This window comes from Canis lupus, chromosome 24 (genome assembly GCF_011100685.1).
Source record: "Canis lupus familiaris isolate Mischka breed German Shepherd chromosome 24, alternate assembly UU_Cfam_GSD_1.0, whole genome shotgun sequence".
NCBI classification, from domain to species: Eukaryota; Metazoa; Chordata; class Mammalia; order Carnivora; family Canidae; genus Canis; species Canis lupus.
The window spans coordinates 16549944-16694122 of NC_049245.1; the positions used below are offsets into that span (position 1 = coordinate 16549944).

Below are 144179 nucleotides of genomic sequence, written 5' to 3' on the forward strand. Positions count from 1 at the left end.
AGCAGGCTCCATGCAGGAAGCCCAATATGGGATCAATACTAGGACTCCAGGATCACTCCCTGAGCCAAAGGCAGACAGACACTTAACTGCTGAGCCACCCAGGCATCCCTGGATAATATTCTAAAGAAGATGTGAATATTATCCAATATATATATTCCCCACATCTTTTTTACTTACTCATCTATCGATGGACACTTAGACTGCTTCCATAATTTGGCTATTGTAAGTAATGCTGCTATAAACATAGGGGTGCATGTATTCTTTTGAATTAGTTTTTTTGTATTCTTTGGGTAAATACTTGGTAGTGGGACTGCTGGATCATAGGGTAGTTCTATTTTTAGCTTTTTGAGGAACCTCCATAATATTTCCACAGTAGCTGTACCACTTTGCATTTCCACCAACAGTGCACAAGGGTTCCTTTTTCTCCACATCCTTACCAACTCTTGTTGTTTCTTATGTTTTCTATTTTAGCCATTCTGACAGATATGAGGTAATATCTCATTGTAGTGGTTTTGATTTGTATTTCCCCGGTGATGAATGATGTTGAACATCTTTTCATGTGTCTGTTGGCCATGGTAACGTCCTCTTTGGAGAAATGTCTGTTCATAACATCTGTCCATTTTTTAACTGTATTATTTATTTTTTGGGTGTTGAGTTGTATAAGTTCCTTATATATTTTGGATATTAACCCTTTATCAGATCTCATTTGCAAATATCTTCTCCCATTTAGTAGATTATCTTTTAGCTTTGTTGACTATTTCCTTTGCTGTGCATAAGCTTTTTATTTTGATGTAGTCCCAATGGTTTATTTTTGTTTTGTTTCCCCTACCTCAGGAGACATATCTAGAAAAATGTTGCTATAGCCGATATCAGGACAAATTACTGCCTGTGATCTCCTATAGGATTTTTTATGGTTCCAGATCTCACACCAAAGTCTTTAATCCATTTTGAGTTTTCTTTTGTACAGTAAGAAAGTAGTATAGTTTCATTCTTTTGCATATAGCTGTTCATTTTCCCAGCACCATTTGAAGAGGAACTGCCAATTTTACAAGTACATATCCACATATATGCTCTGCCAATTTTACAAGTACTTATCCTCACAGACCCTGGGCACTATTAGCCTTTTACAGTTTTTAAGAGAATTCATACCTTCACAAAGTCTGGATATTACCAATATTAATATTAGTAGTTTCCTAAACTGTTAGGCAATAATAAAATTTCATTAGTGGTCGTAGTTTTTATTTTCTTCATTTTTAGTGACATTAAGATCTTTTTATATGTTTATTGGACATTTTAATTTTGACTTTCTATAAGTTGCTGTTATCTTTTTTTAAAGATGTTTTTATTTATTTTAGAGAGAGAGAGAGCACAGTGGGGAGGGGCAAAGGAAGAGGGAGAGAGAGAATGTTAAGCAGGTTCCACACTCAGCTTAGAGCCTGACGTGGGGCTCAATCTCAAGACCCTGAGATCAGGATCTGTGCCAAAATCAAGAATTGGACACTTAACTGACTGTGCCACCCAGGCGCCCCTGCTGTTATCTTTGTCCACCTTTTTATTAGATTGTTTTCTTTTTCTAATTGATTTGTGTGATATACATAACAATCAAAATTTTCGTCCTGCTATACGTACTGCAATTGTTTTCTCCCAGTCTATCCTTTGCCTTTTACGTTTATTTTTGCTATCTTTTGACTCAAGAAGTATTTCATATTTATAAAGACAAGTTCATCAGTCTTCTTTTAGTTTCTGAGGTCTTCCTCACTCTCGACTTTTAGTATATGTGCTGCCGAAGCGAGCACTACTTTCGACTTTTAGAAAAAAAGAAAGGAAAAAGAAAAAAAAAAGACGTAATATGTGGTTATTGCACTATGGATAAGGCAAAAGTAAAAACAAAAGTTATAATCCTATCCTCCAGATACAAACCAAAAAATGTTAATGTTTTGGGTATTTCCTATTAATATTATAAATTAGGGGTATTTTAATTATACCCCTGGGTGGGTTATAATTATACCACTGGGTGGCTCAGTGGTTGAGACTGTGCCTTTGGCTCAGGCTGTGATCTTGGGGTCCTGGGATTGAGTCTCGCATTAGGCTCCCCTATAGGGAGTCTTAAATAAAATTTTTAAAAATCTTAAAAAAAAATTTAAACATTTAAAACAAAATATTTAATTATTTTTTTAAAAAAGATTTTATTTATTTATTCATGAGAGACACAGAGAGAGAAGCAGAGACATAGGCAGAGGGAGAAGCAGGCTCCATGCAGGAAGCTCAATGTGGGACTGCATCCCAGGACTCCAGGATCACGCCCTGGGCCGAAGGCAGATGCTCAACCACTGAGCCACCCAGGGATCCCAAATGTTTAGATATTTTAAATTAATACCCCATTAACATTATAAATTATTTTTTATAAAGAAAAATGGTTTTTTTTTAATAAAAATGTTCTGGTTTTACTATCTTTTAATGTTTAATGTTTTAAGATACTCAAGACTGTAGGGTAACTAATACATATCAAGGAAAACACTGAGTCCTTGCCAATCTGGGCTGGAGAAATATAAAGGGGACATTTTTAAGCCATTGGTAGAATTTACCTTTTCGATTTCAAGGTGAGAGGAAGAATCCTGAGGAACATAGGCAGCTGCATTTGTTGGAAAGATGCCTTTGCCTCCATTAGGACCCTCTACCCCCAGACATCTCTGTTACCCTTAGTGTTGTAAGTGGGTAACCAAGGCCGCTAGACTCCACCCGCCACCCCTCCATCACAGGCTCCATCTGAGCACTTATGCCTCATATATCATCTGGAACTGTCTGAGCCCCCAATTCTCCTGAGTCTCATTTGCTCTCTTGCTTCAGGCACTAAAGAGGCTGGGCATAGTTTCCATTGTTTTCAGAGGGGACTTGCACTAACTGAGCTCCTGAGGCTGTTAGAAAAATATATGACTTTGTAGCACTAAGAGATGGGGGACATTTTCAGGGGGAAAATGTATTTTAGAAGTATCTTCTCTCTCAAGTCCAATCAGCACACAAACCTCATTACAACAAAGTAAAGAAAACATTCATTGCTCCATTACCACATGTTTTCACATTCTTGATGCCTTCCAACAAAAGCAGTATGTTTAAAAGAACAGCTTAATTTTCTTCTTCTCACCTAAAATCACACAGTACAGGACAACTTCTCTGCTGGTGAATTTCACTGGCGTGTGTTAAGCACTACTATTCCAATACACGTGTTCACTTCTGTCTCTGCATGTGATCTCTCTCTGGCTATTAAGTCAGCCATGCTTTAATTCATGTATGCTGCCAATTCATTGGGAAGTCTAGGTAGAGGGGTACTGAAAATTCTATTTTCAGGGCTCAGTCCTTTGAGTGGCCAACTCTTGATTCTGGCTCAGGTCATGATCTCAGAGTCCTGGAACTGAGCCCCACGTTGGGCTCTGTGCTCAGTACAGAGTCGGCGTGGGTCTCTTGCTTCCTCTCTCTTTGCCCCTCCCCCTCCTGCTTGCATTCTTTCTAAGTAAATTTTTAAAAATTTTTAAAAAGAGAGAGAATTCTATTTTATCCAATCAGATTTTCAACCATGCTTTTTTGAGTGTCCTTCTCCCTTCCTGAATGATACCTACAGCAAAAGCTATTAGTACCTTGATCCTATGGCTCTCACCTTTCACACCAAGTGCTTTTTGATGCAAGCACTTGGAATTTCCACCTGAGCTAACTCCTAGGAGGACAGGGAATTAACATGTCTGAAGGCAGCCCTCAACCAGTGACAGATGGGAATTGGTGGATGAATATCCCAGGGGTCTTCCTCCTCAGTAGGACAACTCTGAGGTATGCTCTTCATGCTCTCCCAGAAGTCCCTGTGGGAATGAGGGCCAGTTTCCCGTTCTTTACTAACATATCCATGGCTTCCCTCCTTTCTCCGTGTTGCTTCCCTACTCCCGTACAGGTGCTTCCTGGGATCCTCTCCCAAATAAATTGTGTGCATGTCCTTGTGTTTTGGTCTGCTTCTATTGGAAGCCTACAGCAATACTTATACAATCCATACTCAGCATTTAACTGTAGCTGGCTGGGTGGGCACCTGACTATGCCAATTGGATTCTCTTTATGGGATTTTCATATTGGAACACAGAGGCTATTGTTTAGTGTTTGTAGGAGGCTGGGGCTCTCACATGTGAATTCAGGAGCTCTGCGGGGTCATTGTGTGCACAAGTGTGCAGACGCAAAGAAAACCAGTCTGGGGAGTGGGAGTGAGGGGGGTGAGAGAGATAAGAGTGGGCAAGAGAATCAGAGAGGAGAGATGGCTTCCTGTTCCGGGCTCCCTCCCTTTCCTGTAGCCCTCCTACATCCACTCCTGGTCTGTGAATTATGTCTATAGAAGTATAAGAAATTCCCCCTCTTCTCTCAAAATAGCTTAAATAACTTGTTACAAACTATCAAACAATGGGTTAACATAGAAGAAGTTCATCACAAAGTTAGACACACCCTCTCACAGAGCTGGAAATCTACACCTAGAACTCTCCCACTCCTCACACCCTCCACCCTTCCCAGCCTCCTTCTCTGCTATTGGGACTTCTGAGGAGTCTCTGACTTTTGACCTCCTCTTGTGTTACTGGCTTCCTGGGAGGGCTCCTTCAGGTAAGGTCTGCCACTGGTGGGCCCCCAGAGTTGGGGGGCTTTGTTGAGAGGGTACATGTGATAATTTTGGAGTGCTGCGTAATTTCATCTGAACACTTTATGCCATGGAAGACTGACTTCAGGCAGGGGCAATCATGTTTCCCTTCAGCCTCCAGGCCTTACGCTCTCTCTGGGTGAAGCATCTCCTTGTTAGACACCTACTTGGGAAGCCCTTGGTATAGACCTCTACCGTATTTTGTGCTCTCTCATAAGAGAGATCCCTTGAGGTTCTCTTTCATGCCCGCAGGCTAAGGGAAATGGGGATAAGTAAAAGTCTTCCCACCCTCTCCTTTTGAGGCATGCTACAGTATGGTCACTGCTTATATAGTATAGTCTGCCTTGTGAAGCCTCCCTGTTTCAGAATTGTCTATTCAAGAAGCACTGATCTCTAAGTTCATGAGAACTCTCAAATTCCAGGGGTCATATGTTAACTCTCCCAAGAGTCATAAACGACCACAACGATTGTCTGATACCCACCCCACCCCACCCCCCACCCAACCTGTTCCTCTTCTCATCTCAGCTAATGGCAATTCCATCATTCCAATCACTTGGACCAAAACCCTCTTGACTCTTCTCTTTTCCCATAACCCATATCCAATATGAGAGCAAATCTTGTCACTCCCACCTTCAAGATATATCCAGAATCCAGCCACTTCTAACTACCATTGCTATTATCATCTCCTGTCTAAATCACTGTAATGTCCTTCTAACACATCTTCCTTACTCCCTGTATCAGTTATCCATTATCATCATGAAGATGCATGAAGAAACAGCCATAAAACCTTAGTGGCATACAACAATGATGCATCTGGGGTTAACTAGGGATCAGCTGGGTGGCTCTTATTCATGCCTGGTGGTTAGCTGGTTGGGTTGACTGCCATTACTTTGGATTCATTCAATCAGCCGAAGCAAGTAATAGGATTAAGCTCAGAGTCAGAGTGCGTGATCTATTCCAAATTACATGGCTGAAATCAAACCAAGTGGCAGGGAAATGCATGCTACCTCTTGCTGGGAGGAGCAGCAATGTGACATGGCAAAGAATGTGGATAAGAGAAGTGAGGAACTGGGACCTCTAATGCAAGCAGCCTCCCACATCTCTGTCTTGTGACTATTCCATTGGCACATCACTTCTCTGCTTAAAACCTTCCCACAGTTATAAAACTCTTGGGAAAAAATCAGAGGAAAAGCTTCAGGCACTGGGTTTGGTAATGATTTCTTAAATATAACACCAAAAGCACAGCCAACAAAAGTAAAAATAGACAAATTGAACTCCATTAAGATTAAAGACTTCTGGGCACGAAAGGATACCATCAACAGAGTGAAAAGGCAACCTATGGAATGAGAGAAAATATTTGCAAATCATATATATCTGGCAAGAGGCTAATATTCCATAATATATAAAGAATCCCTGAAACTCAACAAGAAAACAAACAACCCAACTCAAAAACGGGCAAAGGACTTGAATAAACATTTCTCCAAAGAAAATATACAAATGGCCAACAAGAACATGAAAAAGATGTTCAACATCAGCAATCCCTGGGGAGATGCAAATCAAACCACAGTGAGATACCACCTTATAACCATTAGGATGGCTACAAAACAAAACCAAACCCCAGAAAATAGCAAGTATTGACAAGGATGTAGAGAAACTGGAACACTTATGCATTGTTAGTGGGAATGTAAAATAATGCAGTCACTGTGGAAAACAGTATAGTGATTTCTAAAACAAATTAAATAGAATTACCATGTGATCTAGCAATTCCACTTCTGGATATATAGCCAAAAAATTTTTAAAATAACTGTACATTCATGTTCATAGCAGCACTATTCACAATAGCCAAAAGATGGAAGCAACCTAAATGTCCATCAATGGATGAAGAGATAAACCTTACTGTGGTCTACCCATACAATGGAATGATATTCTGCCTTAAAAAGAAAGGAAATTCAGATACATGCTACAATGTATAAAGATAAGTCTGGAGGATATTATGCTCAGTGAAATAAGCAGTCACAAAAAAAAAAGATAAATACTATCTGATTCCACTTATATGAGGTACCTAGAGTAGCCAAAATTATAAAAACATAAAGTAGAAGGGTGGTTGCCAGGGGCTGGAGGAGCAGGGCCAGTGGGGAATGTAGAGTTTCATTTTTACAACACGAAAGAGTTCTGGGAGTTGGTTACTCAACACTGTGACTGGGCTTCACACTATTGAACGGTACATTTGAAAATGGTTACAAGGTAAATGTTGTGTTATGTATATTTTACCACAATGAAAACCAAACCCTCCTTTGACACCAAGAACCTTTTCCTTATCCTCCCTCTATCACCTGCACCATCTCCTCCAACACTGCTTTCCCACATTACCTCCTCTCGGTTCCTAAGCTGTGCCAGGCAGTCCAGAGGCAAGCATGTGCCTGGAAGGTTCCTGCCTGGAATGCTCTTGCTTAAGAGAGCTGCACGCTCACTCCTTCACCTACTTCAGGGTCTTCTCAAGTGTCACCTTCTCCGTGAGTCTTACCTGCAAATGTTTATCTAAAATGTCAGCCCCTGCCTTTTCCTGCTTTAGTTGTTCCCACCAAGCTTTATCTCCATCTAACATTCCACACATTTTACTTACTGTCTTATCTTATTTTCTGTTTTCCCAGTAGACTTCCAGTTAGGCAAGAGATTCCCAGAGGGCAGGGATTGTCTGCGTTTTGTTTTGTTTTGCTTTGTTTTTCCTGTTGAATTCCAGAGTTTAAAGCATTGTATCATGCACCGGTAGGAACCTGTGTGTGTTCAACGTTCTCCAAAGAAATAGAATATATAAAATCTACATATTTGCAGGGCACCTGGGTAGCTCAGTGGTTGAGCATCTGCCTTTGACTTGGGTACTGACCCTGGGGTCCGGGAATCAAGTCCCGCATCAGGCTCCCCCTATACCTTTATCTGTGTCTATAGCTATCTTAGTCCATTGGGACTGCTGCTATAACAAACTACTTAGACTCAGGGACTTAGAAACAACAGACATTCATTTCTCACACTTCTAGAGGCTGGGAAGTCCAAAATTAAGGTGCTGGCAGATTTGGTGTCTGATGAGAACCCACTTCCTGGTTCATAGGCAGCTGTCTTCTCACTGTGTCCCAACAAGGCACAAGGGGCAAGGGAGCTTCCTAAGCTCTTTTATAAGGACACATGAAGGTTCTACCCTCATGACCTAATCACTTCCCAAAAGCCCCACCTCCTTAAAACCATCATTTTGAGGGCTAGGATTTCAGTGTATGACTTTTGGGGGGGATGCAAAGATTCAGCAAGACAGCCTCACACGTGGTCTTTCATTTGTCCTTTTTTTTTTTTTTTTAAGATTTTATTTATTTATTTATGAGAGACACAGAGAGAGAGAGAGGCAGAGACACAGGCAGAGGGAGAAGCAGGCCCCATGCAGGGAGCCCAACGTGGGACTTGATCCTGGGTCTCCAGGATCATGCCCTGGGCCAAAGGTGGTGCCAAACCACCGAGCCATCTGGGCTGCCCCTCATTTGTCCTTAAATCAAGGAGTGATCTGCCAAAGTCAGGACAACTACTGGACCCAGTGTGGCTCATTCCAGTACAGGACAGTACCCAAACTTATGACACATTGGACTAGGATACTTGGCTCTTCAGCTAGCAGGGCAAATGCAACAGCTCTTGGACAGCAAGGTCCCCAAATATCCCAGATGCAAAGTACTTGGCAACTTCACACAACAGCTGACATCCCAAGTCCAGACCACTTGACACCAATTGATGCCATAGGAGGGAGGGGTGTTTCTCCATTTGATTAGAATCTATGGCATGTCCACAAAAGCTCTGGACCTGGCATACCTTCCTTGAGCTATGAAAGGAAAGGAGGTAGGACTGCCCGCCTTTCTGTTTGCTAGTTTTTCTTTTCCCTAATAAGGCTGATTCCTTAGCCCATTCTTTTTTTTTTTTTTAAATAAATTTTTTATTTATTTATGATAGTCACACACACAGAGAGAGAGAGGCAGAGACACAGGCAGAGGGAGAAGCAGGCTCCATGCACCGGGAGCCCGATGTGGGACTCGATCCTGGGTCTCCAGAATCGCGCCCTGGGCCAAAGGCAGGCGCCAAACTGCTGCGCCACCCAGGGATCCCCTCCTTAGCCCATCTGTATGAGACTGTAGAATTGGTTCCTACCCTTTATATGACAGATGTCAACCCTGCAAGACCCCACCCTGGCAAGGTAGTAGCTTTGTAAACATGTACAGCTGCTTTTATCACTCAAGATCAACTAAATAGGCCCAAACACTAGAATTTTTTACATGCTGTGGACCTCGTTATATTAGGGGAAACCTATGGGCTCCTTCTCAGAATAGCATTTTTATAAGCGTAAAATGAAATGCATACATTTACAAAGGAACTCTCTTATAGTGGAAGAGCGAAATCAAAATATTAAGAAAACAAGTCTGTGATATAATAATGTATTTGCTTCCATGTTAATACATTCAACAACAAGATATGGCAATGGGTCTAATGACCACAGTAATCCAAAATAGTAACAAGAGTAATCTTTTCCTCCAGATTTTGCTCTCTCCCAGTCCTCACCTTTATGATCTCTAAAGATTTTCTCAGAAAAGAATCCCCTTTACCTGGTTTCTCATGTTTGAAAAGAGTCTGTCTTCTCTAGTAACAGCAATAGTTCGTTTTCCCATTACCAGAATGCAAATAGTTTAAAATCCATTGTTAGGGCCACTAGGAAGTCATTGAATTCCAACAGCCCTATACTGGAACGACCATATGAGCAAATGCTAGCTAAGATGTTAGATGGTAGCACCTTAAGTTGTATCCTTCTCAGAGGCATTGACATTGTACTAGAGTTGTTTCTACATGTATTTAGAATGGAGATTTATTTCTAAATTTTATTCCATACATGTTCACTAGAATAGCTAAGATCACAAAGGTTGACAAAACCAATTGTTGACAAGGATGTAAAGCAATTGGAACTCTTGTACATTGCTGGTAGGAATGCAAAATGGAAGAGCTGCTTTAGAAAATAGTGGGGCAGCTTTTCATACGTTGAATGAAAACTTACCATGGTGAAACATACCTATCCTATGATTTATATTACTATTCCTAGATAACAACTCGAAAGGAAGAAAGATGTGTTCACATCAAGACCTATGTGGGAATGCTTCTAGCAGCACAATTTTAAAGAGCTAAAAACTAGAAACAAACCAAATGTCAACTAACTAATAAGTGAATAGTATGGTATATCCTTCTTATGGAGCAACACTCAGCAATAAAAAGGAATGAACTAATAAAACATAAATGAATCTCAAAAGCATTATGCTAAATGAATAAACTAAGACATAAAATAGCATACACAGTATGAATCCACTTATTAGAAATTCTAGAAGAGGCAAAACTGTATAGACAGAAAACTAATCAGTAGTTGATGAAGGGTCAGAATGTTTTGGGGTAGTGGAAATGTTCTACATCTTGATTGTGGTGGCAGTTAAACTCTTTGTCATACAGTTGAGCTACATTGCACAATGATGGGGGGTAGAATCAGAGTGGAGGTGTTAATTCTGAAAATTGATAAGAAGAGTTTATAGATCTGCAGAGATAGGGCCTCTATGTGGGATGGCTACAAGTATGTGATGGGTTTGGGCCCCTAGGTGCTACCCAGGGACCTTGGCAAGGAGCCCCCACCCAAATTAAGGGAGAAAACAATAGAGGAATTAAGTAGAATTTAATTCATTTCTTCCAACAGATCAGATGGCAAGATATCTGTTCTGAGTACACACCTGGGTGTTGTTACTATCCTTAGGGAGCGAGGAGGGAACTGTTCACCAAAAGTCTAGGATTGGACTTCTCCACTCCTGAAGCCAATACAGACTGAATCCAATTTAATTTCATTTAGGAGTGTAAAGGAAGGTGACAGTTCTTGAGTTTGATTCACATGGAACAAATTCATACAGATTTATATATATGAACATAAAATCATATTAATAGAGGGCTATTAGGGAAAATGGGATATCCAAAGAAAAGGACACAACTAAAGGCGGTTTTGACACTGAGGAGGGTGGTGGGAGAATGCCCTGGCAGTAACAGGGCTCCTAGCTCCCCTGGGAGCTTACTAAAGGCTGGTGCTTCTCACCCTGCTTTCTTAAAAAAGACTCATTTCCTTGGGTTTAGAGACTTTTCAGGGAAGCGTACTTTGGTGGTCTGTCGTGTAGGAAATGGAAAGTCAGCTTGAGCATCATGTCCAAATTAGCAAAGACCATCATTTGCCAATGTTTTTGGAAGAGTTGCCTTATCAATGAAAGGAAGCCAGGGGAAGATAACAGTGTATTACATCAATATAAATAAAGGCTCTCCTCTTCTAAATAAATAACCTAAATTCCATATGCAGCTCACCCAATCTTGGGAGTTAGCAGTTGCATGCTAATGTGATGATTGAGAGCATTCAATTAGGAAGGAACCCTACCAACCCAAAAAGAGTCTTTTCAAGGTAAACCAGAGAGATGGACGATTATGTTAACATCAGTTTACTATACATGTTTATGACATCAGTAGAACCATCTCCTTACATAATAGCATGGCTTCATGACAGCTGAGGAAGGCACTTGCATATATAAACATGGAACTGTGAGGATAATAAGAGTATAATGTTGAGGATCTTTAATGATCAATTAAGAATGGATTAAGAGTTTCTGAAGTGTCTAAGGTTTGTTCTAGCCCAGGATAATCTATCCGGATGGAGGGGGACTTAGAAGAATGTCTTAGTCTGCTTGGGCTATCATAACAAAATACCATAGACTGGGTGGCTCAAACAACAGAAATCTGTTTTCTCACAGTTCTTGAGTCTGGAAGTCTGAGATCAGGATCCTAATATGGTCAAGTTCTGGTGATAACTCTCTTCCTGGCTTGCAGATGGCCGCCTTTTCACTGTGTCCTGACAGTGTCTTTCCTCGATGCTTGTGTATGGACAGAAAGGCATCCTTCTTCCTCTTCTTATAATTCTATTAGATCAAGATCAATTCCATGAGATCAGGACTCCACCCTTTTGACCTCACTTAACTTATTTGCCTCCTAAAACCCTACCTCCATGGCTATCTCTACAGTCATATAAGGAGTCAAGACTCCTTTAGGCATTTGTGGGGGAACACAGTTCACTCCTAGCAAAGAACACACAGTCTGTCCCTCCTCTCACCTTGGAACTTTCAGTTTAACCACCATAGAATGTGTTATGCATGAAGCAGTGGCAATTGGTAAGGAGGATGGGATCTATAGCTCAGAAAGAGAAGGGCTAAAGAACTCAACATAAGCTTTCTGGAGTTGGGACTCTCTTGGGACTGTCGAGCCTATCTGCAAATTTTCTAAACCCTGAATCAAATCTGGTACTTTCTTGCTCAATGGCTTCCAATTGCCCTGAAGATGTCCAGAAAGCAGATCCCCAAATCCACTTCCAAGCCTCTTCTCTTGCCACAGTGTGATGGAATCCTACTGAGCTTCTTTCAGAGGATGCTCTTTCATCTCCAACCTATGCCCATGCAGTTCCTTCTACCTGAAAGATTTACCCACCCAATACCTCATTCTCATCCCCTTACCTTCTGCTTATGCCTGTTAGCTCCTCCCATCTTTGAGATCTCAGTTTAGAAGACACTTCCTCCAGAAAACTTCAGACTACCCTCCCCAGGGCTGGTTATGTGGTTTTCATGTTTATTGTACACCATGGTAGAGAAAACAATACCATGAACTCCCTCTCACCCATCATCACTCAACTTCATTGGATGATGGAATATCATCAAATATTCCATCAGGGTTCAAATGCCCTTCATTGTCTCATAAATAATTTAAATAGTTTGTTTGAATCAAGATCCAGAGTTCACACTTGGCAAAATAATACTGAAATTTTGTACCAAATTAAGATACATGATATGCATTGACTGCTCACCCCTTACCACATTGATCAAACCACACAGTATTGTCCATGCTTTCAGACACCCCAGGCCACACACCTGAGATACAAACTCACAGTTCACATTCATATTTGCACAGCTAACCCCAACCACAAACTATTACTTTGTCCCCTCAAAACTAACTCACCCAAAAATATTGACAGCCCAGACGTACCACCAATATGGTCATAATGAGCACAAATTGGCCATATCATAGAACTCTCCAAGAGCAGGAATATAGCGTGCTTTAAAGGAAAAGATTGTGCGATGCTGCAGTTGGCTACTCCGGGCTCATCCAGCAGAGCCTTTAAGTGCATCTCAGGCAGTTTAAAATGAACCAGATGAAATGTGCAAGTGTTCCCTGTGAGACATACCACACCATAGGCTGGATCTAAGTTTAGGTGGATTCCAAGATCTTCCTCCTCTGAAGATCCTCCAAAATTAGCTTCTCTGTTACTTAGGAAATCTGTCTTGCTCCTGAGCACAAATACGCTTTGATATGATTCCAACAGAAAAAGGCATTACTGCCTGAAAGAAAACAAAAACAAAAACAGGGCTCTTGGTGAGGGACATGGGTAATATACTACCTGGAATTACTTTCTTTGCCTTTTAGAATATATGCAATGCTCCACTACCCCATTTCTGTGTTCCTTGCTGAAAACACAGAGGATGGGGGCTTCACCACTGCAAACTGGGCAGTGTTAGGAGGAGGGAGTACAAGCCATGTTCCCTGTGCTGCTTTGTAACACAGAATGTGTCACAGAAAGAAATGCTGGGAAACAGAGAGGAAATAGAGGAGGATTTATATTTCCATGCTGGCAGTTGATCACATTCAGTCTTATTCAGCAAGGCTGCTTCGGTGCCTGTTGCCATGGAAACCAGACATGATTAAGTAGTTTATTGAATGCAGCTTCCATGGACCAACATTCTAAAGCTGGGTCAGGTTTTCATCCTCATGCCAGGTGTTATAAAGCTACCAGGGTGTTTTCTTCTGATAGGTGTGTTTTTAATTTCACTACCCATGAACATCCAAAACATTTGAAATAAAATAGCCAAGTGCACAAATCTAATATTTGCAGCATTTCAATTATTTTGTCGGGAATGACATAACTTGGTACATTGGCCAGCAGACAGCTGGAATTGTAAAATTTTAGATGTGTACATGTTGCATTTTGCATCACAATGTAAAGAACCCTGCAAGATCACCAAAGCTATTCCTGATTCGCCATCTTCTCTTAACCCTAATGGTGCTGGTTCAGAAAAATATTCATTATGATAGTGGTTTCTTTGTAACCTTTCCAAATGCTTCACACTCCTCACTTGTTCAAACTGGATAAGTTCTCTGGTGCAAGTCTGGCCAGACATTTTGTCTCCCTAACCACCCAATGAGGTGTAGCAACACTGGTTTCCTCCTCACATCCTGCCTGCTTAGTTACTCATATGACACACGTGGATGGGAAGCACACAGTTAGATCCTGTGTATCTGGGATTCTTTCCAGAAATACTCAGCAGCAGTCAGTTGTGTAGAAATCAGCACACAGTGAACAACAAGGTAAGAGCTGGGGCAAGGCCATCTCAAAGGCCTGCGTGCAAATCTGGGCTTTGCTTCTAGAAGTTGGGTCACTGGCATCCCTTCCCATAATTGCTTTGTGATTACTGGAATGCACGGCCTAGATTCCTCCTCGGGCTAAAGGACTCTCCCAGCTGCTGGAAGCGTTATCAGCTGACAGCCAAATCTCTCTCCAGGAACTATCTTCTCCTGAAAAGGGCCAGCTCCCACAGAGCCCTGCTTCCTCCCTGGGCATCCCACAAATGATGTCTGCTTTACAGGGGGTAAAGAAGGGGGTGGTATGAAGGCCTGGTCATCTCATTCCCACTCACCTTACTCCAACTCAAGGTACTTCTGAAGAGTCCTCCCAGCAACAGACTCTCCCATAGAGTTGGCCGAAAACTCTTGTTGAAATGTCTTTGTAGTCCAGCTCTTCCCTCTCCTTGACCTTACCTCCTTCCCTTCCCATCCAATGGTGCTGCTCACAAGGATACTCACTCATAAATGGGCATGTGAATGTCTATCTCAGAATCTGCTTCTGAAATAAAAATCTGCAACAAACCCAAATTTCCTTTGAGAAGTTCCTTCTCTTACTTTTTTGGTGCAATTTGGGAGTGATTTATTCCATACTCAACATTGGGCTTAAGGCATTTGGAAAAGCCCATCTGCTCCTCCATTCCCAGGCCACACTGATGTCTGAATTAGGGCAATGAAACCGTGAGAAGAGGTCTGATGAAGACGCCTGAAAATGAAGCTTTCCTAATTTTCTGGAAGGTCTACCAGAAGACATGTAAATGAGGAAGTGCGTGGTCTTTGAGTTGTCGACAGGCATCTAAAGATGAGAGATGCTTGCTGAGATTACAGCCAACATGGGAAAGTGGAGCTGAGAAATAATGACAAGATTTGAACCACTGGCTCAAACCACATCTGTACCAGGTCACATCTAAAGTCAGCCTACCTGTGCATTTCTCAACCTGCAAACCAAAGAATTCACTCTATTGTCTAAGTCAATTTCAAGTTCCCTGACTATAAAATGGCACTGATGACTCTAGAACCTTCCTCAAGTAGTTTTGGAGAATAAATTATCAATGGACCCAGCACATCGGAAGTGTGCCATGGATGTTAGTGATTCATATGGATTTCCAAACCCAGAGCTGATTTACCTGATTGAAGCATGGGTTCCTCAAAGGAACAAAGGTCTTTACTGGACAATGTGTGGGGCTTCCTTTCAACCAGTTCAAAGCTTAATCCAGAGCTAAGATTTTTGACTTTTACATAATGGCATTTTTAAAAACTGAACTCTCATGGGGAAACCATAGATACATACATACACAATAATCCTCAAAATGTACAGGGCACTTGCTGTATGCCAGGTACCATGATCAGCACTTTACTTTTAGGTTATATGTGTACTTGTATTATGTATGAATTCACTGATACCTTCCAACAACCCTATTATTATCACTTGTACAATTCTTCCTGGGAAACCTCTTGAATGAATTCACAATAGCCCAGAGAATAGTGGGATTTGATGCATATCACTATTTACTCTGAATGATGGGCATTGTGAATGCAGTTGAGGGTCACAAGACTTTTTATTTTATTTATTTATTTATTTATTTATTTGTTTGTTTGTTTTATTTATTTATTTATTTATATAGATTTTATTTCTTTTTATTTATTTATTCATGAGAGACACAGAGAGGCAGAGACACAGGCAGAGGAAGAAGCAGGCTCCTTGTGGGGAGCCCAAAGCAGGACTTGATTCCAAGACCCCAGGGGTCATAACCTGAGCTGAAGGCAGACACTGAACCACTGAGCCACTGAGCCCTGCTTTTTTTAAAAAACAGGAAATAGAATATATGTAGCAGAAATAGCCTAAAGTAATAGCTACTCGTGCACATGCACACACACACACACACACACACACACTATTTCAGAGCTTTAGCTGGGTCTCTGTGGGACTGAGAGCAGTTGTTGAGAAATATAGCAGCTCAGTCATAGACCTCTTTCATATTCCAAACAAGCCTGAGAAAACAATTCGAAAGAGGGAAGGGGAAGGGAAGGCAGATTAAGAAAAGGAAAGAAGAAATGTAACCTTATATAGAAATATGAAATTTTATATTCACTGGGGAGAGAGAAATATGCCAATTATAGGGTGTGTAGGAAAATATTTTATTTCCTTCTTTTGGGTTTACACTAAGAATTTACATAGGTCATTGGGAGACTCTGTGTTTGTGTGTGTATGCGCCTTCAGCTCCCTGATGGGCAATTAGGGAATAAAGAGTTTTATCTACAACTACACTGGTAGGGAGATTTGGAGTTCAGCATTAGGACTTAAGGACCCCTGTCCCTGCTGGACTCTTAGAAGGGACTTGGAATACCAATACCTTCAAGAACCATCCTGACCCAGCACCTGGGTGGCTCAGTGGTTAAACAACTGCCTTCAGCTCAGGTTGTGATCCCGGGGTCCTGGGATCAAGTCCTGCATCGGGCTCCCCGCAGGGAACGTACTTCCCCTTCTGTCTGTGTCTCTGCCTCTCTCTCTGTGTCTCTCATGAATGAATAAATAAAATCTTAAAACAAAAAAAAAGAACCATTCTGACAGCCATGCCCCCAAAGTGTTGACCCAGACCCAATAAATCAGTCTCAGAAACATCAACCACTCATGGGGGGACAATGATGAGGACCCAAGACTAAGTCACGTTTGAATGAGCAGAAGAGCTATGCATGACAGTGAAAGAGTCTTTCACAGAGTGGAAGTTGATTTGGTGGGTACAGATTTCCGAACTGGGGTGTGCCAACAAGAAGTCTCAGTGAAGAACTGAACTCTTGCTAAAGTTCTTCCTTGAACAATTCTTGCACAGCTTCATCTGAAATCACATCTTTCCTGTCATCTGGGAATGACAGGAGAGCTTTCCTTTCCTATCACTCAGTTTTCCTCAACATTGTGGTGAGATTTGACATACCGGCATATCTTGTAAACTGCGGCAATCAGGGGACACGGGACCTGGGGAGACCTGTACAAGAGCGTGATAGTCCAAAGCAGAGAACGAAAGGAAGGGCACCTCAAGACTGGGGTGGGGGGTGTCGGTAGGGTCCATGATGGATGTCAGGAAACTTTCATGTGCTCAAAGAACATTCTGGTTGTTACAGGTCCAGAAAACTGACCCTTGAGTTGCAAATGGGGTCAAATAAACTTTTTCCTTAGTAGAGAGTAGTCAAAATCCATTCCAAATATTTCTCTACAGAATTGAAAATATTTGTTCAATATTTCCTGTGGTGCAAATGTGAAATCATGTTAGTGGTTGATCAAAGTTGTCAGAACTATGTATTTCTTAGAGAAATTCAGTAATAATGGACAACTATCTGTGGAGGATTCCTTACGCAAGTACCTAAGGTCCATGAAATACAAGCACATTTTCTGGTGGATGCTGCTGCATGGCAGGACATCTGGGTAGCAAGAAAAGAGAGTGGAGTGGGATGGGAAGCCAAGAGCTTCAACCAGCAGAGTAACCTCTGGCCCATCTCCTTGGCCTTCTTGGAGCCTCAGATCTCTCTTTAAAAGGAGAGGTTTGCAAATTCCACAATTAGAGATCCATTCTTTTGAATTAAAATGTTTCCTCTTACTAAAATACACGTACCCCTAAGAGTGTTGTCAGAAACCAGAATCAGGTATTTAGGCTAACATGAATTTATCCTAGAATAGGCGTCAGTGGATGAGAAGGGAGAATTGGAGGAGGTCACCAAGTTCGAGAAAGACCACCTTAAGGGGAGGGCAGACAGGCCAGCATACGGTTTTGACAAAAGCTAAGAGGAGAAAAATGAAGTTTTGACAGTGTCACTTTGTCAAAGTGAGAGGAAAGTAGAATCTGTACACATGCCACCACATTATGAGTTGAGTTTTACTAAATATTTGTTCCACTGATAAACAGCTGCTAGCTGAGCTGGTTAAAACCCCAGAGTGCCAAATCATCATCCAGGGAGAATTAATTCCTTTCTTTCAGTTTCCCCACTTAAAATGTGTGTCGGTCGATTTTTTTTTTTTTTTAAAGATTTTATTTATTTGACACAGAGAGAGAGAGCACAAGCAGAGGGAGCAGCAAGCAGCAGGTAGAGGGGAAACCAAGCCCCCCACTGAGCAAGAAGATTCCAGGACCCTGAGGGCATGCTGAGCCACCCAGGCACCCTGGTGGTCATTTTCTAATTACATCATTTATTGAGAATGCAAGAAACTTCTACTCTGTTTTATCAACTCCAAAATAAAAGATTAATCAATGATTAAAAAAAGAAAAGGCGACATCAGAGGAGATAAAAAATCCCTTCGGTTCCCTCCAGCTCTGATTTTGGTTGTGTGTCTTGCCTTGCATCCAGAAAGTGGAGGTATTTCAAAGAGGCCCATACCCACAGAAACCAATTAAAGGAGAAGGAATGCACCGTGCTCAGGGCTAACCGATTTGGCTGACTCATTGAGAGCAGAAAATGCACTGTGTCACTATTTGTTGAGCAGTAAAAGGAGAGCTGTAAAATAAATAAATACATAAATAAAAATAAGTTTAAAAAAGAGCTGTGTCTTGTCACTTGAGGAATCACAAAATTTCTCCCAGAAGTTCAGCAAACACTGTTAAATCGAGACGAAACTCTGATTTTCTACATACAAGTTCAGCTGGTCAGTTCAGCGAGGGCTCAGTATAAACAACTCCCTTCAGAAGCAGCCAACAAAATAGTCTTAACAAATATAGCATGCTTGGATAGTTTAGGACAATCCCTTAATCCAATCATCTGATCCTTACAGTTCACAAAACAAAACAAAAATGCTTCTTTTGATATTACTGAAGATTTTTAATTGGGTCTTGGGGCGCCTGGGTGGCTAAGTTGGTTAAGCGGCCAACTGTTGATTTTGGCTCAAGTTGTGATCTTGAGGTCGTGGGCTCGAGCCCTATGTCAGGCTCCATGCTTAGTATACAGTCCGCTTGAGATTCTCTCCCTCTCCCTCTGTCCCTCCTTGTGCTCACGTGAACTCTATCTCTTTCTTTTTCTCTCTCAGATATATGAATAAATCTTTAAAAATCCTTTTTTAAAATTGACTTCTAAAAACATAGGGACTGTAATAAAGTGGCAGGAGAAAATACAAAAGTGGTGTTTTTGTCCTGAAATAAGCTTTCTTCCTCAAAGAAACAAATATAAACAACTGGGCACATTTCCTCCTCAGGGTTTCCTGAAGGACAGATGGACCTAGGACCTTTGACCCTTATGTATCTGGTGACTCACTCTCTATATGTAAAAACTTTTCAGTTGTTGAAAGAAGATTGGCCAATACAGCCCTATTCTCTGCAAAATAGGTTTCTTCCCAGAGAATTTTATCTATCCACTCACTTTTCTATGGTTTATTTTGAAGCACTTGAAACAATTTTTGGCTCCTTGGGGAGATGATCTGAATTCACTTAACAGAGAAGAGGCTACACTTTCCAGATCTGTAACTTGACAAAGGGGATTTATGGCTTTTATGAATGCTGGAAAGTAGGAGCTTCCGTGGGTTAAATTCCACTGATAACTTGCTGGTGATTTGTATCCAACATTTAGTGATTTATTAACAAAACAGAAGAGGAGCTGTTTAAGGTATTAGAACAGAATTCAAATCCTGAGTCAGTCCTAGCAAAGGACAACTCCTGGTTGCGTAATTTTTAGATCTGTTGTCAGCTCAGTGCCTATAACACAGTCTTGCTGTAGACATAAAAGTAAGACAGACACTGTGCTTTAAAAGGTCTATTTCCTTAATGCTAATGTTCTCTATGGATGTAAGAATGTTAAAGTGCCAGAAGCTCATCTGGAGTTTCACTCATGCACTCACCCAGAAGAGGTTAAGCTAAGTTGAAACCTTCTCGTACCCCCATTTCACAAGACTTCGGTCTTAGAGGAGGAAAAAGAGAACAGTAAACTCCAATGAGAAACACAGGAAATGAGACTTGTGAGAAAATTCTCCCAGTCTCTGCATGTTAAGTTGAATGCAGCTGTGTCGTTGAAGGCCAAGACCGCAGCAAAACAGGAACTGCTTAGCTAAACACTTTCCACTGAAGTGGTCTCAAGAATGCCCTTATTTTTGGTTTCAGACACTGATTTACGTTATGAATTTTTAGATATGGATACTGTTGGATGTGATTGGTCACATCCAGCAGGAACCTGGTTAGGATAGAAGTACTTCATTGCTTATGTTGCCTTTGATTTCTTTCAAATCTAAAAAGGTTCCAGGGTGCCTGGGTCGCTCCGTTGGTTAAGCACCTGCCTTCAGCTCAGATCATGATCCCAGGATCCTGGGATCGAGCCTTCCTGCCACCCTGGGTGTTGGGCTCCCTGCTCAGTGGGGAGTCTGCTTCTCCCTCTCTCCCTGCCCTTCCCCCTGCTGGTGCTCTCCCCCTGTCTCTCAATTAAATAAATAAAATCTTTTAAAAAATCTAACAAGATTCCTTAAAAGTTTCTCAATGTCATTATTTGTGGAAAAATTGGCAGTTTAACCATGGGAATAACTGTAATGATGGGGGAGGGGGGAGAGGACAGAGCTAAGAGAGTAAGAGGAACAAAAAGGCTTATTTCGGATAGGATGATTCAGGAGGCTTCTCTGAGTGAACAATAATTTATTTTTTTAAAAGATTTCATTTATTTATTCATGAGAACACACAGAGAGAAGAGAGAGAAGCAGAGACACAGGCAGAGGGAGAAGCAGGCTCCATGCAAGGAGCCTGATGTGGGACTCGATCCGGGGTCCCCAGGATCACACCCTGGGCTGCAGGCGGCACTAAACCACTGAGCCACCAGGGCTGCCCTCTGAGTGAACAATAATTTAGCTAAGATCCAAAGGAAGAAACAAAAGAGCTAGCATAAGAGTATGGGAAGAGCTTTCATGAAGCAGGAGCAGCATGTGCAAAGGCCCTGAGGCTGGACAGGCGGGTGTGGTGAGCTGGAGAGAGTGGTATGAAACAAGCTCAGGGAGGTAGGTGGGTCCTATAGCAGCTTAAAGGACACAACAAGTTTTTATTTAATTCTAAGTGTGGTAGAAATCCATAGAAGGATGTTAAACAGATCTGGTATATAAGATCAACCTATTTTCTGTGTAGAGAATGGGTTTCATAGGACAAGGAGATTGGGTGGTAATGGAAGTGGGCAGGTTTGAAATGGGCTTTAGAGATAAAATCAACAGCCCTTTTGATGAATTGGATACAGAGAGGAAAAGCATGAATCAAGATGTACTAAAGTTTCTCACCAGGAAGACTAAAGGAGTGGTACCATTTACAAAACAGGTAAGGCTTAGGGGTGGGGCAACAGGTTTGGGAAGTGAGGAGCCAAGAGCTGCAGGAGACAACGTGATATCTGTAAGATTCTCTAGTGGGAATTTCAGGGATGCAGTTGATATAGGAGTCTTGAGTTCCAGAAAGAGATCAAGGCTGGAGGTATTAACATGGACATTGTTGGTATCCACATGGTATCAGAGCCATGGGATTGGATAGGGTTATGTGGAAAGACAAGAGAGAAGATTACCAAATGTAGAGGTTGGAGAGTGGAAAAAGAACTTACATAGATGGCAAACAAGGAGAAATCTATCTCCCAGGGACCAGGAGGAGAGTATTTCCGGAAACCGTGGGGTGGTCAACTGGCTCAGTGATGCTTAGAGATCAGTAAATACGAAAACAGAAAAATATCCATCAGATTGGGCAACAAGGAGGTTGTTGTTAACCGTGATGAAAGCAGGTTCGATGAAATGATGGGGGCAAAAGCCAGGCCGGAGGGAATGGGGGAGGGAAAGACATTAAGACCGCATGTGGAGGGCGTTCTTCCAAGAAATTTGGCTCTGATGAAAGTAGTTGAAAAGATCTTTGCTTCCATACATGTTGTGCAAAAACAAAGCTCTAAGATTCTTTTCATATTAGTCTGGTTTTCCCTTCCTGTTTTGATTGCAAAGTCCTCTTTGCTTCAATTTTCAATTAGCACTAACTGGAAAATCACCTCCTTTCATCCCAGCATGAAACCTGGACATTATTGTCCTGTAAAGTAACTACTAATTACATTGGCAAAAGTAAACTTCCTGAAGGACTGTGTCCTTGCTGAATAAAGATATCATTTAGGCAGCCCTGATTTCTTGTTGGAAGCTGAAAATATTTATCTTCATAAAACCAAATAATTATTCAGAAGAAATAGTCCCTTTTATAGTTCAGCCAAGAAATTGAAAATGACCTTTAAGGGCAGAGACAGCTTGTCTCCTATTGTTAGTGCAATAATAACTTTGGAAGAGGAGGAATTGGTCTGTCATGCTCACTTCTGTTTCACCCCTTTACTTCGGCAAGATGTGTCAGGGACTATCAGCCCTCAAATCTCTCTACACCTTTCCCAGCTCCTAGACAGAAATTTTTGTTTGAGTTTTCCTTAAAATGCTCCTGGCTTCAATATTATATACATCCTTTGTGTCTTCTTTTCCTCTCTCAACTACATTTTCCTTAGTTTAACTGAGCTCAATTTCCAAGATGGCTCCCAATGATCCTGCCTCCTAGTACTTATCCCCTCTCTCACTGAAAAGGGCTGATGTCTGTGACCAATAGGATATTACAGAAATGACAGAGGATGCCTTCTGTAGCTAGGTCACAAAAAGCAGTATGGCCTCCACCTGGCTCCTTCTTGGACTGCCTACTCTGGGAAAAGGCAGCCACCGTGTCATAACTATAAAGCAATTCATTGAGAAGTCTTCACGGGAGAGTCTGAAGGTTCCTGTCCACAACCAGGGCTATGTGAGTGTGCCATCTTGGAAATGGATCTTCCAGCCCAATTCAAGCCTTCAGAGGACGAAAGCCCCAGCTATACCCTGCTGTAGCCTTCAGCAAGACCTGAGGCCAGAATTTGGAAGTTATATAGCAATAGGTAACTAGTATATCACTGAGATTGAAATAGGGAACAGCTCCACAACCTTCCAGAAGAATTTACATATATATATATATTTTTTTTTTACAAATAAATATATTTATTTATATATTTTACAAATAAATTTATTTATTTATTTATTTTTTAAGATTTCATTTATTTAACTGACAGAGAGAGAACACAAGTAGGCAGAGTGGTAGGCAGGAGAGGGAGAGGCAGGCTCCTGGCCACACAGGGTTTGATGTGGGGCTCTATCCCAGGACCCTGGGATCATGACCTGAGCTGAGGGCAGATGTTTAACCAACTGAGCCACCCAGGCACCCCGAGTTTCTATATTCTAAAGAAGATTGTTTTAAACTCAAATCTGTAAGTGATAAATTTCTGAAAACAGGAAAAAAGTAGTGAAAGATTCAAGGCAGGAGTAAGGAGATAATTTTTCTGTGCATTTGTGTATTTTGAAAAGTAGGAGAGAGTATAAAATGCTAATATACAGTTAAGTAGGTCCTATATAACCCACCTTCAGATCAAACCTCTCCTAAGTCTGTACTTCTTGTCAGTGTTTATTTAAAAAAATATTCACTGAAGCAGACAATCATATTAGATTAAAAATAGCCACTTCTGGGGAAAGCCAGTTAGGCCATAGACCACCAGGTGGGGAGGAAGCCCAAGCTAGCCATCTGGTAAAGTACTGGAAAAGAGAGAGATGCCTGACGAGCCCCTAGCTGTTCCAGCCAGCTGAGGTGCTGGACATGCAAGTAGGCAAGCCATCTTGGACATCCGGTCCAGTCAATCCTTCAGCCAACTCCAGCCTCAGCTGCCATTTCATTGCAACTATATAAGAAACCTGAGAGGTGCCTGGGTGGCTCAGTGGTTGAGCGTCTCCCTTTGACTCAGGTCATGATCCTGAGGTACTGGGATCGAGACCTGCATCAGGCTACCCGCAGGGAACCTGCTTCTCCCTCTGACTATGTCTCTACTTTTCTCTGTGTCTCTCATGAATAAATTTAAAAATCTTTAAAAAATAAATAAACCTGAGCAAGATCCTTCCCTCTGAGTTTAGCCAGCCAACAGAACTGAGGGAGATAATGAAACAGCTGCTTTAAGTCACTAAGTTGTGGAATGGTTTGTTCTGCAGGAAAAGAATTGGAACAATTAAAGAGGGAATTGAGGGCACCTGTGTGGCTCAGTGGTTGAGCATCTGCCTTAGGCTCAGAGTGATATTGGGGTCCTGGGGTGGAGTCTGGCATCGGGCTCCCTGCAGGGAGCCTGCTTCTCCCTCTGCCTGTGTCTCTCTCTGCCTCTCTTTCTGTGTCTCTCATGAATAAATAAATAAAATCTTAAAAAGAAAAAGAGGGAATTGATCAGGGAACACTAGGTTATATTAATGCAGGTAATCATTAGTTTGTAATGGAGCCACTTCTGGTGGTATGACTTTCTCTAGCTCAGCTTCTCAGGTTCAGGAGTAGGGGAATAAATGGTAGGGCTGGGAAAGATTATTATTTTGCCACAGGGCACGAAGAAACAGCAAACACCCATGGGATGATAAATGGGCATGTAATGTAACTGAGTTTGATTTAAAAAGGAGACAAGGAATCCAGAACATGGAGATGTAGCTCCCGAAGTCTTGTTGTCTAGGGCCAGAGTTGCCCAAAGAATTAAGCTATTAAAAAAAAAAAAAAAACCCAAAGCTAATGATTAACTACTAGCATTTTCTCCTGCTAACTCTTGGCCACCTCATTTCATTCATATGTTTCTGTCTTCCACTGTAATAACTTAGGGACTGAGTTATTCCAATGACGTTTAATAGGGCAATGGCCATCTTGCTCTTTTGAACATCCTGCCTTATGCTTCAAACAGGTCTTCAATAAAAGTTTGTAGTTCTGGGGAACCTGGGTGGCACAGTCAGTCAAGTGTCTGACTCTTGGTTTTGGCTCAAGTCTGACCTCGAGGTGATGAGATGGAGCCCCACATTGGCCTCTGCACTCAGCATGGAGTCAGCTTGAGATTTTCTATGCCTTTCTTTCTCTGGCCCTCTCACCACACCACACCACACCCTGAGCTCGCTCCTTAAAATAAATAAATGAATCTTAATAAATACAGAAAATCTGTAGTGCTGTAAATTTAGTTTTTATTTTTTATTTTTTTAGATTTTATTTATTTATTAATGAGAAACAGAAAGATAGAGAGGCAGAGACACAGACACAGCAGGCTCCATGCAGGAGCCCGACGTGGGACTCGATTCCAGGTCTGCAGGATCACACCCTGGGCTGAAGGCGGCGCTAAACCGCTGAGCCACCCGGTCTGCCCAAACTTCGTTTTTAAAAAGAAACATCAAATCCTCTTATCTTAACATTTTTCTTGATATGAAGCAGAGTGCTGGAAGCATTTAAAACGACTTGAGGAGCACCTAGCTGGCTCAGTCAGTGGAGCCTGTGACTCTTGATCTCAGGGTCGTGAGTTTGAGCCCCACTTTGGGTGTGGTGTCTACTTAAACAAACAAACGAACAAACAAAAAAACACTGGAAATATGCTTCCTATCATTGTCTTTATTCTTTTTGATGATTTCTTTTGGTCAGGTCAATCTCTTCATTCTTGGGGTAGCTCTTGACCTTGGTAAGGCTTCCAATGGCAGGTACTTCAGACTCAGATATTAGGTATTGACCATTTAATAATGAAAATGCTTATTCTTCAGGGATGTAGGGTAAGGCAGGATGGTTTTTTGTTTTGTTTTGTTTTGTTTTTCCAATACAAGCTTTTGGCAGGGCCTGTGGTTGGCAACAAAATGATATTTCAGACATTAGAGAAAGGACTTAGGAACTGAGTGTTCCCTAGGCTTATCAAGTGAATGGTTTCTGCTACACAGTCAAGAAAGGATTTATTTTCAGAAAGCAGGTACATGCTATTAAGAGAGTTAATAGGACAAAAGTTTATTCTCCTGACTTATACCACCTGCTATTTTGAGGCTATTCTACTTGGAGGACAAAATGTGAGACGCATTGTCTGGAGTTTCCATAGAAGCAGTCTCAGTGTTTGCTGATAAGTTATAAATGCTACTACAACCACTCCCAAACCATTAAAACAGGCCTGAACCCATCCTGTCTGGTAAGTAGCTGATATTTCACAAAACAAAAGTGAGAAAAGCAAATGCAGATAGAACCCAAGATTTCAACCCATGACTATATCGACTGGGCATAGAATAGGAAACACCGATGTCTACAAAGTTGGTTTTTAACCTCAATATCTAGAAACTCTCAAAAGATTTTGAGCAGAGACAATCAAGTGTGAATACCCTACTATGTCTACCAAAGCCCAAGAATTTAGGGATAGGAAAACTGGCTTTCATTTCCCTAAAAAGGTAAAAGAAAAGGCTATTTACTACATACCTTGAAAAAATGTTTAGATGACTTAGTATCTTGAAAACTGAAGCAGCTATAATCCTATAATCTCATATAAAATGAATATGTAAGATATTTTATGAATTTATCATTAAACTTAAAAGACTTTTTTTTTAAGATTTTGTTTATTAATTCATGAGAGACACAGAGAGAGGCAGAGACATAGGCACAGAGAGAAGCAAGCTCCCCACAAAGAGCATGATGTGGGACTCTAACCTGGATCCCAGGATCTCCCCAGAGCCAGAGGCAGATACTCAACTGAGTATCCCCGCTGACCCACTCAGGCGGCCTGAAGACATTTTTTTTTTTTTAAGAACACTTCAGGGGTGGTTGGTTTGCTCAGTGGGTAGAGTATGTAATCCTTGGTCACAAGGTTGTGAGTTTAAGCCTCGTGTAGGGCCCTGGAGCAAATTAAAAAAATAAAAATAAAAAAAATAACACCTTAAAGAGGGACCATATATCTTCCACATGTATTTCCTGAATAGCTTTAATCCTTTTGTTATTGAAGAAAGTGGCATTGTGAAGTTAAAATGGGTAGATTTTTATACTAATAAGCATAATATAGATAACTATTTTTGGAAGGTAAAAATCTTTATTAAGTTAAATAAATTTTAAAAGTTATGAACTAGGATGCCTAGGTGGCTCAGCGATCGAGTGCCTGCCTTTGGCTCAGGGCATGATGCCGGGATCCAGGATCCAGTCCCACATTGAGCTCCCTGCTTGGAACCTGCTTCTGTCTCTGCCTAGGTCTCTGCTTCTCTCTGTGTGTGTCTCTCATGAATAAATAAATAAAATCTTTAAAAAAATAAAAATAAATAAAAGTTTTGAACTAAGTGTAGGGATTCCTGAGTAGCTCAGTCGGTTAAGCATTGGACTCTTGGTTTCAGCTTAGGTCTTGATCGCAGGGTCCTGGGATCAAGCCCACTCACCCCCACACTGGGCCTGGGGACAACTTAAAAAAAAAGTTATGGACCAAGTATTCAAATAAACTCTTACCTAATTACCTTTCCATTTATTTGATCAATAGCTTTTTTGAATACATCATGTTGCAATTGTTTAAATTCTAAGCTGTGATTAATATTTAATACAAATAGCTATTCTTTGAGCAACTGAGCCTGGTAATGGGAGGACATTATTCCCAGATAATCAAGTCGTATAGAATCTCTAAGTCCAAAAGAAAGATTTGTGTACAGTGAGAATGGGGAAAATTAACAAGGCAGGAAACAACAAATGTTGGAGAGGATGCGGAGAAAAGGGAACCCTCTTACACTGTTGGTGGGAATGTGAACTGGTGCAGCCACTCTGGAAAACTGTGTGTAGGTTCCTCAAAGAACCTGCCCTACGACCCAGCAATTGCACTGTTGGGGATTTACCCCAAAGATTCAGATGCAATGAAACGCCAGGGACACCTGCACCCCGATGTTTCTAGCAGCAATGTCCACAATAGCCAAACTGTGGAAGGAGCCTCGGTGTCCATCGAAAGATGAATGGATAAAGAAGATGTGGTTTGTGTATACAATGGAATATTACTCAGCCATTAGAAATGACAAATACCCACCATTTGCTTCAACGTGGATGGAACTGGAAGGTATTATGCTGAGTGAAGTCAATCGAAGAAGGACAAACAGTGTATGTTTTCATTCATTTGGGGAATATAAATAATAGTGAAAGGGAATATAAGGGAAGGGAGAAGAAAAGACTCCTAACTCGGGGAAACGTACTAGGGGTGGTGCAAGGGGAGGAGGGCAGGGGGGTGGGGGTGAATGGGTGACGGGCACTGAGGGGGGCACCAATAAAAAAGTTAATTTATTTAAAAAAATAAAAAAAATAAAGATTTGTGTAGGTGAAAATGACATGATATGATAAAATTTAGTTTAACCTAACTTCTCCTTGACTTATGAAATTTGTGGAATTTATCTCTGTATTTGTGATTTCTGCACCCAGCTTTTATTTTCTTTTTTATTTTTAAGATTTTATTTATTTATTCATGAGAGACACAAAGACAGAGAAGCTCCATGCAGGAGCCCCGATGCGGGACTCATCCCAGGACTCCAGGATCACGCCCTGGGCCGAAGGCAGACGCCCAACCGCTGAGCCACCCAGGCGTCCCTATTTCTAATTTTTTTAAAAGATTTTATTTGAGAGACAGTAAGAGAGAGCACAAGCAGGGAGGAGGGGCAGAAGGAAGAAGCAGACCCCGAGGAGTAGGGAGCCCAATGCAGCATTTCATCCCAGGACCCTGAGACCTTACCAGAGCGGAAGGCAGACACTTAACCAACTGAGCTTCCTAGGCTCCCCTGCATTCAGCTTTTACCAATTTTTTAGAGAGATCACCAAACCCACATTTTCACAACATCGCTGGTGGGTTGTAAATATTACTGTCACTGCTTGCTAGCTGTGGAAATTGTGTAAGAAATTCTCAGGGATTTATCAAAGTTCTTTGCAAATGTGGTGCGAGAAAAAGTAAATGAAATTGGAACCAAAGATGTTGAATATAGTGTTGGTGTTTGTTATTTACCTTCTATGCAAATAGTTTCCCGCTTTTGGTTTGCTTTCCTGAGTCATTATGAAAAGCAACCACACACGGGTAGGGGGTGGATTATCAGCTGGCCTCTGCCGGTGGGGGGGGGGGGTGGAGGCCGGCGGTGCGGCAATGAAAGAATTCACCCAAAACAGAGCAAAGGAGATAAGATAGAGGTTTACTGAATACACTGCAAGAGGCTTGGGGGGGGGGGGGGGGGGCGTGGGGGAGTGTGTGTGGGGTGTCTGGACAGCAAAGGAGAGATCTGCTAGGAGACAGTGGTGAGGATGTTTTGAGGTGGGTCGCCTTATGGGCCTGTTACATTCAGTCCGTGGGTCACTGTGGGCCCTTCTATCTCACCTAGGTCTCCGTTGCTCAGGCTTGTTGCCTAAAATTGCCCCTCTATAGGGGAAGCAATTTATTTAAGAGACAACCCTATGATTTTAGGTGTCCATGTCATTTTTTGATGACTCCTATTGGCACCACCTCGAAGTCTAGTTGGTGTTTCACCATCTAGAGCTCCTGAAAATACATGATCTAATCCAAGAACAAGAGATGAATCACAGACACTGAAAGCCTACAAAATGACATATTCCTTGGGTTTTAGTCCACCCTGGCTAGACTGCGGTGAGCCTTGCTATTCAAAGCCTTACAACTCAAAGAGCACTTGCTTACTCAAAAAGATTGGTAGCATTAGCATCCACCTTCCCCCTTAGTTTGTTCGAAATTCAGAATTTCAGGCCCCAGAGCTACTGTATCAGAATCTGCACTTTATCAAGATCCTTGGCGATTCAATTCGCATTTGAGAGTCCCTGATCTAGGTTCTAGATTCTAGGGTACCCCATTATTGTATTTAATTTCCACGAATTATCCAAAAGACCCAGGACACCTCTCTCCCTCTTCCTTCTACCCATTTCTCTTCTGTTCTCTTTCTCTTCCTTCTGGTTCTTAGTCTCTCTCTCTCTCTCTCTCTCTCTTTCCTCCCAGTTTTCTTCCTCTACTTTTTCTCCTCTCTCTCATCTATAGAACATATGCAAGGAAAACAGAGACTTCCAACTCATACATTTTTATGTATATTTGCAAAGCCAAATGACTCCGCCCACACAGAGCATAAATCTGTAAAGTAGCTGAAAGTGGGGCACAGAAAGTTGGTGGTGATCCTTTTCTCTGCTGAGTTGGAGCAGAGCCAGGAGGGGAGATACAGGTGGATGTGGGAAGGTGTGGATGGCCTCCCTCCTCTGCTAGCCTGAGGTCAGTCACTGAGTTCTCATAACTTGCTACATTTACTGAACAGGAGGCAAAGCATCAGGACTCTGCCCTTACTTTCTTTCGTTACTATTTTATTTTGAAATAATTTCAAACTTAAAGAAAATTGCAAAAATAATGCAATGAACTTTTATATATCCTTTATCCAGATTCCCTTTTTTTTTAAAGGTAAGCTCTACACCCCCTCCTGAACATGGGGCTTGAATTTACAATCCCAAGATTAAGAGTCATATACTCTACCAACTGAGCCAGCCAGGTGCCCCCAGATTCACCCTTTTTACCATTTTACAACATTTGCTATGCTTTCTCTCTTTCTCTTTGTACATGCATACACAACACACATGAATTATTACCTCAGTAGGCTGTATCTATTCTCCCTTACGCCCACCTCCCCCCTCCTCTTCTTTTTACTGTTGGGTTGGTGAGGATCATATCATATTTTCTCAAACTTGTGATTTGAGTTTTATAATTTTTTTGGAGATTATTCATATTGATTGCCTAACAAGATGAAAGAAATTCAAAGTTTGTGATATTAAAAAGCTTGCCGGGGATCCCTGGGTGGCACAGCGGTTTGGCGCCTGCCTTTGGCTCAGGGCGCAATCCTGGAGACCCGGGATTGAATCCCACATCGGGCTCCCGGTGCATGGAGCCTGCTTCTCCCTCTGCCTGTGTCTCTGCCTCTCTTTCTCTCTCTGTGCCTATCATAAATAAATAAAAATTTTAAAAAATTAAAAAAAATAAAAAGCTTGCCTTATTCATGAATTCCACTCTTAAGAGTTCATTAGGGTTTTTCTTCTATCCCTGCTTAAAAACTCCATCATCCTTGAGAACATATAGCCACATTTAAGCTATCTTTCCAATCATTTTTTATATGTAATTTTGTTTTACATGTCTGTGGGGAGAACTGACATGGGCAACCACCTTTTGGGTTTAAGTACATGTGGGGTTTTTCTTCCAGCTGTATCGAGATAACTGACATATAACCTTTTGTATATGTAAGGTGTACAACTTGTTGATTTGATACACATCTATATTGCAAAATGATTGTCACCAGTCACCATGGCATTAGCTATAACACCACCATCCCATCACATAATTACCATTTCTTTTTTTTTTAAGATTTATTTATTTATTCATGAGAGATACAGAAGCAGAGACATAGGCAGAAGGAGAAGCAGGCTGCCTGTGGGGAGCCTGATTCAGTACTTGATCCCAGGACCCCAGGATCAAGACCTGAGCTGAAGGCAGATGCTCCATTACTGAGTCACCCAGGTGTCCCAACATAATTGTCATTTCTATGGTAGGATCTACTCTCTTAGCCACTTTCAAATACACAATACAGTACTGTTAGTTTGATTCACCCTGCTGCACATTAGGTCCCCATGTACATTCGATCTTATAACTGGAAGTTTATTCCCTTTGACTAATACCTCCCCATTTCCCACATCCCCTAGCCCCTGGTAACCACCATTCTATTCTGTTTCTCTACTCCTAATACTTTAGCATACATTTCCTAAAAACAAGAATATTATCTTATGAAATCACAGAAATTTAACATTGGTAGAATACTATTACCTAATCTACAGTCCATATTCCAGTTTTATTAATTGTCCCCAACCCCAAATGTCCTGTATAGGAATTTTTTTCTGGAGCAGGATCCAGCCCAGGAGCACATGTTACATTTGATAGTTGTATCTCTACAATTTCCTTTAGTTTGGAACATTTCCTCAGCTTTTCTTGGTCTGCCAAAGACAAAGAAAGATGAAATGACATTCTGGAACAGTATAAACCAATAATGACTTTTTCATCATAAGATTCAGATTACACATTTTAGGCTTGAATACTCCACAGGTTATTATGCTTTTCTGTCTGTGGTTTTTTTTTTTTTTTTCTAAACTACAATTAGTGAATTTTAGCAAGCTCATACAAGAAATGTTTTAACAGGATGGAGACCAAGGACTTGGTATAAAAATTTAAGATTCTCCATCCCAATACTCCTTCCCCTGTAGGCTAAAATATTTTCCATACCTTGGGTGGAAAAGCTAAAATGTTCTATGCAGTAGTGGAAATAGTCTGCCTGTTAGGTATCATCATGGACTTGGGAAATGCAAAAAATGCATGGGACCAAACTCTCAACAGACATGATTCAGCAGGGCCATGGCCCAGCACTGGCCTCTTAGGAGGTGTCTTGGGGAAGGGAATGTGAAGATTGATCAGAAACAGTAGGTATTAATTAATATTCTTTGGGCTGCTAATAACAGAAAACGGATTCTCCTTACCTTGTAAGAAAGGGAATATATAGAAATATACTAATTGGAATATACTAGAGCCTCCCTTCTCAGAAGTGTGATCCCTTGACCAATCGCATGAGCATCACCTGGCAGCTTGTCAGAACTGTGGAATCTCGGGGCACCTGGCTGGCTCAATCAGTGAAGCATGCAACTCTTAATCTCAGTGTTGTGAGCTCAAGCCCCACATTGAGTGTGGAGCCTACTTTTAAAAACATTTTTAAAAAAAGAACTACAGGGACGCCTGGGTGGCTCAGTGGTTGAGCGTCTGCCTTTGGCTCAGGGCGTGATCATGGAGTTCAGGGATCGAGTCCCACATCGGGCTTCCTGCATGGAGCCTGCTTCTCCCCCCTCTGCCTGTGTCTCTGCCTCTCTCTCTCTGTCTCTCATGAATAAATAAATAAAATCTTTAAAAAAAAAATAAAGAAAGAAAGAACTACAGATTCTCAAGCCCTACCTTGGGACCATAAAACGGTAGTCTGCAATTTAACAAGATATCCAGGTGATTTACCTGCGTGTTAAAGTGAGAGGCACTGCCATGGGGTAGGGCTAGAGACTCAAGGAGCTGGCAATAGCTGCAAACAAAGCCTCAAGATGCAAGAACCAGGGCAACTCTGGAGCTGTAGGAGCACATGACTCTTCCTGTTAGAGTTAAGAAGACATAGCACAAAGTCACAGAGATGAAAAGTACAGCATAGTCAATAATACTGTAATAATGTTGTACAGTGACAGTGACTACACTTATGGTGAGCAGTAACATATAGAACTGTCAGATCAATATATTGTACACCTGTAACTAATATAATGCTGTATGTCAACTATACTTCAATAATTTTTTTTAATTAAAAAAAAAAAAAAAGATGCAGCACAAGTGCTCCCCCACTCTGGTCTCTGAGTTCAAAATTCCCAGTTCCCAGTGAAGTAGTTTCTGTTGGTGCCCCAACCATGGCCTCTGCCTGCCTCAATGATCACCTGTGCACCATTCCCCTATATAATTACACCCTTCCATACCTTCTCTTTGTCCAGAGTTGTTCTCTGACCACTGTCTCAAGCAAGGTAAGCCAGCAGATATACAAAGTTCATGCCCCCAGAAGTAGTCCTTGTAAAATAAGAGATGAACTTGGTGGGTACATGCCTCAGCCTCCTCACACCTCAGCAGGACAGTGTGGGGTTCTACATGGCCTCTTGCGCATCTCAGGAGGATTGAGCTCCAGCTGCACACAGTGGTCACTCCTTATGTAACATGCTGGAGTCATGTACTGGCTCACAAGAGCCAATTGTTAAATTTTCAGAAATTGTGCTAGGTCACAGTCATTATTAAAATAAATTATATTGGGACGCCTGGGTAGCTCAGCAGTTGATCATCTGCCTTTGGCTCAGGTTGTGATCCCACAGTACCAGGATTGAATCCCACATCGGGCTCCCTGCATGGAGCCTGCTTCTCTCTCTGCCTCTGTCTCTGCCTCTCTCATGAGTAAATAAATAAAATCTTTAAAAAAATAAAAATAAAATAAATTATATTAGACACAAAGGTAAGGGACTCCTGGGTACCTCAGTTGGTTAAGCCTTTGGTTCAGGTCATGATCTCAGGGTCCTGGGATGGAGCCCTGCCTTGGCTCCTGGCTCAGCAAGGAGTCTGCTTTTCCCTCTCCCTCTGCCCCTCCCCTCATTTGTGTTCTCTGTCTCTCTCTCAAGTGAATAAATAAAATCTTAAAAATAAAAATAATTTTAAAAAAATTTTTAAGTAGTACTATTCAAACTCACTTCCTAATTGCTCTTGAGGCTAGTTACACTTGTTGTATTTGTATGGTGGAAAGGCTGTATAATGGTGTGCAATTGTGCATTTCATCCCAGTTCAGCATTCAGTGATATATGTTAGTAGTTGAAAAATGGCCATGGTGGGAATATTGATTCCACGGAAATTGGCAAATGCTGCAAATTAGATTTTTTTTTCCTGGAGAGCCAGTTATTAAACATTTACCATCATACCATGGATTCAACACATTCTTTATTGGCTCTTTTCTGTTCCTTGTCTCCTTCCTCACTCCTTCCTAATACTTTCTGAAGTCACCAGGCAAATAAATTACTTGCATACATATCTTAGTCTTAGATATTAGAGTTTCCTTTTGGAGAAATGCAAACTAAAACGACAGGAGAGAAAAATCTGATTTTTCCAAGCTGATACTGCTGCTCACTTCTAGACCCATTAGCTACAGTGAGGGAGTTTGAGCCTCTTAGCGTAAAGCTGCTGCCAAGTATCTACCCTTATAGACTGCAGTTTCCAAGCAATGAAGAATTTTCTTTTTTTTTTTTTTATTTATGATAGTCACAGAGAGAGAGAGAGAGAGGCAGAGACATAGGCAGAGGGAGAAGCAGGCTCCATGCACCGGGAGCCCGACGTGGGATTCGATCCCGGGTCTCCAGGATCGCGCCCTCGGCCAAAGGCAGGTGCCAAACCGCTGCGCCACCCAGGGATCCCCAAGCAACGAAGAATTGCTGTGAGCCCTGTAGTTGCTGCAAGGGAGGCCTGATGGAACTCTCAGCCTGGTGAGAATTTATTTCTAAGGAGATATTTGGGGGAAAAGAAACAGATGTGGAATTCATTAAAGAAAGGAATTGAATCTCTTACTCAGAAGGGTTCGTAAGTGTCATGCATGTGAAATTTGTGAGTTTTGGCATAGGTCAGTAGTTAGCAGACTTTTAGAAATTTTAATCCAAAAACTCGATTTTTTAAAAATTCTGGATCTAGACATAGGATTGCCAACTTTTAAGATTGCCAAATAGAACAGATAAAACATACAAAATATATATAAAAACATATAAAATATATATAAACATGTTTTAAAAGTGCCGTTTACTAGTCTTGTGTACTTGATCTCTCTATGCCTTAGTTTCCACAGTACTAAATGGTAGTTACAATCTACCATTGGTATAAGACAGAAAAAAAAATTCTAAAACAAAACAGACTACTGTCATTTCAATTTTCATGGTTATTTTAATCTTTAAAAAGTAGAAAAAATAGTATTTATTACGGGGTATCTTTTATGTGATAAATTTGGCTTCATGGAGAATTTATGACATTTCATTGTATTTCTCATTTCTCTTCTGGCTTGTGAACATATCTCTAAGGAATCATTACTCGTCCACGTTGACTTTGGGGAAATCACTCTTCTGGGCAGAGTTCTAATGTTTCATAGTATACAAAGAGGCAGTCTCTGAGGTAAGCAAAAATAAAGAAGAAAATGAATGTTTTCATGGCAGGGATGCAATGGAGATCACACTGTCCATCTTTCAGAGACTGTTCTTTCTGCTTCCCTCTGTACATCTCTTCTGCTTGTTTCTTCCTCTTCCTACTGCCTTCCCCTGTTGACTCATCTTAGACTTGCCCTGATTATTTACAACCTCCTGGCCTAAATATATAGCACTCCCCAAGGACTTCCTTCTCAGTGGCTGTTATGGGATGAACTGTGTCCCAAAAAAGATAGTTCGAGTCCAACTCCCATATCCGTGAATGTGACCTTACTTGGAAATAAGGGTCTTTGCAGATATAATCAAGTTAGAATGAGATCATGAAGTTGGCATGAATCCAATATGACCGGAATCCTCAGAAAAAAGGGAAAAAGGAACACCGAAACAGACACACCCAGAGGGAGAATGCTATGTGAGGATGGAGGCAGAGACTGGAGTGATCCATCTACAAGTCAAGGAATGTTGAGGATTGCTGGCAACACCAGAAGCGAAGAGAAAATCATGGGACAGATTCTCCCAGTGTCTTCAGAGACAGTATGATTCTGCTGGCACCTTGATTTTGCTCTTCCAGCTTTTAGAACTGTAACAGAATAAATTTCTGACTTTGTAGTGCTTTGTTACAGGAGTCCAAGGAAACGATTACAATATCCCAGCTAAAGTTGCTGAGAGAAGCTGCTGGGGTGTCTAACCCTGGTCCAGCTTTGTTTGCTTCCCAGCCTGAGGATCTATGAGTTACGTCTAATAGAGGGAAGCTGGCAGTTTAGGACCTACTGCAGAAAAGCCAGTGATTTGAAGACACAGACAGGTAAGCAGGACTCTTACCTTGAATCTTTATTGGCTTGCAACTTGGCTTTCAAAAGGGGGACAATGAACCTCAAGTTTCCCATTTCTGCAGCCATAATGAGAAGCTCTCAATATTTTATCATGGAAGAAAGGAAAGCTTTCCAGGGTTGGATGTCAATCACTAAAATAGTATTGACAAATACTGTCTTATTTTGATAAAATATCTTAATTTCTCCATGCCAGGCATTCTTGCAAGATATGGTTCCATGAGAGAAGAAACATGGTCTGATTAATGAACTTGCTATTTATTCCAAGGCACAAGGATGCCAAACAAAATGGGCTATTCATAAAATATATTAATCTGGGCCCTTTATGGCAGCAACAAGCAGGATAGAGATTCAAAAAGGAAAAAAAAAAAAAGCCCACATCAACACCCAAAGATATTGTATGCGGTGTATTGTTTCTCTAATCAGATTGAAATAGCTGAAATAGGAAAAATCTTTTTCTGGGGCTTTTTTCCCATTCTTGAGATTCCTTCACATTACACTGGGAAAATAGACCTCATGACATGCAGAGCCAAGTGATGAATCATTCCCTCCAAATAAATAAATAAAACCCGAATTTGAGCCAAACCAGTAAATCCATTATCTTTCAATCTAGGAGTGTGGTGTGCTGGTAAATATCCAACAACCAACTCTCCAGTGGGAAAGGCTCTGATTTGCAGTGCTTGCTGGTTTCTGACTCCCACCATGGCTTATATCAAGTCACCAACCTAAAGACAATGAACTTGAAGTTGGGAAGAGGTGTGCACAACCCACTCACGAGCTAGCTACTGACCACTAATATCTAGGAGTTTATTTATTTATTTATTTATTTTATTATTTTTATTATTTTATTATTATTTTATTTTATTATTTATTTTATATTATTTTTTAATAGTTATACTTGACATCTGTAGAGAACTTAAAAAAAAGATGTTTTCTTTATACCAGGTGTTTCACATAAGAACATCTTCACAATTGACATTCTGTTTTAATCTTTACACCTGATGAGGTCCATAAAATTGAGAGCCTTAAAGAATAAGGAGTTTGTATAAGGTCAGGTAGTGGAGCTGAACTCAGCAAGTTATTTCAACTCAACGGCCTTTGTTTCCTTTGCTGCAAAGTGGGTTCATAGAGTATCTCAAAGATGGTTGGGAGGACTTGATAAAATAATGCATGTAAAATTCTTAGCACATTGCCTGGTCTGCAGTTCTTCCCTGTTTCGTATGCAATAAATATTCATTGTGGATCTTTCAAAAGTACCAATTGGCAAAAAAGAAGAAAATTTAAAATACTAACCGCTAACAATGTTGGTGCAGAATTCTGGTTCTGGCTTAATTTGACTTAGGAAGGGCAGGCTGAGCATATGAAATGCTTTTTCAGTGATGAAGCACTTGAGCAATTGTTGAGTGCAATTCTGTTTGGATCATGATGGGATGGGAGCTTAGGTTGCATACCGATGTATGCAAATTACTTTTTAAAATAAATTAGAGCAGGAATAATAATGTCATTGTCACTTGAGTGTGCTATCTCTCTGGAGTGGGAATCCTAAGAAAGGAGATGCAGCCAAGTCCCAGGGTCAGGACCCCAGGGGCACACTTGGTGGCTGTAAACTATAAGCCCCTTGAATGTTGCAAGAGAGATGGGGAGAGAACAGAGTCAGACAAATTCATAGTTAGGGAAAGATGATGTGTTTCTTCCAAAGCCCAGTGATTGGTAAGCGTTCCCTACACTGTACGCTATACTGCAAAGGACAGCAGGGCCTCTCCTCTGAGGAGTACAGCAGGGTTGTGTGTGCATCATACTTACCATGAACAGAGGAGGAGGAGCTGTGGTTTGCTTGCCAAGCATATGCTATTTTTGGTAGATGGCATTTCTCCACCTTATTTGAATGAGGATTTTCGGTAGAAACAAGAAGTGATACTTTTGTTTCCCAAATTTTACATTTTCTTGTTTTATTTTTGTTTCCTTTGTTACCATAATTCAGTATTTAGAATTGTAGGGCACCTGGGTGGCTCAGTCGGTTAAACATCCAACTCTTGATTTCCACTCAGGTCATGATCTCAAGAGTCTTGAGATCGAGTCCTGCATTGGGCTCCATGCTCAGTGTGGAGTTTGCTTGGAATTCTCTCTCCTTCTCCCTCTACTCCCTTATCCCTCCCCTCCCCCCACCAGCTGCTCATGTGCTTACTCTTTCTCTCTCTCAAATAAATAAATAAAATCTTAAAAGAAAAAAAAAAAGATGGGCTTGTAATTTATTGTAGTTTAGAGTGCTTGTATATGAGAAATCTTTCCTTTTGTTCTCAGGCACAATAAAAAATTAACACATTCACATCGAATATTTGAAAAACTGAAAAAAATGCAAAAAAGCAACAATATCACATAGCTGCACTACCTTTTTGTGCATTTCTTCAGCCTTTTAAAAAGTATTATAGTTCCCTGTACATCCCATCTCCTTGAGCACTAGGTATATAATCACCAGCTTCACACAGCAAAAGTGCAGCTCTTTCTGCCCATAGGCCCAGTCCTTGTGCTATAATAAAAGCACTTTTTTGCACCAAAAAAAGATATAGCAATATCTATTGCTATAAATATAAGCATATATCAATATACACTTTTTAAAAAATGGGATCATATCATACACTCTACCACTTGCTTTTTTTTTAACTTAAAAATAGACTGAAAATCTTTCCAAATGGGTACATAAGGAGTTATCACATTCATTCCGTGACTGTGTATTTCATGTATAAATAAATGAGAATTACTACTTATCCATTGCCACACTTCCCATTGAGGGGTATTTACATTGCTTTACTTTTTGCTTTTGTTTTTTGTTTCTAGTTTTTTTTTGTGTGTGGGGGTGGGGAGTATTTTAGACAATTTCAACTATGCTACATGAATGTTCTTGGTATATCTTTACGTACCTATATTAGTATTTCTGTAAATATACATTTCTAGAACTACATTTTTTGGGTTTAAAGCTATGCACACTTAAGTTTTTCATAGTTGTGATCCAAACATTCTCAAAAAAAGTGTTATCGATTAATTCAATAAAGACTAATGTGCCAGAGCACCCATTTCCCCCCTTCCTTCCAATAATGGGTGCTACAAACCCTTAACACAGAAACAGATTAAGTTTCTACGATTTCCTTCTAAAAAAGGATTCTTGAAGGGGCACCTGGGTGGCTCAGTGGTTAAGTGTCTGCCTTCAGCTCTGGCATAATCCAAGGGTCCTGGGATTGAGTCCCACATTGGGCTCCCACATGGAGCCTGCTTCTCCCTCTACCTATGTCTCTCTGCTGCTCTCTGTGTCTCACATGAATAAATAAATAAATAAATAAATAAATAAATAAATAAATAAATAAAATCTAAAAAAAAAAAAAAAAGGAGGATTCTAGGAAACTGAGGTGGTTGAAGGCCAGAGAACTAGAGACAGGATGCAACTGATTGCTCCAACGGTTGCTAGGAAAGGTCTTTGGACCACCCTATCCTGGGATCCAGGAGGAAGAGACTCGTGCTTGCCTTCAAACTTCAAAGACCAAAGCACTGCACACAGTGTAAGCCTGTGGTGGCAATAGGGTGGCATAGTAAGGCGGTAGATCCCTTCATTTTGGCTCGAGGCATCTCTTGTACTGGAAACAGGATGGAGAATAGTTTAGCGCTCAACCCTGTGGCAATTTAAATAGTCCAGTGAGATTCAAGATTTGTGATTCTAAAATCCTTTTAAACTCTACTAAAGATTAGATGATCCTTTAAGTGGCTGAGTCTAATTACAAGATAAGGTGGGTTTTATTTATTTATTTATTTTTTAAATATGGATTTTTTTTTTAGTTTTTTATTTATTTATGATAGTCACAGAGAGAGAGAGAGGCAGAGACACCACAGGCAGAGAGAGAAGCAGGCTCCATGCACCAGGAGCCTGATGTGGGATTCGATCCCGGGTCTCCAGGATCGTGCCCTGGGCCAAAGGCAGGCGCCAAACCGCTGCGCCACCCAGGGATCCATAAGGTGGGTTTTAAAAGTCAATCCTTTATTTCCTCAGGCAAAAGAATTCATCAAGGCCATCCATAGGCATTATTTTAGGCACTGAGACTTCAAAATAGAAATAAGATAAGGTTCCTGACTTCAAGGAGTTTACAGTCTTATGCGGAAGGGCAGAGGAAATTGAAAACCAGAAACCAACACCTTCCATAAAGTTCAATCCAGATGTGAGGGACGTTTGCTTATGCAAATTTATCCACATCAATTTTCGTCACACTCACAAAGGAATAACTAAGAAGAAAGGAGGGTGTTTATAAGAAAATGCTTCCAGGATGAGTTGCAGATCACTTGATTGCTCCCTGGAGCTAATTTTACATTGGTTCAAGTGGGTGGGTTGGTGGGTGGCCAGTGAAGAAGGGTCTTCTAAGAGATCTTTTCAAACTTTGTGTTCATATGAATCCCCAGAGTTCCTGTTAAAATGCAGGTTTTGAATCAGCAGGTCTATGGTAAGGCCTGAGATTCAGCATTTCTTAACAAGTGCTCAGGGAAGGTCAGTGCTGCTGGTTCAAGAACCACACCTTGAATGCCAAAGAGATTGAGGAGGCCCCGAATCCTTTAGAATGACTGGGAAGGAAAAGAGGTGGCTTCGGTCAGAAATAAATCTCGAGGTAGGTAGGAGCTAGCTAAAGAATAATTATCTAATGCTAGAGAGCCATCGGGATACTAAAAAGAGGAGGGATAAATTGGGTAAAGTGGTGAAATCTAATTCAGAGAAGCAGGTTATGGAGAGTAAATCTCTTACCTACTCTCTTCTTCTTAGTCATTTTCTTCTAAGAATTCTTCTTCCTCTCCTTGTCCTCTTTCCCCCTTTTTCCTTCCTCCTTCTCCTTACCATCATCATCATCATCATCATCATCATCATCTTGCATTTAGGTCATATAACTGGAGAATTGCTTGAAGCAAGCAAGGGGAAAGACTTCTAAAACCATAGACTCATAATAATAAAATTATTTCACAAACTTGGCCTATAGAACACAGACAACATATGCCAACATTTAAATAGAGGTGAATAGGTAGCCTGGAGGGAATCTTGGTTTGGCTGAGTTTGGCACACAGTGACATCAGTACTATTTTGAGGATAAAAAGAGGTTTTTGATCATTACAGGATTCTTAAGTCTCTGAATATCTTAAAATTTCCCAGATGAGTTTTTATCTACAAAACAACTTTGGGCTGTTTGCCTTACACAGTGGGTGCCTGCTTTGGCCATAATTCTATGATTTGAATCATGAATTGATGAGTTGGCAGTGGCTTCTCTGGACTGTGATCTGATACCTAGGGAAATAACCACTGATTTTAATGATAAGTTTTCTCAGGCTCTGAGGCCATTTTCCTACAGAGCTTTTCTGTAATAAACTCCCTATTTGGAATTTGTCTCCCTAGACTCAGTAAAATAAACATCTCTAAACCAAATAGTTGAATTTGTCAGTGCTCATTTCTGATGTTAGCTGGGCAATAAAATCATATGGGAGACAATTCTCATTTCTGATGGACTTTGGCTGACTATATACACTAGAATTTAGTTTTCTAACCATGAATCATAGATATGATGTCTGTATTAAGTAATGGAAGGCTACTTTTTCAGATTTTTAAAATCCCAGCCTAGTAGTTAGTTATATTTGGGGGGGGGAAAGCCCCAAATTCTAACTGCCATCACTTTCATGGGTCCTTGGTGTTTTCCTCCTTTCCTTTAGGAAAATATTTTGATTATTTTAATTTTTGATGGTTTAGCTTTTTATGTATAGTATTAATTTATTGCATGGTAAGGTGGCTGAATCCCAAGTGGTTTGGATGATTTTCACCCTCTCTCCATGCCCCTTGGGTTGGGAATTACAATTAATTTTTTAGGAGGAATATGCAATAAGGAACATAGCTATAGCATACACTTATTTTCATGAAAAGAAGACAAGGGGGATGCCTGAGTGGCTCAGTGGTTAAGTGTCTACCTTCAGCTCAGCACATGATCCTGGAGTCCCTTGATCGAGTCCCATATCGGGCTCCCTGCATGGAGCCTGCTTCTTCTCCCTCTGCCTATGCCTCTGCTCGCCTCTCTCTCTGTGTCTCTCATGAATAAATAAATAAAATCTAAAAACAAAACAAAACCAAAAAAGAAAGAAAAAAAAAAAAAAGAAGACAAGGTTCTCTTTAGCCTAGCTGGACTAGGATAATTAGTTTGTTCTGTTGCCTTCGAATCCAAACTCAGAGGCCTATCTGGTGCAGAAAGGACATGTGAAATGTATGATTAGGACAATGGATGAGTAACAGGGAGTGGTGGGGTCTGTGTTGGGTTAGGGTGTGCATTCAAAATTAAACTTAAAACAACAACCACACCGTGTGAACCATATGTCCATTGCTCTGGGTCAGAATGTCATCTAACACAATGTCAGTGTTGACAATCAGAGCAGTATTCCTGTAAGACCAAGTGAGATAAGCGCAAGGGGAGGCCATACCATGGAACCCATAGCAGCTGAATCCCTGCTTCTCCAATCGGTATTCACAGCATTGCTTAATATTTAATGTTGACATATAGAAATGACTAACTTACTTAATACTTTCTCCTGAAATTTCCAGTGATTTCTGTTAGCATATTTGTATCTGCTCTGTGCCAAACACTGTGCTGGGATGTGAAGATCAATAAAACATAATCCTTGCCCTTGAGAGCCTGATTATAGGAAGACAAAGTAAGATATAATAGATAAAAGCAAGCATTAGTTCTCTCATTTTCGTTTTATAGGAAAAATAACAATGGTGTGATGTAAACCAGCAAGTCAGGAGTACAGCAAAGAGAAGAATCATTGCTTCTAATCTCCCCCATCTAAATCATTCACCTAATAAATGCACCACTATTGCCAAGAACCTCTGCCTTCCTGACTTCAATCCGAGCTCATTGGCGAGCTGCCAGCCTGGAGTGAGCAGCTGGGATTTTGAGGCTGCTGTGTGGTAGTAGTGCTGTTAGAGTCCTTTTGTTCAAGACTAAGGATATGCCCAGAAAACAACAGCTCATTCTGCAGACAGTCATCAATATTTTTACTAAAATGATAAAATGATAGCCGGTCAACTGTTGAACAATTTGAGCAGTAAAGGGAATTCCCTCGGGGAATCCATTTTAATGCAGAATGCACCAGACTGAGAGGCATCTGGAGAGACAAAAAATGATAAGCAGAAGAGGCTAAAAACAAAATGGCTCAGAACAGCACTTTCTTATATAAATTGCGCTCCTTAGTTTTACAATGTCTTGATTCCTAGAATTCATAAGAGAGATACCTTCCAGAGTTGTAATTATGTTTACTTTATATGTGACAATTTGTCTGTAGAAACTGTTACATGATAATCAGTTTTACCAATGTATCGGTCATTTACAATTGGTATCCTACTACTTTAAATATGAAAATTTGGGATCCCTGGGTGGCGCAGTGGTTTAGTGCCTGCCTTTGGTCCAGGGCGCGATCCTGGAGACCCGGGATCAAATCCCACGTCGGGCTCCCGGAGCATGGAACCTGCTTCTCCCTCTGCCTATGTCTCTGCTTCTCTCTCTCTCTCTATGTGTGACTATCATAAATAAAAATTAAAAAAAAAAAAGAAGAAAATTTGAGCTAACGTCTATAAGGGCCTGGTTAATGGCCCACAATGAAGCCCACAAATGACTAATCTATGGATGAAAAGTTACTTTAGTCAAAATCATATTGACGATGTCCCCAGTTATAAAAAATGGTCATTTATACTCAATGGTTTATACTTAAAATGGTGAGGGGTAGGATTCAAGTCTAGGTTTGGCCCCTAAATCTAGAGCTTTTCCATCAATATCATTACTGTAACCAAGCCAATGTCAATTAGCTCCTTGGTGAGTTGCAGAAACTATACCAAGTGAGTTTTCACACAAAGAAAAAAAACCCTTTATTTGCAGCAAATAAATAGATCACAGAGAATAGCTTCTTTTTTTTTTAAGATTTTATTTATTTATTCACAAGAGACAGAAAGAGAGAGAGAGAGAGAGGCAGAGACACAGGCAGAGGGAGAAGTAGGCTCCATGCAAGGAGACCGATGTGGGACTTGATTCTGGGACTCTCCATCCAGAGACTCTCGATCCAGGGACTGTAAAGATTTTGCCACAGGCTTCATCTACCTCTTTTTTCTTTTTTTTAAAAGATTTTATTTATTTATTCATGAGAGACAGAGAGAGAGGCAGAGACACAGGCAGAGGGAGAAGCAGGCTCCCTGCAGGAGCCTGATGTGGGACTTGATCCAGGGACTCGATCCAGGGACTCCAGGATCAAGCCCTGGGTCCAAAGGCAGGCGCTAAACCGCTGAGCCACCCAGGGATCCCCCAGAGATTAGCTTCTAAAACGATGACTACCTGAGAATGGTTGAATGTGTACCTCTTGTTCAGGGTTAGGATGAATATTTAGATAGGGAAGTCTTGTCAGCTTGTAAGGGCAAACATAAGGTAGGGCATCTGCCTTAAGGAAACATGTTAATATGTTGCATGTTATGTAAATGAGGCTGAGGCTCCTCCTTGGCAGGGATTTTAATATTATAATGGGGTAAAGGCAATGGTAGGTTGTTCCAGAGGTCACTCCATGGTCCCTCTGCAGAAGCTCAAGTTGGGGTTTAGCTCAAAGGGTCTAGGTGGTCTGGGCCAGGGAGGTTTTATTAAAGCAGTTGCTATCACCTGAGGAGTGGTTTTGGGTTTAATTTGCCTGAGTTAAGAGGAAAGCCAGAAAGAAGAGCTTTAGGAAAAATATGCGAGTACAGTTAGTGAGTACAAGCAGGTAGGCAATAAAGGTCAGGTCTTGGGGTCTAACTGGTGACATTACTACCTTAAAAAAAAGTAAGGTGTAAAGTGAGACTGAAGCAAAAGAGCGAGGTTCTTGTCTCATGAAGTTGAGAAATGAATCTTGAAGACAAGGGAGAGGAAAGCAATAGGGTTTTGTCAAGTAAGGATACAGAAAAAGCTCTCAGGAATGAGAGTGGTCCTGATATGGTTGCCACTGAGGGCATTTAGGGTTAGTCTTTTTTTGAAGGCTAACCAGAGAACTTAAATCCCTTTAAACATCTCTATTGATAGCACATTGAGTAAGGATTAGTGATAACATGTTTAGTAGTTTACTTCCTTTTTAGGGTACAGTAATTTTTTGTTGGTAGTAAGTAGCTGTTATAACAAGACCCAACCCCTGACACCTAGGACAGGATGGTCTGGTTTGTTTCTTTATCTCTGGTTTACTTTCACCTCCACATTTTTGGGATTTTTATGAACCTCATCCTGTAGCCCCCTACCTATCTCTTCCTACCTAACCCTGCCTGTCCCTTATTCATGATCATACAGTGTTGATTTTAGACAAATGAGATAACATATTTCATTATGTAATCAAATAAGATGTTAATATTTTGTAAAATTCAATACATATGGAGCCCTTCTGGGAATCATAAGTAAATTAATCTCATTAACCATGTTTTTTGAAAAATTATACCATTCCACAGAAATGGCAGGAGGAAATATTGCCTATATTCTATTTCAATATCCCAATCAGAATGGGGTATATATGCTGTAATCTAAATATGTTGCACTATTAGAGTTTCTAAGCAAGGTTTTGTAAAATGGCATCGCCAGGAGTACCTTCTTCCCCTATGTGGTTCCAAGTTTCTCTGTTCTCCAATCATCTAATGCTACTGGCTTATTTTAGATCTTGAAGTGCCTCAACTTCCAACCTACTGATGGCATCTTTCAAATATGTATAATTCTTCTATAATTTCAATAGGAATTAAGGAGGAACATGGATTGGGTACATCAGCTTGGACCATGAACACCAAATAATAGCTTGACTAAGTGATGATCACAGGAAAATAAAGATCTATTATAAATATTTAAAGGAAGCAAACTCGAAGGGAAAAAATCCATCACTGAAATATGACTAACAACACAGAAACGAAACTCCAAAGCTATTAAGAAATGTACAATTGCAGACTTTTGCAGATAATGGTACATAATTGGAAGGAAATTTTAAATCTTTATGAAATTTGGGATTAAAATAAGTACCATCAAAAAACCATTGCATCCTGTGACTTACACAAAGCATGCACTTAATAATTATTTAGTAACTGAATGGGTGACATTGTTAGAAATGCCCCGGGATCTCATCCAAGCTGAAATATCAAATGTGGCTGTGAGCACTTTAATTTATAAAACTAAAAATTCTTTCTAAGGCTAGAGTTTATCTAATACAAATGCTTTTTTTTTTTAGTAGGTGCATTCCAACCAACTTGCAACTCGGAGCTATGCCTTCCTGCAAGTGTTGTTCAATATCCACACACACACACACAAAGTGGTTCTTTAATTTTCGGTATCTCACTTGATTTAAATGAAATACTGCTAATGTAATTTTATATAAGAGATTAACTAGAGGTTAGCTTTGACGCTGGAAAGGTAACAATTTAAGTTAGGTAAGTGGCAAATGCTGATTAATGTTTCTGGGACTTTCAAAAGAGAGAAAAAAAACTTTGCCTTTTTTTTTTTTTTTTGGTAGGGCTGATTTTTCAAAAAATTGAGAAAGTACATTTGCAGAGAGGGTCTATCTTGCTTTCGGAAAAGTTCCTTTACATTTTAATATGCATACAAATAACCTGGGAATATTGTTAAATGCAGATTAGACTAGGCGGGCCCGAAAAGGCCCCGAGAGCAAGTGTGAGAGCTGCAGGTGATGCTGGCGCCTTCTAAGACTTTATGTAGCTAGGGCACAAACGCTCAAGCATCCCCGGGCGCTCAGCTCTCGTTTTCAACTTTAAGATCTGATCCAAATGCGTTTGCTGTTGGGTAACGAAAGAAAGTTTCCAGAAAGCACTAGGCCTGCTCATTTCCCCGTTTTTAACGGCAAAAACTGCGATTCGGAACTGCAGCTCCGGCCTCCGCGTTTGGTCGTCCGAAGGCGGCCTTGGAGGCCAACGGACGCGGCTGAGAGCTCAGTCCGGGGGTGGGCGCTGCACCCACCCGCGGCCCCGGCTCCGCGGAAGAGCCGCAGCGGGGGGACCCCGGGGATGCCCCGCGGCTGCCCCGCCCCCGCCCCCGGCCCCGGCCGCCGCCACCGACGCGAAGCCCTTTCCAGGAACGCGCGGGCCCGCCCCCCGCGCGCGGCCGCCGATTGGCCAGGACGGCGCCGGCGTGACGTCAGGCCCCGCCCCGCCGCCCTCCGGCCCCGCCCCGCGGGGCGGCCTGGCGGTTTGGTCTGGAGCAGCTGAAACCGGTTTGAGCGGAGCCGCTTCCTGCCGCTCGGCGCCGCCGCGGGCTGCCTGGGGGAGCGCTGGCGAGGCGCGGACGGCGGGTGCCCGGCTCCTCGGCCCGCGGCCCCGGCTCTGCGGCGCGGACGCGCGGCCCCGCGGCCCCGGCAGGTGAGGCGGGCGGCCAGGCCTGGCCCGGAGCTCGCTGCGGGGGCGGCTCACGTGGCGGCGGAGCTGTCAGGGCGGCCGAGCCGGGCCGGGCCGGGCGGGGCGCGGGCGGGGGGCGCGGGCGGGGGGCGCGGGGCGGGCCGGGCGTCCCGGTCCCCCCCCCCCCCCGCCCCGGGGCGGCCGCGGCCTGGAAGTTCGCGGTTCCACTTGCATTGTTTGCTGCCCACGGTTCCGCTGCTGCCGGAGCTTGGTCCCGGGCAGCATCGTGCAGGTGCCGGGATGCGTGGGGCGCGCGGCCCCCCCGGCCCCCCCGGCCCCGCCGCCCGCGCGCGAGTAGCTCGTGGTGTTTGGGAGCCGCTTATTTTCTGGAATCGCCTGAGCGCGTAGTGGAAGGCGTGCCTGTATAACGCGGTTGTCGCCAGACCCGAAGCGCCCAGCCTTCCCGAGGAGAGGTCCCGGCGGCTGACTCCGTCCGAGGCCGGGTTGCGTGCTCGGGCCCGGCGGCTTCTGGGGCGAGCCTCCCCGCGGGGCCTCGCGGCCGCCCTTCCCCTCCCCTGCCTTCCGCCGTGGATCGCAGAGACTGACTTCGTCCCGAGGCAGCTGTGCCGGCCGAAGGCGGTGCCGACGTGGAAGGGGGTTGAACCAAGCAGGATGTTTAGACCCGACGCTGCCTTCTTTAGGCGCCCCGCGCCCGGGAACGGCCCCTTCGTGCCACATCTCTGACGGCTGTGACTTAAGTAAAACTACAAGCTGTCAGTCCTCTCAGCTCCTGGTGGTCTGCATACGAATAATTCAGGATAGGGCAAAACGGCACAGCTGCGCTTGGCCTAGTCCCTTCTGGACTTGAGAACCAATATTCTAGGCGGGATGAAACTTAGGAAAGTTCTGTCCAGAGAAATAAGGACCACGAGAGAACTCTCCCCGTGGCAGAGTTAGTAAAATTTGAGAACTACGAAAAAAGCAGATTAATGAATCAGATCTTTGTATGTAATCCTAGCCAGGGAGGGCATATGAACTGTGCATGAAAGACTCTCGAGACAAAGTGAAATGGGAAATATTTGAAAACTTCTACTGCATTGTTTAGAAAGTTGAACAAGGAATAAACCTGGCTTAGCGAAATCTCCAGAAGCGCTTTCTTTATGAAAATCCATTCGTGTCTGCATACATTTGTTTAAAATGTTGGCTCAAGTACACTGAGGTTGGAATAGTGGAATCATATTCCAACAGGATGAACAGAAGTTAACTCAGGAAAACTTAGGCATTTCATATATTTTTTTTGTAGCCAGTTATGAGGATCAAAGCTGCTGGAACCTAGGAAAGAGTAAGACATGGAAATAGCTTTTTTTTGGGGGGGGGGGGAGACAATGTTTTTAAAGATTTTATTTATTGAGCGAGAGTGCGCGCACACATACACACACACACACAAGCTGGAGGGAGGAGCAGAGGGAGAGGGAGAAGCAGACTCTTTGCTGGGAGGGGAGCCTAATGTGGGGCTCCCATCTCAGAACTCTGGGATCATGACCTGGGCTGAAGGCAGACTCTTAACCCACTGAGTCACCCAGGCATCCCTCTTTGAGAAAATTTGAAGGACAGAGATGGTCTTTTTGGCTAGAAAAACACATTTTAGCTAAAAATATCTGTGATCTCAATTTAAACTAAATGTTCCTGCACCTTGTTTTGCTTAAATATCCCTTTTGTTCCCCTAGCTGGTAAACCAGTAAGGTCATGTGTTGGGATAGTTTCTTTGACCAAAAAAATAGAGTAGGATTTATTTTGGCAGGTAGTGTAAACTCTGAAATACTTCTTGAATGTAAATTACAATGTCATAGCTGTACTAATTGCTTGAGTCTTCAAAAAACTGTTAGATACTACTCAAAATCTCAGATGAGAATACTGCTTGATATTTATCTTCAAAAAGCACAAAATGGAAGTTATATGTAAAACAAATGGAGTTGGTTAAATTACATTTACAGTCAGCTCAAGTATATAAAAATGACTAGATTTTTCTTCTTACTCTTATATATATCTGGAACACATCCCCTGTCCAAGTAGGGATGGCTTTTTTGCTTGTTTGGAAGAAGAGGAAGTATTGGTAGGTGTGTAAATTTTGTGTTCCACAACAGGTCAGTATTTTACTTTGTCACTACTGTTTTGGTGGTAGCTGGGTGCCAAAATTGTGCAGGCCAATCCTGTACCAGAATTTTGGCCTCTGTCCACAATCAAGTAAACTGGTGTAGGAGCAGCTTCCCCGGCTTTATTTTGGTGTGTTATTAAATTGTGGAAGGAGGGAGAGAGGAAATTAAACCAGACTACAGGACTTTTTGGCAATCCAAGTGGAAAATGAGGCTTTGTTGACATCAGGGAGGTTTTTTGGGAGGGTATTTTTGTGCTTATGTATATAGTTTGGTACAGTACATTTACTGCAGCTGTTTATAGCCAAGTTACTACAGACACTTTTATAAGCAACCTTAAGAACGAAAGTCAATTTTAATAATTAGTTGAATTCTCTTTTATTAAGTTGATATATGTAATTTTCCCATTTAATGCAGTAGAAATTTAAAGGTAATTTTGTGCCAGTTGATTTTGATAAATAGGAATAATTATTTTTGATTTCCCTAAAATTAGCTAGAATAGATACTTAAAATTGATCAAAAAATAGTTGAGTAGCAACTGTGTAATTTTGTAGATGAGATTGTGTAGTCCTTTTTTGAAAACTGACAGTAAACACTGGGTGAAAGTAGAAGTTAAAGTTTGAGATTAAGGTTGGTTATTCAGCAGTTTTGGTGGATGATGGGGCTTTCTGCTGTGTCTCAAAATTAATTCAGTTATGTAAAAGCCAAGCTCTTTTGCTTGTCTGAGGTTTCTTTATGACATAAATTAAATGTAAGAGTTTGGTGTTTCAGTGAACTATTTAATTATTAGAAAAGGAAATATTCCAAGAGTTAGTACTCAGATTCGTATCAGATGTCATGTTAAAGGAGAGCTAATAAGATACTTGGATAATGATTGCTTAATGAGGGGATTATCAATCTACAGCTATTTTAAGATTTAGAACATTCTTTAGCAGTGTTAGAACTGGATGTATATGCTTTAAATAGATCATGTTTATTAGACACAGAAATCATTTTGATTAAGGTTTTTTCTCCAGTGCATAACGGATTTTCTAAGTGAAATGGTGGAGTTATCAAATAGAGAATTCTGTATTCAGGTGATATGAAACCACATTGACTGGTGGTCTTTCTCAATATGAATATTCAACATTTACGTTTTATCAGAGATGTAAGTGGGATGGTAGTTTGTAGCTAACTTTGAGTCTGGATTCTTGACCTTCAGAGCAGCCCCCTGTGGGTCAGGTTTCTCAGCCTCAGCCCTATTGATACTTGGAGCTGGACAATTACTTATGGAGAGCTGTTCTGTGCATTACATGGTGTATAGCAGTACTATTGGCCTCTACCCACTAGATGCCAGCAGTATCACTCCCAGTTGCGACAACCAAAAATATGTCCTGACATTGCCAAACATCCCTTGAAGGGCAGAATTGTCCCCCGTGAGAACTGCTGCTTTATATCTGCCTTGACTTGGAAGTGTAGTTACCTGAGCAGCAGTGTCCACTGAATGGGCATTACAGAGTTGGGCATGTGTTCATGGGGAGGGAAAGGGAGCAAAGGGGAAATAGAAGAATGAATAGCTATGAAACTTACTTTATGATTTTTAAAATAATGTATAAGTACAAATAACATTTAAGCTGATAAATTAATGAAATGATGCACAGTAAAGAAATTGGAATTCTTTTAGGAACATTGGTGAATTGGGGTTCAAAATTTAGGGGAGTATTGGAGAAGTTATGTAGACTATGATCTGCCCTTTTGTAGAGTGTGTTCTTTCTATATATGAATTAAATAGCCTTCTTTAGAATTGATACTGTATATATTTTTTAAAAATCTATTTGTTATCTTCCTTTTGTACTTAAATTTTTTTTTTAAGATTTTTTTTTTTAAATTTATTCATGAGAGTCATAGAGAGGTAGAGACAGGGAGAGAGAGAAACAGGCTCGCTGCAGGGAGCTCCATGTGGGACTTGATCCCAAAACTCTGGGATCATGCCCTGAGCTAGAGTCAAGACACTCAACTGTTGAGCCACCCAGGCATTCCCCACCCTTAGGTACTTAAATTAGGGGGTTATAAACAGATTGGTTTGGCTGGGAAAAAACAACCAAGAAATGAAAAATCAGAAAATGTGAATAGGACGTTGAAGGATTAGGGGTTTAGATTTCTGTAAGTAATCGAAGTAATTCTAAGTCAAGGTCATGAGGAAGAATATTCTAACTGGCGTAAAATGTATTATTTTTTGGAAGACATTTAGAAGCCAAAATACGGGTTAGTATACTTAGGATTTTGATTGAAGTTCAGACAGTAGAAAGAACGGCATGTATGTAAGATCAGTTAGAATCAACAGGGTTGGGCCGCCCGGATGGCGCAGCGGTTTAGCGCCGCCTTCAGCCCAGAGCGTGATCCTGGAGACCTGGGATCGAGTCCCGCATTGGGCTCCCTGCATGGAGCCTGCTTCTTCCTCTGCCGGTGTCTCTGCTTCTCTCTCTCTCTCTCTCTCTCTCTCTCATGAATAAATAAAATCTTTAAAAAAAAAAGATTAGGATCAACAGGGTTTGGTAATAGATTGCAGAGTTGAGGCTCTAAATTTGAGTCTACAGAATAAGAGTAATGACAGTCCAGTGGTTAATACAGAGAAAATCTGGAAAGAATGGTTTATAGGGGAGGTTTTTTTTAAGTTATTGGTTACATTACTTAGAAGCAGAATCTGCATCTTGTTGCAGAACATAGTTTTGTTTCAGTGAATGGTACTTCAGTTTCCTTGCTAGTAAAGTTGAAACCTTATTGAAATAGAAATCCTCTTGTGAGCCAACTTTTTTTCTATATGTGGTTGTTTTTTGTTTTTGTTTTGCTTTTTATTCTCCATCATAGCATGAGCCTGGTCAGGAAAGATAGGTTGAGTTCAGAGCAGCTGCTTATCAGAAGAGAAAGTTTGTAACAGGACAATCTTGAATCCTTAAAAAAAAAAAAAAAAAAAAGGACACACTTGTTTTTGTAGTTTTCTGGTCCATACACACAGAATAGGTTTCAACATTAGACACTAAAAATTACTAGGTACTTACTAAAGAATTCAGTCTTTATATATAAGTTTTCTGAAATCTTTTGCTCACAGTTTTGATCTATTTTTGTTTTTTAATTTGTTTCTTGGTGGTGGCTATCTTCAGCTAAGCTTTTTGTATATTTCACATGACATCTTCTCTTTTTCTTCCTAGCTCAACATTCTAAAATAAATCCATCAGAATGACACCTTCTCAGGTTACCTTTGAAATAAGAGGAACTCTTTTACCAGGTATTGTAAAGTTTCACTCTAAAACAAAATTTTAAATTAAATGAGTATTTTTCTTGATTATCTAAATATGGAGTTTGTTGTTATAATGGGCTTAATTTTTAGATGAAACTATCTTTGGGGCTCGCCTGATTTCAGAAATGTGCTTGTAGTGTAGTAAACTTAAGGGAAAAAAAAATACTTCCCCAAATAGTAAATGTCTTAATCTCATATTTTCGAAGAAAGCTGTGAATTTATTTTATTTTGCACAGAACAAGGATAGTTTGACTATGATTTTTAATTACCACAGGAAATGAGGGAAATTTTGCTAGTGTAAGAAGTTAGTGAAGTGTTTGGTTAAGATAACTGTGTTCCGTATTTGTAAATGTTTTTTTTGGCTTACTGTATTTTTTGCTATTAAAGCAGTGTGGAGTAATTTTAGGGTAAATAGCTTATCAAAATAGTATCATACTCGGGGTTCTGTCTCTTTATTTAATATACTCTCACTAAATTGGCAAGTTCCTCAAAGCTGTTACAGTCTTTCCCCCTTTTGGGCCTTTCTCAAATTGTTTCCTCTTTCTCGATCTGTGGCCTCCCTTCTTCTTTAACTCTCCTTACTCTAACCCCACATTTAGCTACCCCTATGAAATTCAAAGTTCTAGGACTTTTTTGTAGTACCTTACAGATTTTATGGAATTATTTGAGTAATTTTATGAATAGATTGTAAGCTCTGTGAAAATGTGACTTTGTCTTGTCATATTAATGCATGTACCTAACAGTGCCTGGCTCAGAGCAGGGGTAAATATGCATTCAAAGAATAAGTAAATGATTCACTCTGTATATCCATCATCTTTGTCTAGTAGCCATCAGAGCAGTTGACAGAGTATATGATTGTCCAAGTTCAGATTCTTAGCCAAGATGATCTGGTAGAGGGACGCCCGGGTGGCTCAGTGGTTGAGTGTCTGTCTTCAGCTCAGGTCGTGATCCTGGGGTCCTGGAATCCAGTCCCACATCAGGCTCCTCACAGGAAGCCTGCTTCTCCCTCTGCCTGTGTCTCTGCCTCTCTGTGTGTCTCTCATGAATAAATAAATGAAGCCTTTAAAAAAAAAAAAAAAGATCTGGTACAGCTCCCATCTCTGGGCAGAACTCTGCAGGTTGAAGATTGCTGGTCAGCTGATAGGGTGGTTTGTTTGGGTCAAGAGCTTGCCTCTAGTCCAGTGTGAGCCTTCTTTGCAGAGGGAAGACAAAACTATATTGTACCCTTTCAGGGAATTGTATGAAGCCAGTTTAAGCTAGAAGGAGCTGGCCATGTCAGGCAAATGGACCGGGCACAGAATTAGCCATAGAAGGGTGAGCTTGATAAGGATCTTATTCTCGAGGACCAGAGGGAAGATGATGATGCATATGAATGTAGATGAATCTGTGGGTGCAAAGGAGAAGACTGTGTGCACAGCAACGTGTATGACTTTGGGAATGAATATTTATATTTAGCAACAGTTTATCTTTCTTTTTAATCAGTGAAGACAGTGATAACCTAAGTTTATTACAAAACAAAATCTGGTTACTCTAAAGGATTGGTGAATATTTTGACAAATCTCTATATGTAACCGCTCTGTTTGACAAACCCCAAAAACTCCTGAATGACTGTCACACTTGAAATATTAGTTAAGTTTTAGATAGTCCAAGCTTACAGAATGCTCATGTAGGTGGCTAAAGCCAACTAGTCTGGCTCTACTAAAATAGTGCCTAAAACCTACTCAGAATGTAGAGGAGTTTGTACTGAACTTTGTTCACTTGGGCTCAGTTCATTATCTTTTTCTTTAGGAATTTTAGTTAGAGTAACTCAGAATGTATTGATATATAAGTCAAAGATTTCTCCATGCTTATATTCAAGAAATTGTTTTGTTTGTTTTAAGGATTTATTCATTTTATTTTATTATTATTAATTTTTTAAGATTTTATTTATTTATTCATGAGCGACAGAGAGAGAGAGGCTGACATAGGCAGAGGGAGAAGTAGGCTCCACACAGGGAGCCCGATGCAGGACTCAATCCCAGGACCCCAGGACCATGCTCTGAGCTGTAGGCAGACACTTAACTGCTGAGCCACCCAGGCATCCCAGATTTATTCATTTTAGAGAGTGCACATGCAAGCTGGGGGTTGAGGGGGTGGTGCACCGAGGGAGAGGGCACAAGAGAATCTCAAGCAGACTCCCTGCTCAGCATGGAGCCCAAGGCAGGGCTTGATCCCACAGTCTAAGATCATGACCCAGGCTGAAACCAAGAGTCAGATGCTCAACTGACTAAGCCACATGGGCACCCTGAAATTGTAGACTTTTGCTGAATATACATAATTTAGTAAATATAGGTGATAGCTATATTGTAGTTTGTTGATGAGGAATGTTCAGGTAAAACAATAGTCATTATTTTAGTAAGGGAAACTAGATTTTTCACTATGTAAGTCTTTGTTTTGAGGATTTTCTTTTTATTGTTAAATTGCTCCTGTCCCATTGATAATTTTCCTAGTCTTTAGCCTATTTATTTATTTATTTATTTTTTTTTTTTTAAATTTTTATTTATTTATGATAGTCACAGAGAGAGAGAGAGAGAGAGGCAGAGACACAGGCAGAGGGAGAAGCAGGCTCCATGCACCGGGAGTCTGATGTGGGACTCGATCCCGGGTCTCCAGGATCGCGCCCTGGGCCAAAGGCAGGCGCCAAACCGCTGCGCCACCCAGGGATCCCCTTTAGCCTATTTAATGCCACTGTTTGAATTCCTAGAAAATATTGGTTATTATTTCTCTAGAATACTTACATGCACTTAGTGTGTGCCTTTTTAAATTGGAAGCTGCCTTGCAGGCAGGAACTGTGCTATGATCACTTTGTTTTCTTGATGCTTGTTATTGGCTCAATTAAGTGGTTGAACAAATGAAGAATAGTTCATTCCTACACATCTCTCCTTTTCTTTCGTTTTAATTCTGTAGAGGTAGGTCAAGTTAATGCAGGTATTAGTATGGTGCCTGAGTCCAATACATGTTTCCAGTGAGGCTTCTTCTCCATCTAATCTAAAGGTAACTGTGCATCCAGGTGAACTGTTGCAACTGACTGCCCTTTCTTGCTTCCTAAAACTAAAATTTGATATTTTCTTACTTAGCCTACTATAACTGGTTGTCCTGTTTCTTTAGGAGAAGTTTTTGCCATATGTGGAAGCTGTGATGCTTTGGGAAACTGGAGTCCTCAGAATGCTGTGGCTCTTCTTCCAGAAAATGAGACAGGTGAAAGGTAAGAAGGGCAATAACAGGATACAGAATAATTGTGACATTCAAATTGGAAACTTGGGTGGTTTCTAAGATAACTTCGTATAGTTTTTGTCTTTTTTTTTTGTAAGATTTTTTTATTTATTCATGAGAGATATGGGGGTGGGGGGCAGGCAGAGAGGCAGAGACACAAGCAGAGGGAAAAGCAGGCTCCATCTATGCAGGGAGCCTGATGTGTGGGACTTGATCCCAGGTCTCCAGGATCAGGCCCTGGGGTGAAGGTGGAGCTAAACTGCTGAGCCACCCGGGCTGCCCTGTTTTTTGTTTGTTTGTTTGTTTGTTTTTTTAATGAGAGTTATTGCATGTACATAAAGAATGAAGTGATTGTACAAGGTTAGTTGTGTAAAAAAAAAAAAAATAAGTTTCTCTGTTTCTAAATTTCCCACCTCAGCCATTTTCAACTTTTGGCTGTTTTTTGTTGTTGTTGTTGTTTGTTTGTTTTTAAGATTTTATTTATTCATGAGAGAGAGAGAGAGAGAGAGGGAGAGGCAGAGACATGGGCAGAGGGAGAAGCAGGCTCCATGCAGGAAGCCAGATGTGGGACTCCGTCCTGGAACCTTGTGATCACGCCCTGAGCCAAAGGCAGATGCTCAACCGCTGAGCCACCCAGGTGTCCCTTTTGGCTCGTTCTTTTGGTAGTTAACCACTATATTTCTAAATAACAGGCTCATATTGCCTTTTTATTAAACTTATTTTTAGGTATTGTCTTTTGGCTCCCAATATGTATTCTTGATAAAAGATTTGGTTTTTGCTTTAGCCTATAAAATAATTTTCTATAGCAGAGAGTGGAACAAATATTTTAGCTAGTGTACTGGAATGAGTTTGCAAATGACATTATGTAGATCTTAGGCAGATCTAATTTCTCTAGTCCTAGATTTTTTCATCTGCATGGTAAAGGGATTAGGATAGAATCACTAAATGTTGACAAAGATGGTACTTCTTCACTTAGGGATATTTGGAAGTGTTATAGGTTATCAAGGTGTATGTGTGGGAGGTAAGGTAAGAGGAGATCTTAAATAGTATTATAAACACATGCAGTGGCCATAGGGAGAAACACCAGATTACGTGATTATTAAGCTCACATTGTTTTCCTGTAGAGCAGTGTTATTGAAAATGTGGTTTGTGGGCCAGTGCTAGAGGAAAAAAACTTTTGAAAAAAAAAAAAAAACCTTATCTAATAATCAGTGCATTATGTGAGAAATACAGATATTAAGAGCAAGCATTTAGAAATGTTTATAACAATTTGACATAGCTGGGACATTCAAGCATGAGTGCATGTGGACTCATCTCTGTTGCACATAGACCAGGAGTTTTAGTTACAGGACAGACAAGCAAACAGAAACTGGTCCTTCATAGTTTGAGGAGCATGGATGGCAAAGCAAAAGAAGATAACAATACAGTACCATGATGCAAGTTAATGAAAAGAAAAACAAATTGTATATAAAACAGCCTTTTCCTACTTGTCATTAGTGTGACATATTTTCTCAGCCAGTTCTCAACTGTTATCATAAATAACATTTTATTGGCAAATAATATTGGGACCACAGAGGAACAAAATGTTTATTCTCATCAAGTGGTCATTTTTTTCCTCCATTTTCAGATCAGCCACTCCTGTCTGAAGTAAAACCTTATGTCTTTCTGAACTTGTTCTTAAAACACACCTTGCTCTTAATACTTGAGCTGCCCTGTCACCTGTCTTAAGTCCATTTCAGCCAACCTGGGCAAAGTTAGATGAACAGATGAGATAACACTTAACGACGTAATTTTAAGGGACCAGCCACTTTTACCTTGCTGATGCACACTGAAATATAATTGATTCACATATGGCAGATAAAGTGTTTCACATGGAGAGAGGAAGTAGATGATACAAGAGGATACAAAAAACATTTGCCTTGGACACCATTCTTGTGTTTTAGAATTGTATTTATTTGGATTTCAGTGTGCTTTGCATCTAAGTCCTTTGTACCTCTTTTTCAGAGTCTCAAGCCTCTCCATACCTACAGGCTTATAATGACAAGACCCCTTTAGGATACTATCAAAATAGTATCATACCCATATGATGTGAAAGTTGTGTTGTATTTGAAAGTTGTATTGTTCCTAATAATGGGGAAAATGTGGGTCACTTGTGGGTATATTTGCTTTTCTTGTAGATTTTATGGTATTTTGGGGGAGGATATGCGGGCAATTCAAAATCGAGCCTCATTGCCCATCTGGCTGATTTTTCTTGAATTTCATCAGATTATGTTTGTTTGTTTGTTTATTTATTTATTTATTTATTTATTTATTTATTTATTTATGATAGTCACAGAGAGAGAGAGAGAGACACACACAGGCAGAGACACAGGCAGAGGGAGAAACAGGCTCCATGCACTGGGAGCCCGATGTGGGATTCAATCCCGGGTCTCCAGGATCGTGCCCTGGGCCAAAGGCAGGCGCCAAACCGCTGTGCCACCCAGGGATCCCAGATTATGTTCATTTTTGATGTCACTGAACAGTTCTGGTTCATTTTTAACTTTGCAGCATTTACTTAGGGAAGTGGAATAAAAAACCCATTGCTTTGCTGTATCTCTTTTTTCTTTTTTTTTTTTTTTTTTTTAATTTTATTTATTCATGAGAGACACAGAGAGAGAGAGAGAGAGAGAGAGGCAGAGACACAGGCAGAAGGAGAAGCAGGCTCTATGCAGGGAGCCTGACGTGGGACTCGATCCCAGGTTTCCAGGATCACATCCTGGGCTGAAGGCGGCGCCAAGCCGCTGAGCCACCCAGGCTGCCCTATCTCTTTTTTCATTTAGTGGTTCTTAACCAGGGGTGCATGTTAGACTTTCTTGTGAGGGCTTTAAAAAATACGCATGTTTAGATTCTACCCCTGGAGAATGAGGAATAGTGCATGGGAGAGGGGCCCCAGCACATTTTTCAGAGTTCTCTGCTAATTCTATTGTACACATCTGGGGCTGGTTTCATATACTCTGTTTTATAAATGAAATAGTACTAGAACATTGCCACTTTTGTAACCGAGATGGAAAATAATTTCACCTCAGAGTTGGTAGAGTGTGTTGAAAAGGATTCTGAGGCTTATCAGGGAAAAGTAGTACGGATACATGTGCCAAGCATTTGCTGTTATTGCTGTACAGCAGTAGTTCTCAACCAACCTTATATATTCAGCTATCCTGTGAAGTTTTATCAAATTCCACATGAACAGGCTCCACCCAGACCTGTGAAATCAGTCTCCCAGAGTGGAGCCAGGGCATATGTATTTTATTACTACCAGATTAATCTAATTGTTGACCATGGGTGACAGGTGGTTATGGATATTTTGTTAGGAACCCAGGATTGAGTCAGAGTAAGGATAATGCCCTAAAGCCTGCCTTGGCAGAGCAAGGTGGGGAGCAGTGCTAGCCATCTGGTATCATGGAAGAACATTTGGAGCTGCTGTTTATTTTCTAAACTATTCATGCTGAATTAATGTTTAGGTAATGGTCTATGATAGTGGCTCTCAAACTTAAGTGTTCATCATCAGAGTCACCTGGAGACTTGTTAAATTACAGATTGCTGGACTCCTCCCCTTTCCAGAGTTTCTAATTCAGTAGGTCTAGGTGTGGCCTGAAAATTTGCATTTCTAACAAGCTCCAAGGTGATTCTGGATCACACTTTGGATACCACTGGTCTATGATTGGAAGGTAAAAAAATCAGTTATAATCATAAATTGTAGTGACTGCTCTTACTGTTGAGTCAAAGCTTTAGAATAGCAGTAGACTGTTAGCATAGTATAGTTCAGAGGAAGACAGTGAGTTGCAACATGTAAGATATAAATCCCAGTTGTTTGGCTAGGGGAATAACCGGAGGCTGGACAGGACAGTCAGGATCAGGGACATTTGGGAACAGGAGTATAACTTACCTGCCTCAGCCCCAAAGCCTCTTAGCAGCCCTGTCATATCTTGAACTAAATGGGAAGTCAGAGAAGATTCGGACTCTCACTTTAATCTTTGTGCTACTTTTTCTGTTTGGAATACTTCTCGACTTTGTATGGCTGGTTCCTTCTCATTATGTAGGACTTCTCTCAGACAGTTCTTCCTCCTTGAGGGAGGAAGTTTCCTGTCATGTCAGCAAGGTTAAGTACTCTTTACACTGTATGTTTGGTTATTTGTCCTCACCAGAAAGCAATCTGCTTGAAGATAGGGCACACTTACTCATCACAGTGTTCCCAGCACCTGGTGTAGTAGGCCTGGAGTATACTTTTGTGTAGGAATAAAGAAATAGTATTGATCACAGACCTTGCTTGAGGGGTTTCATGAATTTTGAAGTCTTTATGCATTTTAGTTTGATATTAATAGTTGCTCTAATTCTTTTTCCTCACAGCATGTTATGGAAAGCAACCATTGTACTCACTAGAGGAGTATCAGTTCAGTATCGCTACTTCAAAGGGTGCTTTTTAGAACCAAAGGTATGTTTTCTTTATCTAGTTTCCAGTGTCTTTAACAGACTTAATCCTTTCAAAAGCAACGAATTTTAAGTTTGGAAACATTTAAAATAATACAAGTTTGTTTTGATCAAATAAGGACAACAGAACTCTAGAGTAATAATATTTTAGTGCTAAAAAGCAAGGATGTAGCCCTTCAGATGCAGACAGTGTCTGCAGTGGAATGTTTAAAAGACTACTAGTAAGTATACTCTGCAGTATTCTTGTTAAGAAATTGGTTTTAAGGATAAACGAGTGTTCGCAGTAGCTGTGCTTTTTCTGTAACTTTTGTAATCCTGCTAGTAACCAGTTAAAAGGGTTTTCTTTTTGTTTCATTTTTTAATCCTTATGTGGTATCAATACATTTGAAGGAGTGTATAGCCAGCTTTAAGTAATTATTTTAAAAAATTATTTCACGACAGCCATCTCTTAGTGGCTGCATTGTTTTAACTCCTTTCAAAACTGAAGTCATTCCTCTTAGATTTTTTTCAACCATGATGTTGATAGATAGGATCTTTTCTGAAGGCCTTTGGAGTATCTGTTTAATCTGCTTGCTCACAATGATTTATTATTTTGGGATTGTTTTCATATTTAGAAAAGGAAAAAAGTTGATTCTTTCCCTCTTATTTTAAAGATGCTTATTTCCTGAAAGGATTCTTTTCCTTCAGATTTTTATCTTTGAGCACACTTGGGCTGCATATGAGCAGGGGTTTAGGCAGGAGTCTAGGAAGCAAAACATGGATTAAACTGTTTTAAAAATTTTATTTCCCTTTGGGATCACTGAATACTTGTTACTTGTGAAAAATGCAAGCAGCCACTGTTCATTCTCTTAGCCACCATTGTAGAAAAGAAAAAACTGACAAAGCCACTTCAGCTGTCTTTTGCACCTATTACGTTTCTTATTCCAAGAATATATTGTAAATACTCAGTAATTAAATTTCATTATGGTTGATCGTTGTGTTGGCTTATCTTGACAATAGTCTCATTTTAATGACTTAAGGAAGATCATTTGTTTGGCATAAGGGTTAATGCATTGTGGCAGGTTTTCAATATAAATTGAACAGTTGTGCAGCAATAAGTAGGTCCTAGCACTCATGACATTGAAAATTTTTTTGAGGATCCTGGTATATGAAATTTGTAATTTGTGAAGTCAACCTAATTTGGGCATTTGGACAAGAAAAATCATGAGTCCTTTGGGCATAATTTTCTAAAGTAAGACTATTGTCAACATAGATCAAATTAAGCCAACCTACAGTATTTTCCCTCCTCATTGAAAATGTAACCAAAAGCAGCAAATCAGTCCAAACTGCCTTTCTGAAAAAAATTGGCGAGAAGTCTGCTTACAGTAAAAAACAAGTTTTTCCCCTTGTAATACTTGCAAAAGTTTACAGTATGTGTTGGTGAGTGTGTTTCTTTAAGTAGGTGCTCTGTATCGTGTACACATGTACCGTGTGATGCAGGGGCTGCCATGGTAAGTATGTTTTTCATGGACTAGAGTAAATAGCTACATAAAATCCCATGCATATAGCTAGAGGGTTTTTTTTTCCACGTGCCAGCTTAAAGTGACACTTCTTTTCTTTTAAAAGTAGGTGGCGCTTTTTAAATGAAACATAATTTTAAATAGAAATAATTATGAAACTTTGTCTCATGTGCATTGTCAAATGATAAAACTAATGTACAAAGAATCTGAAGTTGTAAAGTGTAAAATATTGAAATATATATTTTATGAAAATAAAGAATGCTAGGAAAGCAAAGTAATTTTGAAACATTGAAAAGCTGAAATGAGTAGTAGTTAAGATTAATTTTGCTGGGTCAAAAGTTTTAGAGGAGGTAGTCTACCCAAGCATTTCTAGAGCCTAAGCTAAAAATCTGTGGTCTTGTCACTTGGCCTTCATATTTCAGTTTTCTTATCTATAAAATGAAGGGCTTGGACTATAGATTTCTTAGGTCCCTTTCATTGCTAAAATTTTATTGCAAATAAAATTTTACCATTCATATTTTCTCTTCCATTTTTGCTCTTCCTGGCATATTCTTTGTAGTTTAGAAAAGTCTTGAAGTCCTTTTTCTCTCAACTCTCCATAGCTACCTATTGTCTTTGTAGAATTAGAATGAGGTGTTAATATGTTGAATTTTAAAATAATTTTATAGGTGACAAATCAAAATACTGTCTTGAACATAGCAAACAAAGGTTGTAGATATTCTTGGAATGAAGACACAGGTGTGAGTCTGCAGATGGTCCATTAATTTCACATCTTCCCCGGAGATAATTTTTCAATGAACATTTATGTAAACATTTTTTAAATCTATGCTCATCCTGCCAGTAATTAGTGATATAACCTGATACTGAAATGTTAGCCAATTTTTAATAATGTTGTCTGTGATTTTCCCTTCATTTAAATGGAAATAGCTCTTTATTTTTTGGTAACTTCTCTGTTTCTAATTTTTATAGGTCTTCACATTCACTCATAATTAGATTCATTACAAACCCTTACTTTGTTCTTAATCTCCCTTGATTTTTGTTTAAATCCTTTAGCAAAAGAATCAATCATCTGTGATAGGCACATAGAATAGCCTAGGTTCTTATTTTGTACAGTGGTTTTCTTAATAAAATTCTTCTGGAATTTTAGCTGTTAACTTCAGACTTGAGCCATCTCATAGATGTTTGCCTCGCTTTCTTCCTCTCACGCTTATCCTAAGTGACCATTTTTTTATTGGTCTTATAAAAAATTAGATTTTTAGTAAGTGTCCTCTTGCCATCATAGGTAAAAACTTCTCAGAGCCCCTTTTACATGTACCCTTTTTTCCCCCCTGAAAATATGGAAAGACAACAACAGTCAATAACATTTTAGAAGTTTACAATACATTTTCATGGGGTGATAATTTTGCTACATGGTTTGTTCAGAACAAAACAGACCAAAAACCTCAGTCTATGTGTTTTTTCTCTCAATGCTTAATGCAGCAGAGTGATGTCTGTCACTATTTAAGAAAACAGTCATTATGCTTTTTTTTCTTTGTAGAAATATATTATTTTTATTAATATGCTCATTTGGAAACATTTCAGCAATCATTTGATTTAATATATGCTAAATTATGAAACAACTATCAGTACTATTAATGGAATAATGTCTTGGACTGATAATGTTATTTTTTCTTCAAAGATCAAAGCACTTGACTCCAAAGTACTTAAAATTGTGGCAGCCTTTTATAGAATGGCACTGTTCTTTTTTTCTAAGATCTTGAAGAATGAGTTTATTAATTATATTTAGCATATTAAAAAAGGATTGCATGTTTTGAAGTCATTCCTGAGATTTTAATTTACCAGTGCTCAGGGCTTAAATCGTTTTTAAGAAGTTCAGTAAGCTGAAATTTAAGATCACCTTCTAAAGTTTAATAAAGTTGTCGTAACAATTTTGAAAGTTCACTGCATTTTAAAGCTTGGTGAATTTTTGTTCTATATTGTAACACTTTGTTGTACCAACAAACATGGATTTGTAGTGTGAACTCTTGTTTACACAATTAGAAGTCCTCTGAAATCAGCTCTTTGGACTGCTCCTCAAATGCTCTATTCTGTTCAAGCCTAGGTGGTTTTTTGCAGTGAGTAGTGGATTTGCTACTGAAGCAGATGAGGGTGGAGTTATTAAGATATTACTAAAATATGTTTTCTACCAAATATTTTATCTACAGGGCATACTTACATGATTAAATGTAGATAATGTAGTCAGCACTTTGTAAAATTCCCCTGACACCTGAAGTGATATGAAAACAAAAACCAAACTTTCCTTTCTTCTGTCTACTTCTTATCCCTGCTGATATTTAATAATATGTGCCTGGCACCCTTTGAAATCACTTTTGGTCAGTAACTTAATAAAAATGTAGATCTGTACCATCTTTGTAGCAAAGGGGATTTTTTTGGTGTGCAGGGGACATGAGAGGAACGGGGGAAGGGTATAGGTTAGATCTCTCTGGTTACTGTCTATGGCTAAGAAATGTTCCTTTTTTAATGTATATATTTACATCTTTAGAGGATCAGAAACTTTGATGTTAAAAAAACATTTGAAAGAATGTAACAGGGAAAAGTCATAGTAAAAAACATCTAGCAAAAAAAAAAAAAAACATCTAGCAGATGTGGGATTAAATGTATCTCTCCTTTTTTTTTTTTTTTTTTTTTTTGTGTGTAAAGGAAATTCGCTATATTTAAGATGAGGAATTTCACATTAAAAAAATGTTAGGAACGTCTGCCGAGTCTACCAATTCGTAGTGAATGCTTAAAACAAGGAGGTGTTCAGCTAGAGAAAATGAGGATTTGCTTATATTATCCCAGGGTCAGTGATTTGAATGAATATCTAATGCTCTTTTTAGTTTTCAAAGTTCAAAAATTTGCAAGTTTTAAAAAAGATTTCAACGTCTGGTTATTTTGAAATAACAGAATATCTCTTGCATTTAATTACTTAATGTGCCTAATTGGTCTGGTCTCATACTCATTTGTTACCATTTGGCACATTTATTATTAATCAATATTGAAACCATGTAAAATGATAGAGTACCTAATGCCATCTAAAGGGTACAATATAGAGAGAGAAGTTTATATATTTTGCACTTTTTAAGAGTATATAACATATGCCTAGAAAAGGGCTTGAATATTATATGAAAATATCAGCGATTATCCCTAAGTGATGTGATCATGAATGATTTTTGTTTTCTTTTTGCTTCTTTGTATTTTATTAAATGTCTTCTGAAGATGTGAAGAGAAATGTAAAATACCTTGTAAAGTTATGCTTTGAAATTTTACTTCTAAAATGTGTATTAGGAGTTTTATTTTGGCACATAAATTTAGTCAAGTTTTTTTTTAAAGATTCTATTTATTTATTCATAAGAGACACAGAGGCAGAGACATAGGAAGAGGGAGGAGAAGCAGGCTCCATGCAGAGAGCCTGATGCGGGACTCGATCCTGGGACTCCAGGATCATGCCCTGAGCCAAAGGCTCAATCGCTGAGCCACCCAAGCGTCCCAGTCAATTTTTTTTTTTTTTTTAATAATTAAAGTAAAATTAGGAAGCATTGAGTAAGTACTTTAGTCCTTTAGGTGTATGTAGGAAATCTTTGTTGATAGTTTATTTTTGTTTTTAAATTGCTGTAGACGTTAACACATAAAGTTTTATTTTCCCTTTTAGTAAGAGAATTGATAACAGAAAACAGTATTAGACCTTTTCTCACTGTATGAGTTTTATAAACGGTAAGGTATAAAGAGTAAAACTAGATGTTCCCTTTTTGTCAAACTTATCCTTCAAATTTACTCATGCACATATCCTTTTTTTAAGGGTTTTCCTGTGCTTTTCAGAAACATTGATTACTATGATACAAGAAATATGTTCTTCCTGTTATTAACTATAACAAAGAACTTTGTTATGCTCTCTAGTTCCTTGAGTAACTTAGGATCATTGATCTTGAAGTATTTGTGCCTACTATTCCTACTTCATAGAGTTTAGGCTTTTTCCCCAAACACTTGGAGAATTACTTGAGATACTTTATTCAGTAATACCTCATTGACTGCTGATATAATCAAGCATAAAGTGTATTTGGTGTTAGCTTTAACTTAGGACAGAACATCAGCTAAAGGTTAAAATCTTTTTAGTACTGTAGGCAGATTTAAGGATGGGTTTAAGATGATTTTATGTGCCAATTTCATCTCATTTTTCTCTGTTTACTGCCTCACCATCATTTTCTTCTAGCACTCATCGTGTTTTGTGACCTGGTACATTCCTGATTTTTGGCATATAATATTGATAAATAACAGATGAATCTTTTGGTTTCATATTTAGTATAAGACTTAGGCCACAAACATCTAATGGAGTCATGGGTAGAAAATAAGATATAAGAAATTATTGCAGACGTTTAACTTTTAAATTGCAGACTATCGGTGGTCCATGCCAAGTCATAGTTCACAAGTGGGAGACTCATCTACAACCACGATCAATAACCCCTTTAGGTATGGGCATTAACTGCATCTGTTTGAGGCATATGCATAAAGTTACTAATATGCTGCACAATGGCTTAGTGGGATTTAATAAATTTTTATTCTAAAGTATAAAGTCAATGCATTGTCAGTACTGCAAATTTCACTTAGCATATCATGGATCTTTTGAAACTAAACAGTTCTTAATTGCTTTCTTTATAAACTTTGTTAGAAATGCTTGCCAAGTTTATTTGGGGGGGATTTGATTAATTTATTGTGGAATATTTTCATTTGGAGTAGTTACAAAGTTTGTAAAATAACCTTCTTAACTGAGCATCCATGGCTTTATTTGATTACTTGCTCAGAGAGCTGAGGACATTTGAGGAAAGAATTAATCCAAAACAAAGATTCTTAAAATTTTGACTTTAATAGTAAGAGCAATAGAAAAAGTTATCCTATTCTGTGTTTTTTGTTTTTTTGTTTTTTTAGCTAGTAAATACTTGAATAAACTTGTATGAATGCATTCAAATTTCTTGGTTGTAGCAGACATATTTTTCTCTTGATTTACTTAAATACTTGCTGGCTGTGTTAAGATTGATACTCAATTGCTTTTGTTTTTGTTTTTGTTTTTGTTTTTTTCACTGAAACATCATTCAGTTTTCTTGTGCCTAAAAATGGTATTTCTCTTCATACAAGTATTTTTGAATTTCCTTTTCCATACTGAGATTAAAATTTGAAGTTCATTTCCTATATATAAATTACCCACTTGGATTCATCTGTAAATTGACTCAGTGCTGAGAACTGTATCTTCTAGTTTCTAGAGAAAATTAGAATTTAAAGATTAGAATTTAAATGGCTTGCTAGTAGCTATCTTAGAAAGTAGTGAGAGAACCTGCTTTAACCTGTGGCAAGAACATATCTTTTTTAAACAGATATTTCATTCCATCCTCTTTATTGGATTTTCTTTTTTTATGTTTTAATACATTTCTAATAGTATATTTAGAATTTTCATGATAGTGTACTCTAGAATTATAATAGTCCCATACTGAGGTTGTAAATTATTAGGTATTAAACATTTAAAAAATAATTTGCATTTGGAAGCTCATTACAGTTAAATATATTTTCTTACTGTGAGAAATGGGATGTTTGTTTCTGGTCTTTTAAAAATTAATTTTATACTTTTGGAAAACATAACTTCTAAACTTAAGAGCTGCGTGAAATCTACCAAGAATCTTTACTGGGAATTCTCACAGTTATTTTGACAAATATTTCAGACTTAGGTTTAAAGTTAAACTGGGAAAGGAAGTAGCAGGGAAGATAATTAGTGTTTTACTCAAGAGGGTGGGGCTTATCAGCTTTTCTTACGTAGCTGAACTTCTGTTCGAAGGGATTGTACTAGCATTTACTCTTTTGGTAGTTCCTCACAGCTCTGTACATACAGGTAAGTTTGTGCTGTTTGTAAAGCTTGTAGCTGGCTATAGAGAATAGTTGGGATTCTAGGAGAACGTTTTAAGTTCAGAATATGCACTTCATAAGAATAAGCATTTTAATTGTGCCAAGACCTTTGGTTTAAAAAATCAACCAGAAGATATTGTTGTCCAGCAGCCTGTCTCAGAAACTGGTGGGTGTAGACATTTATTCCAGTGCCTCTAGAGCACCTGAGGATTTTCTCTCCCTTCTTGTAACACTACAAATCATCACCAAGTTTGTAAGAACTTTTACTGTTTGATAACCTGCTCAAAAGGGAATTCTTGATTGAGGGCTACAATAAATATGCTTATTCACTTTGGGCTGCTTTAAAATTTTAGATTTCATATTTAAAAAATCCTTAAGGTGGGTAATTTCTCAGTTCATTCTGTATACATCATGAATTTTAACTAGGTTTTTTTATTTTCCTTCAATTCTAGAAAGTGAAATTATTATTGACGATGGACAATTTGGAATCCACAGTAAGTGAGACTGAGTTTTGACAATCTTTACTGATAGAATTGGGATGTTACCTTACATTTGATTAGAAACAGCACAGGGAAATATGACATAGTGTGATACTGAAAATAGAGACTAGATCCAAGGAACAAGTACATTTCTTTTTAAATAATAGTTTGTAATATAATTCTTAAGCTTTAAAATTGTATCCTTTTGTTTTTTTATTTGATGACTTCAGGTGAATGACTTAATATACTTAAGTATTATACTTAACTGTTAACATATCATTTTTTCACACTTATATTTAGTATTAATGTTTCTAAACATTCTGAACTCTTAAGCTAAGTTTGTGCATTTTGTGCATATATGCATTTACAGTAAAATCTAGGTTAAACAGATGTTCCAGTAATTCTCCTGAGACTTTAACATTAATTTACAGTAGAATAGACAATTCTTCTGAATATGTTGAAAATGTCATGCATTCATTATGTTTTTCTACTTCACTAAATAATTTTTTCTGTGGATTCAAGTTGTCTTCAGTGACTGTAGTTCTCACAGTATAATAGCGTTATCAAGCTAAACTGAATTCTTAGTTTAGATCCTATACTATAGAAATCAAAGATACAAAGAGGGTGAGCAGAATGTGTGCTTACACTGTGAACCGGCAATAAATTGCTGATGGCTAGGTTGCATATGTTTATGTACTTGAAAAATGTACATGCTTTTGCAGTATTTGGATAGAAATTTTAACTTTTCCTTAATTTTATTTGGGGTTATTTATATTACATATAAGGTACTTGCATAGCTTTAGTTTCAGTGTTTTATAGTCTTGTCCTCTTTATCTTTTAAAAAATGATATTTATGCTACCTGTTTGGATGGAGGAGTAGCTTTCTCATGTCCTTAACTGTAAGGCATGACGTGTCCCTCTATTGTAGGTTAATATCTATGTGTAGTTACAACTACAGGCATTTCTTTCCTTTTTTAGTTCTCTTAAACTTGGCTTCAGTTAGCTCTTAGGATAGAAAACCATCTCACCAACTTTGTCCATTTCTGAGAACAGTTTAAAGTTAGGAGAGGATAGTGGTTTCTCTTTATTTTTAAAATTTGGTAGCTACTAAACATTTTAAAGTTATACCTAAGAGAAAAGCTTCTGGGTTTTTTTTTAAGTCCTTTTGATAAAATTGGGTATAAACAGTTGACAGCTTTCTGGTATTTATGATAATTTTATGACATCTGTTAGCAGGAAACTTCAAGTTAAATAATGCTAACACAGTGTTATCACAGTCATGCAATTTATTTATGGCAGAATTTATAAATGCAAGCATACAAAATTGATTCACAGTTTTGTTCTTACCTTCTCATGTCTCAGGCTGCAGCTCTAGTGGTAGAACTAGTTTTAGCTGAATAGCTCATGTAATGCTTTGGAAGTGTGATAGTGATCCCCCATGAAACAGCTGCTATGTTAGAGCCTGTGAGGAATGTATTCTTTCAGGAATAGATTGGTATTACTTCAATAATAGATTCAATAAGAATATTTTAATATACTTAAGTTGTTAAATATGACTAATTGTTAACATTTAACTTTTCCCCCCTACTTCGTATAAAAGTTTTTTTAGTGATAAATTTAAGACTACCTGTGTGTTTGCTTTGTAGAGAAGTTCCAGTGATATATATAAACTGAGTGTATTAAAATGTGAACATGAACTAGAATTGTCATAGGTTTGTTGTACTTAACAAATTGTTTCAAAAAGTATGTATAATAATTACTGTTTGTTGTATTTACTCTGCCAGATGGTGTTGAAACTTTGGATTCTGGATGGTTGACATGTCAGACTGAAATAAGATTGCGTTTGCATTATTCTGAAAAACCTCCTGTCTCAATAACAAAGAAGAAATTAAAAAAATCTAGATTTAGGTATGACCATGTGTGTTTGTCATTTAGGCTGTTTATTTTTACTAATGCTGTAGATTTCTGACCTATTTGGTTTTTAGCCTTTAAGTGTATAAACTAAGAATATAGCACACTTACAGATAATGTTACATTTTCTAATTGAAGGGTCTTGTGGGAATAAACAGCTTCCCTAACGCAGATAGTTATAAACATGCTTCTCATAGTATTAATTGCTAAATTTGAAATCAGAAAATTTTGTTTCTATATAGGTAAGTGATTTTCAAGCATATATATCTTTGCAGTTTCTGCCATTCAAGTTTCTTTTTTTTTTTTTTTATTTTTTTAAGGATTTTATTTATTTATTTGAGAGAGTGAGCCTGCGTGAGCACAGGCACAAGCTAGAGGAGGAGCAGGAGAGGGACAAGCAGACTCTGAGCTGAGCTCACAGCCCGATGACCCTGAGATCATGACCCGAGCAGAAACCAAGAGTTGGACACTTAACCAGCTGAGCCACATACATGCCCCCATTTAAAATTTCTTAGTGTAGGGATCCCTGGGTGGCGCAGCGGTTTGGCACCTGCCTTTGGCCCAGGGCGCGAACCTGGAGACCCGGGATCGAATCCCACATCGGGCTCCCAGTGCATGGAGCCTGCTTCTCCCTCTGCCTGTGTCTCTGCCTCTCTCTCTCTCTCTCTCTCTCTCTGTGACTATCATAAATAAATAAAAATTTAAAAAATAAAAAATAAAATAAAATAAAAAAAAATAAAATTTCTTAGTGTAGCAATAGTTTGTTTTAAAATTGATATTGACAGAAATGAATTTGTGCTAAATGAGGGGATGGTGTAAACAGAAAAATATGATTATTAGAAATATCCTTTAGTGTTCTAAACTCCTTGTGGCTTGAAAATGAAAACTTTTTCATGAAGAAAGGTAGCAGTGATCACAGCAGTTCCAGATTAGTTTCTTCTTACTCCTATATTAAGAATAGATGTCAAGCTACATAGCTGGTATTTATGATAATAGCTACATAGGGAGTAACTTTATTTTTCTGTAATGTCATCATACATACCTTTAAGTGAGCTGGCTTCTCAGTGACCCAGGCAGCGCTATCATTTTGAGTTTTTATATCTTAAGGACTGAGAGTTGTGAGTTCTGGTATATAATGCATCCTTCTCTGAAATAATGTTAGCTGAGTTGCAGCGGCCATTTTCAGCAACTGAAGTAATTAATAATACAATACTGTCTTCATAACAAAACTTACAAGGTACTGAAGTTTATAACCCATAAATGTTTTGTAATAACTTCTTAAATACTGTAGTGTTTACCCCAGTCATAAAAAAGGGAAAGTGTGGGTAGCACTTTACAGTCTTTTGCTTTGGCTATTCTATTCTGAGAGGAAACAAAAGGTTTTGGGTGTACCTTGTCTTTGTACATAGCATTTCTAGGCCTTTCGCATAAGTAACTGAATCTTTTAGACTTTTTTAAAAGCTTATTTTAATTTTTTTTTTTTTTTGAGTGAGAGAGAGAGAGAGGAGCGCCCTTTTCCCCAGCTAGGAGGGAGGGGGGAACAGAGGGGCAGCCTGGGTGACTCAGTCAGCTAAGTGTCCAACTTTAGAGTTTGGCTCATCATGTATTGATCTCAGGGTGATGGATCTGGTCCCGCTCTGGGGGCAGTGCATGCTTACTTAACATAATTGAATCTTGTATTTACATGTGAAAAGAAGCAAATAAATTGTATTACAGCTATAAAGTATCTTTTTAGAATAAGACCCTGAAATAAGGATAACTGTAAAAGATAAACCTGATGGTTGGTTGGGTTTATGAGAATTTTCTTCTTTTCTTGATTTTAGTTAAGAAATTAATAGATAATTAATGGTTGGTGTTCCGCTTACAAATTTCTGAGTGTAAATGCATACTGAGTATCATTCTTGCTTATGTAGAAGTTGTTTTGAGTCTTAGTATATATTATTGTGTTAACCAGGCTTAAATTGGAATAATTTTGTATAACCATACTTTGCTTTGATAGGCTCTACAAATTAAGTAACTGATTCCTACTGAAATAATTGTTTATAGGATGCCTTTCTGGCTCAGTCTGAAGATCACAATTCTTGATCTCAGGATTGTGAGTTTGAGCTCCACTTTGGATGTAGAGATTACTGAAAAAATAATAATAATAAACTTTAGTTAAAAAATTGTATAACTAGAAATTTGTGTTCTGGCCACCTTTTCCTTCCAAATTTGTATTAGTGATAAACATTCATGGGGTAGGAAATAAATTTATCTGCAAGAATATCAGGACTTTAAAAACTTTGCAACAGCTTATATGTTTTATTTTTTATTTTTTAATTTTTTTTTTAAAGATCTATTTATTTATGATAGACCTAGAGAGAGAAGCAGGCTCCATGCCCGGAGCCTGACATGGGACTCAATCCCAGGACTCCAGGATCGCGCCCTGGGCCAAAGGCAGGTGCTAAACCACTGAGCCACCCAGGGATCCCCCAGCTTATGTGTTTTAAATAAAATACTAGACATGCTGTTCTATTCCATTATCAGCAAGTTTTATTTTTAATTTTTTCATTACCACCAGGGTTTAACACAAGTTTTTCTTTCAGTTGACTCTCAGTAAGTGGAAAGCACTGTCTCATTATGATAGATTATAACCTTTATGGAGCTGTTTGAAGAAAACCTTTTTTTTTTCTAAGATTTTGTTTATTTATTCATGAGAGACAGGCACAGGCAGAGGGAGAAGCAGGCTCCATGCAGAGAGCCCCATGTGGGACTTGATCCCGGGCATCCCTAAATGACTAAAACTTTTTCATTGATCTCTTTAAACTTGAATTTTTGTTTGTTTGTTTTGTAAATGCACATTCTGTTAGAATAGTTATTTTTATCTTCGTGCTTTTCTTGTGTCCCAATTGTGGTCTCTTTTCATGTATCCTGGTAGAGAGTGTTCCTTCAGACTCATTAGTAGAATCAGTATTGATCCAGAACTATTCTTTTTTTTTTTATTTTACTTTTTTATTTTTTTTAAGTATTTTATTTATTTGAGAGAGAGATGGGGAAGGGTGAGCACGTATGCGCATGTGAGAGTGGGGTGGTGGGGGAGAGGGAGAGGAAGAAGCAAACTCCTGGCTGAGCAGGGAGCCTGCTTCAGGGCTCCATCCCAGGACCCTGAGATCATGGCCTGAATGAAGGCAGACGCTTAACTGACTGAGGCATGCAGTCATTCCGTTTGTTTCATTTTAAAAATACATACATGTAAAAAGTGTATATGCATATAAATAAATGTTTAATACAATAATTTCTTTAATAATGTACTTTTCAGAGTATCTGGGCTCACTGTGGTAAGGTAGAAGAAAGGGGGAGAAAATTTTTTTTTTAAAGATTTTATCTGAAAAAAAAAAAAAAAAAGATTTTATCTATCTGGAATGCCTGGGTGGCTCAGCGGTTTGGCATCTGCCTTCGGCCCAGGGCGTGATCCTGGAGTGCCGGGATCGAGTCCCACATCAGCCTCCCTGAGGTGAGCCTGCTTCTCCCTCTGTTTATGTCTCTGCCTCTCCCTCTCTCTCTCTCTGTCTCTCATGAATAAATAAATGAATCTTTAAAAAAAAGATTTTATTTATCCATTCATGAGAGACATAGAGAGGTAGAGACATAGGCAGAGGAAGGAGAAGCAGACTTCATGCAGAAGCCTGATGAGGGATTCGATTCCAGAACCCTGAGCCGAAGGCAGACGCTCAACCACTGAGCCACCCAGGCATCCCAAAAAATTTTAATTTATAGCCTCCAACTTTAGTCTTTTAATATATACTAACAATATGGCTCAATTTTGTGCTTGTTTGACACGTATAGTCCTTTGTGAGACTTTTCAAAAGAAGTTGTAAGATAGCCAGTTACAAATGAGATAATAGTAAGTACTTCTATAGATTCATTTTTTAAAAAAGAATTACTGAAAACAACCTTAAGCGTAATGAACATTTATCTTGTTTTACTTCTTTGCAGAAATACGTAGATAAAAACATCAGTATTTTATAAAACATAACTAATGCCTTAGTTGGTATTATGTGTGTAGTCTTATATAATACTGTATTTTTGTTACTTGAAGAATTAGCATATTCAGGAAGCACTTCTAAATTTAGCATTAACGTAACATTTGTATGATTTTTCCTTTTGTTCCATGTTTTTGCATTCATTATTTTTTCCATTTGTGTAGAGTAAAGCTGACACTAGAGGGCTTGGAAGAGGATGACGATGATAGGGTGTCTCCCACCGTTCTTCACAAAATGTCCAACAGCCTAGAGATATCCTTAATAAGCGACAATGAGTTCAAATGCAGGCATTCACAGCCAGAGTGTGGGTATGGCTTACAGCCCGATCGTTGGACAGAGTACAGCATACAGACAATGGAACCAGATAACCTGGAATTAATATTTGATTTTTTTGAGGTGAGTAATTACTGCACAGAAGGAGTTGAGAAAGAGTGCAGGCATGGAAAAAAAATTTTTTTTTAAATGCAGGCATGGGCTTATTTTTATGTTTTGATTTTTGTTTTAGTCTGTGTATAAATCCATGATTCATACATCTTTATAGATGTTTATTCTCCTATACATTTTAGCAGCCTTAGAAAACTTGGGAGTTGATAGACTTAAGTACTATAACAAAAAATTTCAGCTGAGTTGATGTATTACATCAAGATCAGATGTCTTGATGTCTGTACCTGTTCTTTTTTTTTTTACGATTTTTTAAAAAAAATTTTATAACCAGTATGAAGCTTGAACTCACAACCCCAAGATGAAGAGTTTTGTACTCTACCAACTGAGCCAGGAGCCTCCAAGGATAAATAGAGGAAAGATCAGATTGTTTAACTATTGGTGGGCAACCCAGTGTAACTAACATCATTGAGTCCTCCTCATGACTGAAGTTTGTGGTTTATTGAGGCATTTTATTATAAGAAATCCTAACAGCAGACTCATTTTTACAACTTTACTTGATACATATTTGTAGTAAAAAAGGGTTGCTATGGAAACTGTGCTGGGTTATTCAGAATCTGCTGCCAGCTTTCCAGAGCTGGGACTCTTACACTAAACTCTTCTTCACAAGTCATGCTGGGTCCCTGGCTAAGGTCCTTGCTTTATTGTACCCAGCTAGTGGTCATGTGTACTGCTTTCCCTCGACTCTTGCTCTTTGGCACTTCCACTCCCATTTCCATTAGATTAGAGCACCTAGCCACAGTTTTGTGAAAATAGCATCATACAGAATGGATTTAAATCCACAAGTAACATTTGTTAACTTTTTAAAATCATTATAGTATTTGAATTGTTTAATTTGATGAAGCCTTTATGCAATAGCCTTTACAACTGGCTTTTTGGCTACTTTGTAGGAAATTGAAAGTGTTTCCCTCTAAAAAAACTGTAACAAAGGATTTTATTTTTAAAAAACCTGTCATTCAATCTTACCCAAGTAAAGACCTCTGTGGGACTATATTCTAAAAATGTGAGGTTTTGGTTGAATATTTCCTTATATCTTAAGGAACTACCTTTTTTTTTTTTTTTTTTTTTTTTTTAAGATTTTATTCATTCATTGACAGAGGCACAGACATAGATAGAGGGAGAAGCAGGCTCCCTGTGGGGAGCCTGATGTAGGACTGAATCCCACGACCCTAGGATCACGACCTGAACCAAAGGCAGATGCTCAACCACTGAGCTACTCTGGTGCCCCAAGCAACCACCTTTTATTTTTTATTTTTATTTTTTTAAAGATTTTATTTATTTATTCATGAGAGACACAGAGAGAGAGAGAGAGAGAGAGAGAGAGGCAGAGATACAGGCTCCATGCAGGGAGCCCAACACGGGACTCGATCCCAGGTCTCCAGGATCAGGCCCTGGGCTAAAGGTGGCGCTAAACCACTGAGCCACCCGGGCTGCCCCGCAGCTACCTTTTAATACTCTTTCAAATGCCCTAACTTCCTTTTCATTTGCTTAGCAATTTTGAAAGTACTATTTTATTTATAGAACAGGCTAATAAAATATCCAGTGTAATATCCAAGTGAGTATTCAGCTTCCTAGAGAGTTAACTATCCCTTTGTCATCTGTGTGGATGCACTTTTAGAGAATACAGTACACATTTGCAGCTCACTACAGGTGTTTGTTAGCCTTTGAATATAAAAATACTTAGAAAATTTGTCAGTGTTTTAAATTCATCTGATACATGTTAGAGGATCAGTAGTGCCAATCAACAGAATTATGACTAATAAAGTATCCTATAAAATCTTAAAATATATACTAAAAGAAAAGGTATCTTTTTATTTATTTTTTTACAAAGAATCTATCTAAATTACTGGAATATGAATTTGATTCATATTATTGATCTTCCTTAGATTCTGAATTAATTTTAAGGGAGTATTTTTGAGTGGAAAATACTGAAGTATAAGAATTTGGATTATTTTAAACCTCATTTTTCATTTCAGGAAGATCTCAGTGAACATGTAGTTCAGGGTGATGCCCTTCCTGGACATGTAGGGACAGCATGCCTCTTATCATCCACCATTGCTGAGAGTGGGAAGAGCGCTGGAATTCTCACTCTTCCCATCATGAGCAGAAATTCCAGAAAAACAATAGGCAAAGTGAGAGGTAAGCCAGGAGAAGCAGAGTGACCCTTTACAAATGAACAAGGGTTAGGTTCAAATGTTAGTTTCAAATTGAGCTTTTGAGAATGGGGTGTTAATAATTTGTTTTTAGAATGTTTACTATGATAACAATAAGGGACATCTGTGAAATTTTCTGGAAGCTTTACTTTGAATCAGTTTTGACTTGTGATTTATTTTCTGTTTGATAGAGATTGATAAACTTGAGTGGCATTTAAATGTAATACCATTTCATTGTTCACCATGGCCCTTTTAATCAGGTTTATCTTTGTTTCTCCTCTCTTTTTTTCCTTGAAAGTTGACTATATAATTATTAAGCCATTACCAGGATACAATTGTGACATGAAGTCTTCATTTTCCAAGTATTGGAAGCCAAGAACACCATTGGATGTTGGACATCGAGGTGCAGGGAATTCTACAACAACTGCTCAGTGGGTTGAATATTTGAGTGGTATTAGCATTTGGTAGCTCATGCATGTTAAGGTTCCATTGGTTTGGCCCACTAAAGGTCAAAGGATCTTTTATTATTGACTGGGATTTAACGTAGTTCAGTGATTGGGGTTCCCAATTAAAATTAAGTAGAGACTAACTCTTTTGTAAGACTCTGGTCAGTCTCTAATATCTACTGAACTGATGCCAAGAGGGACATTAAAAGAGATAGCCAGGAAGGAAAGCTTGATGCAGGGGAGGCACCCTGAACCTCAGTATATGTGTTATGGTCCCAACTTTTGGCATGCTCCCCTCTCTGGGTCTTGGTTTCCTCACCCATTTTTTATATCGTTTCCATACTGGTGTCCTGCTTGTTGTCATTCAGCCTTTTTTAGTTCCTCTGGTCTGCCATCATCTGAGACACCGTTGCAAGGAGCAAGTCTCTTGTGTCTCTTCTATTTCATGCCATTGCAAAGATTGTTTTCCTTGACTGATCACCTCACTTGGGGGGAGGTATGTGTGGGTGTGGGATTTATTTATATTATGCTTGTAAATACCTATAATCATTAGAACTTGGATTTTATTCCGTAATGCATATACTCACCAAGTGATGGTCAGTCTTAATTTGGGGATGGCAGAAGTAGCTTCAGAATAGGTAATATTGAACTGCTTTCATTGTTATAATTGGCTTTTTAATTTTAAGATTTTATTTATTTATTTGTTTATTTGAGAGAGAGGGAGAGAGTGAGCACGAGTGGGGGAGGGATGGAGAGAGAGGGACAAGTAGACTCCCTGTCAAGCACAGAACTCGACTCAGGGCTCAGTCCCAGGACCCTGAGATCCTGACCTGAGCCGAAGTCAGGATTTTCTTAGTGACTGAGCCACGCAGGTGCCCCAGTTGGCCCCCTCTTTATTACATTTGTTTTCTTTATCTTTTCTATAGTGGATGATAACTATATATATTTCTTCTCTTTCAGGCTTGCTAAAGTTCAAGAAAATACTATTGCTTCTTTAAGAAATGCTGCTAGTCATGTAAGTGATCCTCTTTTTTTAAAGATTTTGGGACTGTTGGTCCAAGGGTGGCAAAGTAGAGAAATGTGGGCCTGGGGAGTCTTTTCCATTAATAGCTTATAAAAGTTAAGTAGGTCAAAATGCATGCTTCTTCTGAATATGATTCTAAGTGACAAGAAAGTATCTCTGAGCATTTGATTTTAGATTCTTGGTGGAGATTGGGATGAAAACTATAGAATCATTAGCATTTTTGTTTGAGATTACACATTTTGAGTGATTGGGGCAAGAAGAACATTCCCAATTAAGCATTGGTTTTCATTAACTGAATATTTTCCTCATTCAGATACTTTGGAAATAATGCTTATGGAAGGATTTGATGGTGGTTTTATGTAACTTAAGTCAGTCTATATCTTGCATACCAACTTGATTATGTTAAATTTCTTAATTCCTTTTATCCATTTATAAAAGGTTAGAGTCCATTTTTTAGTTTTTAGTTTTTTTCAGCAACTTGACATTTTTAATCAAGAATCTGAGATTCCCCTGTCTCCCCCTGCTGCCTTGTACCTGACTGAAAAACCTCATGCTCCATAGTTGTTTTTTTTTTTTTTTTTAATATTTTATTTATTTATTCGGGGGAGGGGAGGGGACAGAGACACAGGCAGAGGGAGAAGCAGGCTCCACGCAGGGAGCCCAACGTGGGACTTGATCCTGGGTCTCCAGGATCACACCCCAGGCTGCAGGCGGCGCTAAACCGCTGCGCCACCAGGGCTGCCCTCATGCTCCATAGTTAAACTAGGGAAAAAATGAAGGAACAGCTCTTTTTTTTTTTTTTTTTTTTTCCTATTTTTTTCTGCAGTGTCCTCCACATGCCTTAAACTTAGTTCAACAAGTAAACTTGATTAGTGTGATGTTTAGCTTTATAATTTATATGAGCAAACATCTAGTCTAAGACATACTTTTTCTGTTATTTCAGCATTGCTAAAATTGGTAAGGATTTTACAGCTTTTTTTTTTTAAGATTTTATTTCATGAGGCACAGAAAGAGAGAGGCAGAGACTTAGGCAGAAGGAGAGGGAAGCTCCATCTAAGGAGCCCGATGTGGGATTCGATCCCGGGACTCTGGGATCACTCCCTGAGCCGAAGACAGATGCTCAACTGCTGAGCCTCCCAGGCATCCTATTTTACAACTTTCTAAGCCTTGCATCATGGTGTCATGGGCAGCATTTTTTCCCCTTTTAGTGGTATATAAAGCATCTTATAACTCATGACATCTTACATTAATTAGTGTTTAAAAATATTAATAGCACATACTTTTGTCTTTGTGTTGGAAGGATAATATTAAATCTATGAGTATATTGGACTCTGGTTCAGTATTTGGAACCAATTTTAGTTCATTGTAGCTAACTATTCTAAACATTGTCTTATTAGGTGTAAACATGAAGATCCTGTTAAGGAACTTTCAGTGTCTCCATGCCTTTTTTTTTTTTTTTTTTTTTTTTTTAAGAGTGGGACAGAGGGAGAGGGAGAGAGAGAATCTTAGGTAGGATCCACACCCAACGCAGAGCCTAATATGGGGTTTGATCTCACAACCTGAGCTGAACACAAAAGTCGGTTGCTAAACTGAGCCACCTAGGTGCCACTCTGCTTTTTGAGAGAGCATTTCATTAAGCTTTTGTTCTTCCGTGTTCTGTTGAGATCCTTAAAACTCATGGATCACATTTTAGAATACTATATGCTAGTTTTTAATGGCTTGTTTGTTTTAATGTTAAAACCTGTCCTTGAAAGAGGTTCTGGTATGTTACTGGCTTCTTTTTTTTTTTAAGGTTGTTTTTTTTTTTTTAATATTTTATTTTTTTATTTATTCATGAAAGACAGGGAGGCAGAGAGAGACAGGCAGAGGGAGAAGCAGGCTCCATGCAGGGATCCCAATGCGGGACTCAGTCCCGGGTCTCCAGGATCACACCCTGGGCTGAAGGCGGTGCTAAACAGCTGAGCCACCCGGGCTGCCCTACTGGCTTATTTCTTAAAGCTCACACTTGGATTTTGGAATTAAGTTTTATCTCTCGGTAAAATTATCTTCCTAAACGGTGGTGATCATGTAAAGTTCAACGTTTAAACTAAGCTATAATTTGTTTAATTATTATTGCTATTTAAGGATGTTAGGGTTTGTTCTTAGTAGAAATGCTTTGTGTTATTTGTCCTGTTTTTAGCACTATAGGGAGCTAAACTTATTTCCTGCTTCAGAAGTCATCAAGGAAATGGGCTTCTTGGATACTAGTCTATGGTCACATGTGCTCACAAAATTAGATTCCCCCCTCCCCACCAAAAGTTCAGGAAGGGCTGGAAGCATATCATCCGTCTTGACACAAGCATTTCTCTGGTCTGCAGTAACATATAGATTCTTAGATCTTGTTTCCTTTGATCCCAACCGGCTTTCTTTCAGTGAAGGCACACCTTTGTGGGTCATTTATGTTCTCAGCTTTATTTGGATTAATTTCTATGTCAGAATGGGTTTGACTTAGAAAAATGCTTCCTTAACTTACTCTTGTCATTCTCCCTCCCATTGAAGCTTCTTAAAGAGATGGGGCTCATGTGACACTACTCTTGACCTCCCCTGCCCTTGCTGCTTCTGTCTCCTCACAGTCCTCATCCTTTTCTCTTTACTCCACTTGTGGGATTTTGCCAAGGGAGGCTGGAAGGTATGCTGCTCGAGTGCACCAGGGTGCAGAGCTGAGGCACTCCAGCTTCTTCTTTTCCCTGCTCATCTTGGAGGGTCAGCTGTCTGGCTTTGGCCCTCTGCACCCAGTTCCTGGGAGGCTCCATTTCTGCTGATAGCAGTAGCAGAGGTGACAGGCTGGCCACTGCCACAGAGTATTCCTGGGGTGTGTTTGGGTGGATAGTTGCCCTTGTTTTTCAGCAGGGAAGAGCAATTCTTAAAATTGTTGTAAGTGAAGAAATTACCTCTTAGAAAAAGCTTGCAGCATAACATTAATTCATGAGGAAGTTCTTCGTTTTGTGTACAGATCTGTGGATTTATTGTGAACAGTAAATTTCTTATATCCTTGTAGTTTTAGGTGTATTGTGGGCCAGACAATGCTTTTCAAATACTTGTTTCCTTTATTTCTGTTAGGGTGCAGCCTTTGTAGAATTTGATGTACATCTTTCAAAAGATTTTGTGCCTGTGGTGTATCATGATCTCACCTGTTGTTTGACAATGAAAAAGGTATGTTGAAATTCCTTCATTTTATTTTATGTTATTTTACTTAATTTTTAAGAGAGGGAGATGGGGAGGAGCAGATGGAGATGGAGAAAGAACTTTTTTTTTCTTTTTTTTTTTTTACATTTTATTTATTTATGAGAGACACACAGAAAGAGACAGAAAGAGGCAGAGACAGAGGCAGAGGGAGAAGCAGGCTCCACTCAGGGAGCCTGATGTGAGACTCGATCCTGGGATTACAGGATCAGGCCCTGGGCTAAAGGCGGCGCTAAACCACTGAGCCACCCGGGCTGCCCTGGAGAAAGAATGTTAAGCTGGCTCCATGCCTAGGGCAAAGGCTGACATGGGGCTTGATCTCAGAACCCTGAGGTCATGACCTGAGCCGAAATCAAGTCAGAGGCTAAACCTAGTGAGCCACTCTGATGTCCCCCAATTCCTTAATTTTTAAAGTCTTACAGTTGGGGATAGGTTTAAACACTAGGAAGCTTGTTTTTACATATGTGTATTGTTATTTATTAGAGTTGATCAGTTCATGTTTTTTGGTCAATTACTGCCAATTCATTCCTTTGTCAAGTTCTTGCAACATTGAGAGAGTGGGGAAACAGGAGTAATAAAGTAGGGTCTCTGTATTGCTGAATTTGCTTTCTTCTGTTCTCTGACAAAAGGACATTCCAGGTGGCTTCTGTATCAGTTTGCTGCTGTTCTGTATTGAAGCAAGAGAGAAAGCTATCATAGTATCTGTTTTCTAGGCTCCCTTCTATTTCTAGCTCAAGGTTTTCCTCAAATTAATAGATTAGTATGATTTGACCAAAATGAGAAGAGCCACAGTAGAAAAGGACTTTGGAGCTGGATAGTGAAGTAAGGGGAATTTAAGAGGACAGAGGCTCGAGGCAAGGGGAGTAGTAGCGTGGCCAAAGGTACGGTATGTATGGTAAGCCTGGACAGGAGTAGAGAATGGCACAACGGAGAAGAAAGTCCAGAAGGAGATTTGAAAATGCATGTAGTTTCTTGGAAATTATTATAATTGTTGTGCAAACGTCATTATGATAATTGCAGAGTGTTTAACCTTTACTATACAAATTCACAAAGTGATTTCTTAAGGACCTAAGCTAGGAGGATTTGTTTGGTATTTTCTATAAAACTGCTGGGTAGTCATTTTCCTTTGAGATGATTTAAAGTTAAGGCAGTTTGCTAACAAGTATGACATTCTACCAGACGCGAGTGTTGTGGTATACATACACGGCGAGGTACTTTTATCTGCCTGCTTGTGGATTTGAGTAAGTCATGGGGCTTTGGATTACTATGATATATGGAAAAGCACGCTTCCGTTTCTAGAAGGGTACCCCACTGATTTTGCATACATGAAGGGGCTAGGCTATGTCTTTGTTGATAGACCATAGGGGCTGACCCTTCTCATCTATAGTCTTCAGAAAGGGAGGGCAGAAGATGCACCAACTTAGGTAGTAGAGGTAAAATAACAGAAAGGAGCAGATTGTTTTGCTCTGGGGAAAAAAATCCAAAGCGGAACAGGAAGGAATGGAGCAGTAAGGATCTTTGTAAGATTGAGCTTAATGAATTGAGGTGTAATTCCTAAAAATCTGTGAGACTTAATTGAAGAGTGTTACTGATCGCATTTTCACCAGACTTGGTCTTGCTCTTAAATTGAATCTGGATAAATTAGAGAATTTTACTTATTTTTAGTTTTACTTTCTAAGCTAGTATTTTCCTTACAAAACCAATTTGTGTTCATTATAAAACTATCGAAGATCATAAAATGAAAAATAAGTCTTCTTTTCCCCTTTCTCCTTGGTCACACTCCGTTACTCTTAGGAGTTTCTTGTATATCCTTTAGAAGAGCTTGATGCATACATGGGTTTATATCATAATTAATGTGAATGAATATAAATGTAATGGATTTTAGCATATTTGTTGGATTGATGATTTATTGGTGGTCTGTTAACTCATTTCCTTAAGGTAGAGGTGCCTAAGCAGTGTAACATTTGATATGGTAATAAAATCTAATAAAAAAGACTTGCTCATAGGAAAAACATTTATACTAGATTAGAGTTCCTGTTAAGTATTACTGATTAAAGCTAATCAGACTTTTTCCCCCCATGACCTTTGATTTCTGTGGCTATTTTATTTTATTTTATTTTTTTAATTTTTATTTATTTATGATAGTCACAGAGAGAGAGAGAGAGAGGCAGAGACACAGGCAGAGGGAGAAGCAGGCTCCATGCACCGGGAGCCCGACGTGGGATTCGATCCCGGGTCTCCAGGATCAGGCCCTGGGCCAAAGGCAGGCGCCAAACCGCTGCGCCACCCAGGGATCCCCTCTGTGGCTATTTTAAACCAAACTTAGGTTTAAAAGGTTTAGAAAAGTTTAGAAACTATTGACAGAAATTAATCGTTCTATAGCATATTGATTGCATAGTCATGTACAGTCTGGATATAGATGTCAAATAAATTGCGAATAGCATGACAGGAAGTAGGGGAAATTACTGATTTCTGGCTTTGTTCTCAGTACATCTTCAGGGCCCTGTCCTCTTCCCACCTATTTTTTTCTTTCAGGCACTCCCACCTACATTAAAAACTAAAATTAGGGGATACCTGGGTGGCTCAGCGGTTTAGCGCCTGCCTTCGGCCCAGGGCGTGATGCTGGAGTCCTGGGATCAAGTCCCACATTGGGCTCCCTGCATGGAGCCTGCTTCTCCCTCTGCCTGTCTCTCTCTCTCTCTCATAAATAAATAAAATCTTAAAAAAAAAAATTAAAACTAGAATTTAAGAACTAGAAGATGGTATTTAAAAAAAAAAAAAAGAGGGCCTCCCCTGCATGGACTCCCTGTGGCCTCCAAACAACTGTCCTCATCATTCACTAAGTTGGGATGTTAGACCTGTCTAGGGTTAAACATTCAGTAATAATTTGAAGCCTGTTTTTCTCTTTATTTTCTTTGTAGAAATTTGATGCTGATCCAGTTGAATTATTTGAAATTCCAGTAAAGGAATTAACATTTGACCAACTCCAGTTGTTAAAGGTAGTAATGATAACATAAAATGTGATTGTTCTTTAGTTTTAAAATGATTTAGACTTGTTTATGGTATTATTCTCTTTGTGCATGGAGATGACTGTATATTCAGCATGAGTAGAGTATATGCTTTGGTTTTCTATTAGGAAGAATGGGCTTGCACTAATCCATCTGTCTTCTCTAACAGTTCCTCCACCCCCACTCCACTGTTTTGCATATGTGAAGGCTATAAGTCTTTGTTAGAAGACACAGGGGCTGACCCCTCTCATTCATAGTCTTAGGTTGCCCTCTGGTCGCTTTTGCCCTTCTTTATATAACTGTCACTATTTTACCACTGGCCTTGTATGCTGTCCTTGGTTTTTAAACTTCTCTCACTATCTAAGATCTTTGTATATATTTTATTTTTTATGCCATGTAATTTTATATGATCATTCTTCCTGTTCTCATTAGATAGCTATATAAATGATTGAGTATGAACAGTTTCTTAAGAATTTTTATATTCTTTCCTACTTGGGTATTTGATCATGATCTTATGTGTATGTGTATGCGGTTAGTGTTATTCTTACTGAATTGATAATTCCACATTTTACAGTTTTAACTGGCTAGCTTTTCAAGTTACGGTTCTGTTAACCATAACTTCATAAACTAAGGCTTTTTTTTCTGATTGCATTTTGTGTGTGTGTGTGTGTGTGTTTTCTAGCTTGCTCATGTGACTGCCCTAAAATCTAAAGATCTGAAAGGTATGTACCAATATGGAAGCACTATTTTCATTTCATAGTTAACATATATATAATATATATTTAACATACTCTTGGTTATTTTAACGAATGTAGTATTGGGCTCGCTAAGTGATTCTTATGAGTTTTTACTTTTACGAGTTTTCTTACCTTGATGATCAAGTTCTTTGTAATTTTGTACCTACCATTTTTTTCCAAACATTCTTAACCAAAGAACAAAGTGGAGGCTATATCAAGTATGAAAGCTGGCTCCAGAGCCAGGAATATGAATCCAACTCTAACAGTTAGGTATGACCTAGGGTAGGTTACTTTAACAATTCTGTCCCTCAGTTTCCCCAAACTTGTCCTGCCTATAAAATCCCTTTGTAATTCTACTTTACTTGGCACTCTCAGAACTTCATAGTTTGTGCCATTTGTTTGAAGTTTAGTGTATCCTTTTTTTTAACCCTTTATTCTGTATATGTCCTGTCTCTTCAATTATACTATAAATCTAAGGTAAAAAAAAAAAAAATCTCTCTAAGGTAGAAAACATGTTTTTGTATTCCCTGAGATACTTAAAATGTTCTGTATGTAGTAGATACTCATTAGATATTTATCTGCAGTTGTGATAACTGAAATGATTTTTTGAAGATATTGTAAAGTGTTAGAGACTCCAGAGGTTATCCCCAGAGCATTGATACGACTTTGTAGGCTTTGTAGCTATTTCATGACTTTTAATAATAAAATTAATTTTATTTTTGTTTTTAGTATTTTTTATTTTTATTTTTTAATTTATATGACTTTAGTCTTTGTAATATAGTTTTCTTTTTAAGAAAAGTTTATTTAGTTTGATATTTTTTTTCCTCTTAGAAAACCATTCTTGTGTATCTTGAGATATAATCTATTTTGGATTTAATGGTAGTGGTAACAAAAGCACAATGGTAGCTTTAAATTCTCTTAATTTCTATTTTCTGAGCTGATTTTGATATTTCAAATAGTAGCCTTAACAAGAGGACACAGCTCTTAATTCCATTGACAAATAACAAATTACTGCTGGTGACTACTTTGTAAAAAACTAATATTAAAGTGTTTATGAGAAGATACTTTTGGGGCCTCAGACTTGATGTTTCTGTGAAAAATGTTGCAAACTAGTTTTCACTAAAGATGCTTATTTCAAAATGGAGGTTTTAATGGTTAAACATACAAGAGCCTTCAAAAAATACTGCATATTAAAAGGATCTCTGTAATTACCTCTGGATCTTTTTTTTTTTCTTTTTTCATCCTAAGAATTCAGGTTAAGATCTTAGGGATAAAATGGCATTTTGTCTAAGTTTTTATAATTTAAAATTTCAGAATCTGTGATTGAGGAAGAAAATTCTTTTTCTGAAAATCAGCCATTTCCTTCTCTTAAAATGGTAAGTTCTTAGGAAAACTAGCACGAAACTATCTCATTAATTCTGTTAAGACTAAATAATTTATTTTGGTCTCTTAAATGGGCAGTAAAAAGCCTGTCAAAGATAGCATTTATATAAACTTGTCATTGATTCTTTTTAGAGAAAATACATTTTTTATGGTGTAGCTATGCTTTTTTTTAAAGAGTAACTTAACTGCTCAAATGAGTAAAAATTCCCACTTCAATGGGTTAATTTGATAAGAATTTGGTAAGAACAGGAAAGTCACATATTTCTGTATATAAATAAGAAATAGAAGGCAACAGAAAAAGGGGTGGGAGGAACATATGGTGGGAGAGCATTTTTACAATATTTAAAACTATTTCTGGGGCTCCTGGCTGGCTTACTTGGAGGATCATGGGACTCTTGATTTCAGGGTCATGAGTTCTAGCTCCATGATAGATGTAGAGATTATCTAAATAAAAACTTGAGAAAGAAACACCAAACCATTCCTTAGCTTTTAGAGAGAAATGAGATTCTCCAACTGAAGAAAGTAAGTACCCAGGTTACTCAAAATGAAACACAAATTTCAAGAATTCACCTGAAAAAATATAACAAATACTAGCATGAAGATTTAAAAACTAGACCTAACTCATACAGGAATCCCTTTAACAGTATCAGGCAAGCCTCTGTGGATGCCAGGCACTCCTTGGTCATGCTAAGTCTGCTTTTTTTCCTACTGGCTCCATTTCATAATTTCTGTTCTTCATTGTCTTTCTGGTGATGTTAGGTACAGTAGATGTCTTAGGTAACAGTAGGTCATTTCAGTTTGTCATGATTACTAATACAACAGAAAAGATACAAGAGAGCCTTTCCAGATATTTATGAAGCCTGGCCAAGTAACGTCATTCCTTCTGACTCAAAAATCTGAAATCATTTGGTTCTGAGAAATCTCATGCTTCCTAGATTTGTGATTAAAAACAGTTTTAAAAATTGTATGTTAATGGTTTAACATTTACTTAGCCAAATAAGTTGAGCACACTTTTTACTCACTCACTTTGCACTGTCACTATAATTTAATCACAATTTTATTTTATTATTTTTTTTTTAAGATTTTATTTATTTACTCATGAGAGACACCCGGGGGGTGGGGGGGGCAGAGACACACGCAGAGGGAGAAGCAGGCTCCATGCAGGGAGCCTGACATGGGACTCCATCCCAGGACTCCAGGATCATGCTCTGGGCTGAAGACAGGCGCTCAACCACTGAGCCACCCAGGGATCCCCTAATCACAATTTTAAAATCAACAAAGGCCAAATAAAATCACAGTTTGTTTGTTTTTAAGAAAGGAAAGGAGAGCTTGCGTGGGGAATGGGTGAGGGGCAGAGGGGAGAGAATTCTTAAAGCAGGCTCCATGCTCAGTGGGGCTCAATTTCATCACCCTGAGATCATGGCTAGAGCTGAAACCAAGAGTCGGGTACTTAACCCACTGAGCCACCCAGGCACTCCTAATATCTCAATTTGAAAGAGAATCTTTGTAAATTTGATGTTTAGTAGTCTCAACACTAACCTACATTATTGTCCTTATTTTTCTAATTTTGCATTGGCCCAGTTAAAATGTGATAGATACATTAAATAAAGCTAAAGACAGAGAAGAAAGTCAAAAAGCCCCACATGAAATTGAGTAACACTGTTTTAGGCACTGTACTTCCATGTACCTGGTTAATATAGACCTGAGACCTATGATGGTGAAAGAGTTTGAGGTTAAGAATGCATTGTTGTGGTAGTGGTGCATCTGCCATCACAGATGTTGCCTAAGACTACTGCTTTTGCTGTTTAATTTCTTTTGACTTCCTTATTTAACTTAATCATCAACAACATTGTTAGTTTGGGTATAAGAAAGTACGCTGAAGGCACAAAACATGTTATCCTTACTTAGTGGTATGTTTTACCATAGGTTGCTTTTTGTAATAATTCTGTTTTCCTTTTTTTCTTCTCTTATTCTGCCACTCATCTCGCCAAAAAACAAAATACAATTCACCTCCAACAAACAAAACTCTAGGTTTTAGAGTCTTTGCCAGAAGATGTAGGGTTTAACATAGAGATAAAATGGATCTGCCAACAAAGGGTAAGTAATCCTTGATGTAACACATTCCCCCCCCCCCCCGTTTTTTTAAATGCATTTGTTTCCATTTCCTTGTTTTAATGGAAAGGTGAAGCTGAAATCTTAATGTGGCTTCTTCTAACATTATTAACCTTTTTGATAAAGCATACTTTATCCTTATACTATATGTGAGTACTTAAAATTAATGATGAATGTATTATAGTATAAATTTTAATTTACATGTGTCTCATGCACATTAACATGGATGGTTTCTGGACATACTTATAAAATGAACAATGGAAACTGGACAGTTATAACTTTATAACTGATTAGTTTTTGCTTTCTGTGACCTTGGGCAGATTACTTTAACAACTCTATCCCTCAGTTTCCCCAAAACTTGTACTGCCTACAAAATCCCTTTGTAATTGTACTTTACTTGGCACTCCCAGAACTTCTAGTTTGTGCCATTTTTTTGAAGTTTAGTGGATCCTTTTTTTAACCTTTTATTCTGTATATGTCTTGTCTCTTCAACTAAACATATATTTTAAATAATTCCTTAAGCAGTTTTATATTAAGTGGCAGTTGCTAGTAATAGTTAACCAAGAAAAGAAATTTCTGCAGGTATGTTTTAAATCATTCCCAAATTTAGTCATTCTTTTGTTCAATAGTTCTATATTGAAAAGCTGCTGTGGGCGAGGCATCTTGTGGCTGCTTGGTTTGAGTAGTAAACAGAATAAACCTTGTTTTCTTGGAATTTGTAGTCTAGTTGAGGAAAACAATTAACTATTGAATATATCAGGTAGGGATATGTGCAAATGGTTGAGATGCATTGTTAAGAGGTTGTTGGGGCTGGGGGCCTGGAAGTGGGTAATTAGGGTATGTTGGGCAATCAGAGCAGTATCTTGGAAATTGTTTTCGTCAGAATAATTTATACCTGCCCTCAAATCTTGCCTTCTAAGTAGCTGTTTATGATAAGCTGGTCCTGGTTAACATAGTAAGTTTTTCTTAAGGGATTATTTTAGTTTTCTGAGCTTTTAGGATTATTTTAATGACTGATATACAAAACATCTAATATTTGAGTATCAACAGGGCTCTTAGTATCTTAATTGTATTTAGAAAATATTTTTATTACTTGCTGAGGGTATTTGATATGTCTAAGAGCCAAAGAATGAGATTTTTAATTAGTAAAAATTACTTGGGTTTTTTGCTGGGAGGCACTTGGGTGGCTCAGTTGTTTGGACATCCATCTGTTGATCTCAGCTCAGGTCTTGATCTCAGGGTCTTGACTTTAAGCCCCACCCTGGGCATGGAGCCTACCTGAAAAATAAATTACCTGGGTTTTTTTGTAATGAGTTAGTAAATGAAGTGGAGTTCTTTTGTCTAACAGTTCATAAAGATCATATAAATTTTTTTTAAAAGATTTTATTTATTTGAGGGGGCACATGAGTTAGGGGGGTGGTAGAGAAGCAAACTTCTCCCTGAGCATGGAGCCAGATGCAGGGCTCAATCCTAGGACCCTGAGATCATGATCTGAGCCAAAGTCAGATGTTTAACCAACTGAGCCAGCCAAGTGCCCCTATATAAAAATATTTTAAAGGCACTAGAGTGCAATTTCCAGAGTTTTAACTTTTATTTTGCTAACTTTATTAAAGCAAAAGTTTATTGATGGTGTAATTGCTTTATACATAAACGTCTCTATCTGAATTATGACAGCTGCACCATCACTAAGTAGCTGTATGGTCTTGGACAAGTTCTTAATCTTTTTAGACCTTTGTTTTTCCTCATGTAAAAGAAGAGTTGGATTAGATGTTCCCAAGATTTTTTTTCTGGTACTGAGATTGTAGGATATTTAATGGCTTTTATTTTCCTGTTTATTTCTTCCACATAGGATGGAATATGGGATGGTAATTTATCAACATATTTTGACATGAATCTGTTTTTGGATATAATTTTAAAAACTGTCTTAGAAAATTCTGGGAAGAGGAGAATAGTGTTTTCTTCATTTGATGCAGATATTTGCACAATGTGAGTAATAATTTTTTTCACCTATACTCTTAGATATAAGTAGCTGGGACGTAGGGTACAAAGATTGTGGTTGGAGGTTGCCCACACTTTACCTTTGATTTGACCTCTCAGTCAGGTTATATATATTTTCACATCCCTTCAGGACTACCTGCAGGATGCCCTCCCCACTCCCTCAGTGAATGCTATACCTACTGGATCCTAGTGCCTCACACCTTATGTTTTGTTTTATAGGCATGGAACATCCTCCTAACCAAATTGTAAGCCCTCAAGGGCTTCCTCATTGCCCATTTCTTTGTTTGTTTGTTTCTTTCTTTCTTTCTTTTTTTTTTTTTTTTGAGATTTTATTTATTTATTCATGAGAGATACAGAGGGAGGCAGAGGGAGGAGGAGCAGGCTCCATACAGGAGCCTGATGTGGGACTCAATCCCGGAACTCCAGGATCACGTCTGGATCTGAAGGCAGATCCTCAACTGCTGAGCCACCCAGGCGTCTCTCATTGCCCATTTCTGAAAATATTTTAGTTCTTGTGTAGAATGATTTAAAATTTATCTTTTTTTGATTAAAAGATACATGTTAATGGTGATCATATCTCAGTAATGGGATTAAGCTCTTTCAGAAGGTGATTTCTTTATATTTTTAGAGTTTCCTAAAATTCCTGTATTAGAATTATCTCCCTAATGAGAGTATTTTTTAATGGTCTTTTTTAGGGTTCGGCAGAAGCAGAACAAGTACCCCATATTATTTTTGACTCAAGGAAAATCTGATATTTACCCTGAACTCATGGACCTCAGATCTCGGACAACCCCCATTGCAATGAGCTTTGCACAATTTGAAAACCTACTGGTATGTTATGCTTGATTTTTAAATTATTTTAATTTTTAAAGATGTCTTAGAGTAGTAGTAAAGTTTTCATTTTATTTACACATCCCATTGCTTAGTTTTGACACATTTATAAGAAGCTGATAGCTATACTTAAGTAAGGATATTAGATCTCAATGAAAAGCAGTAAATGAACAATAAAGTATTTTTTTGCAGGCCTAGGTTAAGTAAGTTTTTGTAGTTTTCTAAGTGGATTTTATGAATCATCTAAAATGGCTAGATAAAATTTGTAAACTTGTCTGATAAAATAACTTGGAAGAAAAAGTTCTAACATTTTTTCTCTCTCCCCACTCTACCTTGGGGAACACTGATGTAGAGTATGACCATTTAGCACTTGCAGCTAATAATTTACTTTTTCGTGAATAATTTTTCTTTTAGGGGATAAATGCACACACTGAAGACCTTCTCAGAAACCCATCCTATATCCAGGAGGCAAAAGCTAAGGGACTAGTCATATTTTGCTGGGGTGATGATACCAACGATCCGGAAAACAGAAAGAAACTGAAGGAACTTGGAGTTAATGGTCTAATTTACGATAGGTATTTGTTTTTCATAAAAAGTTTTCTTGGATTGTTAAAAAATAAATAGTTATTTTATAAAAAATAATATTAAACTTAGTTAAGTTAAAATTCTGTAGTTCAGCCTGAGGTTTATCTTAACATTTATCAGTGGAATAAGTCTGGAGTGTAGTACAAACACTTGGGAAGCTTATTAAATATTTGGATACGTGGGCTCCAAACTGGATATACTGTCATGGGGTGGGGACGCTGTCTCCTAGACTTCTCTGCACCAACTTTCTTGGGGATCTCCTCCAGTTCTGTGGCTTTTCTTACCTTTATTCTTCCATATTTGTATCTTCAGCCTTTCTGTCTCTTTCTCCTGACCACTGAAACTTTTATATCAGCTACCAAAACCTGTTCTTTTCTATAGACTTTCTGATTTCAGTATAATTGACAACTCATGTCTTTTGGTTTCTCATTCTAAATCCTTGGTGTCTTTGTAGCTCTGTTCCTAAACTCATACTCCAAAACCAGTCAGACAGAATCTTGTTGATGCTGTCTTCAGAATATATCCTGAATGTATCCACTCACCAGGTTTACTACTGTCATCTCCTTAGACACCTCATTTCTCATGAGGCTTATTGAAGTCCATCTGCTGTCTATTTTCAGCACAGCAGCAGGAGGGAGCCTGTTCTAACTGAAGTCAGATCCTGTTACTGCTTTAAACTCTCCCACAATTCTCTTTGTCACCTAAACTAAAATCCAAGGACCTTCCAAGGCCTTATGAGAGCTGATTCCCATCTTCCTCCAGCCCCCACCCCAACATACCCACACAAACATAAGCTCCACAAGGACAGGCTCTTTACTTGTTTTGTTCACTGCTATATCTCCAAAAGTTAGAACAATGTGTGACACACAGTAGGGGTTAAGTATTTGTTGAACAAAATGTTTTTCATTTTTCTTACAAGCTCCCTTGACGTTTATAAGTTTGAGAGCCACTAATCTGAGACGAAAAGATTGCTTAATATAAAGAAATTTTGGGTTAGAAGGGATGTGATTTAGTCTGCTGAGGGGTTACCAGGCTCACTAATACTTGAGCCATAACATTAAAGAGTAAGTGATGGGACAGCCCGGGTGGCTCAGCGGTTTAGTGCTGCCTTCAGCCCAGGGCCTGATCCTGGAGACCCCGGATCGAGTCCCACATCAGGCTCCCTGAATGGAGCCTGCTTCTGCCTCTGTCTCTGCCTGTCTCTCTCTCTCTCTCTCTCTCTCTCCCCCTCTCCCTGTGTGTATCTCTCATGAATAAATAAATAAAATCTTAAAAAAAAAAAAAAAAAGTAAGTGATGAAATTCCTTACCAAGCCTGTTTTAAAAAATACCTTTCCTTGGATTTAGTTCACTTTATTGTTTGTCTTGTCCCATATAGTTAGATGACTTATAATAGACAATTCCAACTAATTAAAGGAAAATAAAATTTTTACATTAACCGTTTAAAAAATGCTGAGTTTAGCAAAATTTTGAGGAATGTTTTTTTTGAGGAAGAGAAAGGAATGATTGCAAATGTTTTCAGGCAAGAAAATGTATTGTGAGACATACTATGTATGACTTTGTAGAGTATACATATTTTAGGCAGATTCTTAACCTTACTTTGTTAAAGTCGAATTGTCACAATGTGATGGAGAACAGGAAGATACTTTGTGATATAAAAGATCTGAAGAAAGTGAGTTCTTTCTGACCTGGGATCAAAAAGAGTAATTTTAAAGAGGAAGCATTGAGTTAGTTTTTGGGAGTGGCTAAGTTTGCTTTGACAGTATCTGAGTTTTAGGCAGAGCAATAGCAGGACTCAGGGCAAGACTATGTTTTGAAGGTGTGGAAGATATGGAGGAGACAATTCAGGAAGGGGCTCCTATTAGGGTCTGTTAGAGTTGATGCTTACCCTTGAAAGTTTTTATGTTTTATTTATTTATCTTTTCTTTTTAAAGATTTTATTTATTTACTCATGAGAGACCCATAGAGGCAGAGACACAGATAGAGGGAGAAGCAGGCTCCATGCAGGGAACCCGATGTGGAACTCGATCCCAGGACTCTGGGACCACACCCTGAGCTGAAGGCAGACCTTTAACTGCTGAGCCACCCAGGCGATCCAAGTTTTTATGTTTTAAAGAACTACGTGTGTGTGTATGCAAGGTTTACAATAAAAGCCAGGAGTCCCCTATGCCTGTCCCTTTCATTGTTTTTAGCAGAGTGAGGTCCTGTGCCTGAGTTTTGTTTTGTTTTGTTTTGTTTGTTTGTTTTGTTTTTGAGAAAGAAAGCATGTGAACATGTAAAACAGGGTGAGGGGCAGAGAGAGAGGGAGAGGATCTTAAGCAAACTCCGTGCCCAGTGTGGAACATGACTTGGGGCTCAGTCTCATGACCCTGAGATCATAACCTTAAACCAAAATCACACTTAACCAACAGAGCCACCCAGATGCCCCACCCTAATGTTTTTCTAGCTTTTTCTTCTGCTATGTAATATGCTTATGCTGTTATTTTTTATTATTATTACAAATTTAGATACAAAGGTTTTGAATGATTAATAATTTGGGGAGCCTTTGATTTATTTTACATTGGTGAAGAATTGTTGAGAGTGGGTGTTTTAGTTGATCAAAAATGATTCTCTTCTTTTACAAAGGCAATAACACATTGTAGATTTTACATTTAATCATGGTTTTGTAATGCATTATTTCATATGAAGAGCTATCTTGATTTCCTGATATTTTGGATTTTTGCATTTGTGATAATTGAGTAAGATGACCTTTATTTATTTATTTTTTTTTAAGATGACCTTTAATTTACCTTTCTCAGCTGGTTGTTGTCTCATTTTGGTATGGGGAAATGCTTGCCTCAGAGTAATTACACAATGTTTCCTCTTTTTATAAAAAAAAGAATTACTGTGGTCAAATGATTGAAAATAAATCCAATAACAGATATTCATGTTTAAAGAACAGTATCATTAGATTTGAGGTCTCCCATGTGCCTCTGTCTAATTCAATTTCCTTATTTCCTCCTTCAGGTATAACTGATTATCAAATTATTATTCTCTTAAAAAATTTTTTAAATATTTTATTTATTTATTCATAAGAGAGCCCAACATGGGACTCGATCCCGGGTCTCCAGGATCAGGCCCTGGGCTGAAGGCGGCGCTAAACCGCTGAACCACCCAGGCTGCCCCCCAAAAATTTTTTTAAAGATTTTATTTATTTATTCATGAGAGACACAGAGAGGCAGAGACAGGAGAAGCAGGCTCCATGCAAGGAGCCTGATGTGGGACTCAATCCCGGGACTCCGGGATCACGCCCTAAGCCTAAGGCAGACCGCTCAACCACTGAGCCACCCAGGCATCCCTCTTTTTAAAAAATTTAAATTCTTATTTCTGTCACTAAATAATATACCATTTGGTTTCTCGTGGCTTTAAACTTCATTTGTATTTTTTCTCCTGCTTGTTGTAACAACTTTCTAAAAGTTAATGTATTTGTTCTATATAGCTATAATTTATTCATCTTCATGGCTATATAATATTCATGGCTATGCCTCTACTACAGTTTATTCTGTATGAGAACATTTAGGTAGTTGCCACGTTTTTCTTTTGCAGTGTTTGCTGTAAACATTGTTGAGCCAGGCCCTCTAGAATACATGTGTATTTCTAGGGCAATGACTTTTCAAACCTTTTTGACCCAACCCAATTAGAAATTCATTCTACATTGTGACCAAGTACACACATTGGTACAATATCTACAAGTATGTACCTGAAACAGAATTTTAAAAATAATGGCCCTTGGATATTTTCTATTTGTATGTGTACTTTTGAAATGCTAGTTCATTTTGTCACTTGCCTTCACCTTTTTAAATTCTAGTCTTAACTTGCCAAACTTATTTTGCAATCCATTGTAATGCATCTGTTTGTCAGGTATTGGAAGTACATCAGGAATATGGTCCTCTGGAGTGGGTGGTTCTATATTCCTTGGTTCTGTACCCATTGTAGCCTGCTCACAGTTCTCAGGAGTAGGCCAGTGCATAATAAACTGTCAGGTAGAGTGGCTACTTCAGCACATAGTTAAGACAAGCTATATGTAAATAAGATTCAGTTTCGGGCTCACTAGGGCACTCTGTCCTTAGGTTACAGCGCTGGTAGAATGGCATGGCAGTGGCCCTTTTGGAGTGATAGCCCTTAACACACCTTCCTTTTTGCTCAGACTGCTCTAGTATAGACTCACTGACGACTTTGGGTTACAGCTGTCATCCTGAGTGAAGACTGCTCCTGGACCCTTCCTGTGTCAGAACTCCCATTTTCTATTGTCCAGATCTTTTTTGCTTTCCTGTCATTTTTATGGAACACATCCTTCAGTATCTTCTTGAGAAAGGAAGACGTGGAAAGTAAATGTTTGATCTTGCATGCCTGGAAGTACTGTGGCTGGGCATAAAATTTCATGTTAGAAATCATTTCTTTTGGGATTTTAAAAGCCTTTCTCCAGTCACATTCACAGTTTCAGTGTTAGTGTTGAGCAGTGTGAAACCATATTGATTCTTGTTCCTGCACATGTGATTTCTTTGTTTCCTATCTTGAAGCTTGGAGAGTCTTGTCACCAGTGTTGTAAAATTTCATAGAGGCGGATCTTGGTGTGGATCTGGTTTCATCCCTTGTTCTGGGCACATGACAGCCCATCTAATCTGTTGATACATGTCCTTGAAGATGCAGAGAATTTTGTGAATTATTCTTTGATTTTTATCTCTTCCATTTTTCTGGGTTCCCCCCTCCCTTTGTAGAAATTCTTCAATTTACATACTATTCACTCTTGGACCAAACTTATGTTTTCTCCTATTTTCTATTTTTGTCTTTTTGCTCTGCTTTGAAAGATTTCGCCAACCTTATCATCCACCGGTCTATTGAGGTTTTTGTGTCTTTGATTTTAAGAACTGTCTTTTTTTTCTCTGAGTGCTCTATTCTCCCTTGTATATATCATCCTGTTTTGGTTCAGTGAACTATTCTATGAAGGCATCAAGGACCTTTTTTTTGATCTGTGAAGTTTTCTTCTCTTTGACTCCCTACCTTACATGTTAGAAGCTTTTCTCAGTTGTTTGGAAATCCTTGGCTGCTTCTCATGGTAAGAAATTGGGATCTAGGAAGCTTGTTAGAGGCTCTTAGTGTGTGAATGGGGCTTGTTGGATTTCACTGTGGGGTGATCTGGGTGGCCTGTTTGGTCATACTGCTGATGTCAGTAGATTTAGAACTGTACTTTTTGGCTGACCAGATTCCTCACAGAAGAATCTATATAAACTACCTAGAGGATCCAGATCTGGCTCCCAGGGTTCTTGGGATTCAGGTAAGGGAAGAGAGCTGGGGAAGGGAGGGCATGTCTCTGAATTTTGCATGTGTTATATGTACGGACTGTCTAATTCCCCTGGTGCTGGTGGCTTTATAAAATGCCTGGTCTTCTAGTCATCCATTCCAAGAGATTTCCTGTTAAGTTCTCAAAATCAACAGAAGGGTGGGTGGTTTGAGATGTGGGGCAGCCTCTGTGGCAGGAAGTTAGGAAGAATTGGGGGAGATGCTTACTGCTACTCAGCCTTCACTTATCCTCCCTGTTTTAGCTGCTGTCACCCTCCCCAGTGCTAGGGGAATCTGGTGCTGCTTTTAACTCAGCCTTCTCATGTTTTCCACTACTGGCTTGTGATTTGCCCTTTTCTGTTCTGCTAACTGAAATACTTTGTTATTACGTGCATCTGTTTTCCAGCTTCCAAAATTTTGTTGCTGTGTATTTTTTTTCTCCATACGCATGGATTCTTTTTTAATCCTTTTATTTTCTCTTTAATGGGATATACAGGGAAAGTATAGTTGCTTCTGTTTTCAGTCTGATATCTTGACCCAGAGGTCACTTCTCATTCTCTTAGAAATTCTTTCCTACTAAGATGTCACAGCGACCTCTGTTGTAGTACCTTACGTGAGTTGCCTGGCCATCCTCTCTCTGCTGATGGGCAGTGCAGTGCTGCCAGTGTCACATGGGGCTTTTTCTGGCCTCTTAACTATGGGTACCTGGACAGTTCACATAGTGCAGATCTTCAGTGCTTTGAAGTCCCAACTGGGTATGAATTCCAGCTCTGCCTCTTAATAGCTTCCCATCTATCTGTAAAATACAGCATTGCCGATTGGCTTTGAGAGAAGATATGTGAAGAATTGATCAATAGTAAACTACAGGTTTATTTCATTTTCTGATTCAGTTGCTTTGTAACCGTTCTTTTTCATCATGAGCACAAAAGGAAATGCTACTATTCTGCATTTTTGGAAAGATGGAGAAGAAGTATTTTAAAATTGAACTGATAATTACATCTTTTAAAAAGTTGAGGGGGGAGGCCTTTTGTACTATGGATGTTCCAGGCTTTCTGTAATCAGATACTCCTGAAAAGGTTAAGTCAGATCTTAAGTAAACCATAAAATTATACTATTTTATGTTTTGTGTTTGTTTCATCATAGGATATATGATTGGATGCCTGAACAGCCAAATATATTCCAAGTGGAACAGTTGGAACGCCTGAAGCAAGAATTGCCAGAGCTTAAGAGCTGTTTGTGTCCTACTGTTAGCCGCTTTGTCCCCTCATCTTTGTGTGGGGAGCCTGACATTCACGTGGATGCTAATGGCATCGATAACGTGGAGAGTGCTTAGTTTTTATTGGGCAGAGGCCATTTTGGGGCATGCACTGATGTTTTGGGTATTCACTTGTCATCATTGAGCATTGTTTATCTATGCCTTCTAGCTCAGTCCAATGAAGCAATAATGAAGTATTTTACTCTTTCACTACAATTCTTGCTAGAATTTCAAGTATGCTATTTAAATCACTTGGCCAGGTATAATTACCAGTCAGTCTCTTTACAATGAAAAAATTTATTGGTTGGCAAGCATATTAAACTAAATATATAAACATATAATGTTAAACAAATGTTCAGTAAAAGCATAGTGCTTTGAAATTAACTATATAAATATATTTACAGTTCTTAACAACTTTCATTTGATCAGGTCTGAAATATTTAGCACTTGAGGAACATGACTGTGCATAATTATACCTGACCACGGAAAAAATAAGTACCTCAAATGCATGCATTTGCACTGGTGATTCCAACTGCACAAATCTTTGTGCCATCTATGTATATATGTATTTTTTACATGGATTGACATGCACAGACACCATTTTCATTCAGTATGAACCTTGAGGCTGCTGCCATTCTCCCTCTTAACCAAACCAATGCCTGTGTAAACAGCCTGGAGGTAATCCTTGAAAAATTGTTTCATAAGTCTTTCAAAAGTTGTTTTGCATAAATGTTAAAATTTCAAAATGCTGCAGGGTAATTTAATGTATAAAATATTAGAAGTATGTACTGCATACTTAATAGATCATAATGTATAAATTCTATTCAGTGCATGCTTTAGGTTTTAAGCATGAGATTGTATACGTTTACTGTAAGTCCTTGCATCTGTGGTGCTAGGTGAGTGTGAGAAGGTGTCAAGGACTGAAAATATTTTGTTGCCTAAAAAAAAGCCTGTTTGTAGGTATTTTCAATATGCTTATTTTAAGTGTCTCTCACTACCTATTACACACCATTGCTTTGTGAGTTTGTTTTGTGTTGTGTGTGTGTGTGTGTGTGTGTTGTACAGTAGTTAAATCTCCACGCAGAAAAATAAATGTCCTGAATTCTCATATTGGTATTCTTTATTGGTTAATGTATATCAGGCATGTAATTTATTCAGAAGTGTAGAAGATTTTTCTAAATGTAAATGTGTTTTTTTTTAAGGATTATACTAAGGTTTCTTTAATTAGATGCTGATTGTTTAGGCATAACTGTAACTTAAGAATGAATGTTAAATAAAATATACAGGTTTATTTTCTTCCTTATAGAACAAAATTTCAAGAAGGTATTTTATAGAATTGATTCTATATTATTATTATGAGAAATTAGAATTTAGGAATTGGAATCCTACCCTAAAATGATGGTTTATTGCATCTACCTTTGCATGTTCTTCACCAGGCAATCTCTTTATGCATTGACAAATTTTAGTACTAGCTAAGAACCTAAGACTTGGAATAACATATTGTGTCTTTTTGCTTTTTAAGCCAAACAATGCAATTGTGGTTCAATCTTAATTGTGTGAAGATAGGCTTTGAACTGCTATGGTATTGTGCTGTAACACCAATATTTAATGGAAAAGAGTTTAGGAAATACAGTCTTCGGCAAGGGTTTTATATACTTTTCCCACATTGAATGAGATTTTCCAACACATTGGTGTGAGTTAGGCAGTTTTAGAAAACTTCTGAAAAAGAACTCATTTTCTTTGTCTACAGAACTTTGTACAATACAGTGACTGTTACCTTATGGTAACTTGATTAGCCATAGGTGTGCATTTCTGGTCCTGTTCAGTTTGCTCTCCTCCCCTATGCCTTTCTAGTCTAGTGGCAGTGCAGCTCCATGTTGAAGACTCAACAGATCATTAAGGGAAAGGAGGGGTGATGGGGAGAGGGGGAGTTTCCTAACAGTGTAATTTGCTGCGAAGAGTTCACAAAGACTGCTTATGACGCAGACAGAACCTCACTGCTTCCTTTCTTTCCTGTCCCTTCCCAACCTTAGAAACCAGGATTAGCAGACAGTTCAATCATAGCAAGCATGAGCTCTCCATTTTATAGGACTAAATCCAGGCTTCCATATCACTCTGCTTCGGCCACACTATACCCATGGTAGGCCCTGGCCATGCCATGCTCCTACACTATTCCATGTCTGTAGCCATGTACCCTCTGCCTGGAAGCCCTCTCCCCACACTTTCTCCCTGCCAAACTCCCTTCCCCTGAGCCATCAGCCTGTGTCCTCTGAGTCCGTCCTGAAACTGCTTTTACTTCATAGCCGTATGTTCATAACCTTGATCATGCCATGCATCTTAGTACATTGTAGGTAGGCACAGTTGTTTGTCTCACCTACCAGGCTGCAGGCTCTTTCAAAGGCAGGGGACTTGTCTTACTCTTTTTATTTCCACAGTGCGTGGAACATAGTAGAAAATAAATGTTGGAATTGTTGGGATAATATAATTTGTATCAAATGTCCTTTTAAATTAAGAGATTAATTATGTTTACTAAGAGTGTAAACTTTGGTTTACATTTTGACAGTTGGAAGTTTGTTGATGTCAATTTTAAATGTAGAGGTATAATGTTAAAATCACTTTATATTTTCTGGAAATTGAGTGCAATGTTTGATAAAACACCGCCATTGTTCTCTGGTGTTTTCTACTCTCTGGAATTCTGTACTGTAACTGACTGGATGTAAATGGGAGGAATATAGTTCATTCATGTGTCAGTAGTGCCTGAGGGCTACCACAGCCACCCATTACCTCACTCTCATCGTTCCTTGTGTCTTCTCCGCTCCCAACTCCACGCTTATGCCTACCTCAGTACCCCTTTCCTTTGTCTGAAATGCCTTCTCTGTCTTCCTTCTGTGTCCAGCTCAGGTGCCACCTCCTCCATAAAACTTTGCTCAGCTTTTGATCTGAATCATGATGCAAACAAATGCATACAGCCTTTAAATCTCACTACTTCATTTTACAGCTGGGCTCATAAACCCAGAGAAGTTAACTGACCAGGTTGGTACTAGAACTGGGTTTTGTGATTCCTAATCCCATGTTCTTAAACTATGCTGCCTTCTGAATTCTTGTGGCGTTTGTTAGCATGTGCTTTCTTACAGTCTTTTTATGTGCCTGTTCTATTTCCCTAAGATTGTAAGCCCCTTAAGGGCAGGGACTTCTTTGCATTTCTAGCACTACTATAGTGTTCTCTACTTAGTTATAAACTAGGCAAATAAATGGCGGTGGCAATGATCCTAGTTTCCTAACTCAGATTGTTTCACAGTGTACATTCAGTGTTGTATGGCATGCTTGGCTATGTTGTCTGGAGTGTGTATGCTTGTGTGTATGTGTGTGCATGTGTGTTTGCATGTATACTCATGGAGTTCTCCATGCTGCCCCAGTTGTTTGGGGTCACAGATGGGTTACCACAAACCAATTTTCTACTCTGTGCTGAATGAGAACAAGGACTAAACAGGAAGATGAGGTCCAGTTTTTCCCCCAGGCCTGGCTGGCCTTTCCTACGGTGATACACCTAAATCCTGGGGCTGGTAGTCTGGTAGTGCAGAATGCGCTGCCATGGATAGGACTTGGGTGACCTGTGGGGTGGCTGTCTCATTGGTCCTGGTGGAGTGTCTTTGCCCTTTGTGCCTTGGCCCTTCACACTGTGATTACATTCTGTCCTTCACACTTTCACTGGTTTGGCACTCTAGGTTGGCAGTGGAGTCCTGTTAGTTTAGATTTGAATATAACTTATTTGCATTTTAGGTTTGGATTGTGTATTTTGGGGGTAGGAAGCAAAGTATACATATGAAGAATATTGCATTGTTCTTGAGTGGAAATTTATTCACATACAATCTTAGTTTATATGGTTTCAGAAATGGATTTGAAAGGTTTAAAATGCAAGAGTGTATGATTAAGACCAAATATGTGTCAGAGATAAGAGAAAGACCCTGGGTGGCTCAGCAGTTTAGCACCTGCCTTCGGCCCAGGGTGTGATCCTGGAGTTCCAGGATCAAGTCCCACATCGGGCTCCCTGCATGGAGCCTGCTTCTCCCTCTGCCTGTGTCTCTGCCTCTCTCTCTGTGTATCTCTCATGAATAAATATAAAATCTTTAAAAAAAGATAATAGTTTGAAACAAAGCTCCTGAGCCCTTGCAGAATGGGGTAGAGATCAGGGTTTGTGAAGCCACTTAGGGCCACAGCTTTTTTTTTTTTTTTTCTTTTTTAAAAGATTTTATTTATTCATAAGAGACATAGAGAGGCAGAGACATAGGCAGAGGGAGAAGCAGGCTCCTTGCAAGGAGCCCGATGCAGGACTTGATCCCCAGACCTGGGATCACCCTCTGAGCCGAAGGCAGATGGTCAATTGCGGAGCTACCCAGGCATCCCTGGGCACAGCCTTTATAAACTTAGAGGCCAGGGTAGCGTTTGTGGTGTGTTCAGAGAATGAAGGAGCTATCCCGAAAATGGAGAAGATAGGCTTTTTTAACGGATTTTAAAGGGAAGTGATAGAAATGCATTTTAAAATAATGAAGAAAGTAGTAGTAGTAGTACAGGAATAATAAAATAAGTGCAGAGATTAATTTATCTAATCCTCTACTAAATTGGTCCAAGCATACATCTTCTCCAAGCTAAAACAGAAATGCAGACGGGAAAAGTGAACTTCTGGAACTTACTTGCATATTTGCAAAGGTAAACTGTGTAATGTCACAGGAAGAAAACTAAAAGTTTAGCAGAAGTCTGTCCCATGGTTTCAAGTGTGTCTCTTTGCAGCCCAGACTTCACCCGTAAGCCCACATTCACACATCCAGTTGTCTGTCTGCATTTCCACTTGGAGGTGTAATGGGCACCTCACATGTAATATGCCTCCGAAAAACCCTTCTTCCGCTAAAACTGTTCCCATTCATCCTCTGGTGATCTGTGTCACAATAAGTGGCACCCAAGAGTATTACACTAAGCACAAGTTACCAGAAAGAAATCATAAAACTTTATATGTGATAGGTCAGTTGCTCGTTTGTTTGTTTGTTTTTAAATTTTTATTTATTTATGATAGTCACACAGAGAGAGAGGCAGAGACACAGGCAGAGGGAGAAGCAGGCTCCATGCACCGGGAGCCCGATGTGGGATTCGATCCCGGGTCTCCAGGATCACGCCCTGGGCCAAAGGCAGGCGCTAAACCGCTGCGCCATCCAGGGATCCCAGCTCATTTGTTTTAAGTAAAAAAACGTTTAATAGCATAGAATTATCTTACCAAGTGCTGAAAAGTCCCTGTGGGATTTTTGAGCAGTAATGATTTTCTAGATTAATGTGTAGGGGAAGGATTAATGTTTTAAAAATATGAAGTCTTTCCAGAACACAGAGCGTGTTTCCCATTTTTCTCAGAATTTTTACATCTTCCAGTAAAATTTTTTTTCATTTACATGTATATTTTTTAAAGTTTCTTCTTACATTTAAAAAAACTACTTATGAATTTGTTTTAATTCCTATTTTCCTAAAATATATTCTTCAGTAATCTGTTAATTTTTGTTTTTTTATCTCATCTGTAGCTATACTGCTGAATTTAGCTAGTCAGAGTACTTTGTTATTTAGGTGTCTGGGATTTTCTAGTTAGTTGGTCATATCTGCAAATGCGTTTTTATAATTTTAAGGATGGCTTTTTTCTTTTTATTTCAGTAGCTAATAATTGTAGGTATCCTGTTTCTTTACTGACTGTAATGGGAAATAGCATCGTGGCTGCTGGGGTTTCTAGTAGATGACCCTTATCAAATTAAGGACATTTCTTTTTCTTCTTGATTTGCTAAAAGATCTCTTCCCCCATCCACCCACCTCCACTGCCAATCTCCCCCCCTCCCCCAAGGGATAGGTGTGGAATTTATTCAGTGAGTTTTTGAGGAGTTAAAAAACAATCAGTTTTTTACTTACCTGTTAATTTATTTTTTTAAAGATGTAATTTATTCATGAGAGAGACGGGGGGAGAGAGAGAGACAGGCAGAGGGAGAAACAGGCTCCATTCCATGCAGGGAGCCTGACGTGGGATTCGATCCTAGGTCTCCAGGACCACACCCTGGGCTGAAGGCAGCGCTAAACTGCTGAGCCACCTGGGCTGCCCGTCTGTTTATTTTATTTTTTAAAGGTTTTATTTATTAATGAGAGACACGGGGGAGGGGGGGGCGGGCAGAGACACAGGGAGAGGGAGAAGCAGGCTCCATGCAGGGAGCCTGACGTGGGACTTGATCCCAGGTCTCCAGGATCAGGCCCTGGGCTGAAGGCAGGCGCCAAACCGCTGAGCCACCCGGGCTGCCCCCATCTGTTAATTTTAATGGAGTGAATGATGCTAATATTTTCCGTGAACTACCCTTCAATAATTTGTATAAAACGGGTTAATGTTCTTTTAAGAGTGATTGATTCGTTTAGGTTTGTTTATTTATTTATTTATTTATTTATTTATTTATTTATTTATTTATAAGATTTTTATTTATTTTTTCATGACAGACACAGAGACCGGCAGAAACAGGCAGAGGGAGAAGCAGGCTCCACACAGGGAGCCTGACGTGGGACTCGATCCTGGGTCTCCAGGATCAGGCCCTGGGCTCAAAGTGGCGCTAAACCGCTGAGCCACTCGGGCTGCCCCTAGGATTTATTATATATGTTCATAAATGAAATTGACTTCATTTTCTTCTGTTTATGTCTAGTTTTAGAAACCATTAGGATAACCTTATAAAGTCAGTTGAATTAGCCTTTCAGGTTTTTCTGTCTTGTCGAACAGTGTATATAATAGTATCCTCTGTTTATTGACAGTCTGGTAAGTGTTCCTATAAAACTGTGGGTATTTTCAAGTGTTTTTCCTGACCTCACAGTTTCTTCTTTAGTTATTATCTATTCATGTTCTCTACTTTTTATTAAATTCATATTTTTGGAGAAAACCAGCCAGTTTTCCTAGATTTAAAAAAAATTACTTTTCTGTCCAGCTATGCTCTGTTTAGTGTGTATATAATGTATAATATTTATATACACATTCTAAATACTGGATATCATACATAAAATCTTCTGAGATGCAACCACTTTTTTATTCTTAATACTTTATTTGGCATGAAGTGGGGAGTTATCCTTGATTTAGATTGCCCAAGATCTTTTTTTTTTTTAAACTAGACTTTAGTTAAAAAACATTGAGCAATGTTTTCACTATTTCATTACTTACTGTTCTTAAATTTAGTGTGTAAAATTCTACCTAATTTGGATTTATTTTGTACCTAAGAGCTTTTTGAGTTGAATCTACCTCAATACTAAGTACATTCCTGGTTCTATAATAATAATAATAGGGTTGACCTTAGAAAAATACTATTTTAGTAGAGATGGAACAAGAACTTTTTTTCCCAAGATTTTTATTTAACTTATTTGAGAGTGAGAGCATGAGCAAGCAACAGAAGGAAAGTCTCTAAGCTTTAGCCTGATATTAGCTCATTTGATGACAGATAAGTCCTATCACTTCCACTTCAGCCAAAATGGCTCTGCTTTGACCTGGTTTGGTTCTCCTGAGATGTGATTTGAAAGTAGGGCTCCTTGGCTAAAACCACTTGAGATGCCTGTTGAATTTTAAATATTAAATAATCTGGTGGGTTTTTTTAATCCTTTTATCTCTTTAAACATTCTCAACCTATTTCATTTTATCCTATACTTTTTAGGCTTTTCTGGAATTCTTGTTCTGATTTTGTTGGCTATCTTTCTTAGCATTGAATTTCCTTGTGTGTTTTGGAGTTTTGGTATGCAGGCTCATGGGTTTTTTTTGTTTGTTTCCCTTTTCCATCCTCTCTGGTGTTTGCCTCCCTTAGGAACTCCAGGATCTCAGTCTAAATCCAGGTATCTGATCACACCTGGTTATTAATAACCGTAAAGAGAGTGGGAGCATTGTACCCCATCCCAGAGTCACCTGGTAGCATCATTTTGATTTCCAGTCCAAGGAGGTTTTGCTCTTTTATTTTTATTTTCTCTTATGATTTCCCCATTCTACCTGTGTATTTGGAGCAAAGATTTGTTTAGTGTTTTGTTTTGGTACAGACTTACCAAATCATCCTGTAGTATTAAAAATTCCCACCATCCCAGGGGATTGTGGTATAGGTTCCTCATCCTCAGAGGTCACCAGAGTTAATACGTGTGGTGTGTGTGGTGGTTTATGGTTGTCTAGCTGCCCAGTGACCGCCTACTTTTGGGAGCAGTATTTTGGTGGGGGCAGGGGATGTTCTCTCTTCCCTGTTGGGTACAGTCTTTTGAGACCTGTAAAATAAAGCAGCATCCTATCCCCTAGCCAAGGGCTAGGTGTATGAATAAAACCAGACCAGCTGAGCCCTGGACTGTTTCCTGGATCACTTAGACTGTTTCCCTTCTAGAACAATTTTAGTTCCTGCAATGAAACCCATAGGATCTTCCTGCCTACTCCTTTGGACCTATGCTAAGGTCTTTCCCTTCAATTCTGTGAGATCATCTACATCCCTCTAGTAATTCCTCTTTTCTAATATTAGAGGCAAATTTTGTTGCCTAACACCCAGGAAAACATGACTGATGGACCATACACTCTTAGAGATGTGTATGCACCTACAGCCATGTAAATGCTCAAATATGATTTTTACGTAACTATGCTTTACAGTAGCTTGTATTTCAGACACTTTGTGTACTTGGGATTAAACAAAAAGAATTAATTCAAGTAGGCTCTAATCTGACTTAGTATGGGGATAAATGAAAGACAGATAGGCCATATCTCAGTTAACCAGGCAAGTGTCTTGGTGAATCAGGACCCCAGCTTGTGCTGCTGCTGCCCTGTGAACAGTGTGGCACTCCTAAAGTGGCTTCTGTCTGTTCTCTTGGATGCTCTATTTCCCCTGTCATCTCCCAGCCTTGTCTCTGGCCATCCTGAACCAAGCCCTCATCTCGTTACACCGCTCTACTCACTGTCTCAGGATGCACACTCTCTTCTTGGTGTCTGCTTTTCCTGTTGTTTATTTCCCTTTTCCTTCCTGTAAGACCAGCTCAATGACCTGAAGCCTTTCTGAATAGCCTACAGGGCAGTGCCTGTCCTCCCACCCCCTAAATTCCCAGAGTAGCTGACATTTGTTCGTTGCTTGCCAAGTTACTTGTGTGTTTGAGTCAGGATATAAAGAACACTGACATTGCTTTGACAGCATGTCAGAGAGACTTATTGCCATGCTTGATACTCATATACTTGCCTTCTGTCTTCTGCGTGCCCATCATGGCATTATATTCACACTGTTTCATCCATTAAGTGAGCAGATCCCATACTCATGCAGGATACTTATTTCATTACCCAACACCAAAGGTAAGGAGGAAGCCAGCTGCCCAAAAAATAAACTTTTGCCTCAGAAACATTCTGAAGCTAATTTTTTCCATGGCTGGTTCTAGTTGTTTAAGGAGCTGTCAGAAACTGTGAGTTGTGAATTGGAGAGACCAAGATCTTGCATGTCCTCAAGGACGGGGGCCTGGACCTCTGGTTACAGATCTGGCCCTATAGGTGCTCTAAGGTGGCAAAGTATATATTTTGACTCTGAAGAGTGTTCATCATGTTCATAAAGGGAGGTGAGGTTGCTCATGTTTGTCTTGGCTGGCCAGCCAGCTTACAAGCGTTATTTGCTCATGGTGGCAATCACAGAGGGCCTTTGCCCAAGATACCAGTTTTTCTCCCCTCTGGCTTCATTGCTTCCCTTGGGCAGAAAGAACCCAGAAGATCTGTTCCTGGAAAGTAGGGGCCAGTATGTATCCTGTAAACTGTCAACTTATTTGGGAGTTTAAAAAGCATACTAAAATAGGGATCCAAATACTATTTGGCTTCAGTAGTTTGGAACCTATACTCTCACATAACAAAAGTGAACAAAATCTGGCAGTTTCTTTTTTTTAAGATTTTATTTATTTATTCATAGAGACACACACAGAGAGAGAGGCAGAGACACAGGCAGAGGGAGAAGCAGGCTCCATGCAGGGAGCCCAACACAGGACTCGATCCAGGGTCTTAAGGATCACACCCTGGGCTGCAGGCAGCACTAAACCACTGCGCCACCGGGGCTACCCAAAATCTGGCAGTTTCATGTGAAGGGAAGACACTAGTTGAAATAGACTTGTAGTAAAACAATTTTTTTCTTTCCAGAGTGATACATGTTCATTATTTTAAAATAGAAAATAGAATTAAGTAAAAAATACAAATATCCACAAGTCTCCCCAAATATAATCCTTATTATAGTTTGGTATACTATATACTTCTAGTCTTTATCTATGCAAGTAGTACATTTTAGTTTTAGTAAAATTGTAGCTCTTTTTTTTTCTCATTTTTGACTTCATATAGTGAAAAATTGGACTCCTTCCAGAAAGATGGAATAGACAGATTTCCCATATTTCTGCTTCTAGTACAACTAAAAACCCTGAACATTATATGTAAAGTAAACATAAGACTCAAAGGCAGAGAGAAGATAGATTGATTAGGGACCTAAGGACTCAAGGAACTACATGGTTGTGAGTTCCCCAGGTTTTCTTTTTGCCTCATCTATCCCAGATAATACTGGAGAAGCTGGCAACCAGGAAAAACAACTGTAGAAAGAAAAACAAACAACATCAAAGTCTACTCTCTCTTGCCAAAGAATCAGGAAAAGGGCAGGCTATCAAGACAAATTTTTTCAGGCAGTAACTGCTCTATTCCAATCAAATGCCATCAGAAAGGCTGTAATAGCTCCATCCTCCCCCCAGCCAGTAAAGACCAAGTGGAAAGCCTGGATCCCACCCCTGCCAGGCTGAAACTGGCACCCCAACCCCCTGACAATGATGTCAGAGAAGGTCTAGTGGGGAACCCTGTACTCTGCCCCACTTGCAATAATGAGACACCACTTTTTTTCCCTTCTGGGATGGAGGCAGAAGAGATCCAGGAGAATCAGGGTTTTTACCACCATACAGTGCTAATGAGGCTGCTCTGGCCACAGTGGAGCACTAAACGGGGAAATATATATGATGATATATAATGATCTATGTACGTGAAAAAGAGAGAAACCATGCAAAAGCTAATCAAATGAAAGGCAGGAATGGCTCTATTAATATTGGATAAAGTAGAGGTGTCTGGGTCACTCAGTCAGGTATCTGATATGTCTTGATTTCAGCTCAGTTCATGGCCTTGAGGTCATGGGATCAAGCCCCACATCAGGCTTGGCGCTCAGCATGGAGTCAGATTCTCTCTCCCTCTCTTTCCATGCTCTCTCTCTCAAATAAATAAAATCTTAAAAAAATATATGTATATATTGGGTAAAGTAGACATCAGAACAAAGTTGACCAGAGACAGAGGGACATTTACAAAATGAGAAAATGGTCGATCCACCCAGAAAACTCAGCCATCCCAAAGACTGTATATATCAAACAACAGAGCTACCAAATATGTGAAGCAAAAACGGATAGAACAGAAAAAGGAAATAGATACACAGTTATACTTGGAGACAATATCCTTCTTTCAACAATTGATAGGGCAACTAAACAAAATGGCAGGATAGGAAGAAGTCAACAGCACCATCAGCCAACAGGATCTTGCTGCCATTTACAAAGCATTCCATTGAACAGTGGAACATCTATTCACCTAAGTGCCCAGAGAGACCACATCCTGGGCCATAAAACAAACCTTAACAAAGTTAAGTGAATTGAAATCCTACAGAACAGGTTGCCTGACTACAATGCAATCCCACTAGAAATCAGTAGTAACAAGATAACAGGAAAGTCTTCCAACACTTGCAAACTAAACACATTTCTAAATAATCCATGGATCAACGAAGTTTCAAGTCAACATCTTAAAAATACTTTGAACTGAATAAAATGAAGCTGCTACATGTCAAAATTGTGTGGAACACAATAAAAATAGGAAAGAGGAGCCCATAGCATCTGCATGCATCTCTTAGAACAAGGGAGCATCTCAGATCAATAACCACAGTTTCCATCTCAAGAAACTAGAAAGAAAATTCCAATAAACCCAAAGCAAGCAGGAAGAAGGAAGTAATAACAAGTAGAATAAGTAAGCCTGAAAATAGAAGGATAGAGAAAAACCAAAAAAACCCAAAAAAGTTGATTATTTGAAATGGGCAATAAATTTGGCAGTCCTCTAACAAGACTAACAAAAAAAAGACGTAAATTATTAATATCAAAAATGAAACAAGTCCTATGGACATCTAAAGGATAACAGGCAATTATGAGAAACTTCACATATACATTTGAGAACTTAAGATGGAATGGGCCAATCCCTCCCTATTAGACACAAACTACCAGAACTCACCCAAAGTGAAATAGTTTGAATAGCCCCATAACTGTTAAGGAAATGAAGTTTTAAAACCTCCTGAAAAGCTCTAGGCCCATATGTTTCCAATGAAGAAGTCCACCAAAAGTTTAAAGTAGAATTAGAACCAACTCTACAAAATCTCTTCTGGAAAATGGGGTAACTGGGTGGAAGGTATGAAGGACTTCTCTTTGCAATATCTTGTGACACAATAATTATTCTGAAATGAAAAGTTAAAAAATATACATCTATGCAATAACAAATTCACATGTCACTTTCTAATATCATACAACTTCATTTTTAATGGCTGCTTAGGGACCGTGACACTTCTGATCGTTATTTTAAAACATTTTAAGTGTTTTACTACCTTTTAAATGTCTTGGTAGCATTAGCCAGCAGTTCATCTCAGGAAAAGCTGGGCTATGAGGTGTTCCCTCTTTGGGGCTTCTAGGGAGAAGACTATCCCCCACATCCTAAGTTCTCCTGGAGCTGGGAGGGCAGCTTTTCCTCAGTCACTTAGGGCCCTGGATGGCTTAGCCCAGGCTTTTATTCCTGGGAAGGTGTCCTGTAGAGGTTAAGAACATGACAGCCCCATCCATGGCCAAGAATATAGTTGGTAGGTGGTATTGTTAAATAGGAAAAAAAGTTATTTAAATTTTCATTCATAGAAATAAAATAAATTGTAATTAAAATATAAACTTCAGCTGGGGCATCTGGCTGGCTCAGTCAGGAGAGCACATGACTCTTGATCTCAGGGTTGTGAGTTTGAGGCCCATGTTGGGTGTAGAGATTACTTTAAAATCTTTAAAAATTAATTAATTAAAAAGATAAACTTTGGAGACCTAAAAAATGAAAATGATTATAAATGTGCACACATGAATGAATTTTATAGGGCACGTAGTCAGCTCCATGGGCAGATAATGTTTGAAAAAACGAACAATACACTGAAGTCACTTATTTCCTCTCTCTTGCTGCTTCTCTTGAGTCAATACCCCAATGTTCATGGGGTTGTCTTCTAGAAAATGTTGAATGAGTGGGAAAGGACAAAACTTTGGGACTGCCTCCGTCCACCCTGGAACACATTCTTTTTCAGTCTTTGCTGATATCAGTTACAAAACACTAGTAATTCTAAAATAAGGAGGAAAATGTTTGTCTTTGTCCCTCTCCTGTCCCTTAGTACTTTACCTCCTCCCTATTCATTGAATTAATGGCAAATGTCATGGTAGCTGATTAGCTGTCACTGAGTCAAACCTGCTGCTTTTGGAGGGACCCAGAGCTCTGAGCTGTGGTGATCTCTGCTGCCTTTGTTGCTGGTGAGAATGGCCACTGCACACCACCCAGAGTGGCAGCGCCATCACCACCCCCTCCAACCAGCTGGCAGCCCTGGGCTGTCTATTCAGAGTCCAAGCTTAGCAGGTACCATTGTCTTCTGAGGGGGAGAAAAGAGCTAATTGCATTTCACCAGAGCTCCACAACCGTTTGCCCTGCACTGTGGCACATCAGATCCTGTGCCAAGCTAAGGATTAACAGTGGACACAAGCCAGCCCCAGGGCAGGACATACTCCAGGCTCCTTAAACAGCTGAGTGCGGACTGCTCTGAGCCCAGTGCCCAGCCTTGGAATGAAGCGGTCTGGTCTGATGTCAGAGATGCCTGAAGCCACAGATGTCCCTTCCTGCAGCCGTGAGAAATAATTGTTTTTGCTTATTTGATTTAGGCAAACCAGGTTCACACACACAAAATATTAATAAAAACGATAAAGCACTCTGGGCCAAAAAAAGAAGTAAGTGCGTATTAATTTGCTAGAAGTAAGTCAATAGGTTTAATATATCAAATTTTTCTAAAGGACATGACATTGCTGTGAATTCTAAAGTTTGTGTTTTCCCTGAATTTTTTTTCTGATTATTTTTTGTGAAAGAGCAATATTCACATACCACAGAAAACAAACTATGCAAAGTTTGTAATAGGAAAAGAGTTTGCAATTATAAAGCTAGATATTTTTCTTTGCCTCACGGATCACCTTAGGCAAGGAGATGAGAAGGAGGGAAGGCGGGGAAGTCCCTAACCCACAAGAAAGGGAAAGGAAGTCCCTAACCCACCGCCCTGCCAGCCAAGAGTGGGAAAAAGGGAGAGTGAGTACCCACCATTTGCTTCGACGTGAATAGAACTGGAAGGTATTATGCTGAGTGAAATAAATCAATCAGAGAAAGACAATCATATGGTTTCACTCATACGTGGAATATAAGAAATAGTGAAAGGGATTATAAGGGAAAGGAGGGGAACTGAGTGGGAAAAATTAGAGAGGGAGACAAATCATGAGAGACTCTTAACTCTGGGAAACGAACAAAAGGTTGCAGAAGGGGAGATGGGTGGGGGGATGGGGTAACTGGGTGATGGGCACTGAGGAGGGCACTTGATGGGATGAGCACTGGGTGTTATACTATATGTTGGCAAGTTGAATTTAAATTAAAAAAACGTTAAAAAAAAAAAAGTTAAAATCCAAAAAAACTTTAAAAAGGGAGAGTGAATGTGAGCAGGTAAGATTCCAGGATCTTTGTCTGGCATTTGCTCCCCCCGAGGCAGAGTGAGGAGGGGTACTGAACAAACCCCAGAGAGATTGGGAGAACAGTAGAACCCTAGAGGCCCCATTGCTGCACAGAAATAGGGTTAGGGGCAGGTTGCACATCTCCAGTCCAGGGGAACTTGGTAGAAGTAGGCACTTCCATAGACGGCTGCTGGCTGGTGAGGGAGTAGTGCGGCCCAGGGAGCAGCAGAAGCCTAGTCTGTAGAAGGTGGCCAGTGATGGAGGACCTCATCAGCAAGCTGCCTCCCATTAGTGGTTCCCAACCCAGAGGCCCCGCAGAGCACACGCGCAAGGACCAATTCCTAGGAATGGAATTCTAAGTCAAAAGCCACATGAATCCTGGGGCTGTGTCTGAAAAGTTCTTGCCTATTAGGAATAGATGATGATGTAATTATAGGTAAAATGATATTCTGCTGTGGATTTGCTTTAAAATAATCATCTAGCCAAAAATAAGTGGATTTGGGATCTTGGTGATATGAGACAAATGTTACTCATTGTCGAAGTTGACTGAGGGGTACTATATTTGTTTGTTAGAGCCATCACAGCAGGGCCCCACAGAGATTTATTTTCTCTATTCTAGAGGCTGAAAGTCCAAGATCAAGGTTTGGTTTGGTTTGGTTTGGTTTGGTTTGGTTTGGTTGGTTGGTTGATTTCTCAGAGGGAAACTTCCATTTCCAGCAATGTGGCAAATTGGATATACTGAAACGGCTTCTCACCACAAAGCAAATACTTATTAAAATAATAGGCAAACTCTTGAGAAAGTGAGAAAAATCCTCAAAACACAAAACCAAAATGGAGACCACAGCTACCCTTCAGAAAACTAGAGACTGGATTTCAGAGGCCACAGGGTGGGGACCGAAGGTCATGTCCATGGCCCATTCAAGGTGGAGGAATGGGACCTTCCAACTGGCCAGGAGAGCTGAAAGCCTGCAGTTTGAGTGGAAGGGTGAGCAAGAGAAAAAGTAGCTACCAGCAAATGGCTATCAGAGTATTTCTCAGACCTGCTCAAAGTGATCCTCACACAGGTTCCAGGTTTGAATTTATACCAGCACATGATCAGAAAAAAGCCAGGCCCAGAAATGATTTTTTAATGCTTCCTGGTTGGTTGTACATACAGAAGCAAATGCAAATTCAGTTTGGAAGGAGCCACTCATCCAGCCCCTGTGAAGTCCTTTAAGGTAAGCCAAATATTAGTACACAATAAAAAGTCACCTAACGTACAAACAGGCCACCATGAGTAAGTCAACAGAGATGTCAAACAGCAGTTTGGTATGGACCTGCACCAGGAAAGAGACCGCCAAGGACTCCAGACATAGATTTACTCTTCCAGTTGTATCACAGAGTAGGTCAAACAGAGGAACCAAGATGGAAGAAGCAGGAAACTGGCCCTTGCTTCGCTGCAGGAGGTGTGCACCACAGTGTAAGACCAAGCTGTTGACTGCTTGACGGCTGTGATTCTCAGGTCCCCCTCTGTCCTTCATGAACTCCTTCCCAGTTCTGTTGGATTGAATCTGCCACTTGCTTCTTCCCTTGTGTCTCCATCCCATGGTCCCCACATGTACGTTAATTTCAGGACCTCAGAAACTCTCCCTGTCACTTTTCATCCGACCATCAACCCTTCAAGTGCACAGTAAATATCTCCTCCATTTGTGGCCTTAGCACCACGCAGTGCCCTGGAATGATGATGCACGCACATAAGAAACATTACCAGGTGGGTGACCTTTTAATAAAAGTGAGAGGAGATTATGGTTTCGTGTTTATAAGGGTGTTTTTTCTTCATAGTCATGCAGTGAGGCAGTTACTATTATTATTGCCATTGTCCAGAGAAGATGAGCCTGCTGGTCAGTCCGGAGGGAAGTAATGCAGCCCATGACACCAGCATGGCAGGAAGGATGTGGGGCAGGTGGGAAAGCCACGGAGCAGCAGGATCTGCAGGACTCCATATGGGGGCGCTGTGGGAGGGAAGGGTGGTGATACAGACTCCAAGGTTTCTAGTTCGGGCAGTTGGGTGGATGCTATGACATGTGCTGACATGAGGGCATGTAAGGACTTCACCTTTGGGCCTGGCCGGTCTGAAGTGTCCGGGAACACCCAAAGGGAAAGTCCCATTGGCAGCTGGGCATATTGGTCTGGAACAGAGCAGGATAATCAGGAAGAAATCAGAGTTATTACCGTGGATCTGCCCCCCATTGTGTCCCTGCTACACACACACACACACACACACACACACACACACACACACACACATGAGCCAGGAAAGTTCCTTTACATTTTGTTACACAGTCAGCAATTCCAACACTTAGTTTATTAGAGTCATAGGCCTATTTCAAAAATGCAAAAACTTCAGGACAAGGTTTCCATAGTGTGTGTCATGGTTTCCTGCAGCCAAAGGTAGAGGTAAGAGGTATTATGCAGGGCTTTTCAGGTGAAAGCTTAGGGAGACATTCCTACCCTCTACCTGTGGAAATTCTGACCAACAACATATCAGAAATTCTGGGGCATCAATAGTCCAGAAATCAGTAATAACAGAATAAAGGAATTGGTGATGCAAAAATATAGTTAACTTAAAAAACATTTGTTTGTAGTCTTTTTCTTGGAAACACAGCTATAGGAAGATTTGGATCCAGTGAGTCCTTTACCTGAGTGTGGATCAATTTCTGGATGCAAGTGCTGGGGAGTGTTCTCATCAGCAAGGAGGACAGGCTGAGAATTTTGGAGCACAGGATATTTGGGCCTTGTCCTGCTTTCCAGAATACAGGTATTCAAGATGGTATGGGAGACCAGGGCCCAGGTAAAGAGATAAAGGATGTAAAGGAGGGTGTGGGAGCCCATCAAAGAAAAAAGAAACTAATACACAGCATTTTGCCTGGTATGGCCCTGAACCAGGAAAGAGACAAGCCTCTTGTCTACCTCTCTCTTCTTGTCCCCATGACCAGAAATTCAGACAAGATGTACGCTGTGGTTCAGCCACATTCATCTGTGGTGGGCTAGCCTGGGACTCTCCACTGCCTCGTAGAACATGCCCAATGGGTAAATGGTATCCAAGTTTCTAAAAACCAACCTTTAAGCAATCTTCAGCAACACAGTTTCTTGTGTCAAGAGTCTCTATTCAAGATGGAACTGGAGGTCCGTCTGCGTTGACTTTTAACAAGGCCGTTCTAAGAGGGAAGGACCAAGGTTTCAGGAAGGAAGTGTGATGAAGGTATTCCTGGCTTGGTATTGGGAGGAGCTGGGGGATGGAGAGAGAGGAGTCCAGGCTCCAGGCATGTTTTGAGGGCTCTACTGAAAGGACAAGATTTGTGTATCATGACTCAACCTACTCCTGCCTTGGGGAATCAGCAAGGACTCACCCATTCCAGGGAGGAGCCACCATCTTCCCCTCTGAAGGCATTTCATGGTTGTCTCAAAAGTGTTTGGAGTCTGAACCAACAACTCTATCAACATATTGATTAGGCTTGAGAACCAATGCCTTTGGCTCAAGAGGAGTCCCCCAAGTGTTTTCACCTCTCACATTTTTTTTTCCAGATTTTTTTTATTCATGAGAGAGGCAGAGACACAGGCAGAGGGAGAAGCAGGCCTGTGGGGGAGCCTGATGTGGGACTTGATCTCAGAACCTCGGGATCAGGACTGAGCCAAAGGCAGATGCTCAACCACTGAGCCACCCAGGTGTCCCACTCTTGCATTTATTTTTAAGTCTAGGAAACATTAAGAGAGAAGGAAGCCAAAGGCTGGTGATGCCAAAAATGCAGAAGCAGTGACTGCTCTGCTTTGGTCCTTGTGATATATCCTGTGATGGAATAATTGGTCAAGTATACACAGGGGTCAGTGCCCCAGCTTCTGCTGTCAAGTCCTCAGTTTCCCTGCAGGGTACTATTTGAGGTGTGGGAAATGCTCATGATTTTACATAATCCAGAGACACCTACAAGCTATCTTTCGCCCAGTTGATGCTGGCAGTATGCCAGGCACAGGAGCCTCAACAGTGAGCAACGGTTACCCTTTCATGAGGCTCAACATCTACAACATCTAATGCACTGGAATTCTGGTGTGAATCTGTGAATCTGTGTGAATCTATCTGTCTGAGCCTCAGTCTCTTTATCTGAGTCCCAAGCTAGCAGAGTTAGAGGTAAGTGTACAGCACCTCACCTAGTGTGAGATAGGTGCTTGGTTCTTTCAAGATCATTGTATCATCAGCTGGTGACTCCTGTGGATTCCTGGTGATGCCCTGCCAGAGAGAACCCCAGGGATGAGCACCAGATGGTCCTGCTGCTACTCAGACTCCAATCACTGCTCATGCAGGCCCGGGGCCAGCGTGCCCTGGGAAAAGGGCTGGTGGGGGAGGGGTGTCCCTTCTTCACTCTCTAAGAACAATAGCCTTGAATTATTCTCATCCTCATTTTACTCAGACCAGTCCCCTTAAGCTAAACGAACCTCCTTGTCCAGCTACATTGCACATGTGCTGGTGAAAATGTAGCTGATGCCAAGAATGATCAAAACCCTACACACAAGGGACCCCTGGGTGGCTCAGTGATTGAGCGTCTGTTTTTGGCTCAGGACATGATCCCGGGGTCCAGGGATCGAGTCCCACATCGGGCTCCCCGCAGGGAGCCTGCTTCTTCCTCCACCTGTGTCTCTGCCTTTCTCTGTGTCTCTAATGAATAAATAAATAAAATCTTTATAAAACAAAACGCTAACACACAAAAGCTCCTTCCCCTTCCACCCTGTATCTATGCCCAGTTTCTGGGCATCTCCCCTGTACTTTCAGGACATGGAGCAGCCTGCAGATGAGGAGGAGCTTATCCAGAACTTTCTGGCCTCATTACCCCACCCATGGTACTCAACACATTGAGTTGTACTTTTGATTTATGAGTTATTTGTCTTACTCTGCTTGGGCCGCTATAACAAAACACCACAGGCTGGGTGGTGGTTTAAACAACAGAAACTGATTTCTCACAGTTCTGGAGACTGGAAGTCCAAGAGCAAGGTGTCAGCATGGTCTGTTCCTGGTGAAAGCTGCCTTGCTGTGTCCTCAGATGGCCTTTTCCTCAGTGTGAGCGCAAGGAAAGAGAGCAATCTTTCTCTCTCCCTTTTCTGGTAAAGGTGCCAATCCCATCATAAGAGTCCCACCCTCATGAGCTAATCTCAACCTAACTACCTCCCAGAAGTCCCATCTCCAAATACCATCACAGTGGGAGTTAGGGCTTCAATCTGTGAATTTTGAGAGGATGCAATTTAGTCCCAATAGATACTTGGACAAATAAAAATGACCTAAGTATAGCACTTCAGGTCTGTACCCTGACACTGGAGTCATACCAGGTCCCTCATGTTCCTGAATGCCTGGAGTGTGTCCCAGAGAACCTGGCAAGGCAGAGTCTTGGAACAGCCTTTGTTCAGGGCTTCCTTCCAGACTTTGTCAGAAAAACACCTCCAAACATATACCCTGGGATGGGTGGATGGTCCATTACATGGTATAGTCTCACTTTCTTTTTCCTAAAAATATTTTTCAATTGCAACTTTATTACCTTAAGGAAATTTAGAATATAAATAGGCAAAAGTCTAAAAAAAAATAAAGCCACAATAATGCCTGAGAGATAATACTAATTTGGGTAGGCTAGTTCAGACCTGCCTTCAACTTAAGCGTGTGTGTGCTCACACGGTGTATATTACTTACACTCTGCTTTTCTCCACTGAATTGTACATCTTGGGAAAAATTCAACCTCTTGGGTAGCCTTTTCAGCATCATTTAAAAAGAATACTTAGTACTCAATCTTTGTTGTTTCAGGGAGACAGCTTCCCCCAAGGGCCAGCTGAGGACATGGACTCAGATTGCGGGTAAGGATGTTGCCCTTGGGGAGCTGACCGTGTGGCTGGGGCCCTGGGCAACCATGCTGGGAGAAGTGAAGAGCAAGAAGAGGGGAGCTGGGCGACACTGTCCCTGCTGTCTTCTACTCCAAGAGAGGGGCAGAATCAGCCTGGGACTCCCTAGGCCACTCGGGGCTCTGTAACCCGGAAAGAGATGCTTTCCCTTCTGGGAACAGGAAGGATGGCTCTCTGCATCGGGACAGGTGCCCACTGGAGCCATGATATCATTCCAGGGCATGAAGGAGGAAGCCTCCTTCTGGGGAAGGCAACAAAGGAAGGAGGGGACAGCCTATTTCTCTGTCTCTTTTGTCTGAACACTTGAGACTAGGTTGCAGGCACTTGGAAGCCATGTGGGTGGGAGAAGCCATTCTATCTGGGCTCTCTTAAAGCACAGAGTGGGTGATGGGGAGATGGGATGCTTAGGATAAACTCAAGGGTCCAGGGACACTGTCCTGACATACCAGGAAAGACTGGTTCTGGTAACTGCTTCTCCCAAGAAAAGACATTGTTCCTCCATTTATTCATTTATTCTACAAGCCTTTATTGAGTTCCTGCCATGTGACCAACACCACAGAGTAAGCACATTTCATCTGTATTTTAAGAGGCCTTAATCATCAGAACAGTTTAAAGTTGAGCTGTATTAGGGGTAGTGAGGGCCCCTTGCTCATCCTGAGATGGGTTGGTCACCAAGGACCTTCCTCAGTGAGATGACTTGTAAAGCTAATATTGAAATTGAATGAATATTTGTTGCAAACAGTCACTGGCATGTTGTGACCCCGTAATCTAGCCAGCTTCCCCCATGGTGTCCCAACAAGTTCTGGGCTTCCCTCCAAAGTTGGGTGAGGGCTCTTGGCTGACAATGGGAGGGAGGGAGAAATAAACTTACCAGTCTGGAACCAGATGCTTCCTAGATGGTCTGGCATGCACAGCCTTGCTCCAGGCCTCACCGAGAACCTGCCCCTGTGCTGACTCACAATTGGAATATCCCAGTCCTGGCCTCTGGGCAGTCAGGGGCCACAGCCACATACCCTCTGTCTAAATCCAAGATCTACCCATCCTTTTATGCTGAGTCTTCCATCCCTCCATGGGGAGCTGGTCATGGCCCCTTCTGTTACACTGAACAGGATGAGTGATGGTCTCATCCCATTTGGAAGTATGGATATTTTGATATGCAAATGACAAAGGATATAATTGTTGACCTGAGCAATCTCAGGACAAAATTGTTTTGCAACCTCTTTGCCATGCTAAACAAACAAAGCATTGGACTTCCAGCTTATTCCACTGGACTTTTAGCTTAGTATGTGAGCACTGGGTAATTTCACTCCATCTTCATGCCTCACCCCGCCCCCCATGGCCTCCCCTCTCTTCCTCATCCTCCCTGATTCCTCCACATCCCTGAGTCTCACCTCCAGCTCTGAGCTTCATTCCCTCCTGCTTCTGCAGCTCCTACATCTGCTGTCTGTCCCTTATCTCTGATCCTCAGAAACGGAGGAAGAGTCAGAAGTGGATAGCAGTAGGTGGAAATTTGTTCTTTGGATATTGGATGTCAAAATGTCCATTCCAGAACCTGCCTCAACTGAGCTTATCTTCCTTGGGCCAAGGGGACTGGTGTTTGGAAGGGAAGGGATAAAGGAACGCCTGAATTGAAACTGGATTCTTCCAAGGGCTCACCTGAATCTCCAGAATGTTCTGATTTCTTCTCCTTCTCCCTGTTTCTGCCTATGTGGTTATGAAGCAGCCATGTTAAAACCAAAAGCAAAATAAAGAGCAAAGCAAAGCATTAGATCTGGGCATGCAAAGGACTTCCAAGGCCTAAAAAGAAAAGTGGCATATAAACTCACAAAGTATAACTCTCAAGGTACTTTGCCAAGCATAGAGATGTTTAAGACTAGCATCTAATGACCATGACTGTTAGCTGGAGGAAAGGGCCAGACAAGCTCAAAGGAATAAGAGGTATCAAGAGAGGCAGTAGAATGTCACACAAGTCCCTCCAGACCAGCAGACAATAGATTTTAACATTTTAACAGGTCTAGGGCAGGGCATGAAGGAGACATGCATGGTATCTCACTCTGCCAAAAGCAAGGAAGGTGTCAAAGGCTAATGGAATGAAGTCAAAGGAACACACAATCCATCTGAAGGGACCTTCATTTGCCTAAGATTGAACAGTTCAGGCACCAAAATGGATAATGTCTACAATGGACTGAAACATCATAATCATACAAAAACAAAATGAAACAACAGAAAACCCTGCATTTGTCACCATTAGAAGTCACCCAATTCTCTGACAATTGGTAAATAAATGTACAGATTCAAGTGTTTATCCTCCCTTTACTGGATCAGCTGTATATCAGGAAAACCTACTAGTTGCTAAGGAAGTCTTCCTTTATAGAAGAATTCCAGCTAATAGAAGCAAAAAGAATGATAGAATCAGAAAATTCATCAAATGCAAGCACCATGAAACAATGAATGCAGGCAGTGATCATCATGAGATGCTGGAACGACAGTGTTAAAGTTGATGGAGTGCTTTACAATGGAGGGATCAGGCCAGTGCCAGATGTACCTGTAGAATGGTCTTAGCACCACCAGACATGGCCAGGAGCTATTATATGGCCCCCAAAGGGTAGCTACAGCAAATTTTCTTTACCTTTTTTAAAATATTTTATTTATTTATTCATGAGAGAGACAGAGAGAGAGAGAGACAGGGACACAGGGAGAAGGAGAAGCAGGCTCCTTTCAGGGAGCCCAACGTGGGACTCGATCCCAGGACCCTGGGATCACACCCTGAACCGAAGGCACTCAACCGCTGAGCTACCCAGGCGTCCCAGCCACAGCAAATTTCCAGTTTGCCTCCTCCCTGTTCTTCTTGCCTCAAAAGCTGAATCTGAATCTTTGCAAGCCTCTACACCTGACTTCCAGTGTACAGGAAATATAGATAGGGCACCATGGGACATGGATGACACCATAGGAAGTAAGAAAACCAAACATAGAATATTCTAAAGACAATTGATCCACTTTCTCTAAGAAATCAATGGCATTAAAACAAAAAGAGAGCTAAGACTGCTGTAAACCAATAGGGACTTAAGAAACATACAACCAAATGCAATGTGTGGGATTTTAAATCCTGATTCAAACAATCCAGCTATAAAGACACCTTTGAGATAAATGGGGAAGTGAATACCGACAGGTATTAGATGATGTTAAAAGAATCATCATTAATTTTATTAAAGGTATTTTTTTATTTTGTAAAAGATTTTATTTATCTATCTAATATTTAATTAATTTAAAATTATTTAATTTATTATTTAATTTAATAATATTTAATTAATATTATTTAATTTGAAAGAGAGAGCACGAACCAGGGGAGGGGCAGAGGGAGAGAGAGAATCTCAGGCAGGCTCCACACTAAGCGCAAAGCTGGATGCAGGGCTCGATTGCACAACCCAGGGATTGCACAACCTGAGTCAAAATCAAGTCAGGCATTCAACCAACTGAGCTACACAGGTGCCCAGGTTTTTATTTTTTTAATATTCTTATATGATTTAGAGAAGCATGTTAAAGTAGTACAAGAGAAGTGATGTACCTTGGATTTGCTCTGAAACAATCCAGTACAGAAAGAAGGGGGGATAGATAGAACAACACTGGCAAAATGCTGCTCACTGTAGCTGAGTGAGGAGTATCTGCGAGTTCATTATGCTATTCTACTTTTGTATCCACTTGAAATTTTCTGTAACAAAAAGTTAAGAGAAGGCAAAAACTGACCAGTTCTAAACTTGAGCAAGTCAGCTCACCTTTCTGGACTTTGGTTTCCTTATAGATGAAATCAGTTCGTTAAAATAACCAACCCCTGGGGGCACCTGAGTGGCTCAGTCGGTTTAGCGTCTGCCTTTGGCTCAGGTCATGATCTCAGGGTCCTGGCATGGAGCCCTGCATCGGGCTCCCTGATCAGTGGAGAGTCTGCTTCTCCCTCTCCCTTTGCCTCTCCCCCACTCCACTCATGTTCTCTCTTGCTTGCTTTGCTCTCTCTCAAAAAAGTAAATAAATAATCTTAAAAAAAAAAAAAAAAAAAAAAAAAGACGCTTCCAGCCCCTGACTTCTGTGGTTCTTTATCCCCTCTTTGATTTGGGAGCCACTTTTAAATGCCTTTCCAGTTATGTCCATGCAAAGAGGCATCTGTAGTACTGGTTGCATGGGCAGTGTAGGGGCTCTGAGGGAAGGAAGTAGAATGCAGAACTATCTTAGGGTTAAAGGTGATAAACAAGAGTTTATTGGTGTTTTTGTGTTAGCTAGCCAAGGAACTGCAGAAGAGAAGACAGATTCATCTGATGCAACTTCCTTCTTTTTGAATTTTGTTTTTGTTTTTCAGTACATGCTGTTGGTTAATTTCTGTGTGGGAACCTCTCTGCTGAAAGTCTGGACAGGAGGACTGCTTGTTTACCAGTTGGCTTAACAAGGAATAAATGGCTTTCTTTAGCTGGGGTGATGGGGCTGGTTCAACCCCCAAAATTCTTACCCAGTGTTTTTATTTTTTGTTACAAAATCCAAGTGTGTGTGTGTGGGGAATGTTTGCAATGAGGCAAGAGCATCTTGTAAGCAGGGGCAAGCAGAGGGTAAAAAAGTTCTTGATGAGAAGCTATAGATTCTTTATGTTATAAAATGTAGAAATACCAACCTGGCTTCTGGACCTTGTACTTTCTATCAGCTGCTTTGGGTTCGGGGTAATACTAGATTGGGCCAAATGTCAATGGAAGGTACATTTGTAAAAAAAAAAAAAAAAAAAAAAAAAAAGTCACCCTACAAAATAAATTGGAAGTTATTTATATCATGATTACTCAGCAAGCTATAAGGAGATAACTGGATGATCTAGAATTCTTTGATCTTAGAATTCACAACAAAGAGCTTTTTAACTACAACCTAGTTGCAAAGACCCTCAGATTTATATCTCTAGCTTCATCTCTCCTGTGAACTGCAGATCCCTGTAGCCAATTGCTCCTTCAAGATTTCTATTTGGAGGTCCGACAGGGTCCTCAAATCTCACATACCCCCATATGAAGTCATGATGTCCACTACCACCCCTCAACATCCTACTTGTGGTCTCCCCTTTTTGATAGAAGGCAATTCCAGGGGCACCTCGGTAGCTCAGCAGTCGAGCATCTGCCTTCAGCTCCAGTCATGATCCTGGGGTCCTGGCATTGAGTCCTGCATCAGGCTCCCCATGGGGAGCCTGCCGCTCCCTCTGCCTATGTCTCTGCCTCTCTCTGGTGTCTCTCATGAATAATTTTTTTTTTTTTTAAAGGCAACTCCATTCTTTCAGTTGCTCAGGCCAAATCTTAGAGTGACACCTTGACACCTCTTACACTTCCATGCCCCATGTCCAATCCATCAGCAAATCCTGTTGGATGCTTCCCTCAAAGTATTTCTGTTTTCCCTACCTCCTTTGACAGAGTGAATGGGAGTCCCTGACTAGAACTGGATCACTCCCTTGCCTTTAAAGTCACGGCCTCACCATCAGTATCTACCTTGAGAAAATCAGGACCTATCTCTTTCTGACCTTGGTGTCTGCTTTTTCTTGGAACCGCAAGTATCTCAGGGCTCCCTAGACATCTCTCAGCCCTGTGACACTCGTCCTCATGTGACTATCCATTGGCCTTACTGACATTTTCCGGCAGCCCAGCCAACCCCTGAAACCTTCCTTCTTTTTGAATTTTGTTTTTGTTTTTCAGTACATGCTGTTGGTTATTTATTTATTTATTTATTCATTCCACCATGCCTTCTGGAACACTTGGGCAGGTGTCAGCTAAGTGCCCTGTGTCTTCTACCTCTTTTCTAGCTGTCCCTTCATCATCATTCTTTAATCCAGCACTGCCCAATGAAATATAATGTGAGCCACAGGTGTAATTCTAAATTTTCTAGTAGTCACATTAAAATAAGTAGAAAAAAAGCAGGTAAAACTAATATAACATTATATGTCAATTATACTGCAATAATAAAAAAGCAGATAAAATTAATTTAATAATATATTTTATTAGGATGCCCGGGTGGCTCAGTGGTTGAGTGTCTGCCTGTGGCTCAGTCGTGATCCCAGAGTCCCAGGATCGAGTCCCACATCAGGCTCCCTGCATGGAGCCTGCTTCTCTCTCTGCCTGTGTCTCTGCCTCTCTCTCTCTGTCTCTCATAATAAATAAATAAAATATTTTTTAAAAATGTATTTCATCAAACACAATAGATCTAAAATGCAAAAATATATTTTATGTAGTCCAATATATTTCAACAAGAAAAAAGTATAGAAATATTAATGAGATATTTTATATCTTTTTTTCATACTGTCTGAAATCTGATGTGTATTTTACACTTAGGGTATATTTAAATTTGGTTTTTTGATGGTTAAAGTGAAATTTAGTCCTGCCAGAACATTAAAGCTGTGTTTAACAGAAAAAATATTTATAGTGCTTCAATTTTAACTTAATTGGAATTCAATTAAATATTCAGTTGCTCATTTCAAAGTGCTCTGTAGCCATGTGTGGCTGGCATCTGCTATATTAGACTGTGCAGATCTGAGTGAAACCTCATTTTCCCTGCTGCCCTCTCAAGCTTTGGGTCTTTTCTAGACTTTTCGTGTATCTATGGGCCTGAAGGTGGATGAGTATCTTCCTCAACACTCACTGTCCTGGGACATCCTCCCTCGTTTTTACCACAAAGCCTGGGTAGATGCCTCTCTTCCTTGAAGACTTCCCTTCCTGGCTCACTGTCACTTTCTAGAACACTCTCCAGTCATGAGCCTTGGAAATATCAACATCTTTAAATAATATTTCCAACATAAGGGCTTTCAGTTCTCCACCAATGATCTTGTCTGCTCAGCCATTCATTCCCACGGTCATACCCTAGACCTGTTCTGCCCACTGTTGACACCCCTTCAGAACAGAACATGCATCCCTCACTCCTATCACTGTTCCACCTCCTTGTGTGTCCTCCTCCCAACAAGACCACCAGTGCATTGATTCATCCTTAACTACAGCATGCCTCCTGCCTTGTCCAGCTTTAGACAGTCAGTTGTTGAACTCCCTTCCTCACCTGTGCCCCCAGGCCCCACCCTGTCCTGCTTCATCACACCCCTCTGATTACATCCACCTCACTTCCAAGTCTGCATCTTGACCCACACAACTGAACATGCTGGAGAAGGGCAAGCAGCACTTCTACCCAGCTTCCACCACATTCAGCCACTAGCCAGCCTCAGTGGGTCTGCAGGGCTAGGCCCGATATCTAACAGTTCTTCATGCATTTAATCCCTGATTCTCTTAGATGATATTTCACTCTCCTTAGCAAGGTGCAAAAGACTTCCACTTAAATAAATTCATTTTTTTCCCAGATAGATCACTTAGGAAAGTTACACGATACCACATTCTCCTGATTGGAGAAAGAGTTAATGCCCAACCTACAGGGTTAATATGAAGGCTTTATATAGCTTATATAAGCCACATATACCAAGAGTGTGCTATATCAGAAATCAGAGACATTATTTCTAGTGGAAACCCATATGCCAAATACGTTCTGATAGGATTTGGCATTTTCTTTTTTTTTTGTTAATTGTGACATATGACATGTGTGAGTTTTAGGTGTACAATGTGTTGATGTGATACACTTAAATATCCCCAAATGATTACCAGCATAGTGTTAGCTATTACTTCCATCATGTCACATAATTATATTTCTTTTTTTAAAAAGAGATTTAAAAAAAAAGAGAGATTTTTATTCATTTATTCATGAGACACACACACAGAGAAAGACAGAGACCCAGGCAGAAGGAGAAGCAGGCTCCATGCAGGGAGCCGGACGCAGAACTCAATCCCGGGTCTCCAGGATCACGCCCTGGGCCAAAGGCAGGCGCCAAACCCCTGAGCCACCCAGGCTACCCTATATTTCTTTTTTGTGTGAGAACATTTAAGATCTAATCTCTTAGCAACATTCAAGTACATAACATAATACCGTTAACTATACACACACAATGCTATGCATTACATGGGTTTGGCATTTTCAATAATAATAATAATAAGACACGGACTTCTGATTTCCTATTTCTTTATCCTGAACTGAATTTTGTTTCCTTCCCCCAAATGTGCTTGGTGCCTGAGTGCCTGAGTCAGGTGGGTGAGTATGAACTGCCAGGCTTGGAGTGGCCATGGGGAGGCAGGATTCCCCATGGATGTTCTCTGTGCAGGTGAGGTAAAAGTGCATCAAACAGACTTCACCTGTCTCCCTCCTACCTGCCTGCCTACCTGTCTTTTCATCCATTCACCATCCAGTTACTTAAGTACAACGTGTTGTCGAGTATTTTGATCTCATCCAATCATGGTCATAAATAGGAATTGAAAAAGGCCAACTTTCCAAAGTTTAAAAGAAGGATGTAACCATTCACACCCAGCCACCTCTCCTGCCCCTGCCCAACACCAAAGTAGCCCTGTGTCTGGATGTGGGCCATGCAAAACGAGCTGTATGTGCTTACCTGAGATCTGCACTTCTAGCAATCTTTTGCCAACCAATGACACTTTGGGTGTCAATGTCATTTTAGTCCTACAATTACTGAAGTGGAAAAAAAAAAAACACCCATCAGGTGTCCATGTAATGTTATGAAACTTTTTTTTAAAATAGGTTTCATGCCCAGTGTGGGGCCCAACACTGGGCCCATCATGGGGCTTGAACTCACAACCCTGAGACCAAGACCCAGACTGAGATCAAGAGTCAGGGGCTTAACCCGCTGAAGCTTTTTTTTTTTTTTTTTTTTGACAATAAGTTGCTAGTTACTATTTTCACTCTTCCAAACTAAGGGCTATTCTCAATCAGTATTAGATCGAACATGTCAATGATCATATTAATAGCAAAATATTCTTGATGAAAGAAGAAAGACCCCTTCAGTTAAATCATTCCTTCTAGACTTCAGGGAATCATGAATCAGTAAAAGCCTAGACATGAGCGTCACCTAGAGGACTCCTCGTGTACTGGGGCCATTGGGAGTCAGGTTGGTTGGCTCAGAGGGCACCTCAAGGGCTTCGTTAGCTCTGGGCTGTTACCAAAGTTCCTAATGGCTCCAGTCCTTACTTTTCCCGTCTGTAAAACTAAGCTATTAATAATCGCCCCCCCAAACGGCTGCAGTAAATTTTAAAGCATAATCCATGTAAGGCATCACCAATAGGTCCAGCATCTGGCTAAATTCTCAACAAATGGGATGCAGGGAAAGTGTCCAGCACAGCTAGTCTCAAGCCATGAACCAAAGCAGTTAAGTTGTGATTAAGAAATTCTTTTATCATATATGGTTAATTTCTGACTTCAGGTGCAAGACACATACTCTTTACCAAGAGGTAAAGAAGTCTAATGACATGATCTATGGTCATCCTTTGAATCTATGTATCTGCCTAAAGAAATTCTTCATGCATTTGCAATACATTAGCATGAAAGCATGCTTCGTTGTAAACCTTTAAGTGTGGGGTTTTCCAGAGGGCAGAGGCGTTGTTGCAGGTCTGTTTAATCGCGACCTAATGAGTGGGTGAAAGAGCTCCAAATGCTGTGTGCATGTGCTGCCATCTCGTGATACTTAGGGGAACACATTTCTGATGCATTCTGGAGCTGTTGCTGACTTGGCGAGTCCTACTCTTTCTGAGAAGGATTACATAGTGCTATTACACACACATCTACGTATATGTATTCTAGACACCCATACCTCTGCACACACAAAAAATGGGTTTCACAAAGTGGGTCACTTTGCCCACGAAGTTGTTCAAGGTTGTTCTAAATATAGGAGAACAGACGGCAAGATATTTTTATTCATTTTATTCTATTTTTGAAATTTCCCGAGATTTCCATTTTGATTCCTAGATTACTTGGAACGTGTGGATTAGTTCTCAAGTATTTTGGAGATTTTCTCATTATCTTTACATTATGGATTTCTAGTTTGATTGCTGGGCAACTAGCCTTTTACTCCCTTCTGTGCCCTCCTGGCCAATCTAAGCTCCCCTTGTGGTGTGAGGGTAGGGGCTGCAAAAGGATCCCCCCTCATGACCTCAGACTACTCCCCTCAGTCCGACTTGATTCTGAGAATTGCCCCTTGCTTGTCCCAGCCCAGGTCCCAGTCTCAGAGAGACCTATCAGCGCTGTTCTTCCCCACTTCTAGCTCCTAGTTCTCTCTCCCCACCTCATCTGTCCACAGTGAAGTCAATTATACATCTCAGGTTTGCACTAGAAAGAAATATCTTTTATTTATTTTTTAAAGATTTATTTATTCCTGAGAGAAACAGAGAGGGAGGCAGAGACATAGGCAGAGGGAGAAGCAGGCTCTCTGCAGGGAGCCCAGTGTGGGACTCCATCCCAGGACCCCGGGATCATGGCCTGAGCCGAAGGCAGACGCTCAACACCGAGCCATCCAGGTGCCCTGAAAAAAAATATCTTGAGGTTCAAAGAGAGTAGCATTGCCACAGGTTAACAGTCCAGGTGTGCAGATGCCATGAGCAGAAACAGAGAGGAACAGAGTCCCCAGGTGAGTGGCCAGGTTTTGGGAACTCAGGGAAAGGTGAGGTGCTATAGCCTGGGGCTCTGGACCTGGGGAGCAGTGTGGCAGCAACAGGGAGCACAGGAAACCAGGGTCTCAGCAACTTAAGTTGGGGAATAGGGGCAGAGGTTTGACTGAGGGAGCCCATCTGTTTCTGTGTCCTTGGTAGCCAGCAGTGGGACCAGCCTGAGGAGGACAGACTCTGGCGGGTAGGAGGGGCTGTGTTTATGGAGGGCCTCGATGATGGTAGGATTGCCCAGGAAGGGAGCCAGCGCTTTGCCAGCAGAGGCCTGCGACTCCTCCAGGGGACAGCGACTCTGGTCAGTGCTGGCTCATGGCCAAAGAAAGGCCCCCTTTCTATTATTTTCTGGGGCTTATTTTATTTTTATTTATTTATCTTTTCAGATTTTATTTGTTTATTTTGAGAGAGAGCGAGAAAGATCACAGAGGGAGAGGGAGAGGCAGACTCCCGCTGAGTGGGGAGCCCGACGTGGGGCTCGATCTCAGGACCCCGGCATCATGACCTGAGCCGAAGGCTACCGACTGAGCCACCCAGGTGCCCTCTTTTCTGTTTTTTAAAAATCAAACTTATTTATTCCCCTAAATAGAATAACTTCTAAGAGGTTTTTATTTCAGGAAACCTCCTCCCCTGACCGGTCCCCATAGCCCGACCCTCAGAAAGCCATTCTTTCCTCTTGGAGCTGAGTCACCAAGATCTTCTATCCTAGTGCCTCCTTCTCCCCACCCCGCCTGCTCAGCCAGCTCCAGGTCACAGCATCCCACTGTCTCCTCTTCTGTTCTGGGAGCTGTTAGATCTCACCGTGGCTGCGTGGGGATTTGTGCCAACCATTTGGGTCAGAGTTGTCTTTGTTCTAACCTTCTGGTGCGCATTCTCAGTGGGTCTTGCTTTGCCTTTTCTTTTCTTTTTTTTCTTCTCAATTATTTCATTTTGTTGTTGTACTTCTCTCCAGCTCTTACCTTGCATACTCTTGAATGAGGTAAGCTCCCAAATCACTTTTTAGCAGGAAGTCTGTCCAGAGGAGGATTGAGCCCTGTGGTCCAGATGCTCAGCAATTTCACTGAAACTAAGATTTTTGCGTGTGGGTGTTTTACTCCATCTTGAAAAACGAAATGCAGTAGCCAAACTCGAAAGAACACATACACTGCATCCATGAGGCAGAAAGAGAACTAATCACATAATCTCTCCCTGTGTAGCCACCGCTTGGCTCCAGAAACAGGCCCGCCATGTGCTCACCACCAGCCACATCCTTGGAAACCTAGATCCAGAATCCTGGTTCTCAATCTATTGCCTTGCTTTGTAGCTTGAGTACAATTCTTTGTATATATGCAAAGAATGCATTGAAGTGTTTTGTGCATCTCTTTACACCGTGTCATTCTTCTGGACTCCTTGGCTGCCCCACCATGTTTGTGACTTTCTTGCATACTGAAGTGTAGAGAGCTTGTTTGCATGTTTTTACCTTTATGGAGTATTCCATGGCAGTGGTCCTACCACAATTTATTCCTCCATTCTTCTGTTCATGCACGTTTGGATTGTTTTTAGTTTTGTTCCTTTGAATAAGATTTACCTGTCCTCTGGGACAGAGGTGTGAAGTTTCAGCTAGTGGCGGAATTGGCAGGGTCCAAGTTACATGCTCAACTTCATTGGATAAGACCACGCTGACTCCCAAAGTGGCTGTACAAAACCCAGTGTAAATTAGTTCCTCCCATTCTACTTCCCTACAAATACATTCATGTTTGCTTTAATACCTTTCACTTTTCACCCAGCTGACAGGGGCAGCTAGCTGTAAGGCTGCTCACAGGAAGTCTCCCTTTCCTCCTCCATTTTTAAGATTTTATTTATTTATTCATGAGAGACAGAGAGAGAGGCAGAGACACAGGCAGAGGGAGAAGCAGGCTCCATGCAGGGAGCCCAAAGTGGGACTCGATCCCTAACGTGGGGATCAGGACCTGAGCAGAAGGCAGAGGCTCTACCGCTGAGCCACCCAGGTGTCCCCACATCAAAGTGTTTTTAATCTCAGCAATCTCCCAGCCCCATATCACTCTCTCTGTATTTATTTGTTGCTTCTTCCCATGCTCCTTCTCAAAATATAAGTTCCAGGGGGCAGGGGTTTCGGTTGCCTTTTTAAAGCTGTTCCTCGGGGTTTAAAAATGTGTAAGGCGGGATCTCTGGGTGGCGCAGCGGTTTAGCACCTGCCTTTGGCCTAGGGCGTGATCCTGGAGACCCGGGATCGAATCCCACGTTGGGCTCCCGGTGCATGGAGCCTGCTTCTCCCTCTGCCTATGTCTCTGCCTCTCTCTCTCTTTGTGTGTGACTATCATAAATTTAAAAAAAAAAAATTAAAAAAAAAAAAGGAAAAATGTGTAAGGCACACGGTAGCTCAATACCTCGAACCTCTCCCGGATCCTGGTTGCTGCAGGGTGTGAATTGTGCTGTGCTGTGCCGTCTGTCCCATCACTAGATGAGGGACCTCTGCTTTTGTGCCCCTCACCCCAGGCAGGTCCTTTGCTACAGGCCTCCAGGGAGACAGCAGGAAGGATTCAAGGGGCATCCTCCAGAGGAGGGGTGAGCCACTAGGCCAGCCCCCGTGCCCCTGGGACCCCAGCCGGCCGTCTCTCACAGGAACTCATTGTGGGGCGCCCCTGGCCAGCCTCGGGTTCTCTCCTTGTTTCCCACTCTGCACAAGCAAGTCCCTGCAGCTGCTGTCCACACCCCAACTCCCCCCCCCCCCCATGCCTTCCTCTCGTCCACACTTCCTTTCCTCCGAGTTCTGGACCTGACAGTGAATGGCTCCTGACCATCTCGTTCTGGTGTTTACTGAGCGTCTCAGACTCAACCTTCCATAAAACAGAGCCTTTTTTTTTTTTTTTTAAATATCTGTGCCACAGTGAAAGGAGCAGTGAGCCTGTCTGTGGCTGTGTGTCAGTGCTTGCATAGTGCCTGGCAGGGTCAGCTTTGGGTAGGCCTCTGAATGAGGGGTGCAGGAGTGGGAGGGGGTTGGGGGGTGAAGGAATAAACCGCGGAGCTGGTTTTGGGAGAGCGCAGGGCCAGGCTTCCGTGAGGGGAGAACTAACACCCGTGATGGAGCAGTGAGCCAGCCTCCAGGGAAGCTCAAGAGTGAAACACACTGAAAAAAAATCCCTTAGATTTTTTTTTTAAGATTTTATTTATTTGAGAAAGAGAGAGCGCAGGCACAGGAGCAGGGGGAGGGACAGAGGGAGAGGGAATCTCCAGAAGACTCCACAGAGCACAGAGCCCCATCTGGGGCTCAATCACCCAACCCTGAGATCATGACCTGAGCCGAAATCGAGAGTTGGAGGCTTAAGCGACTGGACTACCCAGCCCCCCTCCCCATCCCTTAGATTTGAGTGTGGTCTCTGGGTTGGAGATGGAATAGCTACAAGAGTCTTAGGGAATAGCTGGGTTTGAGATTTGGGATTAGGAATGTTGTCAATAAGGAAGCAGGAGATTGAAGAGGATACACTGGGGGATGGTGGAGGAATTCTTAGGTATTGGCGCAAAGACCCAGGTGGGTTTGTGTGCCTGAGGCTTGGGACTTATGAGGGACCCCCACGCTCTGGTGGAGAGATGGCTGCTCCATAGAGTAACCAAGTCCCCCTGAAATGTGTAAAGGAAGCATATAGCAGTCTCAGGTGAAGAGAGTCCCCGTTAGGGGAGGAGGGGTGTGGCTATGCAGCTGCTGATAGAATTACTACAGTGAGTGAATAAATGAATGAGTTTGAGGGTTGAGATAAGAATGGGAGTCACTGAGGATAGACTGCTGGGTTGGAGGAGGAAGTATTAGGCCCTGGTACAGGGGAAGGTGAGGCTGGAGGTTGGGACTGGTGTATGGCAACGAGGATGACCAGCCATCCCTACTGGCCCACGACTGAGCTGGTGTTAGCAGGGAAAGGCTCACATCCTCAGAGTGTCTCTCAGCCCTGGGCACACCAAGACAGTCGGTCACCATGATGGCAACAGATGTTTTGATGAGGGAGTTACCAAGTGACAATGAGGTACTTACTAGAAGGGTGAAGGGTTGGAGCAGAGGGTTTCAACCTCGGCTGTACATTGCATTTGTCTGGGGGTGCTTTACAACTCCTGATGTTCGCTCAGCACCACCAAACAGTTGTTTCAGGAGCAGTGGCAGGAACTTGGGGAAGGCTCCCAGGTGGGCTTCACATGCAGCCAGATGACCATCTGGTTACAGCAGAACTCTAACTTTAAATTCCAGCCCAGGGATCCCCGGGTGGCACAGCGGTTTGGCGCCTGCCTTTGGCCCAGGGCGCGATCCTGGAGACCCGGGATCGAATCCCATGTCGGGCTCCCGGCATGGAGCCTGCTTCTCCCTCTGCCTATGTCTCTACCTCTCTCTCTCTCTCTCTCTCTGTGACTATCATAAAAAAAAAAAAATAAAATAAAAATAAATAAATAAATAAATTCCAGCCCAGAGACCCTAGGAGATGCCCTTCCCATCAGTACTAGCAGCCAGCGTGGGCAAGATTCTCACGTGGGACCCCCACCCTGTGGCCTTGGGAGGATCCCTGGGGGGGCAACATGTGGTTTCAGAGGACCTGCTCCTTAGCAGAGTGCCTGGCACCAGGGTCTTCTGGCATGTTACTGATCACTGCAGCGTACCAGATAGAGCCCTGTGGATCTCTCGAGAGCAAGGAGGGTGGTGGGGTCTATGGCTCCACCTCAGTGTGCAGGCACGGCGGGCTCTCAGTGATAAATGGGTCACCGGGACTCATGTCACAGGGCACATAGTGGTGTCAGCCGTGTTGTGCATGTGGACACCTGGAGACACTGATGGGCAGGGACGCATCTCTGCTCCCACCTGCCTGTGCATATACATATATTCTGTTTCTCTGGCAAAGCCTGACAAATACAACTTCTCAAGTGGATCTACAGGTTCAAAAGAATGCCTATCAAAACTCCAGCTGATGTCCAACAAGCTGACAAGCTGATCCTAAAATTCATGCAGAAAGTCAAGGGACCCAGGAGAGCCAAAATAATCTGGCCAAAGAATAGCAAAGTTGGAGGATTCACACTTCCTGGTGGCAAAACTTATTACAAAGCTACAGGAAATCAGAACAGTGTGGTACTAGCACTAAGGATAGACACATAGGGGCAGCCCCAGTGGCTCAGTTGTTTAGTGCCGCCTTTGGCCCAGGGTGTGATCCTGGAGATCAGGGATCGAGTCCCACGTCGATCGAGTCCCACGTCGGAGGCTCCTTCCATGGAGCCTGCTTCTCCCTCTGCCTGTGTCTCTGCCTCTGTCTGTGTCTCTCATGGATAAATAAATAAATTCTTAAAAGAAAAAAAAAAGGATAGACACAGATCAATGAACTAGAATCAAGAGTCCAGAAAGACACCCTTATATTTATGATGAATTGCTTTTGAGACAGATGCCAAAATAATTCACTGGGGAAAGGATAGTTTTTTTAGCACATGGTGCTGGAACAACTGGCTAGCCAGGGGCAAAATAGTAACCTTGGATCCCCATCTCACATCATATACAAGAATTAGTTCAAAATGGATCAAAGACTTAAATGTAAGGGCTAAGCTATTACACTTCTAGAAGGAAACATAGGAGTAAATTGTTGTGACCTTGAGTTAGGCAATGATTGCTTAGGTATGAGGCCCAAAGTACAAGTTACTAAAGAAAAAATAAGTCGGACTTTATCAGAATTTAAAATTTTGTGCTTCAAAGGACACCACCAAGAAAGTGAAAAGACAGCTCACAGAATGGAAGCCAATATTCACAAATTATACATCTGATAAGATACTTTTTTTCTGGTAAGAGACCCTTATCTAAGATACATAAAGGACTCTGACAACTCAATAAAAAGACAAAAAAAATCCACTAAAATATGAGCAAAAGATTTGTTTTTTTTTTTTTTTTTTTTTTAATTTTTATTTATTTATGATAGTCACAGAGAGAGAGAGAGAGAGGCAGAGACACAGGCAGAGGGAGAAGCAGGCTCCATGCACCGGGAGCCTGACGTGGGATTCAATCCCGGGTCTCCAGGATCGCGCCCTGGGCCAAAGGCAGGCGCCAAACCGCTGCGCCACCCAGGGATCCCCGAGCAAAAGATTTGAATAGATGTTTCTCCAAAGATGATCTACAAAGGCCGAAAGCACATGAGAAGATGTTCAACACCATTAGTCATTAGAGAAATGCAAATTAAAAGCACAATGAGACACCATTTCACTGGGATGAATGCTGATACCATCCCCCTAGGGGTCTGTCAAAAAGACAGGTAGGAACAAGGGTCAGGTTGGGGCACAAATGGGAGTCCTCACACACACACATTGTGGGTGAGAATTTAAAAGGCACAGGCACCTAAAAAAAAGGAAAGTTTAGTGGCTCCTCAAAAGGTTGAACACTTTGACCCAGAAATTCCACTCCTAGGTATATGCTCAAGAGAAAGGAAAACCTGTATCCATGCAAACACCACAAATGTTCATAGCAGTTTTAGTTGTAATAGACAAAAAGTGGAAATAATCCAAATTCTCATTCATTGATAAATGCATGATTACCATGTGGTTTCTACGTACAATAGAATATTTTTAGCAATAAAGGAATGAAGTGGTTGTTTTTGAGAGAGAATGTGAGAGCGCATGTGTGCAAGACGGGGGGGGGGGGGGGGGGGGAGAGGGAGAGAGAATCCCAAACAGATTCTGCACTCGGCTCAGAGCCCCACATACGGATTGAACTCAGGACCCTGAGACATGACCTGAGTTTAACATTGAATCGACTGAGCCACCCAGGCACCGCCAGAATGAAATTTGATATATGATTTAATAAGGAAGGACTTTGAAAACACTCTGTCAAAGAAGCTGGTTATAAAAAAACACATACAGTATCACTCCATTTATATGAAGTGTCCAAATTGGCAATCTCTAGACAAAGTAGATTAGTAGTTGTCTAGGACTGGGAGGGGGGTGGCGAATAGAGGGGGGACTGCAGATGAGTAGAGAGTTTTTCTTTGGGGTCATAAAAATGTTCTAAGATTAGTTTGTGGCGATGATATGTGACTCTGAGTATACTAAAAACCAGTGTACATTTAAAAAGAGTACTGGGGACACCTGCGTGGCTCAGTGATTGAGTGACGGCCTTTGGCTCAGGTCATGATCCCGGGGTCCTGGGTTCGAGTTCCACATCAGGTTCCCCACAGGGAGCCTGCTTCTCCCTTGGCCTATGTCTCTGCCTCTCTCTGTGTGTCTCTCATGAATAAATAAATAAAATCTTTTTTAAAATGAGTAAATTGCATGGTATCTGAGTTACATCTTGATAAACCTGTAGAGAAGCAAAAAGAGGAGAACCGTAAGGAAGTGACTCAGAGAGCCTGTGGTCCGCCAACGACAGCCCTGTCTCCCGTTCCACCTCCCTCTCAGGCCCTCCAGGCTCTGAGGGTCTGTCCCTCCACAGGCAGCTGCTGGCCAGTCGCCCAGGGGCCATGCCGCTCACCGGTCAGCATCACCGCCGGCAGTTGGCTCCCTGGAGACCGTCAGTTAAACCGACAAAGCCTCTGTCAGACTCCGCAGGGCGTCGCGCCATCTGCCGCTCCAGGCTCAGCCAGGAGAGCAGTTCCTGGAACGTTCGGGCTCAGGGAGGCGGCCAACAGTCACAGGGTCGGCCCCGCAGGGACAGGGCGTATACACGGGTTGCCCTGGGCCTGCAGACGCGCAGGTCCCTTGCTGCTGGCGGTGGCCAGAGGAGGAGGTGAGGATGGGGGAGCCGCCACCTGCCCAGTAAGAGGTGACAGCGCGCAGCGGGGCTGGGCAGGCTGACAGGCCTCCGGGCTCAGGCCCACCTCCGGGGGCTGGACTCCCTCCTGCGCCCCGCTCCAGGCCTCCTTGAGAGCACACCGGGGACAGGCTGGGACCCGGAGGAGGTGGGGGCTGGGGCTCGGACCCAGGGATTAGGCCAGGATCCTGGGATCCCACCTGTCGGGGTGGACACGGAGCCGACAGTTTCCCGGGCTGCTCAGAAGAATCGGATCCCGGGCACTCAGCTCACGGGGACGTTTCTGCTCAGCGCGTGCCCACAAACGCGTGGCCGTAAGTGTGCATTCACGGGGTGGCAGACACGCCGACCACGCCCCCTTCGGACACCGCCCTCCTCCTCCCTGCAGCCCCAGAGCAGAAGGAGGCCGCTGGAGTGGCTGGCTGCTGACCCGCTCCTGGGGACGAGGACGGGAGGCCAGCCCCCTCCCCCGCACCCCCCCCCCAGCTCGGCCAGGCCAGGACAGAGCCCCAGCTCACCAGCTGCCGCAGGGACACGGCCACACCCGGGGCCACACCCGGAGCCGGAGCCGGAGCCGGAGCCAGAGCCCGAGCCCGGCTGAGCAGCCGGGCTGAGAGGTCAGAGCAGGTGAGGGGCCCAAGGACCCGCTCACCACCTGCACACACTCCCGGGCTCCCGCAGGTTCCCAGCACCTTCCTCCAGGCTCCTCCGAGGTCTTTAGTGCACAGGGAAGGCCTGAAGCAGCCCCCGAGCTCCTCCCCCTGCAGACAGGCAGCTCCTTCGGCTCTCACCCCCTTCTCCCCCCTATAAAACCCTGATCTCCACCTTCCCAGGCTCGCCCCACGCTGTACAGCCTCCCCACCTGCCCACCTGGGCTCTGGCCCTGCACGTCCAACAGGAAGGAGGTCCCTGGCTTTCCTGCCCCGTAGGGACCCAGGGTCATGGAAACGAGGCGAAATTTCCATGACCCTGTTGACGGTGACATTATTTTGTATATGCCCCCCACGCTTGACAACAGCCTCTAAGCAGACACACCAGTCAGCAGGTCGTCCTCCGAGCCGAGCTTGTGCTCGCTGCTGATTCTGCGCCAGCTGGTGTTTGACCGTGCTGCGGGCGTCAAGTGGTCAGACTCCCGGAAGGACCGCCAGGTGGAGAGATGCCGGAGGCCGGGCCCACGGGACCCTGCGCGCATCCCCGGCCCTGGCCACCCTGCCGGGGCCGGGAGGAAACCCGGGGCTGGCCGCGAGGCCTGCCCTCCCCCCACCCGCCCTGTCCACCCCGGCCTCCCGCTCTGAGCAGGACACGAGGCACACGGTTCTGAGAACCGACAGGCAGTGAGGACGATCAAAGCGCTTGGGCCTTTCACTCTCTCCTTTTGCCATTTCCAGGCCGGCGTGGACCGGGGTTGCGAGCTGATGCAGCGGCCGCAGGTGGCCCCGTGGGCGGCTTCCTCCCCCCACAGCATGACCCAAGCCCCTCCCGTCCCCTCAGGTTCACTTTTCCGCCTGGACGGAGCCTGGGAGAGCACAGGTGCCTCCCCGCGGCCCCACTGGGGCCAGGACAGGCCTCGGCGGACCCTGGAGGGACTCTGCGCCCCTGGCTTCCCGGGCCCCTTGTGCCCCGCGGGGCTCCCTCTCGCTGCCCTCCTGGTCTCGGCCCTCACGTCTGCCAGGCCAGGGCCTGGACTCAGAGGCCTGGAGCCTGCCCGCAGCCTCCGCCGGGCCAGCTGGGTCCGCGTCCTCGCCTCTCGGGCCTCCGCCTGCGCCGCCTCCTGAGTGGCCCCGGGAGAGCCTGAGAGCAGGGCAGACACGGGAGGGGCAGCCCAGGGACAGGACTCACCGGGGACTGCCCCCCGGGCTGCGGGCAAGGGTGAGCGCCGCGTGGTGCCTTTGCTGCGCCCCCCCCCCCCCCCGGAGCCACCTGGAGAACCTACCCCACCAACGACTGTGCAGGGATCGGGCCAGCACCTGGGGCTCTGCGCCAGGGCCGCTCCTCACTGGGATTCGCTGCCAAGAGACACGCGGAGCACCGCGGCCTCCCAGACCTTGGCCATCCGTGCACACCTCAGGCCTCCATCCAGGGGGGCACCTCAGGCCTCCATCCAGGGGCTCAGTGAGGCCAAGGCCAGAGCTTGCTCAGCAGCCACCCAGAGAGCCACATTTCATTCCCTCTGGACTTCCCACGCCCGAGGCCTGTGGACGTGGCTAGTGGGGCCACTTCCCGAGGAGGACTCTCTAGGTGAGGTGATTGGTGCTCCTTTCGGGTGTGTTTCCCATTACTGAAAACAAACGTATGTGACTGTTTCGGGTACCCTCACCTTGTAATCATGTTATCACCTGGGGGGCGGGGAGTGAAGTCCCAAGTTCAATGCTAAGCCCGTGTCTCTCTCGAGAAGGGAAGGAGGTCCTTGCAGGTGGGACATGATTGGGGGCACCGGGGACCTCGCCAGGGTTGGTGCGTGCGTGGCCCAAGCCTGAATTTGGGTTTGAGGACCTCTCTCTGGAAGGGTTTCATGACCAGATGGTCCTGGAGATGGCAGCACGGGTTTCGGTCTTCAAAGCATTTCTCTTACTGGGCCATGACTCTTCTCGTTTATTCTCTGTTCTCTTCCGTTCCGTCGTCTTTGGGGCTCATTTGCTGGTTGTTCACAGGGTGTTACAGAGTAATCCCCTTCCAGGGACCCCTATGCCCTGAGAGCTTATGCTGGCCTCCTCCCATTCTTCCTGGTATCTGCTCCTTTGGAGGGGCCGTGCTGTTGTTTTTAATGGGTATCATCTGGTTTAATTTGTTAATTTAATTTGATAATATCTGATCCTTCTTGCATTTGAACTTCTCCTCAGTTCTTGATCAGTACCCTCTCTTAGTGATGCATTCTGGAGAAAAAAATGGCTGTAGGTATAGGCTCTCATAACTCAAGAAAATCTAGGTAAGTCTTGAATCCCTAGGTGTGTAGCCTTAACACTTGATGCATTGGAAAAAATGCACTTTCCACTCTCTCTACAGATGGCCTCTCTGGCCTTGGTGTTTCTGAGCTTAGGTGGCATCAAAGAAGCTTTTCCTTTTACCTGCCTAAACCTTCTTCAGGCACTTCTACTCTCTGGTGCTTTTTCCCTCCACTAGGTAATTAAAATAATTAATTTCACCCACCAGTGACGTTAATTCCCATGGACACTGTCATCTTGATCAATGATGTCCCCATGGTTTTTCATCCCAGGGCCCAGTGGTTAAGTCATTGATCTCTCTTGAAGATTTGTGCTTGATTTTTAGGGCTTCACACTGAGGTCCTGACTTGTCACCTCCCTCATCCCTGCAGTGGTTCATCTTCCTGAAGCAGTCATTTCTACCCTGATTTCCCCAGTTTCACTACTGTGTAAGACAGGAGAGTTGGATTTGAAGGGTGTTGGGGGGAAAGGATCCAAAAGTATCAGAAGCTGGGGAATCATTTCTTTTTTTTAAAGATTTTATTTATTTATTCATGAGAATACACAGAGAGGAGAGAGAGAGAGCGAGAGAGACAGAGACACAGGCAGAGGGAGAAGCAGGATCCACGCAGGAAGCCCTTCGTGGGACTCCATCCCGGGTCTCCAGGATCATGCCCTGGGCTGCAGGCGGCACTAAACCGCTGAGCCACCCGAGCTGCCCGAATCATTTTTTTTCTGCACAGACTGTCTGCTTTGTGGGCTGAGAATCCAGACTTAAGTCTGGTTCCAAATACTCCTGCCATAGTTGGGTCACAATCAGAGTTTCATATCCCCCCTACTCCACCCACTCCAAATTCATCATCAAAATCTCCCCCAGGCTGCATGTTCTCCAACAGTCTGCTCCAGAAGGAATCACCCCCATAATATCACTTCCTTACTCCAGCTCGATCCTTTCTCTTACCCCTGACTCCACCTGCAGGCTGATCTGTGTGGTGTCAGGAGATAATTTATATTTTGCAGGGGAAGATATGGTTGTTCACAGAAGTGGTCTTCAGAGAGTCACACTTTGAGTTAGAAGTGGGGTAGACCTTTGAAATGGGGGCTCCACAGCGTTGTCTTCTCTCCCAGGGATTCCTGATGTCCAAGAGTCCCAACGAGCTGGGGCGAACAGAGGGCCTAAGATGAGTTGTCCAACCCCACCACCTCCAGAGCCCTACCCGCTGTACCTGGCCTGAAATTGCCATGGTGATGGTAAAGAAACCTCATGGGCCGCCTCTTCCACTGCTGCCATTCCCACTCCATGCTGAATGTCCAGGTGTGATCAACAGAATCAAGGGGGAATGGGATCCAGAGGGAAAAGGGGCCAGACCCAGGGAGTGGCTGTGCTGGAGTCAGAGCAGGGGCTGACAGCCCTGAGGCTCTGAGTTCCAGGGAGCCTTGGGAACAGAGCAGCAGTACCCTGGGGGAACAGGGGACTGGGGACCAAGTTTCTACCCGGAAACAAGAATGAATGTAGGCAAGGTTTGAGGAACACTGAACATCCGTATTCTTCAGCAGCCCCAGCATCCAGAGCCAGGGTAGACTGGGTGCTGGAAGGTTGTCTGAGAACAGGGAAGACCAGTGGATCAACACAGGGTCTCCCAGATCCCGCAGCCCGAACCCTGGGGCGGGGAGATAGCAAGGATGCTCAAACACGAGGTAGAGGTAGAAAGGGGTACTTTTTTCTTTTTAAAATTTTATTTATTCATGAAAGAGAGAGGCAGAGACACAGGCAGAGGGAGAAGCAGGCTCCATGCAGGGAGCCCGACGTGGGACTCGATCCCGGGACTCCAGGATCCCATCCTGGGCTGAAGGCGGCGCTAAACTGCTGAGCCACCCGGGCTACCCGAAAGGGGTACTTTTAATCATTTTTGAAACAAGGCAATTGGACACTCATTCAGTTTCAAGAGTCAAATAGGTCTGTACCAAGAACTCTCTCACTCTGCCTGCTTCCAGGAGAAACCATTTCAGACCATTTAAGATGGTCCCCCTGGCCCCCAGCCTCACCAGCTCTTTTGTGCTTCTGCTCTCCTATCTCTGCCCTGAGCTCTTGTATCCTACTTTTGCCATAGACCTAATGGATTCATCAGGTTTTAAAATCAGAGTGAAATTCTTTTTTTTTTTTTAAACTGGCTTTGTGGACTCACTTTTCTGGTGAGTTTTCTTTCACAGTCATATATTTGGTTTTTCTACTCCTTTATTTGTGATTTTGACTAAATCGTTGGCTCCTTTTCAATAACTCATGTTTTCTAACTTATGTTTCTCTTTAAGAATTCACGGTAGAGATGGCTTAGGGCTATGTCCTACACTTTTACACATCATCTTAGTCCCCCAATTTAAATCAAATGAAATATCTATTACAAGTGAGAGGTTATACAAAGTTTATATGTACTGTATAGAGAGTCCCAATGAACACCAGTATACCCACCTCTCAGCTTCAGAAATGCAACACTATCTTCATTTTTGACATCTCCTTAGTACTCCCCACAATCCTATCTCCTCCTCTACCCTAAGAGTCATCACTATCCTGAATTTTTTTTTTTTTTTTTTTTTTCTTTTTAAATTTATTTATTCATGATAGTCACACGGAGAGAAAGAGAGAGGCAGAGACACAGGCAGAGGGAGAAGCAGGCCCCAAGCACCGGGAGCCCGATGTGGGAT

At 41.0% G+C, this 144179-nt stretch overlaps 2 protein-coding genes and 1 long non-coding RNA gene across 4 annotated transcripts; 2 read left to right on the forward strand and 1 right to left on the reverse strand.

Moving 5' to 3' along the window:
* Positions 1 to 31739: 31739 nt before the first annotated feature.
* LOC111092261 lies at positions 31740 to 33780 on the reverse strand. The gene is made up of 3 exons (XR_005377363.1): positions 33541 to 33780; positions 33041 to 33171; positions 31740 to 31983 (listed from the first exon to the last, which is right to left on the reverse strand). It is a non-coding gene; the product is annotated as an uncharacterized LOC111092261 (long non-coding RNA).
* Positions 33781 to 47877: 14097 nt separating this feature from the next.
* On the forward strand, positions 47878 to 102776 carry GPCPD1 (glycerophosphocholine phosphodiesterase 1). Of its 2 annotated transcripts, XM_038571676.1 has the most exons (21): positions 47878 to 48021; positions 53339 to 53415; positions 56575 to 56671; positions 61063 to 61147; positions 67073 to 67148; positions 69023 to 69064; positions 70834 to 70957; positions 75147 to 75378; positions 77400 to 77562; positions 77875 to 78007; positions 78983 to 79037; positions 82146 to 82238; positions 85190 to 85267; positions 85959 to 85998; positions 87328 to 87389; positions 89428 to 89493; positions 91358 to 91494; positions 92202 to 92337; positions 92752 to 92912; positions 98164 to 98235; positions 99384 to 99520. In XM_038571676.1, exons 2-20 carry the CDS (start codon positions 53367 to 53369, stop codon positions 98186 to 98188), a joined length of 1854 nt encoding a protein of 617 aa, XP_038427604.1. In that variant the 5' UTR covers positions 47878 to 48021; positions 53339 to 53366; the 3' UTR covers positions 98189 to 98235; positions 99384 to 99520. The 2 variants fall into 2 exon arrangements, with proteins under 2 accessions (XP_038427604.1, XP_038427603.1); XM_038571675.1 differs by lacking the exon at positions 98164 to 98235 and having other exon boundaries at positions 99384 to 102776.
* A 35363-nt stretch (positions 102777 to 138139) lies between these two features.
* LOC119877501 (tetratricopeptide repeat protein 14 homolog) lies at positions 138140 to 139172 on the forward strand. The gene is made up of 2 exons (XM_038572979.1): positions 138140 to 138534; positions 138947 to 139172. The coding sequence occupies exons 1-2, from the start codon at positions 138269 to 138271 to the stop codon at positions 139170 to 139172; spliced, it is 492 nt and encodes a 163-aa protein (XP_038428907.1). The 5' UTR covers positions 138140 to 138268.
* The last annotated feature ends 5007 nt before the right edge of the window (positions 139173 to 144179 follow it).

What these genes read in the sequence shown, in the direction of transcription:
- GPCPD1 (XM_038571675.1), top strand. Translation starts at nt 53,367, where the DNA reads ATGACACCTTCTCAGGTTACCTTTGAAATAAGAGGAACTCTTTTACCA. An exon ending in TAATATTTGATTTTTTTGAG is followed by an intron (nt 75,379 to 77,399) that starts GTGAGTAATTAC and finishes TTTTCATTTCAG; the next exon opens with GAAGATCTCAGTGAACATGT. An exon ending in AATGGATCTGCCAACAAAGG is followed by an intron (nt 89,494 to 91,357) that starts GTAAGTAATCCT and finishes TCTTCCACATAG; the next exon opens with GATGGAATATGGGATGGTAA.
- LOC119877501 (XM_038572979.1), top strand. Translation starts at nt 138,269, where the DNA reads ATGCCGCTCACCGGTCAGCATCACCGCCGGCAGTTGGCTCCCTGGAGA. An exon ending in GGCGGTGGCCAGAGGAGGAG is followed by an intron (nt 138,535 to 138,946) that starts GTGAGGATGGGG and finishes TCCTCCCTGCAG; the next exon opens with CCCCAGAGCAGAAGGAGGCC.